Source organism: Solea solea, chromosome 10 (assembly GCF_958295425.1).
Source record: "Solea solea chromosome 10, fSolSol10.1, whole genome shotgun sequence".
In the NCBI taxonomy this organism is placed as follows: domain Eukaryota; kingdom Metazoa; phylum Chordata; class Actinopteri; order Pleuronectiformes; family Soleidae; genus Solea; species Solea solea.
Genome location: NC_081143.1, coordinates 25043937 through 25188115, shown reverse-complemented (window position 1 = coordinate 25188115; position 144179 = coordinate 25043937). Strand labels below are relative to the sequence as shown.

The window sequence follows — 144179 nt, the reverse complement described above, 5'->3', positions numbered from 1 at the left end:
TTTTGCCCTTCACCCATTCACTCCCACTTTCATACAGTGCATCTATGTGCAGCGCATTTTCTATCACTCGACTTTACTACCTGTTCACATGCAACTTGGGGTTAAATATCTTGCCCAAAAACACACCGGCATGTAGACTCGCGGAGCCGGGATTGAACCCACAACCTTCCAGTTAAAAGACAACACTGAGCTACCGTCGCCCATGATGGTCACCATGTCAGATTATCAATCAGAGTGGCATCGGATTCTTGCCTTGTCTTGTTCGAGGGGAAACTGGCAACACAACAAGTATGACCCTGACCCATCACCATTCACAACACTGCTTGAGTTCATAGGTCATCAGGGAGGCGGGGCAAAGAGTTGGCAGTCATTACACAATGGGTTTCTGAAGAGCTATTTCTCGCCAGCGTTTTTGTTTTTGAGACTTTGTCGTTGTAGTCCCATGAGGAGATGTCAAAGAAGCAGAGGTACTGTTGCCAGAAACTCAACAAAACGTTTTTCGGGGTCATTATTCCGTCGTATATCTGTATGTTACGTGGCGCCTATTATAGCATGTATAGCAGGAGATGTCGAACTCGGCAGGAAAAGAGAAAGAAATTCTCAACACATCATCGTTCATCGTTCCCGAAGTTCACATTCGGGTCCGACACAGGAAATTGGTGTCGTCTGATTCTGCCATGACATAAACGCTGACCATAACTCCGACCAGCCAACCCCAATTAACTGATACACTGCTATTTGTCCCCAAATGTAGGCTGTCATAAAAAAATAAACGACACCTCCAAAAAAGAGCACAGGACTTTCCTCACTTCAAGCCTCGAAATTCCACACATTCTCACACCAATCGTGTGAAACACAATAATGTGAAGAAAAAACAAAATCAAACGGCCGCAAAGAGAACAGTGGAGAGAAAAGTGATGAACGAGAAATGTCCCGGGGGCTTTTACAGTGATGGATGAATGTTAACATCTGAGATGATGGATGAAGCACGACTCTGAGGAAAAAAAAAAATGAAATGGGCTCAACCTCTGCCTGCATATTTCTATCCAGCTACTGATAATAAAACATTATAATACGAGTTATAATCCCAAACGGCTTTGCTGTCAAAGCCAGCCAAATGTCAGAGGATATATTTCTGCAACATGTTACATAAATTGTTCCTGATTTATTTTTCCCAGTCATTTTTTTTTTTTTAATAATAATCCTAGTATTGCTGTTGAGTTTTCACAAACTGCAACAAGAGACGGCCTCACTGTCAACATTCCATCAAAACAGTCCTGGACCGTCTGTCTGTCAGTGAATTTAATAATTGCATGTTTTGTGTTATTTCTGGCAGGGGTGGAGTGGGTGGAGACAAGTGTCAGGGGTGACGACTGACAGACGGATCGCAGCAAAAGTGAAAGGGAAGGTTCCACTGGACACAGGAAGCTGAAGATGGAGCTGCAGGGCAGGAGGAAAAGAGGAAGAGCACAGAAGAAGGTGCTGCACCACTGTACTAGGTCCCTAACGGAGGGGTTCCAAAAATGAGGATGCTACGGATTGGTTGTGTTGGCTTAAGAGTCTCCAATTAACCCAGTTGACTCCAATCTGCATGTCTCCTGCCTGTGGAAGGATGTTTGAATCCCTGACCTGGGATTCTTGTTGTGAGGCACCAGTGTCAACCCCTGAAAGCCTGACTAAAGCCAATAAGCATCTCATTTGAGATTATGAGTCTGAAACGGGTGCAGTCACCTCCCACTTTCAAGAGGCGTGACCAACAGACTTGGATCGAAAATGCCTCTGTACGCAATTGATAGAAGAGGGCTAAATGGTAAACATTTAGCCCTCTTGGGAAACATTCCATGGGAATATACAGGAATTTATGAGAATTAACAGGAATAAACTGGACTCTTTTTTTAAAAAAAAAACAAAAAACAGGACCAGAACATGTCCTGTAACTAAGTGCTTTTGCCCATTTTTCCAGAATAACTTCCAACATCTGGCAGTTATTCACAATTTACCGCATGTTAAAACACGGTTTTAACAATTTAAAATGAAGAAAAACAAGTTTATTTAAGGAAACACTGCAGTTGTACAAAATTTGAAATTTGAACAGTATAAAACATGATTTTTTGAGTCTCTCAATGTGCAAAAACAGGCCAAAAAATGGAAAGGTGTTCTCTTCTCTGTCAACAAAAACACTAAATCTCCAGCTTCCTGAAACAGCGCGAGTGAAATTACCGTAATAACCACACAATGGCTTTGACGTGCAACGTACAACCGTGTAACTGCGGTGATGCAAAAACGTCCTTGTGCAAACGCGTCGTCAGTGATACGCTCCGTGTTAAAGGGTTAAATAAAGCTGGTAAATAATCTAATGTAGCATAATCTTGTTTTTTTTTTTTTTTTAAATTTGATGCAAAAACTGTAGTACTTACTACAGGGCTCTTTTAAGGCCACACCCCCTACAAGCACTGTGCATTCCTCCCTCCATCACATGCACAGATGATTTCTACATAACGTCCACACTGCAGTGCATGTCTATGATTAAGCTATAGCAGCATGTTGACATCTGCATTTAGCTCCCTGTATTGCTGTGTGTTAAGACAGTTTAAAGTGGGTTAATCACATTTCTCTCAGCTGTCGTGTGAGTTCCTGGGCTGCGTCAAGTATTTTCTATAGTTTTTGTCGAGCATAAAGGGAAAGGACACTAATATCATCTGCTGCTCGTCGCCAAAGGAACTCTAGCACACAACATCTGCTGATACACCACGTCATGAAATATTTGGCTCACAGCTTCTCCCCTTATCAACTCCGAACGCAGCATGCTGACACCCTGCTTTCTCAGACATCTGTCAAACATGCTTAGACACAGCGTTTGCTTTGCTTTAACATCACACACGGCGGATGTGCAACATATGCTGCATGAACCTATGAAGGAGTTCACTTATTTACTGTTCTGCCATGCTTTAGCAAACAAGTCCTCTTTGGCTTTAATGTGTGGCACAAAGCTTGCACCGAGGAAATTATTTAATGGGGGTCAATGAAGCAAATGACAGAATTTTGAAATTCAAAATACCAATGTTGTCAAAGAAATACAGCCTCAGCTGTGCGAGAATAATAATAAAAAGGAAAACAGAAGAGACGTTGCAGCAGATTAGACAAGGTTCTTGACAATTGTTCTTCCTCAAAGATCATTGACAACAGAAGTTCCTGAATTCCAAATGTTTTTCTCTCTTTTGGCAGAGATGGGTTTGCCATTTTTAGACCTGTCTGGTTTAGATTTCATTTTTTCAATTCCCATTTCTATTATCTACATGGTGGGATGACTGATATAATGTCAATCATTTGTCTGCAGCGTAGCACACTAAGGCCTTATTGTCAAATTTAAATCATTTATTTAGAATATGAATCTAACAATAACCAGTCAATTGAAAACAAAGTGCGCTGTGTTGCTCTGAAGGTCCAGAAATATGTTTTTATGGCCACTAAATCTGACCTCTGACCTCCAATAACATGATCATACATGGAAGGAAACAGCTTTGTAGTAAGATGTGACTTGCTTGGGATTCTGTACTGTGGTTCCAGTATGCTAATTAAATGATTAAATCATCGTCACATGTCTGACGCTACAAACACACCTGTATAGCGCTAGTTATCACTTTAGCGCACGTTGTCCTGTGCTACGTTCGCATTGTCGGCAAAACTCACAACAAACCCAAATATACTAATACCGAGTGGGAGAAGGTTCGAGTTCGGTCGATGTGTCGCCCATATCGGCAGTTGCCATGGTGATTATTAGTTGGCAGCAGCTTCAGGTTAGCGGGAGAAGCTAACGTGAAGTCACGTTACAATTCTACGTGCGGTCGTAATAAGATATCATAATAAAATCATAATTCAACCTGATCCACTCTGCAAAACAGGAGACAATGTGGTCAAAGTCTTGATACTCCAAGACCGATACAGTGCTTTTTTTCTTTTCTTGGTTTAATACTTTTAACTTCATAGAAATGTCCTTGTGATGTAAAATACACAATTTCAGACCTAACACTTGTGGGCTGCTAGTTACTATTTTTTTTTAAATTGTTTACAATTCACTGTCACTTTTTTGTAAACAGACCTAGAGCCCCACAACATACACACACACACAGGATTTTTTTTACAGCAGAACAACATTTAACATCAATATCCGTTTTTTCTAACGGGACAAGAAGACATTCAAAGTGAATCTAAGACAAAGCTGCACTCGGAGCACACCTCAGATGGTCAAAAATGCTTCTAGGCTGTATAATTTGAACTCTAATGCGATTTTACGGTTAGAAGTTACAAGTTACAGCCTTTAAGCCATAGGCATATATGTATGCATCATGATAACTTTTGTTTTGTTGCATGGATATGAAAATTTTTCATGGGTGCACCACATGGGTCCCACAAACCCCCATTTGAGAACCACTGCATGAAAACTTTTACATCCCAGACTAATTTTATCTCATCATCAGCCCAAAGACGGTGGTCATGATGGTCAACATGCAGATGATGAAGCGCGCGCGCGCGCGCGCACACACACACGCACGTGCAGCAGTCATAATGAAATCATCTGAGAGAAGCCACGTCTACAACGCCAGAGCATCAGTTTTGGCAGCTGCAGCCCGGATGAACCATGAACGCACCCTTTTGCAGCATTAAAGCACGCAACGCGCAAACACCCACACACGCGCACATAAGCAACGTGCACGTCCACATACGTGTCAGTGAACGCGCGACAGGCAGCGTGCACGCGCGGCAATGTGATATAACACAAAAAAGTGCTGCTGCTGAGTTGGCGACTTGTGAATAACTTCTTGTGCGCTGCACGTCTCTGCAGGCACACAAACGCGCCGCCGCCGGGTGTTTTCTTGTCTTCTCTCTCCCCCTCTCTATCTCTCTCTATCTCTCTCTCCCTCTCTGTGTGTCATTGACGCAGAGCCGCGAGACAGATTGTCATAAGGTGGTGGAGGTCGCTTTTTCTTACCTGGTGCAGTTTCACACACCACAGCAGAAGAGGAAGAACAGACTGCTGGTGTCAGGAAGAAAGGAGGAGAAAACTACTGAGGAGAAACCTCTCTTGCTCTCTTGCTCTCTCCAGGCACGCTCTCTCTCTCTCCCTCCCTCTCTCCCTCTCTCTGTCTTCACACACTGATCACACACACTCTTGAAGAACATCAAAAGTCTCACTCACTCCCCCTGTAATGTCCCCATCTCCTCACTTCTCATGAGATCTTCCCTGTTCCTTCTCATCCTTCTCTCATCCCTCCTTTGGACTCCATCACTAATTAGGTTAATTAAGAGTATAGGGCTGCATCTCATGAGTATTTCCATTGTCTATTCTTCCCTGTATTTTCTCAATTAATTGATGGGTTCAGTGAAGGTTCATATATGTTGTTAAAGGATGATAAGAAGAGGATAAGGGAGAGGAAGAAGAAGACCCTGGAAGAAGTATGTTGACCCTGTGACAGACAGGCAACCCCGCCTTTCGCCCTATGTCAGCTGGGATTGGCATCAGCTGACCCACAACCCTCATGTGGTGCAGCCTAAAAGGGCACATGTCACTCCTCTGTTCAGTGAGCTCCACTGGCGACCGTTAGCCGCCCGCATCAAATTCAAATCACTGATGCGAGCCTTCAAAGTGCTCCATGGGTCTGCTCCCACCTACTTAAATACTCTCATAAAGGCTTATATTGCCCCTCGACTACTCCGTTCATCAAAGGATTGTCGTCTGGCGGTGCCAACACCCTGCACAAGACAATCCAGACTCTTTTCATGTGTCCTACGGAGCGCTACCAGAACAGGGGGCGTCCCTGTCTATCTTCAAGAAGCTCTTGAAGACCCAACTCGTCCAAGAGCATCTTCTGTCCGAGCACATACCTTAATCCCTCCCCTGCGCGATCTCCTTCCACACTTGGATCCACTTTTATCCTCTTTTGTAAGTCGCTTTGGATAAAAGTGTCTGCTAAATGCTTAAATGAAAATGTGGAGGTTACATCGCTAGACAATGGATCGATGATCTGTTCATGTGACTATTACTCAGTCATTGACCTCCACGTGAGGGTTGAGGGGAGCTGGAGCCTAAACAGTCAATTCAGAGTATTTTATTAATCTTAATTAATCTGGACTGTGGGAGGAAGCCAGATTACCTGGAGAGATCCCACACGCACACAACAGCGAGAACTTGAAAGGCCCTCAGTCGAACCAGGGTTCGAACCAAAGACCTCCTTGCTGTGGGGCAACAGCACTAGCCTTCTGTAGATCCCACAGAAGTGATGATATTTACGAGGGTCTTGAATGCATCTTGTTAGCTGCTCCTCTCCCCCTGTATGCATACATACTCACTCTTTTTGCTTTGAATGCTCATTCCTACAATGTACCACTATGACCCATTTCATCATATAGATTGTGACAAGAGCATTTTTGGCTATACTATAACATTACTCCTAATATTACATTGAAATGAGCCAATTCCAAGATATATATGTTTGATAAATGATTCAAAACTTAATTGAATGCATTTGTTATTACACATGTATACACATACGCTCTTTGGCCACTTTATTAGGTACACACTACACTTAATAAAGCATTAGAAGAGGCACAGAGTGTGTTCTTCTGCAAACCTATTTCAGTTGGTAAATTAGTCTGCTCATTCTCTTCTGACCTCTGGCATCAACCAGGCTTTTTCTCCCTGAGAACTACTGTACAATGGGTCATTTGTCTAGTTTGGACTATTCTCTTTCAACATTGGTTATGGTTGTGTGTGAAAATCCCAGTAGAGCAGCACTTTGTGAAATACTCTGACCAACCCATCTGGCACCAACAACAATGTAATTCACTTAAGCCACTTTTCTTCTGCTTCTGTTCTTCAGTTTGAACTTCAGCAGGTCATCCTGAACATAAATATGTGCCATAATCTCTCAGATGATTATATATTTGTGTTAACGAAGCAGCTGAACCAGTAGACCTAATAAAACATCTATGTGTGTGTGTGTATTTTATACATGAATCAAATTTTCACTTATCCAAATACACATAAATGTTGAGTAAAAAGCTGCTCATTTATTTGGCAACCCTAATAAAATCTTTCACAACCCATCTCTGCCTCCTGACCCAGTTTCTGGGAATGACTAGATTAGGCATTGTTTTGGGGTTTATGTAATGTAAGAAAATAGTTTTAAATGTGGATGGTTGTTTCCCAAAACCTCAAAATGACATTGTCCTCAAATGCCTTGTTTTTGCCCATAAACCAAAGACATTTAGTTCATTATCACAGAGGAAAGAAACCAGAAAATATTCACTTTTAAGAAGTAGGGAGAGAAAGAAAATGATAGAACTTATTTCAGACATGATCTCCAGAAAATGTCTGGACATTCTTTAAGGAGAAGAATATCTAGGAGTTCTTGGAGCACGATTGGCAGAACACTCGCTTGCTGTGAATCGTTCAGAGGTTCTAATCTAATCTGGGACAACCTTTGCAGCCACTTATGCTCTGACACATGGCCTTGTTTGTTCGTTTCACTTCATATATCTGACATTTGTTTATTAGACTTAACCCCTGCTGTGAAGGAAGCTTCAGAAAGTGAACATAGAAAGAAAGGGCATTGGTCCAAAACTTATTTGGGCTGTAGAGTTTTAACCCTGTTACAATTTTTAGACTTAAGTCAAAGCAGCAAAACACAATGACTTGCTTAATAAAATAACGGCAAAAAAGCCACAAATGCATGCATGATCAGAGGATTAGCTTCCATATGGAAGACAATATTATCCACATTTATGTTTATATTGATTAATGGAGCCTTATGAAAAGGGGGTGTGTCTAAATTCAAGTTTAGCAAAGACTCGTTGGAAGCAACACAAGCAATGATTGTACGGCTTTTGAATTTTAATTCAAAAACAAAGGGGTAAAAAAGAGACCGAGAAGAAATCCAAACATGAGTAAATCCTATGTGTAGCTGAGGACCATAAAACTTGCCTCTAATCTGGATTATTTTCCCTGCAGACATCACAAAGGCCGACCAAGTGCAGTATTTTTTCCCCCTAGATTGTTTTTTTTACCAAAGAGCCACAGAGAGAGAGAGAGAGAGAGAGAGTTATTACTGACCATGCTACGATAAATCTGGAGTACAGAACTACCAAGTTTATTCAGCTCTATAATTCTGAAACCTAACTCTTACATAGACGGGAATCTTTCACTTCTTATATTAGAGGACCCTATAATTTGCAATAGCAGTTTTAAATCGAAACAATTCAAAAACAAAAAGTGTTGGAAATTAAAAAAGAAAGCAATGGGAAATAAAACTATCATGGGGGTACAGTCTTGAGGACTTGTCCTGTCTGGATTAACCCTTAGTGCTCACGCGGCATGGATCTGTGCAGCAGGTGAACCCATGAATAATACACAACTCCTTGTATGGTTTGTGTTTATAGGTTGCATATTCAGTCTTTTAAAAAATGTGTTTTTTTTTCTTTTCTTATGTGTTGTTGAGTCAAAGTTTAGCTTATTTTATATTCCATTTTTAGCAGTGATATAAAGTAGCGATAGTTCTGCATAAGTCACTAAAATAGAGCGTTATTCTTTCCTTTTTGTTTTTAAAAAACGAGCCAAGTGAACTTTGAACTGTGACATATTTCCAAATTTCACAAATTCAATCTGATTTTAAACACTTTTTAGCACTTTTTGCTCATTATTCTGCCCACGAGATAATATGTCTTCCACACTTACCAAGATGCCTCGCCAGTAAAATAAATAAACACATGAAATGTGGACAGGGAGGGGGCTCAGCATCTGATTTTTAATTGAGTTTGACACCTCTGGCCTATAGGTTGTGCTGAAAAAAAGGAAATAAGACACTCTATCTTGCACATTCTTGTAGCCTCTGTATGTTTAAACATAGTAATGGAAAAAGGTTCTAAGGGTTAATCTCACCTGCGACACCTGTGACAATTACCCAGTCTCTGCCACCTCATCTATGAATTCACCCAACAGCGTGTCGGCCTTGTTGTTTTTGTTGACTCCGCCTTTAGCCTTGTGATTTTTGGATCCCTGCTGGTCCCGACTGTCGGCCTGTGGACCCAACAACTTCCAGTAAAAGACCATTTTGACAGGTCACAGTAGGAAAAATGGCAGCTGTAAATAACCAAATGAATAATGGCTTACTGGAGTTCACTGTACAGCAGGATGTTTTGGTCCCGAGTCTGAAGAAGCATTAAAGACTTTTACAGGTGTATACACCTATAGCCGGACACATAAACCTGTGAAACGGAAGCAAGCACGACTTCTTCTAACAAGCTAAAGATCCCTTAAAGACAATATAAAAACATGCCCCAGGTCTTACAGCAATATTATTAAAGTTTATGATCCACCGAGGGGGGATTTCCATGTGAAGAAGCAGAGCTCTGTGATCTATAGTCACTCATTTATTTTCAGTAGCTTTGGCTCGAAGCCAGCTTTGTTTTTTTGTTTGAACCATTATAAAGAGATGGCTGTTACAGTTTAAACTGTCTAGTGAAGATATTTGTTCCAGCTGCACTTGAGTGCAGGGGCAGTGAGCCGAGAAACAGAAAACTACACCAGCTTCCTCCCACTAATGGACTTAGATGATGTCATGGGTTGTTTAGAACTAAATATGTCACTGTTGTCTCGTCTAGAAATGAAGTCCTTTATATTCTGTGTCGTTCTTTTGCCTGTGTTTACAGCTCCTCTCCCAAATGTTCCCATGATCTCTCGCTCTTAACCCTCCGTCCACGTCCTTGTCTCTGTCTTGAGGTCTAAACATCAATCTCTCGGTCTGTCCTCCCTTCACTCTGGGCTGTGTCCTGGCTCTGTGCTACTTGTTTTGTTTCCTGTTGGCCGGCTCTTGCTCGGTGAGCCAGCCTGACGCCTCTAAGAGGTGAAAAGAGAAAATAGAGTAAAAACCCTGCAAAGAATGGCAATGAAATCCGTGTGTGTGTGTGAGGTGGGAGCGTACATTTCTGTTGTGAGGACAAAATGTCCCAACCAGACCTTGAAAGATGAGAACAGAACCTCAGTGTGTGATCAACGTGGAAGGAGCTGCCCTCATGACCATCATTTACCTTTGTGCCAATGCAGTGTCCTCACATTATCACCATTTAAGATTAATTTAGTATTTTTACTGTCTTACGGCAGTAGATATAATCATTATAATGAATAATGGTCAGTGTAGAGAAGGCTTTTATCAGTAGCACGGACTAAGCTTCGCTCACCAAGCAAAAAAACCATTCCAACAACAGAAGAAGTCGTCGCCCAGGATAGTCATCCAAGCCTCGAACCAGCTGACACCCAGCTGTGAGCCTCTCGAACCAGACCAGTGTCCGAGGGAGCTGTAGCATCGTTCTCTTCTTCTTTGGTAGGAACGTGTCCTATTCCCTGTGTTTGATTCCTTTCTTGGTTTGTATGGATCTACGTCAGTGCACTGTGAACTCAGAGGAACTAAAACCTGAGGGTGTGTTGGCACCAAACTTAGACCAACTGCCGCGCGCGCGCTGTTTCAGACCAAAACCACACCCCCAGAACGTGGACTGTGTTGTGATTGGCCAGCCAACGAGAGCTTTCCCACTGTCCTGTGATTGGCCAGGTACCTGGAAGTGACGTAATTGGTAGGCCAGCTCTCAGATACACAGCTCCCCCTCTGGCACGGTGGATGCTCTGCATCTCAGCAGCTACAACGAGAGTAGTTATTCTTCTTCTTCTGCGGTTGAATGTACGCAACCGCATGTGCCCGGACTAGTGCCCGCACTAGGAGGCGCTACGGTGGTGAGAGGAGTGGTGAGGTATACTGATGACAACATCAACATACATAAGGGCCGATCCGCTACGCAGAGCCCAGGAAAACAATAAAACCCTATTTTCTCAGCAGTGGCTGAACTGTTTGTTCTGAAACTTTAGGGTTTCATAAACGAGGTAATGACGCAGATACACACACAAACGCAGCGTTAATTGGAGCTTCCAGTCTATGTGGCCTTTAAAAAAAAATCAGTCAATGAACACGTTTGCAATCTTAAAAAAGGTGATTTTCAGTGGAAGTTAGTCTGGGAGACTCAGATGGGGGTCTGAGGTTTAGCTTTTACGCTGCTGGTAAATTACATTTTAGTCACGATTGGAGTAATTGCAGTAGAGGAGTTTTGCTTGTTTTGCAGGATTTCGGTAACTCTACACCTGTCAGTCACACAGCAGTGGGTGAAAACATGTGGTTTACATCACACACACACACAGAGGCACACACTTGGGGTGCAGTACAGGCTGTGGAGTGTATAACACAGAGGGAATAAACACTGCTGTGAACATAGTCCTCAGTCCAATGCATCACTGACTCTGTTTGTCATAAACAAGTCAATAAAATCAATGCATATGTGCGTGTTTTTTATAATAATAAAATAATGAATGGTGTAAAATTGTGAGATTTACCCGATCAATCACCAAAAATAGAAAGTGACAACCTTAAAAAAAAAGAAGTAAATCTTCAACCTTACAACCAGTAAAATAAAAGTAAAAGTATTCACTTTCATCTGACGCACGCAAGTTCAAGAGTTCAGTGTTTGATTTGATCCAAACAGGAAAATAACAAAATCCAGGTTGTAAATATAAAAAGGGGTAACAAAAAAATTACAAATAATAATAGTCATAATAATCAAAAATAAGGGTATGAGGTTTTCAGTGCCTGGAAATGTGATTTCAACAATATTTGTTTTAGCTTGTGGTCGCCTGGACCTGAGGTTTGCAGGAAGTGTCTGTGTTTTTTCCCCACAGAGTGTGATTTGAGAGACACCCTGAGCTTTGGCAGTGTTCTTTTACACAAACAGTTTCTCTGATTCATCTTCATATTTACTTTTAGACTCCAGTGCAGTCAGGAACAACAGCATCCATTATAGTCATACATTAGTATTACAGATATGAAACCCCATGAATTAAAAATATAGAATATAAAGATCTTTGTATAAAAGTAGGCAATATGTTTTATGTGATGTGACCTAAAATGAGTTTTGTGGGAAAATAATATATATATCAGTATCGGTTGATATCGGAATCGGAAATAAAGTGTTGGACAATATCGGACATCCCTGCCTAAAAGGCTTTGAACGGATTATACTTATGGGGAATGTATTCAATTTCAGCCATAACAAAACTCTTTGAACCTCAAAAATTTGAAATCCAAAAGCACAGTGTTGTTGTCTCTGAATACACCAGACAGTTTTCTGGGATTTTTAAGTCTTTTTAACCGTTCTACAGTTACACGGCATTGTTTGGTTTGATTCTTGTGTCGGACCTTTTTCACTTTTCCAGTGACGACACTCTCTGCCATTCTTAAAAAAAAGCACCAGTTACCAGGTTAAAAAAAACAAGTAGATTCAAGCTGAGCAGTGCTGGAACTGTGTAATGGAAAAACACCATTAGTCCTGATTTATCCAAAGAGCCTGTGAGTCTTTCCATCTTCAATGCAGGAATTACAGGAGATTCTTTTAAAAGAAAAAAAGACAGTTTGGAATGAAAAGCTCTTGACTTTAGTTTAACTGTGAATCCGTCTCCATATGTTCTCTCCATGTTCCCATTCCTCTGTGTCTTGGCTCTTAGCAGTGCTGTCTGAATGTATATGTACAGTATATCACTAAAGGAGCAGAGGAAAACAAGATCAGGTTTCAGGTTTCAGGTGCATTTGGACTCGGCTGCAGACGCAGTTCCCGGTCTGTTTGATATGGAGTTTGTTCAGCTCATCACAGGTTATTGAGAAAGTAGAGTTCAAATGAGGGGGACTCACACATTTGTCTGTTGGTATAGAAAAATCTTATCTTATCTTATCTTATCTTGGAGTCAATGGTCTAAATCTAAATCTGCCGTTGAACAAGTTGAACACAGCAAGAAACACAGAGTTATGTGGAGCCTTGACAGCAGTTTGGGTGTAACAGACATTTGATAACACTGGAGTGTTTAAGTGCACTACATTTTTTTAAGTTCACAACTTTACACTTAAAGGGATTATGAAACCCTAAAGTTTCAGAACAAACATTTCAGCCACTGCTGAGGAAATAGGGTTTTATTGTTTTCCTGGGCTCTGCGAAGGGGATCGGCACTTCCGTAATTTGATGTTGTCATCAGAAATCCTCACCACTCCTCTCACCACCGTAGTGCCTCCCGGTGCGGGCACTAGTCCGGGCACATCCGGTTGCGTACATTCAACCGCAGAAGAAGAAGAACTACTCTTGTTGTAGCTGCTTAGATGCAGAGCATCCACCATGCCAGAGGGGGAGCTGTGTATCTGAGAGCTGGCCAACCAATTACGTCACTTCCAGGTACCTGGCCAATCACAGGACAGTGGGAAAGCTCTCGTTGGCTGGCCAATCACAACACAGTCCACGTTCTGGGGGTGGGATTTTGGTCTGAAACAGCGCGGCTGACGAGAGCGTCAGTGAGGAGATATTTTGATCGGCTCGTTTGCAGCGACTAGGAGGTTTTTAACCGTGAAAACAAGTTAATATATGTAAGTAGACCTCCATAACTAACATATATGTGTGATACAAGCATTATATGTCACCTTTAAAGTTGCTGGATGCACAAAAGGGCAAATTCAACATGAACTTAAAGGAATTCTTCTCCGATTTGCATTTAGCTTTGTATCACTAGTTTCCCTTTAAGAGAGAGAGAATTTCCTGGGCAAGGTGATCTGATCTTCCACCTCCTGCTCAATTATCCTGCACACCTGAAATCTATAATCTACCCCCGCAGTATAAAGAAGTCCCTTTTCCACGCTCCAGTCTGTCATTAACCCTAATATAATCCTCTGGCCTTTTTTTAATGCTTTTCCCAACTCAACTTGTCACCCAGCTTCATATCTAAACATTCCCTCCAACCCGATAATCCCCCGTTTTCTGATGATAAACCTTCTTTGTTTCTTGTCTCACAACATCATAACTTGACGTTCACTGCTGTACTTCACCCTGATCATTGTCCCCTGTGCAGCTGTGAAAATCACCGTGGAGGAAAAACAAAAGATGCATCTCACGGAGAAGTCGCCGAGGTATTCACAGTTCATCCGGTGCCTTATTGCGTGAAAATAAAAGTTTAATGACATCGTGTGTGTGTGTGTGTGTGTGTGTGTAGCGTGTCCCTGAGCATTTTTGCCAGCCATGTTTTTGGTCGTTTTGTTAAATCATCCAGCTCAGTGTGACACCTTCAGCATGATGGAAAAGGGAAGACAGATGGAGGGAGAGTAAAGACTATAATTCACAGGGAACTGGAGAATATGTGCCGTGATTGCAGTCTCTCTCTCTCTCTCTCTCTCGCACGCGCTCGCTCACTTTTGTGTCTCTCAAATGTCTCTCGTGGTTTCACGTGTGTGTGTGTGTGTGTGTGTGAGTAATAAGCTAGTTGACAGCAAAGAGGCACCTCTGTGCACTGAGAGCTTAAAGAGCTTAAAGCACTGGAATCACATACACACACATATACACTTCACACTTCAATCAGCTTGACTTTAGACCAAATATGAGTACATTTTCTTCTTGAGTTCTGGTAGAAACATAAGATAAAGGTGCCATATGCAACACTAACTGTTTATGTATTACAAAATGTCGCCGTATTTTTAAAGATTCAGTAAGATAAAATATGCTTTTTTTTGTTTGCAAATATTGGGTCAAATCTCTTTTTTTTCATGCTTTGATTAATGTTTCATGAACTTTGTGTTTACCTTTGAGATATTACCAACGAGTTCCAGACGGACATCGACTCGTCTATTTCCCGGTCCATTAAGCTGTCGCTCAAAACTCAGTGGCCAATCAGCAGGCAGCGTCCTAAGGCCCCGCCCACGGACAGAATAAGCTTTAAAAACCAGGTATCCTCGCTCAACCAAAGCTGAAATCCCACATGTTGTGAGTCCGAGCAGCTCCTACATGAACGTGTGGATTGTAACAAAGCTAAATGATCTAAAGTGGATCTAATGATGTCCAAAAGAATCTGAGTTCCCTCCAAACATTGCCGTATTATACCACCTTCACATTCAATGTCTTGCTCTTTTATTACCCAGCACCCCCCCCACCACCTTTTTACTCGAATATCTTCCTCGCTTTCTTTCAATCCAATTTTCTCCTCCTCCATCCGTCTGTCATCTCCTGCCTTCCTCGCTCTCCACCCCCCACTCCCTCACATCATTTAGGTCTTTTCATGTCACAGTCATGCTGTCTCTTTGACTTGAGCTCGCCTTGATGGGATTTTCCATCATGTGGTGGTTTAGAGGTCATTTTCCAGTCTTCCAGTTTCATTCCCAAGTCTTCTTCACTTTCATGTACTTTGTGAAATAACTTTGAATCCTCTTTATTTATATATATATTGTATTGGCAGTATTGGTATTGTAGTTTTCTTCTAACTATCTGCTCATGATTTCTTACATAAAACCCCAATCACATCCACTGCCAACGATGAACTCGACCAACCGTGTATATTTCCACTGCTCCACGCGTCACACGAGACTTTGACGAATGGCCACATCTCTGTTACAGCACGACGACGACAACAACCTGATACAGTCGATGGAAAACATTTGACATAAACATCCTCTTCTAATTGACCTAAATGAAATAATGTGTTTACATCCAAGTCCTTTTAGTTTTGCCTCCTCCGCTTTTTCCCCCTCTCTCTCTCGCTGTTATTTAACTGCAGGCAGTCACCATGAGCCACGAGCTCTTCACGTCCTTGATTAAATATCAGTTTCAGAGCGAGGGAGTGCCTGCAGGTCAGGCTAATCAGGCATTTGTTCAGAAACTGAAAAAAAGAATATATATATATATAATTCCCCATCTTTATCTCTCTCTGTTTTTTTGTCACAAATTGCACCCAGACATACAGACAGACAGACAGACAGAGACAGAGAAGGAGAGGTTTTTCTTCCCTGAAAACACATCATGAACCACAATGAGCCTATATAAACTATTAAGCTTGTTATAGGCATATTCGATGGAGAACATCTGATCAACATACAGAAAACAGACTTCCCTGTGGAGGAGTCATCTGCAGCGTTTCACCAACATCTAAGGGTCAGGGAAGGAGGCGACCCCTGGTCCATTGACAGAGCAGATGAAGAGCAGGCTGTTCGGCATGGAGAAGTTCATTCTTTTGTATTTCTGCCGTCTGTGAGAATATGGTTCATGGCACTGAATCCTCTTTCCCTTCTTTGGAGACTGTTGCCACAGAGTTGGTGCTTTGAGACACACGTTGGCAATATGACCACATAGATGCATACGAGTGCATATTTGTGTCTCAGGGGCAAAACCCCACACAAGTACTCTCTACTTCAAAGCTATTCAAGAAAGGCCGACGTTACACTCTTCTCTTGTCAGATTTCTCTCTGCTTGCCGTCTCTGCAGCTTTGGACTTTCTTTCTTTCTTTCCTTCTTCCTTTTTTATCCCCCTCTCTCTCTCTCTCATGGCCACTGAGATGGAGCCTGGTGTTAGTCACCAGACAGCCACGAGCGTTTCAGCTGGAAAACAAGACACACACCTGACCCCCATTAACCGGGGTATGAATACACAAGTGGTGTCCCGTGTCGGGGGGGGGGGGGGCAAGGACTCGTCCTTCAAAGTCTACATTTTAAGGCTCAAAATACCATAATGCTGCTTGACAAGGTTGTCTCACAGCAAAGATTACTCAGTCTGAAACATGTAAACCCTAAACCTGTATTTTCCACTAGCAGTGATGCTTTGGGCCAGTGTAACATTTAGGAGGATTTATTGGCAGAAAGCGAATATCGTAGCCATACGTATGTTTAGAGAAGGGGATCATTGCTTTGAAATAAACATTTATTAAGGAAGTACAATTCAATGTACGTCTCAGAGAAAGGGACTCTTCATCTTACTTCAGTTGATAACATCGGTAAACATGCAGAGAACCAGAGAAGTTTATGGTCTCAATCACTCGTTTTAGTTTGTAAATGATGGTCCTAATCAGAGTCATACTGTAACAGATCAGGGGTGTCAAACGTATGGCCCGTGGGGCCAGAAATGGCCCACCAGTGGGTCCAAAGCGGCCCCCAGGATGAATTTGACATGAAATACTATACTTCTCAGTTCCAGACACAATGATTTGTGCCTTTGTAGATCCACAGTAAATTGTAATGCACATGTGTAAATGGTTAACTAAGGCACAATATTGTTGAAATTGTGCTTCATTCTCTCAATAAAGCTGTTCATAATATGTTTTGTAAAAAAAGATACTTTGTTAAATGTAAATAAAAGAAAAATTTGGAGTTCTTCTTCTATTTTACACTTGAGAACAAATTGTACTAAAATGAGTTTGACACCCCCTGCTGTAGATCATTGGTTCCCAAAGTCTGGGTTGGCACCCACAAATGGATCATGGGAGATTGTTTTTTGGGTCCCCAAACAAATTTGCATACCTTTTTAAATTAAGTTTTATAAATAAATACGATGCAATGCATAAAATCAATAGATTTTGGGAATTGTTTTTATCAATTTACCAATGTAAAAATCACATTAGGTGGTAAAGATATGGCTGCAGTAGAGTGGCAAAAGCAATGAAAGCCAATGTGTGCTTCTTTTACCGATATCTTTTGCATTACTACTTGAAATCAGTCGGATCATCGGTTCGTGAGATATGCAAGTAACAGACAGACACACACAGACGGACAGACAGACAGGTGTTCCTGGAATATATAGATTTTATAGATATATAGAATTGTATTTTTTTTTTTTTAAGTGGGTCACCATATAGAAACCATACAAAGCAGTGGGTGAATTTGCAGTGTGTTGCCTGTTGGTGCAGCCCAAACATCCCAGTATGTGAAACAACACAAACCCCAGCTTTAAAAAAAAAAACCAGTGCACGTGGATGCCATTGCTGGGAATCCCGGCAGAACAAAGCAAGGTCATCTGGGTGGAAAAAAAAAACCCTGAAATACTTTGTGGATCTGTTGTGTCAGCTGGACTTCCTGGAGCATATTTCACATCTCAACATATGTGAAGCAACGGGATTCCACTAACACGGTCTTTGCTCGGCTCTAATGCTGTTTTCAGTGGCTCCGTTTGATGCAGTGTATTGTTAAATAAGCCAGATGTTGATGAGGTTCCCCCGCGTCTTTCACATTTGACACTTCAGTAGTTTGATGACTTTTATCCAATCGAGGTTTATTTTTATTGAAAGAGGTAATGATTATCCAGCAAACACATGTATGTGCTCACAGCTGTTTTAACACACCATGACTTTGAGATGATTGTCATTTGCTGATGAAAAGAAGAACATAATTGAGGGTTTGTTAAACTTTTTCAATCACTTGCTGTGTAAAATAAGTGCTGGTTTGGTGGCCAAAGTACAGACTGTGGAAGAATGCAATCATGCATTGGAGCTGGAGAAAAGGATTTGTGATATATTTAGAGTTTTGTACATAGATTTTGAGAACTCTTTATTGACAGAGGAAAAACTGCACTTATCCTATAGACAACCTCTTCTGTCCCCCTCTTTTTTGTGTCTCATTCACTCACTTCCTGCCGGACCTCTTCACTCCCTCCTCCTCCTCCTCCTCTCCTCCCACATCCTCCTCTTCTCCTCACTGTAACCACTTCTCCCAAGATAAATCTCAACCACAATGAAAACACACAGCCTTCAGCTGTTTAACCCATTACTGCAGAGAGGAAGGAGAGAGAGAGGGAGAGGAGCTCAGGGGAGCAGTGGAGAGATGGGGGTGGGGAAGGAAAAAAAACAAAACATGCAGATGCATAGAGTAAGTTTTTTATCTCTATGTCTATAGAGATAAAAACTTTTAATTATGACAGAACAACTTCTGTGTAGCAGAAAGAGTTAAAAGAGTGTTATGAGATTTTACCAAGTGAAAGACATTTCCCTTTACCTTGAGATGATTTCAACACATTCTAAGAACCTACTTAAGAAAGCACTTTTTAAAGGATGTTACTATGCTTAACTCGTACACTGACTTATCCAATCCAATCGGACTTTATTTACAAAACACTTTAAAAAACAACAACAGCTGAAACAAAGTGCAGACATCAGAGATAAATCAAGAGTGCTTTGACGTGGCGTAATATACAGACATCATGGAAGACAAAAATATTGTGCAGCATATTTAGTATATTAAAAAAAACAAAAAACTAAAAAGTTTAATTCTTTCATTCATTCTAGCGGCAGTCATTACTAATATTCAACCTTTCACCATGATGTCAATCAAGTGATCTAAGAAACTTTCTGCTGCAAAACAACAAGGATATTCAATTTTCTCATTTTCTATGAAGACTAAAGTCAATAACAGGCAAGTGGTGCCAAATAATAATAAAATATTTGTCACTTTCTACTAGTGCATCACTTTCCCAGCAAATTACTGTGTATATTATAGTAATATTTGTCAAGACACTGTATTTTCATAATAGATTATTATATCATTTATAGTAAATAAGTTTAAATTGACACCTTATTACTGTGATTTAGTCATAAATATCACAATATTACTGTAACTTTCTAGTAGTGCAGCCATAAATGACTGACATGATTCAGCTGAATTGTCTTTTGCATAAATACTTTATTATATTGTATCTTGTAGAAATAATGTATTTAAGTGTAAAATCTGGGTTTCTTGTAAAAGCTGTGATAAAACAGTAAAAAAAATACACTATTGTCAATTATCACCGCTAAACCGTGTGAAATGACAGCAATGTAATGTATCATGAAATGTGCAGTAAAACCTTGTGACAGCCCATAAATATTTTACTTTTCATATTCGTTGAAACTCCACAAGTCAAGTTTCTCCAAAGGTGAAAGGGAGGCTAAGTGTTGCACATATAAAGATTTTTGAAATTCATGGACGAGTAAAAAAGAGAAACAGCCAAATGTGACTTTCACCACTTGAGCAGCCGTGGAAAAGAGAAAAGTGCAGCCAAACACATGATGCTTGTAAAGTGCACTTTACAGGAGTTCTCTCAGCAATGCAATAAAAGTTCAGTGCTTTTTTCGACAGAGTGAGAGAGAAGCTGAATGGACAGTTTGGACCTGATGGTTCCATACAAATGGTGTTTCACAGCCACATTCATCACACTTTTGTGCACCTTCTGCCACTTTCTCTGCTTTTATCATAGCAAACCATAGAACCAGAGAAGTACACATAGCTTTACTGTTTTTGTTTCTGCAGAATAATCTTGTGTGCAGTTCACCATCTATCACATGAGCGATGCAATTTCTGGGAGTTTATGTATTTTTGCTGTAACAGTTTAGACAGAAGTGGCTAAATTTGGGATTGTAGTTACTTGAGGTGTAAGTAGAAGTAGACGTGAACACACGCCACAATCGTTTTGTCCTCAATCGCTGAAATTACGTCGAGATGTCAGTAAAATCTCAACACTTACTGGTTAACATTACAACGAGTTTGATGCGTGACAAAGAGTGTCATTGCTTCATCTGAGGTGAGTGACGTTGTGTGAGGCTCTGCATAGAACGTCTCTTTTCCTGTTTCCCCCTGTCTGTATGAGTGGGTGTGTCTGCTTGTCTTTTTCCCCTGCAGGCTGGCCAGAGAAACCCCTTTACCTGGTTTCCCTCCAACACACCTGCTGCAGATTCGTCTGATTGCCACTCACTCACTCACTCCTGTTTAAAAGCCTGGACCAGCTCACTAGTATTTGCCAGATTGTTTTGTCTTGCTATCGGATCCTAGTCCTATTGATTTTCATGCTTTTTGAAATGAAAGATATTTAAGTTTTGTGTCTACATTTGGGGTTCCCGCTAACGCCTAGCAACAGCTTAACGCTTTGTTATATAATTAGGTCACACAGCAGATTTTAATCGCAATGGGCTATATGCACAGAGCGGCAACTGACAACTTCCACTAAAATATAACTTCCTGTCAGTTGTCGCTAAGGGAAAACCTGGTTTTAAATGACCTTAGTATAAGGGCAGGAAATTCGATCACAATATTCTCTCATTCTGTCGCAATAACAATAAATGTGTTTGTTTTGCTCATCATAATGATATTAATTGGTGAGCCGCATGGAATTGATTTGAGACCTCTGTTAAAAGGTCACGTTAAAACGCCCGACATTGGCTTTTAGTAGTTAATTCAGTCTTTAGCCCCGACTGAGGACATTCAGCATGGTCTAATATGAAACTGGCTGTTGAACATCTCTGCATCTTTGGATGACACTCACTCACTCACTCACTCAATCCTCTTCCGTGCCAAGTGGCGCTTGAGGCATCAAGAAGTCCGTCCACCTGGGTCTTTGGATGACAGCTTATAGGAAATAGTCGGGCTGGCTTCTTGAAAAGCAGGATGTGACCATGGTTTGAACACACAGTTCATCCAGTGGTGGTAGGAGTGAACACTGGGGGATTGTTGAGGGTCTCTGTCTCGAAACAAACACGACGGATGACCCAAGCTAATTTCTCCATTTCTGAAACACACTGCCCATTCTTTTCAATCCCATTCACATTCTTACGGGTGATGTCACGACTGGTTTGCCACTTAAACTGCAGCCAGTGCCTTCATGTTAATGAACTCACCTTTCATGAACGTGGTCAGAATGAATCAACTGTCGTCTGAAGGTGGCTGTAAAATGAACCTTGTTTTACGACTTGGGGGGGGGGGGGGGGTTAGAAGAAGGAGTGTTACAGTATATTATGGCTCTTCATAAAGTAACTCTGACAGCATTACGGCTGCGGGGCTGGGACAGGTCGACCTCCAAAGAATTTGATAGACCTGAGAGCAGAACCTGATAACATGCTGGTCATAACGGTCGTCCAATTGCTGGAATATTAGCGACCCTGCTGTTGCTGTGTGCACACACACACAGCTATAACGTTCATTTATGGTGTAACGCTTTATCCTCCACATGAGGGCAGCATGGCCCGCTGGAGCCAGTCCCACGTGCATGTGATTAATGGTGATGTATTGACTACAAACAAACTACACTAAAACAATATCTCAGATGAGCAGGAAGCACCTATTTGCATTGGATTTTTGCACTTTTCTAGCCTTGATGACCACTCAAGGCAGCTTTACATTACAGTTTTGCCGTTTTCTGTCACACAACAAAGGAGGGAAAGACAAAGGAATAGAAACACATCAGGGAAGCACTCAAAACCTGTGATTACCCAACATGGGCCTTCATCAAAACATCTGAAAAAGAAGAAGACAGCAAAAGACGGAGCATGTCTCAAGGACGTTGGACTCTGAAAAAATCAGGAGGATCTTCAACAAAAACCACATCCCGGTACATTTCAAACCCTCTGCAAGACAGAAACTGGTTCATCCTAAGGACAAAATCCCCAGACAAACAGAGCAATGTGGTTAGAATGTATGTTGGACTGGACTCAGCCGTCCACATACATCTGAAGAACAAGGGACCTGCTTTTGAGGATGAGAGTGTTCCACATTCTGGACAGGGAAGACAGATGCTTTGAAAGAGGAGTGAAGGCAGACATCTATATGTTAACCTGGAGAAACCATCACTCAACAGAGGAGGTGGACCAAGGTCGTCCTCACACCTAATAGTCTCCGCTAGACTTAGTTCATGTGGAGGTTGCAACATTCAGCCAGTCCGAGTTTTCTTTCTCACTTTTGCACTTTAGAGAAACGAACCAAACCTTTTAATAACGTATTCCCCTCCTCGCCTGAGGCGGCGCTGCGTCAAGAATCACTGAAGGAGAAGACGAGACAACAATGAACAAGAAAACTCGCTCATCTGTGGGTTAATGCAGAAACTTCTGTTTCCTCCACATAAAAGCAAAACATGGAGGAGCTGCATCAACTGGTATGTTTTCGTTGTGTTTACCCACAATGCCCTGCGTTGTAGTCTGCTTGAAGCAAACCGACACCGAAGTTTTTAGGCGGACCAGAGTTCGCTTCTTTGGTGCGGATCGGAGTTCGGTTGCGCATTCACACCACCCCAAACGAACCGGACTTTCCGAGGGAAACGAACTAGGATTTGATTTAGGAGCTAAGGAGCTGGAGTGAATGCACCATAAGACACCAATTATCAGCCACCTACAATCCTGTCCTGAGCAACACCTTGTCTCAGGTGACACCAACAACCTGAAACTGAAACCTCAGAGGTTAAATACCTGGTTTTTCAGAACTGAAGAAGCCTCTTGGATGAGCAAGTCCACTCGCCCTAAGCTACTGTAACTACTGAAGAGAACATGTAGCCTGTAGCGGAGCCAGGCAATTGAACCCACAAACAGTTCCAGTAGAAAGACGACTTGCTCTACCACTGAGATTCTGACACCCCACTATTACTACTCTATGAACCTCTTTCATTTAGAGAAGAATTCCCGCCTCTTGTCTCCGTGTAAAGGCTTCTTTATCAGCTTAGCTGTTGTCCTGTCATTCATTTTAACATGCAGTAAATAAATAACTGCCAGATATTGAAAGTTAATCTGGAAAAAAGCACTTGTAGGACATTTTCTGGCCCTTCAATTATTAAAACAAACAATAACAACAAAAGTCCAGATGCAAATTTTGAGGTTTAGGTTTCAAAGGGTTAAATATGGGACCACACAGAAATATAGATACGGTTATATTTGGGAGAAAGGATTAGAATATGTGTAATATGTAAATAATAATTATTATTATTATTACTACACATTAATAGATGTTTCCAATGAGTTTGGATGATGGAGAAACATTTAAATGTGATTTAATCAACTAACATGACAAAATAAAATATGACAAAAACCAATTGGCAAAAATTAGTCAAACACCGTTCAAAACTCTGTCCACTTTCTCCTTCTTCTTCTTTGGTTTATAAGTAAGCTTTAGGTGGGTGGAGCTTCTTCTTCCACTTCTTCTTCATTTGTGTCGCGAGCTTCTGCTTTAAAATATGAAGCAAGGCAGGACCTTTGCATAAAGAACATAATATAAGTCAAAAGCCAAATTATTTGTATCCTAAAGCATTCACACACTTCTGCAAACACACTCGTGGTGAATATTATGACCATTCAGTTGTGCAACGTGAAATATGTTCCAGTAAATGAGATGCACTAGGTCCAGGTTTTGAGGTCAGAGAGGCTCTTTGGCATCGCCGTGTACTTTAATTCAATCAGGGCGTTTTCTCTCAGTCATCCACTCACTGAGCAGCTACAGTATGATTCATGCCTGATACGTGACACATTCAAGCAGTCACTGCTGTGAAGTGTGAGTGATTGAATTAATCTTACATTAAAGTTTCAGTAAATGCATGAACTTTTTTTTTCTCTTTTAGTTTTTTCCCGTCGAGGGATTCAGGAGGAGCTGCTGGAGCCAAACCCAGCTGACTTTGGGTGTGAGGCAGTGGAATTCTGGATAAGTCGCTTAAATTTTAATTTATCATGCAATACACAAAACACACTCTTCTGGACCCCCTACAGCTCGGCAACAGAAAACCTAAACCTGGCTCACCACCCCAGCATCTGGACTCCTTAGGAACCTCCGCCAGGATCCCATTTGTGGACTTCAGCTCTGCCTTCAACACCATCCACCCCACTTTAACGAGTCGGATTCCACCTGCAGGTGAATCACAGACGTCTTGGGTCTGACAGCATCAGGATCCTCTCAGGGCACAATCATCATCCAGAACCTCAAGTGGGAACTGAACATCATCAAAAAAGCACAGCAGAGGATTTACTTTCTGGAAACGAAGGGAGCAAATCCTCTGGCAGGAAGGCCGTGGTCAATCAGGACCAAAACCTCTGGAGTCTGGACACAAAAACAGTTTTTTCTCTTCAGCTGCTGGCCTCCTTTACCCAGCAACAAACGTGATTTGGATGATTGTTTTCTGCACATCCTAAAATGTGTATGAGCATGTATGTTTATGTTTTCTCATTACATTTCTCAACATTGCATTACATGAGAATTACATGTAGCTCTTCAAGGATCAATAGCAAGAAAACATGATGAAGAAGTACGAGAATAAAAATGGACGAGACACTGTAATTGCCAGTTTCATATGTTCTTTTTCGAAGTTTAAAGTGATCCCGATGCTTAAAATGAACATTTCCACACACACGTACATACTCACACATTTGAGCCGTTTTGAGTCTTCAAATGATCCCCGATTTGAACCATGAACTCTCTTGGGTTGTTGTAGGGGAACTGGAAAGCAGTAAACAAAAGCAGCAGCAGCCACACACACCACACGATGTTGGTATTTAAAGCTCAGAGGAGGAGCAAAAGCCTGTGACTTCATTTTGAGACGTTTTGAGAGAGTTTGGACCAAAATTGTAATAAGATATCATCACAGACACATTGACATCATGCTTTCATGAAAACAACATTTTCTATTTAGCCTAATGACTTCAAACTTCAAACCAAAATCAACATTATGGCTTTTTTTTAAGCAAGTGTGACTGATGGCTGTGGCCAAAGATAGGTTTTTCCTTCATTCATCAATTTTCAGCTCCACCTGACCCTCACTTCTCGTTCTAGTTTTCCTACAGTTTTCTGCCAGTTCAAACTGAATGAGTCAAGTCAGATTTATTTTTATAGCACATTTCAAAAATCAGCAGGAGCTCGGCCAGAATACTTTACTGTGGGGGCACAAACGATAAGAAACACAAAAATAACACAAACAGCAACACATTTATAGAAACTGAAAGGAAGATTAAGAAGCAGGATTGGAAATAACATCGGCGTTCGATGAAATCAGACTCAATCTAAAGCAAGATTGGACTATTTAAAAATAAATAAGACATGATGGAGGACGGGAAACTATTCCAAAGCTTAGGGGCAGATTCAAGTCATTAAACACTGTCAAGGTTTCCTCAGTTTTTTAAATAATCTGCATTATTAAACATCCAAATAAAGGTCAAATTAAGTGTTTTCTATTTATTTTTTTTGTAAGATTATTAAAAAACTACTGAACATGTTTCCATGACATTTTGTGGAGAGGTGAAGCGCGACCCAAGTAAAAAAAGCAACAGCACTGTGTGAACCCATCTAGTTCAAATGTAATGGACATTTTTAAAAGTTTCATATTTACAGTTTTAAGTTATTTCTAATTTCTGATTTGTGTCTCTAATATATGGTCATGTAAAAAGTACAAAAAAAACAGAATGATGGGAAATGTGGCTTTAGACGATTTAACCTGTGGAGGTTAAAGGCAGGTACTTAGTCCCTCCAAATGTGTCTTAGTTTGTTTATTGTCGTGTTAAAAGACATTCAAGCAATAGCCAAGGAGTGCTGTTTTTTGCCGTAATTATCACCCATGCATGAGTGAACCATATTAGTCTTTTCATAGTATTGGCATGATGGGAACCAATATAAATGTGGATCATGTTGTTTTTCCATCACCATTAAATTGTGCAATATCTCAAATAAATGATTTTCATTTGATATTACTGTTAAGCTGTGCAATTTTATCATGTCTTTTATACTCCAGTCCAGCTGTGGTTGATTTAACCAGGCAATATAAATAAACTTTGACTTGTGTAATCAGTTATAACAACAAAATAACCAGTTTGACACACAAACGTTGTCTTACTTCAGCTGTTATGTCGTATATAAACCCCTGGATTTTGTAAGAAACATTTTGTCGTAAGTCACAACATCTGTCACGGCTCTCTGAAAGAGGAAACAGAGGGTCATCATTAATACACATTCAACATTTGTGTTTCGTGTGTAGAGCAAAAGGCGTGATGGATGATTTCTGTTGTTATGCTCCACAGAGCGTGACAGTCGTTATGGTTTACAGCCTAATAAAATATAAATTACACAGAAAACGGGAACTTTGAAACATCTCAAGAGGATTTGGGCTCATTTAGATTAGATTTAATAGATTTAATTTACTATATGTCCCAGATTTGTTTACTTAATGAATCAGGAGCGTAGAGCCCCCAGGATAAGATGATGCTACTGCTGCTGCTGCTGCTGCTGCTGCTGCAGTGATACCTGCTCTCAGGCCCCTTGAGAAAACAGTGTTGTGGATGTTAATAAAATAAGCTGAAAAGTCAAATTACATCTCCTTGAATTGATAATGAAATGGCTCCTAAACCCCGGAGGTAACCACTTACATTCTGAAAACAACTGGTGAAAAGAGAGCATTAAACTTTACATCTGCAAACCTGCAGCGGTGAAATCAGATGTTTTGAAGAGATGAAGCACATGTATTCCCACAAGAGAGGAGGTCTTTCACAAACTGAAAATAAAGTGGCATAAACAGTAGATATGCATGTTACTGATATGCAGTCAGTTGTTTCCTCCTAAACACTGAAATAGCTCAATAAAGGCTGTTACAGTGTATCCCAATGAAAGGTCAGGTGGTGAGACCTGCTATGATGTCTGGCTTAGAGACAGAGGCACTGTTTAAAAGACAGGAGGCGGAGCTGGAGGTGGAGGATCTGAAGATGTTGAGATTTTTGTTGGGAGTGACCAAGATGACACTCCCACTCAAAGTTTGGAAATTAAGTATGGTTGAGATGGTTTGGTCACATGCAGAGGAGGGATAGTCATTATATTGGACAAAGGATGTTGAAGATGGAGCTGCCGGGCAGGAGGAAAAGAAGAAGTCCACAGAGAAGGTTCATGGATGTTGTGAAGCAGAACATGAGGACACAGTTGCCACACAAGACAGAATGGAGGCAGATAATTTGCTGTGGCGACCCCTAAATGGAGAAGCTGAAAGAAGAAGAAGAAGAAGAAGAAGAAGAAGTGTACTCTTCTACATTTTGAGGTTCATAAGTTATTTACTTGAAGAACCGGACAACTGGTGGCTGATCTGTGACCTGTGGGAAAACTTTTTTGCCTGTCTTTCTTTTATAAAGGCGTTCAAAAAAAACTTCTAAACAAATTTCCTGTGCTATTTTGTGAACTAAACAAGGAACTCATTCAAATTTGGAGAATATCCAAATAAATGGGCAGATCCATTAATGTTTTTTCCCCTCTTTCATTATGAGACAGGACATTAGACTTGGTGGACGTATACCATTTAAATGTAATATCATAGACCATAGGCTCAGTCAAAAGTAGATGATAAATGATTACATTAACCTTTTCTAGGCACCTGTAACTTTGCTTTCACGGTGCATGATCATGACATTTCAAAATCTTCTAAGACGCATTTCTCAATGATTTGTAATTTAATTTAATTTAATTTAATTTAATTTAATTTAATTTAATTTAATTTAATTTAATTTAATTTAATTTAATTTAATTTATATTAACACATTAAAGCTGTAGTGCTTAACTTTCTCAGTATTGCGAACTTTGTTGGAGGCAACAGCAAAATTGGGCTAGTAAAGCAAGATGGCTGCAAACTGGTTGGAATTACTTTTTATTTTATTTTTTTAAAACAATGAAGAGCCTACAAACAGTTTCAGAAGTGACTTTTTTTTTTTTACTTAAAACCCCCCTGACAGTTTGACAGAATAGATGCCTCTTGCCATCACCTGCCTCCGTGCTGCTGCTGTATACACACAAAAGCTCCCATCGGCAGAATAATAACATCACCAAACTAAGATTTTATTTAGTTTATTTCATATTTGGCATGTGTTCTTTTCAACTGTACATTGTGCAAAATGTATTTGTATTGCAACTTTCCTAATTGCTTGAGATGTTGTCTAAAACCATCGGGCCTTTCAGTTTGCACTGAGATGATGATGATGATGAAGATGGTGATGACGACTGATGATGCTCGGCGACTCAGGAGGTGCTGATGACCTCCTTGATCCACTCGGTGAGTCTGGGGATGCGGGTGTACACGCCGTAGAACCTTGGACGTCCACAGCCGCTGCCCCAGCTCACCACCCCGGCGAGGAACCAGCGACCAGACGGCTCCTGGCAAACCAAGGGACCGCCAGAGTCTCCCTGCAGCGTGGTAGGGGGGAGGCGACAGATTAGATATTGATGGCTCTGCAGCACAATATGTGACTTGACAACATATTTATATTATTAAATATAGAGAAACTATACTAGCGCTGCATTGTAAAATACTTTATGTATATTTACATTTTAATCTACTATACCATCTGCAGTGGAATGGTACTTATTCATGTTGGACACTTGAGGGCAGCACAACAACATCTAAAAGCCACATTCACATACAGCGCTGCCACCTCGTGGGGTTCAGTTTGCCAGCTGCACTTTATACTTTACACTTTATACTTTATTATCTGTCCACCCAGCAAATAAAAGTCCAATCATCACTTTTACCTGAGCTCCACTCCTGATGGAAATACAGTATGTGGCTGTTCAGCAGCTTACAATGAAAACTAGGACATACATTACCTGACAGGCATCTTTCTCTCCGCTCCGGTAACCAGCGCAAAGCATCGTGGGAGTGAGCAACTGGCCATAAGAGAGAATACAGTCTTCCTGACTGACCAGAGGAACATTCACCTTCTGAAGAACATTACTGGCACTTCCTGGATGAGGTCAGAGTGGGGGAAAGGTCAGGGGGACAATCGAGCAGAGACAACGCAAAAAAACATTTATTTTTTTAGGAGGAAATTAAAACTTAGACAACTTTACTGATTGGTTTTTTTGTTTTTTTCAGCTACACAGTGAAATTTCAACTGCACTCAAAAACGGTTCTTTTCTTGTGCCACAAGTTACTGTGCTACTGACATTTTTTTTTTTTTTGTAAGACCACAAAGGTCATGTGAGAGCAGTTCCTGTGAAAATAGTGCATGATATTGCATAACACAAAAACCACTGGGAAAAAAAACAGTTTCATGTTCATCCTGTGACAGGAACAACACGACGTTTCGTCGAAATCTAAACACGGACAGCAGGCTCTTTATGAGATGACCCGCAAGTCAAAAGCACCAAATAAATGTCAACTTTTAAACGGCCGATGTTTTACAAGACGTACAAAGGTCGTTGTACTTAAACCATTATTGCAACAAATGCAAAGACAGTTGGACTTGGCACTGATTCTCTGATCTTGGAAGGTGGAGGCCGTGGTGGCAGCAGCAGCAGCTGTGTGAGACAGAATGAGCGAGGGAGGAAAGTTGTTTAAATGGAGCGCCTTGGTCAGAGAGTGGCTGTGATTACGGTCAGCCGCCGGCGATCATGGTTTTTCAGTATGCAATAGTGTTTGCACAACCTAAACTAGATTTCAACTAGATTTCAACTCTCTCTGTTTCTCAGTGTAGCAGAGTTTAGATCCTGTTGCTCAGCGACGTGTCTCTGCACTGCACACAAGAAATGATTTGAGTCCAAATGAGCCAACAGCAATGTTGCCTGAGCAAGGAGACATGGTGGCAAACAAGAAAACACAAAGAAGTGTCCCTGAAAAGTTTCAGAAATAAATCGTATTGCTCAAATAAGCCAGTTTGATATGATAAATGCCTCTCGTCTCCGCCCACCCTTGCCCTGCTGCTGTATACAAGCCAACGCTCCCTTAGTCCTCAGTCAGGATTGACTCACATAATTGTCTGTATATAATAATCTGTCATATATGCAGTTGTTACCAATGCTGGAAAAGCTACTTTGATGTGAATGTGCAGTTCCTGAGAAGCTCCTGTGATTGGTCCGATTCCCCCGTCACACGCCAGATTCCCCCAAACCAGAAACAAAGCCTATCGAGGCGGTGTGGACGTTTAGTTCTTTCACAGATCATGTGACTTACATTAAGCTGAAAGGTTATTATGGAAAAATTTTGCAAAATATGTCACCTACCATCTGCAGGTGGGTTGTAACAAAATGCACGAGTCTACCGCCTAACATTTGACCCTCCTGTGCCTCATTTCCCCCCTCACCTCCCTCATGTAGAGAGCCCCAGCCGGTGACCCAGCAGACCTGGCCCGGCTCCAGCTGCTGGCTCGGTGGCGGCAGGCAGACGGGTCGAGCGCGTCCAGGCTGCACCGCGGAGTTGGACCGGTCCAGCTGCAGCAGGGCCAGGTCATAGTCGTAGGACTCATTGTTGTAGTATTTGTGAAGATGGATCCGCTGAATTGTCACCGTCTCCTCTGTGGGGCTGCTGGTACTGAGGAGGTGTTTACCCAGGTGGACGGTCCACACTGACAGCTGGAGGCTTCAGGGGAAGGACGGAGAAGAATTGTCTTGTGTTAGAGGAGCAACAGGTATGTTCTGCCCCTGTTGAATAATCATTTTACATTTGCTTTGGAAAACCCACTCCCTGTTTTTCATATTTAGAGCTGCAGTTTTTGCAGATTTTTTTTGTTGTTGGTGGTGGTAGTGGTGTTCTGCCTCTGATTCCCTTTGATTTTTCATGAAACAAAGTGATGTAAGATCATTTTGACACTACTTGCGTCTCACGTCCGTGAACAAATGCACAAGAAAAGCTTTTTCATTTGCCCTCAACAAAGAGCTTCAGGTTGTGTTTTTTTTTTTGTTTTTTTTTGGAAGCGCTTTCTAACACTTTCCACACCGCACCACTTCCTCCTCCTCCTCCTCCTTTCTGCACGTACCGGTCGCCATGGAAACAGTGGGCGGCGGACACCACCCACTGGCTGGTGATCAGTGCCCCTCCACAGACGTGGGCACCTCGCACCTGCAGGCTGACCTGCCATGGCCACTCCCCCTCTGTGGCATTGGTCCCTCCCACAATACGACTGGACAACTGCCTCAGGCCACAGTCTGAACACACACACATTCACACACAGTTGCAAAAACATCAAACTATGGTGCTAAATACTGTAAATAATTTGTATTTGAAGTATTGCAGTACTAATTGTAGCTGTTTTATGTTTCTATATTAAAACAATCATAGAATGTGTGTCTTATTCCGTCTAAAGTCAGTGAGAAATATTATATTATAATGTTTTTATTTATTTATCAGGCAAAATAAAGGTATGAGGTAAAAAAACAAAAACAAAAACAACCAGCTGACACTCGATTAAAGGACCAGTGTGTAGAATTGTCAGCAGAATGAAATATACTGTAGTAGTAATTGTGGTTTTGTTTTAATCTCATATTTAATCACTACCATGTTGTCCGATGTTGGCTTTGTTGTGTGTGTCTGTGTGTGTGTGTGTGTGTGTGTGTGTGTCCTAACCACTAACCACACTGTTCTTCATCTGAGGCGTCCGGACAGTCAACGACAGAGTCGCACTCTGGGTTTGACTTTTTCAGACACGTTCCATCTGCACACGTGTAAGTCCTGTCTGTGCACGCCACCATACCTGAACACGCAAACAAACACAAACGCACACAAACACAGTATTTAATGCATGACCATTATTATTTCCCACGCATTTATCAGGCCACTTGTATGTTACCATTAGTGCAGTTCAACTCGTCTGCGGCGTCTGGACAGTCCGGGTGGTCGTCACACACCTTGCTGTAGTCCACACACTGACTGTCGCCTGGACACGGGTACTGAGCCACACACACTGACACACACACACACACAATGTAGTGTTATTGGGTTAAATTTAAATTAGATTGTACCAAAGCATCCAAAGTCAGATGTTATTACATGATAAATGCTTTTAAAAATAAATGTGTCCCGTCTTTCAGTGACACTATGAACAAAGATCACCAATAACGACATTAAAACACAGCAAATACGGCATCTGCACTGACTGAAAACAACTTTTTTTTTTTTTTTTAAATCTCGGCCACAACATCAAAACATTCTGCAATAAAAGAAAAAGTAAAAATATTATCATGAATGAGGTTTACATGAAATGTTGAAATATTATTTCCACAGAACTGTTTAAATAGGTCTGTTTGTATATTAAACTGGCTCATGCATGTGGTCTGGTGGAGGATTGTGGTTCACGAGTACGTGTCGTTACATCCTTTGACTTTGAAACGCCTGAAAAGTAGAGTGTGAGAATGTTTTTGCTAATCCAAGTGCTATACTCAACCCAACATTAGTCATGTCATTTTCAGATATTTAATCCAGAAATGTCCTGATTATATCTTTAAGTTGACCTCCGCCCTGTTTCTTCTTCTCAAGAAACAAACAAACAAAAAGATTAACGTGGAAATGAGTTATTTTTGCTTGGTAATATGGTAATTTGATGTGAGAATAATACAAAACTCCTTATATGGACATCCTGGGAGTGTGTGTGTTTATCGGTCTCATATTCAGCTTTAAAAGATGTTGTTTTGTCAAAGTTATGTTTCATATTCCATTTAAGTAATGATATAAAGTAGCAATAATTGTGCAGAAGTCACAAAATAGACCGTTTTTCTATTGTTTTTGTCCATAAGGGTTAGGGTTAGAAGCCAAGTGAACTTTGAACTGTGGCGATTTGATGACGGCAAAGTCAAGGATATAATAATAATCTGAAGGATAACAAAAAGGTTCCTCCTATTTCGGCCGCTGCCATTTAGGCTCAGGCCCTGATAAAAATCTACCATAACTAGCTATTGTAGTCATATTATCCTGCCCTGATTTTCAGTCATTAGGTCACATGACCTGGAAGCTATTGAGCTGAAATGTGAAACATTTACATGAAAACATAATTAAAAGTTGAATGCAAATTGCTGTATCTCAATTTCTAGATAAAAAAGGAACATGGGAAGATACATTACAGTACATGAATGCATATATTTGCAGGTGTTAACATTCTTTTTAATTTAAGATATAAAGCCTATATTGTTAAAAAGGTCTTAATATACATTGGATATTATGTATGTGTTTATTATATCACATATTTACATCTAATCGCTAAATAAGTTGATATATTATTTGCATGTTCAAAAAAACTCTACAAAGCTCAGGAGAGGGAACAAAATATTATATTATATAATATTATAAAATATGATACCCTCTGTATATGCTGCACATTAAACAGTGATGGTTTTAAGGGTTAAAGCACTGTGTAAATTACCACAGTCCAACTCGTCGAGTCCATTCGGACAGTCCCTGATGCCGTCACAGGCAGGAACACACAGGCCGTTAATGCTGCACAGAGACTGACCAGGGCAGGCTACAAACACACAGACACACACATGTCATCACAAATATAAACACAACATTTTAATGTCTTGGCAGCCTCTCTCTCTCTCTCTCTCTCTCTCATCCCGGGGCTTACGATCTGATAGGTTGAAAACGCTGTAGTGCAGCTGAAGGCCCGGCCCCGTGAGGGACACCTCGGACGTCATGACCACCGTGGCCGTAGTGGAAAGCGGGGACAGACGCTCGCTGTACGGCTGCAGACTCCTGGTGCCACACAGTCTGAGAAAAAGGGAACAGAGACACTGAGATCACATGCACAGTGGACAGTTCCTGTGTGTTTGCCTACAGAGGAAAAATATAAATGAGTACAAAGCTTATGGAGAGAACAAAAAAAGAAAACGTATGGCATGCTGCTGCCCTCTGTTGTTCAGGCCAGAATATAAGAGTGGGATGATATGGACATGAAGTGAACTGTTAATACAGAGACTAGCCATCAGGTGTGTGTGAGTGTCTTTGTGAGGACCAAAAACACTTAGAATCCATAGGGAGTTTTGGGAAAGTGAGGACATATCGCTGGTCACTTCTTAAAAGTTTTTTTTTTGGAGGGTTAGGGTTTGGTTTTAGGGTTAGGGTTTGAGTTGGGTTTAGGTTAAGAGGCTAAGGAATCGTCCTCACTATGAATGCTGGTGTACTTGTGTGTGTATATACTTCTATTTGTGACCTTTTCCGTCATATAAACATGTCATGTCAGGATCACTAGTCCTCATGGAGACCAAAACGTGGTCCTAATGAAGCAGAAGCTCATTTCTGAAGTCAATATTAAGAATAAGAACTGGTGCAAAATGTGTTTTTGTGTGTGTTTTTAGTAATTGTTGGTTTGGTGTGTTTGAGTGGCAAGATGCTGTTCTGTCTGCAGCTGGTTGTGCTTTGTATGTGTGGGATTCTGAAACGTCCTTAAACTCGGGACCATGCAGTCGGAATTTGCATCTTCAAAGTCTAATAGACTTAGACTTAGACTTCCTTTTATTGTCATTGCACAGAAAACACAGCAGTGAAACTGGCAACGAAAACAACACAGCATTGAATTGTGAGGTAGTTACTGTAAACTATGATTCAAGAAAAAATAAATAAGTGTATATGTATATAAATATATATATGAAAGTAGTGCAAATATAAAATATACTAGACTTAAAAACAGGAAAGAAAACTGTAAGCAAACAATATATGAAAAAATAACAGTTAAAATATTGCACAGATAGTGTCGGGGGGTTGTTATTTGGAATTTAGCAGACTATTAATGACATTTCAAAGTAGGCTGGGCTACGCCTACCTTTGCAGGTGTTTACATTTCTGTCTGTACTGTGCAGCTGTCAGACACTAGACCACATGCATTAACAGGTTTTATGAAATATGTTATTTTAATGCGTTGACGTCCATGTGTCTCTGTGTCATCGCCACTCATTTTGTCCTGTAGGAGTAGGGTTAGGGTTAGGGTGCGTATTAAATGTTTTTATATAGATATATATATATCTGTGGTGTGCTGACGTGTCAGTTATTCTTAGTCATTCTGAGTCTTTGCACCTGTGCAAAGTGATGTTTTTTTTGTGTTTTTTTTGGTTTTGGGTATCGTTTTCGGGGGGAAACCGTGATGTGAAGGCTGTTTCATTATTAAGTAAAAAGGATTAGGTTCATTATCAAAATACATCATCTGGTGAATTTAATTTTAGATATTTTATTAATCCCCTTAGGGAAATTATTCTCTGCATTTTGACCCATCCTAGAATTAGGAGCAGTGGGCTGCCACACTGAGTAGCGCCCGGGGAGCATTGGGGGTTGGGTACCTTGCTCAGGGGTACGCCAGCCCTTTTTTGGCTGGGTGGGGATTTTGAACCAGGGACCCTCCGGTTACAAGTCAAGTTCACCTTTCCACTTGGACACGGGCTGCCCTGAATGTGAAATTGCAGTGTGTTGGGTGTGCTAAGCTTGGCGTTTAAAGTCAGGGAAGTCAGGACAACTGTCTTCCAACTCATTCATTCACAATCCTTGTCTATTTCACCCTCTAATGAGCGGATATTGGGAGTACAAATTTAAATTAGCCAATCACATTGTTGCTGTGAAACGTAAAGCAGGATATTGGGGGTTTTGACCTAATTTAAGAGCTTCACAATCACCAGCCTTGCAAGTTTAGGGCTACCGACCTGGAGTCCTCACGTTAAGGAGTTCTCAGGTCTAGGGTTAGGCAACCTCAGGTCTTGCGAGAAACTTTACCAGCCATGTACCGGCTATAAGATTAAGGAAAAAGCATGGACGTGACAACAAAATGCACAAGGCCAACAGTGAGGATACGGCAGTAGACAAAAGAGAACATTTGAATCTTCACCTGCGGTCCTGGAGGACCCACTGTCCCTGAGTACAGGTCTTATAGTTGCTGGCTCTGCTCAGCTTGTAGTCCTCAAACTCCAGAGACAAGCCCATCCCTTTAGTGGGGACCTAATGACACATACAGGACAGTAAGTACAGAAATATAACAAATAAAAAAACACTCTTATAAAAGCCATGCTTCAATGAAACAGTCATTTACAATAAAGGTCCAGGTACAGTTGGTGTCAGGAGGGTAGTAGCTTGGGAAAAAGGGCGTCCTCAGTACTCCCTGGATTCCGGATACAGCCTTCAGTTCAATAGTGGAGTTACAGTCTGGGGAAAATTAAGACAAGTATGTCATTGGCACTTTATCCTGAATGAATTCATCTTTATTTCGGTTGCATTCATGTAAAAAGTAAAGATGAAGCATGTTTTCGGCTTGTGTGGGTTTTTAAGCCGTAGGAGGAACATCTCTGTTTTTAGAAAACACCCACCCACGTGTGGACTTGACCTTATTTTATAGTTCTCCCTGCACATTTTGTTCACTTTAACTTCCTGTCACTTCCTGTTGTTGCCCGTTTGTCTTATAATAATCACCTATTTCTATTTAGTTTCCAGCCGCAGCGATTGCCACTCCCTGATGGTTCTCCACCTGTTTCTCATTATCCACTCAGTTCACAGTTTATATTCTCCTCTCCTTTACTCTCCACTCCAGTCATTTCCTTTATGTTCATGACCTTTGTAAAGTTTTTGACTTTGTCCTGTGTTTTGTAGACTTTCGTGTCGTGAGGCTGTGTTTTTACTGAAACCCAGTACATGTGTGCGTTGTGCTCGTATTATTGACACAGTTCAAAAAACGTTATGCTGAGTATTTTAACACCTAGCCATAACCAAACAACATATATTCTTCTTCCATAAAGGTAGAAATAAAAGGCCCAAAACAGGACTCAGTGGTTGTGACATATAATCCCTGCTTTAAGCATGCCTGCCCTCAGTGATGTGATCAAATACGCTGATATGAAAACTGTGATTATGGACTTGTTTCAGAAAGTTTATTTTTTAATGTCAACATAAAGTAGCAAATTATCTTCTTAAGTTAGTAAGTGTGGGTTTTTATTATAGGTGAACCTCCAACTTTGTGAGATAAAATTGTTTTGGGGTTTTTTTCACCACAAAAGGAAGGAAGGAGATGCTCACAGCTCACTAAATGTGTCACAACCACACTGTCAAGCTCCGCCTGCGCTTCCTCCTCCTTTCTCTCGGCATGCAATCAGTTCACCTGCGACGGGAGCACACCTGCTCCCAATCTCATCATCAAGCATCTCTACTTATTTCCTGGTTCTCCAGCCTCTCTAGGCCACACTGTTACAGACCTCTGTGTGGTTAACGTCACAGCTCACAGTTCTTTAGTGTTTAGTCATGCGCTCGTGTTCTGCTTTTGTTAACTCCTGGTCTCAGAACGTCCTCCTGTGTGCATGATTCTTCCTTCACCGCTGTCTGGATCAGATCTCTGCCTGCATTAGTTCATCTCATCCGTCAGTTCATCCATCAGTAAACTGTTAAACCGCCACCTGTCGCCGCCTGCCTGCTCTTGGGTCCATCACCTCGCCCTTTTAACACACCTTGCCTGTGCTTGGGGAACCATATCTGTGATATTTTCCTCCGCATAACTGATCCAGTCATTTTTGACCCAATTCAGACCAGTACTCATTATTAGATTGGTAACTCTGTAATCGTATAACCTTTTTTTTCTAGTCTCCATGATGACTCAAAGTGGTTTCACACTACCATTTACCCATTCATAGTGCATTTCTATTACATCTGACTCAGCCATTTGATGCCAGCACAGCTTTCAGGTTAAGAGACTAGAGCCCAGAGTCTTCACACACTGGCTGACACAACTGAAACCACTCTACAACTGAGCCACATCAGCCCAACTTCATAAAGACTTGTGTTTTTTGACTCACGTTCACATTTGCCATGAATTTAAGGCTGAATTTGGTTACCCTGGCGATCGCGGGCCTGTGCCGTCAAAGAGAACGGGTGCTTGTAGCTGTAAAGACCCTGTTTCCAAACAACCGCCATCGTCTCGCCTGAGGACAAGACACTGACGACGCGTTCATGTCTACTGCAGCCAAACAATCTGGCAGGACAGAAGAACAGATAAACATATAACGGGCACATTTTTAATCTCGTTACAAATAACGTAGGCGATGCATTGATATGTGGGAGAAAACTCACAATGTGATGAGGTGATTTTTCCTGGGAGTGAGGGAATTGTACGCCACCAGCCTGTCCTGGCACTGCGGCAGCAGCCACTCCATGTGGAGCTCCAACTGGGAGCCAGGAGCAGCCTGGAGGTGCCACAGGCAGGAGGAGTGCTGTGTGTCCGGGCCAGGAAGAGCCACGGGGCCTCCCGACACCACCTCCTGGTAGTGGTAACAGTCTTTGGAAAACAATGCCAAAAAAGTCAGACCTGAGGTAGTTTTCATGACAGATTGAAAACTTGATTTTTACAGTAGTTCTTGTTCTTTGGTGTTTTACAGCAGTTGGCGTCTATAATGTTGCACGTACGGCCTCCTTTTTCCTTCTGATTCTAGAATTTGTAGATTGATTTTCTGAATTTATGCTAGTTTTGGATTTGGCCCTGTGACATAAGTAAGACGAGGTGTTTTTATTGCTTTTACCAAATTATACAAATCAAGCAAACAAATAAGAAACAAACTTTAATGAGACATTTGCTCCTCATTTTACTTCCCATTTCTAGTGTAATTCTCATAACATAGATTATGATAGTGACAGCAGATGTTTTGTATTGGACTTTAAACATGGTTTAATATAACCTTTAGCCCTTTGTGGCTTTGTGTGGGAGCTGTGATGATGTTTGACTGTTTCCAGGTCATTTATAAGGGCGGACCAGAGCAGGTTTCACTCATGCAGACTTCCCCTCTTTTGTTGAACCACATATAACAAAGCCAAGATGCCAGCGTCATATAGCAGATGCATTTTTAAATATCTCATATAATGTGTGAACAGTATTTTTATTTTTATTTTTGTTCTGGTTATTTTTATAAGACGTATGTGTCATCTATACAGAATTAAACAACCACACATTTTAAAGATGAATAAAAAGCAGTACTTGGAGTTCAATCACAATGACTACTATATTCATAGAAAATATGTTTTATACCTTTTGGATATTATCCAAAAAATTATTATTATTTCCCCCCCTGTTATTTTGTTTAAGTGTCATGTCGTCTGTGTCCACACACTGTTCCCTCTCCTTGATTTGTCTCACCACTGACAGAGAGTGAAGGGAGGTAGAAGACGTATCCGTTTAAGCTGGCCATCTGCACCGCCACTGACCCTCTGTATTCCCTCAGGCCTTCCTCCAGGCTTCTGGTGACGCTCATGAGGGTGACCCTCTCAACGTGGCTGCTTGGCACGGACATCACTATCCAGAAGTGAGCCACAACGCTCCCGTCCCTATAGAAAAAACAAAAAACACTGTTTCATCCAACACTGATGTCAGAGTGTACAACAAAACCATAATGTGTCGACACAACAATAAAAACCAAACAATGCCAAACTGTAGATCAGTTAAAAAGCTTAAAAATCCAGAAAACATGCATTAATCGCCAACATTTAACAAAGGAACTGTATAAAATCTCTATATTTAACGGAGGAGTCTGGTGTTTTTAGTGACAGCTCTGCCAAAAGCCGTATTTCAAGATAATTTGCATCCAGGCGACGTCATTCCCACCTCCAGCTTCCGACTAACATACGGAAGTTCTGTCATTCTGAACTTCACCACGACTTCATGTTGTCATAACTGAAGTTTAGGTAAAAGAGTAAGTCACATACCCAAAGGCAAAGACACTTGTGTAGTTGAAGTATCGGGAAAGACTTGAGTCTTTCATTATCTCCTCTACCTGAAAGACAGAAAGAAAAATCCATCAGTTCAAACTCAGGGCTTTGCATCTTCAGGTCATTTCTGTTTTCTGTCATCTTTCTTTCTATGTCCCTGAAAGATGGGAACCTTCAAAGTGTTTATAGGCGTCACACAAATTCATGGTCCGTGCTCACCACCATCTTCACTCCCTCGGCCTCTTTCTTGAACGCAGCGCTGTTGCGAGAGGACAAGTCACTGGAGAATTTGCGGTTGAGGATGGAGACGTAGGCTGCATACTGCTGCTGGACGCGAGGCTCCAAAACCCAAATCCTGTAATCTGTTGTTTCGGAAGGGAGACAAAAACGAGTGAAATGCAGTTGATGGGGACGGGAACGCCATCAAAACAATGTAATGGACAAAACTGGAGTAAAAGTAGTTGATGAAAAGTTAAGTTCATCTTCAGGGGAACTTTCTCCCAAAAAGTAGGGATGTCCCGAAACCAATACTGATATAAAAACTTGAGTATCTACCGATACCAATTTTTTAATTTTAGACCATTTATGAACGCATGAAGCTGTTTGCGACACATTTGTGCCAAGTAATTTTTAAAGACATAATTCTCCAACTGTGTAAGAAATATTTTTCTCCAGTAAACAGTCCAAACATGACTCAGCTAAAATGCTTTTGCTGATTTGCTGATATTTTCTTTACGGTTTTATAGTCTGTGCATAGTGAAGCGTGTAATATATAGGATTTTTTGATTGTATCTGATTCTACATTTTTATCCGATCCAGTGATTTCAACGGGTATCCGACCGATACCGATACTGACCGATACCGATTCCCATTCCTACAAAAAAGTTGGACTTTTTGGGAAAGACTCAATGCTCAGTGGCCCCCAGGTCATTACAGTTTGAGACCCTTGGTCTAAAAAAAACAGTGGAGGCAGACAGATTAATGCTCTTCATGCAGCCATGTTCCCGAGATCACAGTAACAATAAGCAAAAAAAAAAAGACAATGAGAGAGAACTGCTCACCCAAAAAGTACCAGGCCAGTGTGGCTCCTGCACCAATGAGGACAATGATGAGGACGACAAAGGCCAGGACACACTTACAGGTCCGAGTTTTCCTCATGGCTGGAGCCACAGCTTGAGCACCAGCTTCCACCTGAAAAGAAAGTGTCATTTTTTTCCACATCTGCCTGCTTGTTGTGATGAATCAGGAATCTTTACTTCATACACCTGAAAGATCCCTGTATTTTAGACATTTACACATGTAAATACCTCAAATTTGTTTCCACAAATTAAAGGTTTCTCTTTGCGACAAGAAATTCAACAATTAAAGACTTCATCAGCTTCAAGTTTAAGCTCTAAACACAACACCTTGGTTTCGGAAATGTTTTCATTCCGTCTATGAAGGCATCACGTCATAACAATGTCTTTCTACACACATAAAAGGAAAAGTATTGGGTGGTAAATCTGTGGCTGCACATTGTGTCGTCACTGCGTTAGCATCACTGACCCCATCTTTCGAAGAAGCACTTGCCACCGCATCACTCCACATGCTTTGTTCCATGAGAAGACATCTCTCTCTCCATGGGGCTCTCAGTTTCCAAGTAAACAGCTGTTATTTGGCATCTCGCTGCTCCTGCGGACACAAAACAGCTCCATCTTTGTTTGTTATTCCACAAAACGGCATTCAGACTTTTTAACAGACTTCATTCATTCTTCATCCCGCGTAGTAGTAACTGTAAGTCGAGACCCGCCGCAAATGTGTAGGGTTTTTTTGTTACAAGGAGCATCAGTGAGTCAGGTACAGGCGACAGCTGCACGAGTGTCACAAAACAACATCACCTAGCAACAGTGATGCTCACCATTAACTCCCCTGCACAGATAAATCCAATGGGAATGCTGCAGGGTGACACTATATATACCCCGCCTCATATCCCAGAGTGCATTTCACTTTCCATGTAAACAAGAAATCCCAAGTGGGACACTGAGAGAACACCTGAGCAGTGTGCTTCTCTGCACGGGAACTAAAACCTCTCTTCAAAAGAAATTCTTGATTTTCAAGTTGTTTTTTTCCTTGACAGTCATAAAACAATAAGAAGACAGAGTATGCTTTGTGCCGTGTTTTTAGCAACATCATAGTTTTTGAAGCCCTTTTTCTACGATCTATATGTCCAAAGTCCGGCCCAGGGGCCAATCTCGGCCCTCAGTCAGATTATGTATGGCCCACAGCTTCAATTTTATCATGTATTATATAAGGCCAGGGACAGACTGGGGCAGAAAATCGGCCTTGATCACATGTCATCCTCATTACCACAGCTGGTAAGGAGTCCTAGGTTTTAAATTCCATGAAAGAAAAAAAATATTTCTCATCATGACGAGATTAAGTATTCAACCATTAGTGCTCACGTGGCATGGACCTGTGCCACAGGTGCACCCATGAATTGCATTGGGGATAATACACAACTCCTTATATGGGCATCCTGGGGATGTGTGTTTATAGGTCACATCTTCAGGCTTTTCAAAATGCATTTTTTTCATCTTCTTATGTGTTATAATTGTATATCTATAAAAGGGGGAGTAGTGATAATTGTGCAGAAGTCACAAAGTAGACAATTTTTCTTGAAATTGAAATTTGGAGAACAAAGTTCCATGGTGAAAAATTCTGGCCCTAATACTCATCATACCTCTTTGTCTCTGCAGCCTCTCTGTGGGGATTTTGTCTGTTTTGGTGTTTTTCTGTGTCTTTGAGTTTTAACACCAAGAAAAAGTAAAAAACTAAAAGTAAAACAAAAATCAATACACCCTTCACTTATCATCAAAAGTGAAGTTTGACGCAGTTTTATTATTCAAAATCCTTCAAATATTATGACACATCTGCAGTGCATGCATTTACATTACACCATTGAATACAGTGTGAGAACAGAACAACTGACACAGTAGATATAAGTGTGACGTTCAACAGTCAGTTTAATAAAAAAAAGACACCAAATGTCATCGTAAAGATTATTCCTGACTGTCACAGTCTGAACATTTTATTACACCTGCAATAAGTTGTAATGTGTATGTATGTATTTCGGGTTTTCTTTAAGCTTTGTGATAGCAGTGATATATACAGTGTCACAGTATATGCAGAGAACACACAAACCTGCCATGAGAACAGGACACTGAACAACACATATACAACTTTGTGCCTTCAAACTCTCACAAAGCCGTTTTCGTTTTTTTTTCACATTTTCTTTATGACGTAGTCAGTACCAGGGTTCTAAATCAACTTTTTTGCTGGTAACTTTCTAAAGTTACCAGCACCAGAATGAACGGAGCAGAAGCCCCTGCCCGGTGCATTTCCTCCGCTGGTGGTGCGCGGCGAATGGCTCTTGGTCTTCTTGGAAAGGCTCGGGGCGAAGGTGGCAGGCGGCCCCAGCCTTTACAGTGACCCCCCCGCCCGGACCTCAACGCTTCCTGGGGCCGCAGACTGCTTTGTGTTTTCTGTTTCCATGGTTTCTCGCGCTGGTTGGTTGCACTGCCTGCGTGCAGCCAATGGGCGTCTTATACGTCATCACGTAGCATCACAACAGTGTTCATATTATGTAGTCAGTACTGCCCAGGGAGGGAGAACAGTAGAGCGGCTCTGACTGACATGATTGCCTCATGCATCACCGGCCAAACGGGCTAGTAAGTTTTTAGTAACGCCCGCCAAAATGATTTTTAACCCGCATTTAACCCGATTATAATAATAACAATAATAATAATAATAATAATAATAATAATAATAAAATAATAAAAAACATAATAATAATAATACACAACAAACAAAAAACAGGAAAATGGTTACCGGTCATTTTTGATGGGGTTAACATGCATAAAAACTCTTGAAACTTAGCATGGAGGTCAGGTCTGGCGAAAATGCGATATGTTAAACTCAAACTGATTTCTGAAGTTTAAACTGTCCCTTAGGACGGTCCCTGAGGAACTAAGGACAACCGGCATCCAAAACTACATTTCAACAACCAGCAGAAGAAGCTCAGCAGTCAACTCTTTTTTCCAGTAAATCCGCCTATTGCTGCTTTATCCTGACTCCTGTCTCACAGGCATGTATCCATCACCCGAGGTTTCCATTGACCTGGACAATGACAGCATAGCAGCTTTCCCGACTATTTGACTAAGACTTGAAGGTTGCAGAGTTCTACTTACATCTGTCTCAGACAAAGACATTTGCGAGAAAGAGGGCACGGCACATGGCAGAATACAGCGAGTAGGAGGAGGGAACAGGAAGTGTGTGGTTTCAGTTGACGAATCGATGTCTTCCAGGCTCTCCTCATGACTCACCTGCTCCTCACCCCCACTGTTCACCCCTGAATCTACGCTCAGTAGTTCAGGACTGCTGGCCTGCAGCTTGTGGACTTGCTCGTAATCAGAACAAACCTGAACGGACCCTTTGCCAACAACACTTCCTCCATCACCTCTAAAGAGTTTCTGAAAGATGACTTCTTTTTCATTCACCACCTCTCTGCACTCGGGCCCCTCCTCATGGCCATCACTTACATTGACGCTATCTGTTTCCAGACTCTCGTGACTCACCTCTTCGCCAGAGCAAACACCTGAATCTAGACTCTGGAGTCTGAAGCGTTCAGCCTGGAGCTTCTCAACCTTCTCGTAGCCTGAAACTACTTGCACTTGCTCACTGTTGTTGTTCTTGCGTTTTGATAGCAACTGTACAATCTGCATTTCTTGCATTCTTTCTTCCTCCTCGTTCTTCTCTGCACTTTTGCCTTTGTCTTGACAACCGGTGGAGCTATTGCATGGATCATTGTCACAGGGCTCCAGACTCTCTGCTGTCCCCATAGCGTCAGGAGGAGGAGGAGGACAAAGTTGGGAGTAAATGGGGTTGGAGAAACTGGAGCTGGTCGACTCGATTCTCATGCGTTCTTTTCTCATCTTATCCAGGAGAGCCACCTCTTTGCTGCAGAGTGTGTCATTATCCATGGTGGAGATAACTTCTACAGAATTGATGTCCTCTGTTTTCAAAGAGGAGTGAAGGGATTCCCTGGGGAAGTAAGGGCTCCAATGCTGGAAGGGAGAAGACCAAGAAAAAGATTCAGTAAAAAGGCAGATATAACCTGAACAATCAATATCAAGTTGGTTTCTTTAGTTCACCTGTAAATTTAGATCCTTCAGGGAGGACTTTCCAGGATCCGGTGGGGGCTGACCTCTCATCTTCCTGTAAACCCTAAAAAGATGGGATGGCACAGAGTTTGAGCAGAGCAGTCAAAAACAATCAATGTATTAATAAAATAAGAAAATGATATTTGCTATCTTGGAAAGGTTTTGTGTTTGTGTGGGGCTGTGTCTGCTCACCAAATGGCTTTGTCATTCTTAAAGAGTATGCCAGCCAGAAACAAGGCCAGTGTTGCGCCTGTGATGATAATGGCCACATCCCTCACAAAATCTGACAAATACATGTCACAGTAAGATATCAGCATGTCCTTCTTCCTATCCCACTCTAACGTGAGTTATATAAACTAGGATCTTTGTATTGTTTGGCAACATTTACCAGGTGGTTGTGTTGGTTTTATTCTTCCAACAGGTGACTCCCATGATGCAGTGGGGCCCCAGTCACTCCACACTGACATGTAAGTTTTCACTTGATCAGGCTGCACCCGAATGCGTGCCTCATATGTCTCTCCTTGTACGAGTGATTCAGGGTCCAGCTGTGCCTCGCATTTTGACTTACATGATGTGGTTTTTGTCTGCTGCTTCTGCACAGAGGGATCCTAGCAGAGAAGAAACAAATGGATGTATGATTGACTGATGCAGTACGAACGGATGAATTTAACACAAAGAAATCATGTTCTGGTTTAAAGCTGACATAGGCAGGATTGCTCGAAAAATTCAGAGGTTGTATCATTTTGGGTGGTAGGCTGTCTGTAACAAGCTCCTAACGGTTTTATCACACTTACTGTGCCACATTTGAAGAGTCTTTTGACTTTTTTTTAGGTTGCTTTGCAGTGTAGGCAGTTGTTGCCAATAATGTAATAGTGACCTTTTGACTGAGAGGACATGTATGGTCAGCAGAGTATTACAGCCAAAGAGCTCTGTGACTCTCTTTGTTTGTTTACGCCACCATGTTGGCAGGAAACGGTTCGATGAAAATGCCATTTCAAGCCGTCAGAGTTCACTACGTACTTTAAGCCCACAGAGATGGAGAAATAACATCGGCTACCGGAGCTTTGGTCAAAGTCTTCCATCACAGGCCAAATTTCCCCAAGGAGTTCTCTCTCAAATCACTTGATTTATATTATCTTCTTAAACTGAGATATACTTTTACTGCTTTTCAGTTCCTTACTTTGTGAGTGCCATCATTTTACATCTGCAACAGAAATGCACATTTGTGGCAAACGGACATTTAAAATCAAACATTAATCTCTTATCCTCTTCCTCTAGCTTGAACATGTTCTGCAAATGTTCCGGTAAAGCCCTGCTCTCTAAATATTATTTTCAAAGTCTGAAGATCTATTATATCTGCCATTTTTAATAAACCTGAAGAAATAAAAAAGTCTGTTAGAAGGTTCTCTCTTGCCCCCCTTATGAATGACTCTGACTGCTCTTTTTTGCAGCAGAAACAGAGGAGTGATATTACTCATATAAGTATTGCCCCACACTTCCACACAATAATTAGAATATGGCAAAATAAGTGAACAGTATGGCATTCGCAATGTGTTCAATACAAACTTGACTCAACCTATCCTCCAAGATAACACCCAAAAACCTAAATGTAAGTACTCTTTCGATCCTTTTTTCGATTTGTAAAGACCATAAACTTAGTTTTTTCAAATTTTCAAAAAGCTTATTTACATCAAACCATATTTTAAATTTAACCATTGCGTTTGTGATGTTTTCAACAATAAGCTCGAAATTGTCCCCAGAACAAAAAAGTATCATGTGCAAACAAAACAAACTGTAGGATCTTAGAAACTTCACAAATATCATTAATATATAAAATAAAAAGTTTAGGCCCCAGCACTGATCCTTGTGGGACTCCAAATTTAATCCTGTACATATCTGTACATATTGTTGTCTATTATGTAGGTAACTACTTAACCAGTCCAATGCCACTCCTCTCACACCATAATTATGTAGTTTAGATATTAAAATCTGATGATTTACCGTATCAATGGCTTTTTTTAAATCAATAAAAACCCCAACTGTATGTTTTTATTATCTAGTGCTGTGGTTATTTCCTCCATTATTTTCATTAAAGCCAAAGCTGTGGAGCGATTGGTCCGGAAACCATACTGACTCTCACTCAGCAAGTGGTTCTTTTCAATAAAGTGATAGTAATTGTGAGAGCAGTGACACTGGTCTGTAGTTGTTAAACTCATGTTTATCACCCGACTTAAATAAAGGAATAACCTTTGCTGTTTTCGTCTGGTCTGGAAAGACACCTGTACTAAAAGAAAGATTACATATATAATGTAGAGGTTTAATTATACCAGTTTCTTTCCCTGTGTTCATGTCTCTTTGTTTTGGCTAAACTGGATATAATGTCATTTTCACTCACCCCTCCCAAATACATCGAGTGTAATACCCTGCTTCCCCTTTTTTTTGAGTTGGCAAGACTTGGCCCAATATTTACAAAGAAAGAATTCAATTCATCGACTACGTGATTCATATCTTTAATGTCCCAATTCTCACTAATAAAATAGTTTGGCAGTTTGGTATATGGTCGCTTATATCATTCACAACTAACCCACTGTTCATATTGTTCTCTGTGACCTTTATAAATATATTGTCAATCAGACAATATAGATCCAAAAAGTCTGGTGTTGCTTTATGTTTAGATGCTCTGAGGAGATCATTATGAAATGACACCAGAAGGATCTTGCCTACCCCACCTTTAAACACAAACACAAGATGTATACATACACTCCATGACTGATCCTGTGTTTTCCACTGCAACTCTGAGGTAAAAACCTTTAACGAAAAATCTTTCCCAAATATGAGGAGCCAGGAAACGGTGGTAAAGTTGACATCTGGTCTTCCTGGTGGATTTAGCTTTACTGTGGAATCAAACAAACGGGTTAGGTTATGTGTTTATTTTAGGTCACATTAAAAACGGTCACAGGGTGAGTCACGAGGAAGGAGCCCTTCAAAATACTCACTGTTGCAAGCTGGCCTGAAGTAAACTGTGAAAATGTGCTTCCCAGGGTCACAGCTCAGGCTCATGGACAGGTTATGTGAAACTGTAAACTGATGAAATAAAATAAGGTAAGAAAAAAGAAACCCAGTCACCAGACATTAAATACATGTGAACTTATCTTTTATGCTCCTCACTTACATGTCTACTGTTGTGCATATCAAATACAATAATGTTTGGACCAGTCGTGGTGCTTTTGGCTGAAATGAGGACATGAGGGCGAGGACAAACTTTTCCTGTTTATTTGGGCTTGAAAAGCATCCGGTTAGGGCCAAGAAAAGCTCTGTGGTTGGCTGCTTTCTCACAGGTGTCTCACCTGATATGTTACATGCTGCCACCACCAACCCCCCTCCACATCCTGGTGAGAATTTAGTGTCCTACTAAACTTGTGAACTACTGTTTGTCACTTTAGAAAATGTTGCTATAGTGTGTATGAACGTTTGCAGCGAACTAAAATAGTGTGTCAAATTGTATTATGAATTATTAACAATTCAAATGTTAATTCTTTGTTCTGTAATGTTGAAGGAAGGAAACACTGTCACGTAATTTTGTGACTATCCCTACCCCTTTTGTCGAGGGGTTACAGTGGTAAAAACAAACAGCTGCATGGAGCTTTCATGAATGAAAACTTTGACTTTTAGCCTTTAAACATGTATAAATGCTGCATGCTACAAAGTTTAGAGCAATAATCCAGACTCACTCTGCGTTTGGCTTTGAAATCCAAGGTGCACCTCCTTATATTCTGATTGGACACGTCAGCAGGTTCCATGCGACACGAAGCAGTAAAAACTGTTTTTTTTCTGTTGAAATAATCATAATGATCATTTGAATGCACTCAAGGCCTTAGTTGTATGCATGTTTTTTAAAATCTGCAGTCATTTTTACTTACTTGTACTTATGAGTGCTGAGTAGTGTGCATGCGGCATCTCTGTGGTTGGATTCCTTTGTAATGTTCCAAGCACAATTGATGGTTGTATTGTAGTCGGTGTAGCAGGTGAGATCTGTGGGAAGAGCCGGTTGGCTTGGGCAACTTTCCAACCAGGCCAAGCAGACTCGAAGCAGAGCAAGAAGTAGCACAGGGATTTCCTTGTTTCTCTCCATTTATTGCGTCATCAATCTCCTTTTGTGAAGGAGATTTATGGTTGGTTTCCAAAAAATGACAGCTGACAGCATCTGGCTACAACTCAATGCTTCCTCCTTCTTCTCATCTTGTGCAGATGACGTTACAGCTGTTGACAAGTAGAAGAGGGATAACATGTGTATGTTGCTTCTTCTTTTTTTTGGAATCTTTAGCTCTGCACACACAATATGGTTAGAGATAGTCGGTGTTTGAAAAAGCAGAAATAGCAATGTTTCACATCCAGTTTACACCTGTTGAATTGACCCAGATACACACTCACCAGCCACCTGTTTAATTGCTTATCAGTGTGAATATCTCATCAGCCGCTCATATGGCAGCAACTCAGTGCATTGAGTCGTGTAGACATGGTCAAGACGACCTGCTGGTGTGAAGGAAAGGTGAGTATTTCAGAGCCTGTGGATCTGATGGGACTTTCATGCTCTTCAGAGAGATTTCCATACTCTGGCTTACAGAGAATGATCAAAAAATAAATCCAATGACCAGCAGTTCACTGTGAGAAAATGCCTTATTGATGCCATCAAAATAGAGGAGAATGGCTAGTTAGAAATAATATAAAGGCAAAAGTAACCAAGATATGAAGAAAAACCTTTGATCAGATAACCTACTACAGGATAAGACCACACCAGACACTATACATGTACCTAAAGAAGTAGCCAGTAGTCAAGTCAAACCCAAAAGCAACCCAATTGTGGGGAAACTTGACAACCTTAGTAAGACATAAAACATTAATTTGAGTGACACGTTACAAATACACATGGAAACAAATATCCCCCTCACACAAACATTAAAGACCTATTTCTGGTTCAGGTTCAGAAAAACTGGAAGATGATTTACATATAATAATTTTATATCTATAAAAAATGACAGTGTTTTATTTATGTATATATATATATATATATATATATATATATATATATATACATATATATAATAGTCAAAAGTATATAGTATTTTAAAATAAAATATAGTATTTTATAAAAGTATAAAGTGTATGTATATATATATATATATATATACATATATGGTAAGACTTTACTTACTTGCTTAATAACATATTTACTAGCCCTTTATTAGTAAATATTAAGCACATATTAACACCTTATTTAGGAAAAATCTTAATTCATGTCATAATAGAGGTAGAAGAAGGTTATGTAGAATATGGCGTTAGTACGTGCTAAATAATTACTAATAAAGGGCTAGTATGCTACATAAATCTGTTAGTAAGCACATAGTTAATGGTCAATACCTGTTCCTAATATAAAGTGTAACCATGTATACATACAGACAGGTAGATACTGTATGCTCTATTTTGAATGTTTCTTGTGGTTCACCATGCTGTTCAAAATATAGCATTCAGTTTAGATGTTACTGTACATGTTGTGACACAATGACTATACATAAGTAGGACTTCAAACACCACCAAGTCAAAAAAAACCAGAGCAGCTATTCATCAAATATGAAGCCAGTGCTTGTCATCATACCTGTTGGTGAAGCTGTAGAATCTGCCCTTGCAGCACCTTGATCCCGTTTGACACCCTAGAGGGGGAGCATTGCATTAAATTGGCGACAAGGTTTTTGGTTTTTTTTGTCTCTTGGAGGAAATGACGGCCATTCATTAGAGAGAAAAAGACCTGACGTAATGTGTACAGTCTCGGAAGGTCGCTTCCAAGAATCTAACAATGTCAGGAAGACTTATTTATGTGGTTAACACTTAAGACACACATGGGCATTTTACGGCCCGCGCTACACCACAGTAGTATAGTATAATAGTATTCATTATATAGTGTAGTAATTTGATATTTTTAATAGAGTTGGTTAGCAATTGTGTTTATTGTATGTTGTATCTATCTGTCTATGGTACTATAGGCCCTGTTTACTATAAAAAACAATTTCCTTTTTTACTTCCCTGTAAATATTCACACACACACACACACACATGTTTATACTATCTCATATGTGATATATGGGTCTGCCATTTGCAGTAACTGATATTGAACAGTAGCTGCACCACAATGACATTTGATCAGTCAAAAGCAGGATGAAAAATAAGTGTGTGTGTGTGTGTGATTGTGTGTGTGTGTGATTGTGTGCAGCTCCAGATACTAAACCAAACTGTTCAAAAACATCTAAACGTGTCTTTATTTTCCATTTAGAGACAAAGGCAAATGTTGACTATATTTTCAGGTCACCCTTTTTTTGTTGTTGTTGTTGTTGTAGAATTGGTAAATGTCAAAATGTTTTTTCTTCTTCTGAGAAGCCAAATGCTTCATTATTCTGATGGGTGCACTTCCTGCTAATGACCTTTCCTATTCCTTCCTGTTCTGAAAACTGCATTTCTCAGATTACAAGTCATATCCGCCTTCATAAGCATAAACCTGCCACGTCAGTGAGGGACAATAAGAAAAACTGAAGTGCACCATCCCAGTTATTTGCTTTACAGCAGTAACAATCAAATGTGTGATTATCGGGAAGTGGACAATTTTAACCACTACCCCTTTTCTCGCCAAACAAACAGGTTTTCACTTAAACAGTTAAACAGGTGAGGAAATAGAATACAAATTGGCCCACAAGGCTCATTTACTGCAGTTTACTACCATAAGCTGTGCTTTACGGCAGTACCAGTTCGGGATAGCAGGACAAAATAAGAGCATAATAAACCGTATCTAACTGAATAAACATTAATTGTATTAAGATAAAACAAAAATATCAGTTATGATTAATTATTATAAATTAAAGCAAAATAGGTATTAATTAAGCCCAAAAAATGCAAACATAAGCCTTATATTTTCTATGGCTCTAACACAATATGAGCACCAAGTAGCGATAGCGGAAGTTTCTGATACTGCAACACCCACATCCAAAATCATGTAGCGTGTGAGCCATAAAAAAGATGAAAGTGTCCTCCTCGCCAGTCTTGAAGGTTGTTTGTTTTCACCATACGTGTGAACAGGTGGTTTTGATGGTCACTCAACAACAGCTTCTGCTAACTCTATGCTAACATTAGCAATGTTGAGCACAACTGCACTCATACAACCAATGTAAACACCTCTGTGGCGCCTGAATCTTTTTTACTAGATTTAACCAATACATTTTCTAATTGACGACCTAACTAAGGGGGCACAAACTAAGACACTTTTGAAGATGAATTGTGCAAAGTGTAAGATTTCCCAGGGATTTAGAGCTTGGCCTGAGGGCTAAAAATCAGCTCCTATTAATTTTAACTGTTCACGTTTTCACTCCTATTTCCTACAGTAGCCTCCTTAAACCAGAAAGGATGTCATTCCTCACTGTTAGCGAAGTAAGCCTCCACTTCAAAACACAAAACTGACAATACACTCAGAAAAACATACTTATATATAGGTAGTATTCTAAATGTCTGCCACTGAACCCTGCTAAATGTTACACACTGGACCTTTAATCCATTTTTCTTTATCTGTCTCTTTCTGACATTTTTTGGAATTCCCCCGTAGCCTTATCCATGAAATGAAACAGATAAAGAGCGTTGCATTTCACAGAGATAGACGCAAACACCAAAACCACATAAGCTACGTACAATGAGCACACCCACCAACCACTTCAAAAACCATTTCTCGTCCAAGAAAGCTACTGGTGTTTCCAGGTATGTCCTGCCTCACATTTCTCTTGATGGTGCAACATTTTTTAAACGTTGTTGCCACTTTAGGTCACAAGGATATAAGTTTACTCAAGTCTTTATGAAAGTGGACACTGATTTATATCACACCCTAGGGAATATCCCATTTTTCTGTCTTTATTTGACTCACTAAACCATCATTTACAAACTGGTCCTCAAAATAGTCCTTCAAAGAGACTATCAGATTTAAGACACTTACATATTGGTTTAATTTTCCTGAATAGGAGGCTGTGTCCAGAATTTATACAGTCTATGATGTCTCCAAATAGCCAATTTGCATCTATTGTAGAAGGCAATGTAAGTTGAACACCTCTGCAACCACACTAACAGATAATAAAGTATTAAAAGCCAATCAACTGTATTCTCGATTGAAAAGGCTTTTGGCGAGATAAAGCAGAAAGTTTTCCTTAAGATATTTTAGACTAAACCAGGCATAGCTTTTATGTTTGTGTGTCTCTGCTGGCAGCCATGCTTTTGAATGAGCCTGCCTGTGTTAGGGGTCATTTACCATCCATCCATCCATCCTCTACCGCTTTATCCCCCACATGAGGGTCTCTTCTGACATAGAGACAAACAGCCATCCACTCTCACACTCAATTTAGAGTGAACATGCGGTTAAGTGTCTCGCTCAAGAACACATATAGACAGAGCAGAGCCAGGAATTGAAACAGTCATCGACCAACTGATAACCCTGTTGTTATCAGTTATATCACTGATAACCCTGTTGTTATCAGTTATATCACTGATATCAGCGTGTTATGACTGTAAGCATGCTTGCATTGATGTGACCTTTTCGAAAAACACCCTTACATGTTTTCAGGTGTTTGTATGTCTCCTCACTCCTCCACTCATCCCTTTTCTCTGTCTCTAACATCCACCACCTCCTCTTATCTGCCCACACACACACACACACACACACACACCATTTACAAAAACCCACATTTTCCATCTCTAATATGACAAGATGGCATCATTTATATATTATGTAAAAAACTCAAAGTTGGGTGTTTTTAACGCTGGGATTTGAACTTCTCTTTTGGATGAATTCACAGGAAAGGCTCAAATGTTGGGTTTTCACAGAAATGTACTTGCTATAGCTCCACTGACAGGGAAACCACCCTGTTATTGTCACCGTCTGGTTTCACATGCCTAAATACAGCATGTTCTCCAGAGACTTCAGAAACCCCCCAAAAGATTGACCTTAGAATGTTAGATTTTAAATACATCTTAAAACTCTTATCGTATACAAGAAAGGTTTCACCGTTTCATTCAGCAGTGTTATCAACGTCAGCAAAACTTCCCGACACAGACTCCATTCATTCACCGAGAGTTCGTTCATATAAGAACCTACCTTCCGCTTCACTCTGAAGAAAACTCTTCCAGTTTGCCATCATTTATGTACAAAGTGGCCGATGAGCTGTTACCATGTCTGTAGACTCGATTGTACTGGAAGGTTATGTTTCGAGACAACTCCTTTACTTTGAAATTGCGTCAGGGGAAAACGCTGTGCAGTGTTGTGGTTTCCCCGTGGGTAGGTTGAAAGTAAATGGGAGAAACATCCACGTTTCAGTTTTGAAACAACAGGAAGGAAACCCCTCTTTGACCTGCTTTATTTTCCATTCCTCTTTTATTGCACTATATCACTTTAGCGACACAGAAGGCACAGAAATTAGTTAATCCCTGCCTCTTAAATATGTCATTGTGTCACACACGCACACATGTGGTATGAAGTCGTAGAAGTGTGTGCTTTCCAAAAACTCGTGCTGTTCAACAGTAAAACACCACTAACATTCCCTAACTTAAACTAACAGCTGACTAAAAGCTTTTTTGTAGCAAAACAAATGTCCATTTGTTCCCATTTTCACCATGAGTACATAGGGAGGGTCACTGTATACTTGTGCCTCCACCTGTACAGTGGAGGTGAAGGAAGCGCTGTTTTCCACAGGTGACTCGGTGGCACTTCAGTGGGTGATAATGTGAGCGCTGTGTCAATGCACGTGATATAATACTTCATCTTTTTTACAAACCGACGACCACATGCACACAACTTCTGCTCCAGTGTCTGCACTTCTTGTCCGCAACATGGACAGATGACCACAATCATACAGAGCTCAGTTAACCCTTAGTGCTCACGCTGCACGGATGTGTGCCGCAGGTGGGAATAATACACGGCTCCTTATATGGACATCCTGGGTGTGTGGTCACATTTAAAATGTGCATTTTTTCCATCTTCTTTCGTATTGTTAAGATAAAGTTATGATTCATTGTATATTGCATTTTGAGTAGTGATATAAAGGAGCAACACTTGTGCAGAGGTCACAAAATAGACCCGTTTTTCTTTTATTTTGGTTCACGAAAACGGGCCAAGCGAACTTTGAACTGTGATGTATTTCCAGATTTCACCAATGGCGTGTTTTCACCGTCTCAACTCGACTCGCCTCGGCATGGCACGGTTATTTTGCGTTTCCACTAGCATAGTACCTGCTCTGGCCAGCTGCAGATAAGTTAAGAAGACTTAACTATCCTAAAAACATGGGTTAATCTCCAACAATTACCAGGGAAATGTCTAAAATCTCAATATTTAACAGAGGAGTCTGGTAAATTTAGCGACAGCACTGCTGATCGCAACTGGCGACCGGCATCACAAATCCAGTTATACTGAAAACAGCTGCTGTACAAGTCACTCGTTTGTGTCGCGTGTAAAAGAAAGTCACCGCATTTTCATGCAGCCGTGCACTGATGACTCCGCCCACGTTGAGTAGGTACTTTTTAGTAGTGGAAAACCACCCTGAACCCTGGTGAGGCAAGCTGGGACCATTTTTTTGGTGGGACCACCAAAAAAAATTCCGATAGCCTCTGTATTTACTGTAAGTTTTAACATAGTAATTGAAAAAAGCAGCCAAAATGCTCTGTGTTCTAAGGGTTAAAGACACAGTATGGCAACAAAGGTCAGTATGCTCGTGTTTTGGTGCGTGAAACGTGACAGAATTTCTCAATACCCATATTTATGCACACTAACTTTAGATGGACCTAATTTCTAGACAGGAGAAGTCAGGTGTGCCTCAGATAAAACAGGTGAGAACGACAAAAGAAAGATTAAACAACACTGTGTAAAGTTTGTTGTAACTTTTGACTTCTAAGTCTTCTCAGCTCAGCGTTAACTCTTGAACTTACTCCATCAGACTGAGTCTCTGACGATTATCAAGTGACACAATTCTCACTGTGCACCTACCTGCTCTCTTAATTATTGGGAATGAAAGAGGCTCCTTTGCAAATCAGTGATCCTTTGGCAGCTGTTATTCAAGGTTTCTCTCTGAAGACCACGTCCTCCTAACTGTTATGATACTCTAATTCCCTCAAGTGGATAAAGTGTGAAATTACACTGAATATTACTGTAAAGCAGGAGTGTCAAACTCAAACGACGAGTTAAATATTGTGTCCTAAGAACCTCAGTTATATGGTAAGTTTCACTGGGTGCTATTCATACCTCTGAGTTGGGGTGAAAAGATTGAGGATCATGTTCTAAAACCTCTGAATATCTCAACCCAGGCACCGGGGTTATTCTTCCACTGAGTGGTTTAAACCCATGTCTGCCATCCCTGAAACTAAAACCAATTTTAGATACCTTAGCGGCCATAATTCAATCCTTAAAAGGTTGCTAAAGGTAAATTGTAGGTTAACTTTTAATTCTCATCGATGTTTAATCATAAAGTTATTTTAATCAATTGGCGTCAGATTAAATAAATGATTATTATTGTAGATATTAACACATGGCTCTAAATATTTCCTCTCCTACAGGTCAAGTGAAAAAAAAAAAAGTCCAACTTTTTCAGAGAAAAGAAATGGAAATAATATTTATGATGCTACTTAACATCATTTCAAATATGGAACCATAAACTGTTCACTATCTGTGAACGTGTCTGTGATCCTGCTCCGACTCCATCCTCACAGCTGCAGTCACGGACACGGTCTCTAACCCGAGACAGAGTGAGGCTGTAAACGCCGTCAGCATCCCAGTGGTGAAAATAAAAAAACATTTGGACCTCTGGGAGTGTGGTCAAGTGAGGTCTTAACCACACCTGTAATTACCGCTTATCCCTACAAATGTGACTAAAGACCACGAAACGGAGATTCATCCTTTCAAAGCAAAGTACAGTTGGATTCAAACTAACAACTGGGGCCGCCAGAAATGTTGCTGCGGGCCACCACTGGCCCGGGGGCTGCACTTTGAGAACCTATGATTTAGATAATCGATTAATCGGTTTAAGTGATTTTTTTAAAGGATTTAAACCATTTTTCTCAGATTTTTCAGCTTCTTAAATGTAAATACTATCCGGTTTCTTTGCTCCATATAAACAAAGATATCATTCAAACTGAAAAACAAGACGCTCGAGAACTTTGTTTGAACGGTTTGCCTCAGACTACTGAAATGGTTCTGCTTTTTTCCACTGAAGCCTAAAACCACAACAACGTTTTAATTTCCCTCAGCCTTCACTCAGGAGCAAAAATGAGAAACGATCAGTTTCCAGTGATTTTTTTTGAAAATTCTTATCAAGATAATTGTTTTCTCCTGTGGTCCAGGATATATTGTAAACAAGACAAATGCTACTAATAAAACAAACGGCCAAAACAAAACTGTGACTACAGTTCATAGGGGCAGAGCCCTGTTGTTATCTGTCGTGTTCTCAGTGACAAAACACAAGTCATCTCCTTGTCAGTTTAACACACTCACCAGTCAGAGCCGGGGTAAGACGGTTACTCCCTCAGGCTGGAGCTGCAGAGATAAAGGATCCGGTCGACTCGTATTTGAGTTTGTTCCACATCTGTGGAAGAACGTGTTTTCACAAAACTATTGTGCCCGTACAACTACAGCTGCAGAACAAATGAAATGTTGTTCGCTTCATACGTGGCCTCCTCACTGAGGTACGAAAGAGGAAGATGGGGTATTTATGGAAATGTCATTTCCTCCTATTGTTAGTTTCCATATTGACGGCACCGTGATCATGATGAGGCGAGAGCTGATGGATTGTTTGTCACATAATGTTTGATGGGAATTGATTTGTTGCCTGTTGCTTCGAAAAAAAAATATATAATATTAAAAAATATTTAATATTAAGTATTTAGATCAAATCTGACTTGATTTTAAAAAACGTGGGAGACCACAGACTAACGACAAACGTTGTACTTGGGAAGAATCTCATGTGTCCAATGACATTAAAATAAAATCGCACCTGTTAATCCCTCACACTACAGGATAATTTGGCCAGATTGTCGGAAAAGTGCCAGATCGGGATGGAAAATCTGGCCAATTATCCTCTGGTGTGGGGGGCGGGCTTCACTTTACTAGTTTGGCCGTTATCACCATCTTTCTTCACATATAACAAATCACTTCCTGTTGGTTTTTGGGTTTTTTAACCACAAATACTCCCTCCCAGACAATGACTTCATGAAAAAGAATGACATTTCCAACCAGTATCTTGTGATTATTTTCTAAGTAAACGGGGTGGCTGTGAATCAGCAGGTCAGTGGTTATGTTGTAAGAACAAAATTCTCCACTCATTGTGATTTCAAAGTCCATCTTTGTTTTATTCAGACACAACAATTCCAAAAAGATTAAAATGTCAAGTTCACGGAATGTTCTTCTGAATCATCTGCGCTGTGGTCTGGAAAATAAAGACTTCTTTTACATTTGAATGAGTCATTGTTTTGGGTTTTTTCACATATTGGGAAGAATATACCGTCTCATCTCATGTGTCTGTGCACAACAAACGTGCATCAGCAAATAAGATCACCTTAGGTTAGTTTGGAGGAAGCGTTCAAACCCAGGATTTATAGGTGGTTTTAAAAACACATTTTCTGTTGTCTGTCTGTACAACACAACCAATCATTTTGTCGCACCCGTGAATTTGATATAACTGCCTCACACCAGCGTGGATTGGATTGTGTACCTGTCAAACTTCATCACATCTGCCTGCCTGTCGGGGCGACGGCGCAGGTATTAGGATACGGCCTCAAGGATACAGAAATTTTCACTACACCAGACACAGAAGTGGGAAACTGGAGTACAGTGAGTCGTGAATTCACAGTCTCTGGACCTCTGGTTTATTCAAAGCGACGCTGGAGTTGCCCTTTTTCTGCTGAACAGGAACATATTTTATATATATATGTACAAGAATATCAAAGGGAGATGATGGTTTCAACCAATCAGGAGCCAGAACTCCACAAAGAGGCAGTCCTACCTCTTTCAACAATGCCGCATTCCATTTACGTCGGAACTCGGAACTCTGAAACCAAAAGTTAATTTCGTCAGATGAGAATCTTTTTTCCATGACTGAGACGAGACGACGGCGAGACTGCCCCAGTGTTCCCTCATGACTCTTCCAGTGACAACACTCCCTGACCAGTCTGTTGACGTGGAACCTCACCAGAGCAGGTACTAAAAAAGGTACCAGGTACTATCACTAATGGAAAAGCAAGCAAAAGAAAATCGTGCTAGGACTGTATAGTGGAAAAGCATCATTCATTAAGAAATGGGTGACAGAATTAATACTCGAGGGAACTGGGAGTGACGTCACCGCCGAGTTTACTGCATTCCAGTTGGGAAGTCAGAAAAGCCAACATTATCTTTAACAATAACAATACTTTACATGATCTACGGTAGCATTGTAGCATTGTTGGTGAGGTCGCTCCAAGTTCCGAGTACAAATGGAAGGCGCCATACATCTCTTTCTTCACCTAACTTGGGAGGAGGGAACTGAATGCTAATGGCAGCAACCAACAGGAAGTTAGCCAACAGATGACATCTCTAACAGCAGCTTCAAGCATACACACCTGAGCGTGTAGTGCAGGGTTGTCAAACATACGGCCCGGGGGCCAGAACCGGCCCGCCAGAGGGTCCAATCCGGCCCACAGGATGAATTTGTTAAAATTTTACACTAATCTAAACATAATGTCAAATGCTGCAGATACCCGTGACTAAATGTTTGTGCCTTTATAGATCCATTGTGCTGTGTAAATAGTAAATTTAGGCATGATATTGTTGAAATTGCACTTATATTTCTCAAGAAATGTCATGTTTTGTAAAATTATCCTTCATTAAATGTAAAACAAAGGAGAAAAAACAAAGGAGTTCTTGTTGTTCATAGGTTATTATGCTATTATTTTACTATTTTTACTGGTCCGGCCCGGCCCCCTTGAGATCAAATTGTGCTGTATGTGGCCCCTGAACAAAAATGAGTTTGACACCCCTGGTGTAGTGTAAGGCTTACAGTCTTTCCCAAAATAGAAATAAATAGTCCTCTTTTTCGTCTTAAACCATCACACCACCTGCTCTCCTCAGCCGCTCACAGATGCTTCCCTCGTCCTTCAGATATGATGTGCTCCGGGACAGCGCGGGTGTACCACTCTGACCAGCCTCCGTCATACACCGACACGCCAGGGTGCCCGCACTCGTGTGCCGCGAGCGCTACGAGGCACGCCGTCACGGCTGAGCCACACGAGACACAAATGGGGCGAGTGAGGTCAACGCCCGCCCACTTGAACAAAGCCTGGAGTTCCTCGTTTGGCAGGAAGTGACCCGATGGGGACAGGAAGGAGTGGAAGGGCATGCTGATGGAGCCAGGGATGTGGCCAGGCTCCGTGTCTGTAGAAAAGCGTGAAAGAGAAAGAGTTAGAGAATGGGAGGGTTATGTTTTTTATTGATTTAGGCTTCATTTCTCATTTTCCAGCCAGTTCTCATCCCGAGAGTGTCATATACCACCCAGTCATGTCCCGTGGCGTCGCTTTAAGGCCCATTTCTATTCTACGCAAAAAGTGCCATATGAATAATTGATGTATTTTTTGCCAAATGGCAAACTCTGCATTAGCAACTTTTGTAAATGAAACACTTGTACCAGGTGAGGAAAGGGAAATCCAGGTATGTACCCAGGATAGTGCATACATTTAACCCCCATTCCTTGAACTAATGACCTCACTGAAGTAGAACGACGAATCTGCCGAGGACTGCCAGCATGGGCGTTTTCTGTATTTTTAGAAATGGATGGATAACAATCTTACTTCACATTCTGTTCTGACCCTAAACTCATCATGCATTCAAACACAACAACTTGCAGCGACAAGTTGAATGTCATACACACAGACACACACACACACACACTCACATTCTGCATTAATTCAGCCTGTCGAAAAGCAAACAGAGCAATGTTGGCAACTGTAGATAAGGATTCTATTGTCATATCTAGAAAGTTGTGTTAAGTTATGTTTAGTTTTGCCTTCTATTTGTTGTCTTGTGACTTCCTGTTTTATTTTGACATCTCTCTTTCCTCTTGTTTCAGATAACTTGCCCTTCCCCTGTAGGTTTCCCGCCAGTCTGATTATCTTCCCCGCCCTGATTGTTTCCACCTGTTCCCCATTACTTTGAGTTTACATATAGCCTGTGCCAGTTTGTCTTGTCTGTCATGCCAGAGAACCCACGCCAATCCATGCCACGTCAATTGTTTTTGGTTTTTGCATTTCTTAGTTGCTACTTTGTTTTGTCCCTTTTTGAGCCATCAGAGTTTTTTCCTCGTGAAGAGTGATTTTGGTTTGGCACCTTGCCCAAACCTTTTGTCTCCTCCCAGTGAGTGATTATAATTTGTTATTTTTGCCTTTTGCTTATCTAGTGATTCCTCGATAGAGTGATTTTCTGTTGTTACTTTTCCTCCTTTGAGAGTGATTTTTATTTGTTACTTTGTCCAATAAATTGGAATATTTTTGGAAGTTGTCTCTGAGTCGTGCTATTGGGTTCAAGTCCTTGTTCGGTTGTGACATCTATTCAAATATCCTCTTACAAAAACAAAGAGGTGCATACAATGTCAGTACAGCATCCCAGTGATCGTCGACACGACTGTGAGGCAAATAAGTAGGTCAGCTGCTTGAAGACATTGAGCCTGTGTAACCTTAGGCCTTCATGACAAACAGCATATTCAATGTGCTTTTATTACCGAGACAATAATTGGCAGATGTTGTCAGGTTGGTGAGAACCTCTTAAAGGGGTAGTGTATTTAACAAAAAGCGATTCTTAAGAATATGTTAACCACTTTATCTTGCATTGAAGCAGCCGATTATGAATGAAAACAGAAGTTCGTAAAACCACTTAAATCCTGCTCCAAAGTGGGTGAGTTCACAGCATCACAGCACACAAGAGTTGTCGATCAACTTCTGCCTCTATCGATAAAGTCAAATCTAAATTCACTATTGTTTTGTGGTTTGAAATCATTCCAAAAACCCTCACACCCCCATTGGCTGAAAACACAAATTTTCTCAATGGACCTCGGTGCGGGAGAATGAGGGAAAATGAGATAAGGCTGTGAACACAATCAAGAAATGACCTTAGACTTAAGAGCCTTGTGTAAGTTAGTGTGACCATGCCTGTCTCACGGTGGATCTCCGTGCAGGAGTCAAGCACATGGCACATGATTGCACCAAGTTCAGCTCGAAATTCTCCCCAATGAGTCAAGATCACAATCATCTCCATCTCAAAGCACTTCTGAACCAGTACTTCCTGCATGACACGGTCGCTGAACTAAAATACGGGCTCACGATTGCCGGCTTTCAGCAGTGCTGTCGCTAAACACACCAGACTCCTCTGTTAAATATTAAGATTTTAGACATTTGCTTGTTAAATGTTGGAGATTACCGCATGTTTTCAGGGATTTTTAAGTCTTTGTGACTGATCTACAGTTGGACGTCGCGCTCATGACTTGTCATATTTTAGTATGGGCTCAGCTCGTTTGGAACCTCACCAGAGCAGGTGCTAAAAAAAGCACCAGGTACCAGGTGGAGCTGAAAAAGTGCCATAAGACTTGTTTAAAATGTAATTTTGTTCTTGCAAACAGACCTGAGGTCGACTGTCGGCACTTCTTAATTTGAATATTTTGCATCTCATGATATACCAGTTATCGGTTCAGGTTATTATGGCCCAGGATAATCATTTCAAAGCCTGCACTATATGCGGTATTCATCCATTCTTTTATTATTATTGTTTAAGAAGAACAATATCTACTGCAATTGTGTAAAAGGTTTCAACTAATGTAAAGCAATATTCACTGACTTCTAGCCACAGCTAGATCTAAAAATACAAGGTTGGCTAAATGTGTAACATAAGTCCAGTTTTTAGTTATTTTAACATGGAATAAATATTTAAATTAATAGATGTTATGAACATCACTGACATCTTCTGTCTTCATCTTTTATTTAAGAATTTCATTATTTAGTAACACGGGCAGACATACACGTCTCATATGGATTGAAGGGGAGTACGAACACTTGTTTTTTCTCTCTTCACACACTGCTCACGATGCTGAAATTTAAACGCCTTTTTTCATTTTTAGGCACTGTGGATTCCTGCTAAACAACTTCTAAAAGAAGATTGTAAGCGCTTTACTTAAGTCCAAGTTTTCCCTTAGCGCCAACTGACAGTGTTTGTCTTCAATGGCAACAGTGAGTTTGGGGGTTAAAGGTCACTGCTGATACCAGTTTCACCTCTGGATGAGCACTGGATTAGTGCATATATGTGCACGTGTATGTGAGGAGTTTAAAAGTGCAAAATGAAGATAAGATAAATACCATAAGCGTCATATTTGTACCTATAAGATTTACTGCATAGTATCTGTGATCAGTCTGTGTGTGCACCTGCTCCACGTGGAGCAGCATATACAGGTCAAAGGTGACTATTTGTCTGGGTGTTTTTGTCAAGGACACATTTTCTGTCCACTCCAAAATGTGAAGAAAACAAATAGTCACACCATGGACACTAAATCTTATTTGTCATGGGGACACATTTTGAGTTGCACAGCTAAGAACAGGGAAGTAAAAGTCCATTTTTGATTTTTGTTTTAGTTATTTCTCATTGGATTATCGAGGCTACTTGATACATTTGTGAGAATCAAATATTTTCTTAAGGATGCAGCTCTTGATAAAGGAAAATATCTACATGCCATTACATTGATGATAGAGCAATGTATCTATTTCAAATCGAAATCGCAATTTGGAGCATTTGCAATATCTGTCAGTGAAATGTTCAGTCGTAATTGATAATAAGAAATATGATGAGCTAAAGGACTGCTTTGGGACATTATTTTTTAACATATTAAAGAACTCTATGTATCTTTAGATATATTTAGATATCTAAATAGTGTTTATTGCTTGCACAAAGGTTTTTTTTTAAAAACAAAGCCATTACACTGGTATACCTGTTTACAGCAACATGCTGATGTCTGCTGTTGTATTTTGTTATATTTCAGTGTCGCCACACTTTGAATGAAAAGTGAAAATGAAATGAAATGAAAGTGAATTAGGTCATTTTTAGTGATTTTACAACCCTATGAAGTCAATTAACACAAATATGGTTAATGCAATGTATAGTGATTTCCACTATCTATCAGATTCTGCTTCGGGCCCCATAAAGGCTTGGACCAGCACTGCCTACAGAACCATCTTCAGACCACTTACTGTCTCTGGGTTCAGGGTCCAGTCCTCTGAACCTGCCTGCTGGCCTGGCATCGACCACCTGGAAAGTCTTGGTGTCCAGGTTATCTAGGATGTCCTCATAAGTCTTGATCCAGGATCGGTTCAGTGAGGCCCTGAATTCTGTCGGCGCCGGTCTGATGCACTTGTCACTCACAGTCCGACCCTCCAGCTCCCAGCTCCTGAGCCCGCCGTTGAGCAGCGACACCGCGCTGTGCCCGAAACTCCGGAACATCCACCACACGCGCGGCGCAGAGAACGCACCGACGTCGCTGGCGTCGTACACCACGACGTGCGTGTCGCTCTCGATTCCCAAGTTTCCAACGTAGTCTGCGAAACTCTTCTCCGATGGCAGCATGTGGTCCAGAGGGGACGTTTTGTCACAACACTGGTCTATGTCAAAGAACGCCGCACCTGGTATGTGCCTCTTCTTGAACTCGCTCTTTGCGTTGCGCCGCATCTTTGGCAAGTACCATGAAGAGTCCAAGACGCGCACTTTCGCCTGCGCCTTCACAGCGTCCCAGAGCCATTTAGAGGAGACCAGAGCCCGCGCTTGACGCGCCATGGTTTATTCTGGAGAGGTGAAGCGAAACCAAACCCTGTGCCAAGGATTTATAACAGCCGAGAGAGGACGAGAGAGAGAGAGAGAGAGAGTGTAGGACAAGTGAGTTTATGGAGGAGAAAGGGAACGACGAAGGGACAAGAGGGACAAGCAACACGCCCCCAAGTCTGCGAGCAACAGCTGGAAGTGACGTGATTATTTTTGTACTATAACTAAACTAAAGTAAACCCAAAAAAAAGCCTATAAATGTGAACGCGTGTGCCACAGTTAGTTTCAAAGTTATAGAACTCACAAGTATTCGTTCAGTCTATTTTATTTGTCTTCTTTTGCTAAGTTCAAAATATTGCTTTCTTTTTTAAATGTATTTGCTTCCCCCCTTTATTCTCTTAATCGGTTAAAATGAATTAGTTTAACTATTAAAACTTAAAATAATTTGTTATGAATTGTGCTTTCTTTTTAGTTTTCACTGTGTATGTTGTTTGTATTGTATTGTATTGTATTGTAAGGACTGAGTATTCTTTTTCCACACTTTGGCGACTGGTAGGGCCTCCAGAGTCCCAAATATAAGTATTAAAATGATTAAAAAGTTGATTTTGCATAATATGCCCCCTTTAATGTGTAGCAGAAGGTAGGAACTCTTCTTCTGCGACTGTCATATTCAGCCGGTTGTTTTAAGCGGTGCACACACGGATGTTGATGGACTCACATGTTGCTGTGTAGTAGCAGTTCCGAAATCACAACGTTTATGCTTGTAGTCGTTAAAATAAGTCAACACAGTCAACCAAAAATATCTCGTTGTTGATCAGCATGTCGGTGTCTTTGGTGAGGAGAGGTCTGGAGCTGCTCAGCGACGACATTAAGGGTCAGTGTAGCTTCTTAGCCTACCCGCTAAATATCGTTAGCTTTGGTTTTGAGCTTCGAGCTGCTTCCGTCCAGTGATTTCGCTGCTGCTCCAGTTTACTTTTATCATGAGTCATTATTTCTTTCAAAGATATTGTCAAACGTCCACCACAAATAGCAAAGTTAATTGCTGTGTTATTATTTTTTTTTTTTTGAAGTAATTACGATTAGAGCTGAAACGATTAGTCGATAATCGATTATTAATCGATTACTAAATTAATCGACAACTATTTTGATAATCGATAAATCGGTTTGAAGCTTTTTTCATGATTAAAACAAGATTTCTGATTGTTTAAGCTTCTTAAATATGAATATTTTCTTAATTTCTTTGCTCTGGATAACAAATTAATCATTAAAAGTCAATCATTTTGGTTTGTGGACAAAACAAGACATTTGAGAACATCATCATTTCCAGGTTTGACGAACACCGATCAACATTTTTTATGGCTTTCTGATATTTTATGACCCAACGATTCGTCAATTAATCGAGAAAATAATCGCCAGATTAATCGATTATGAAAATAATCGTTAGTTTCAGCTCTAATTACGATTGTCTCTCTTGTCAGATGTCAGTAAAGGGAAGAAGAAGAAGCAGCAACAAACCCCGAGCTCGGCCACTGTGATGGAGCAGGTGAGCACGAAGAGACAGGGAGTCACAAAGCAGGTAAAACGGCTGCAGGGTCGCCTGGGTCCCGGCAAGAGCAAAGCTACAGTCAAGGACAAGAGGATCAAGTCTGCTGTAGGTCAGTCTGCTCATCTTCCCACACCAGAACATTAGCAGCCATCAGGTGTCTGTTCTCTCTGCCGTGAGGGTTGGGGTGTATTCTAATTTGTGGTATAATAGCGACCTTTAATGTTAAAAACATTGTTTAAAGTTTGTCTAACACTACTTCAACACATCTTAAAGCATGATTGTTAGTGATGGGAACAATAGTTCTTTTTGGTGTACTGGATCTTTAGAATCAGTTCACTCAGAAACTCAGTTTCCTCACAGTGAGAAGAACTGCGACGTCCGCTGTTTAGAGAAAATGTTGGAGTTTTGCTCACATTTTCTGGAATTTTAGGTCTTTTTATAACTGACCTAAAGTTCTGCATTTTTCTTGGATTTGCTGAGGCAGATTTTCTGACAGTTTAAGCCACTGAATCACTGAACTGGTCAACTGAACCTTGAAGTGCTATGAGTTGTGTTACTGGGTGGGTGGCTGTGAGTGGCTAAACAAACCTAAACCGAGTTTGTGTCCTGCAAATGAATTAACTAAATTGTAAATATCCTGGCTGTACCGTTGTTATCGTCCAGTTTTTCAATTTAACTTGTTTTCATTAACTCTGATGACAATTGTCATTTTATGACTTAATAGTATTACATAATAGCATCTTTTGGTGCCATTTGTCTGTCTGTCTGTTAACAAGATTACTCAATATGTGATTTCTGCAAAACATGCAGTAGCCGAACATGAAGCCATTCAATTTTGAAGCTGATCTGATTAGTTTCCTTTAAGATTGCGAGATAGACTGTTTGAAGTATTGTTGGAGTAATGTAATCTTTAGTTTTTAGTTATATATTATAGCATTTGTTGTGTCGTTGCATTAAATTGTCCTTTCATGTTTGTTTGTAGAGGAGTACAGGAAGACACAGGGGAAGAGCCATCTGAGTGCAAACCTCAAGTACTTTATGGATACTGGCTGTAAAACCACAGTTTCTGATACTTTAAAGGTAACTAAGGCATTTTGTCACTCTCCTGTCACATGTCTTCTCACTTTATGTTTGCTGTGTGCAACACCACAACATGCTGTACATGAACTTAAGACACAAATGAGCAAGCTTGACCACAGGATAAAGGGAATAAAAATAACTCTGATATGTAGAAACCTCCAGTAGATCTGAAACCAGGGTGGCTGGACATTGTGACCTTGATAAGTGAAGCTGAGAGGAGATAAAAGGGGACCAGTTATTGCACATAACAGTTTCATTTATACTGATTTAATTTACATTAATTGTGCAAGCACACTTTAAGACATAGTAATTACTTTAAATGTATTTATCTCAGATTTGTGATAACCCTTCTGCCCATAAAAAAAACTATGATTAATTGATGTTTTCAGCTTTCACTCTGTAGCCGCAGCAGCAGCACATACGGTGTTGAATTCAAACAGTCTCAAACTAGTTTGTCAGTAATAATCAGTGATAACAGTGGCACTGCTAATTGTTCAACTGCAACACACTGCTTTTAAAGAAGTGACATTTATAGATCAACTTGTTGACACGATTGTACAACAGATTAAACGTGTCTTGTCAGTTTTAAATGACAGAAACATTTTATGATTCATTAATATATTATTTGATCATCATCTGTATTTGTCTTTAGTGTTACGTTTACTTCTACCTCTCTTCATTGTCTGTTTAATCGAGTCCTTTGACTTGTTTCTTCTCTCACTTAGATCCTGAGTCACAATACAGGCAGACAGTCCAGGAACCATCCGGACCGATCGGCCAAGAAGCCCAAGAAACCTGTCAAGTCTGAGTCGTTGTTCACCGAGAAAGAGTTCCAGCAGTTCCAGAAGGAATACTTTGGCAGGACTGTTGAGAAGAAGAAGAAGTAAACCACATGGACTCAAAGACAGTGCAGCGATAAAAGGACGCACCAACGCTACATTATGTAGACTAAAGTGGATTCCTGGACCAGGTTATATTCCGGGAGTTTGATCAACTTTGCATTGCTTAAAGGGAAAGAAAATGTTTTTTTTAGCCTGAGTCTGTGCTGATGTTTGGACTTCATACACTCATGAATCATTTGATTTTCCTGCTTGATAATGACATGCTGTAATTCATAATATCAACTTAATTTGTTATTATTTTCTACGGTTGACTTGCAACAGTTGTATTTGTGTACCTTATTTCATAGTAGTGTAACATCTTATGTGTCACTTAATTTTGCTTTCACATGCTAAAAATTACCCACAACACGCATAGTTCATAAACAGCTATCAGCTGACACGCCACCTGACATGAAGTAAATCATCATTTAAACCTTCCATTTATCGAGAATACATTTGTTTCATCAAATAAACTGATAATTCATTAAGTATTTTGAAGTCTACTCATATTATTTACCTATGTTTGAGTCAAACATTTTCTTGTTTATTCACATTTTCATTCAGACTTTAGAGGCAATACATTAACATGCAAATTGCTTTTATTTTAAAGCGGAATTCATATGTGTTCATTTGCAACCACCGTTCATTGAATGAATTCCTCGTGAGCAGGTTTCGTGAGAGTCTGTGTGTGTGTTGTGTGTATCACAGAAGTCTGTTGCACAGTGTCATAGCTAGAAACAAAACAATTTCATCGAATGTCATGGTTTTTAAACATAAAGCTGTAGTTATGCAGATGTGGTTTGGCTGTTAAAACCATGTTATGATGCGTTTATCTTATCTCATATGTACTGTATAAAAAAAGGAACATCTTGAGCAACATTAATCAGCTTCACTGGTGTGAAAATATACATTAGATTGAGGAATAGCTTAGTGTCATACTCTATATTCAAACACAGGCTAAAAATGGTGCGTCTAAGAGCTGGCATTCACCAGCAGGGGGCGGTCATATACTTGGCTCTGTAGGGTTCATACAGTTTACTCACTAGCAGCAGTTAATTCACAAGTCTTGTTTTTAGTCTAGCTGTGACTGGATGAGACACATGAACAGTTATTAAAAGACCATGATGTGTGGTGGAAGGACAATTCACCAAAGGCTCAAATAAGGTTATTTAAAACCGTTAAATTGATCTATTTATTTTCTTTGTCTAAAGTCATCAAAAAACGTGGATACCACGAGTGGAATAAAATAAACATGTTTAGACCTCAGTTTATGTAATTTTCCGTGGTATGTTGAACCACGTATTACATAGTTTACCATATACATTGACTAACATTAGCTAGGTTATGTTTATATTTTGCTTATGAACCTTTATAAAGGCCAAGATTCATCTGACGTTGCTCAGTACGGATCTATGTCACTAGGCGTATGGATATTTGCATCTAACCAATCAAAAAGAAGATGAGTTCCAATCCCCGCCCTCGTAGAGCATACCGCGGATGAATACGTCCAGCTGAGCTTTGGTCTATATACCCTTGTGAGAGTCTCCATCCATTTGTGTCCTCGAGTTTGACAGTGTGTAATGTTACTTAGTCGGTACTCAGTGGTAGCCCTCCGGCGGACTCTTCACCGCTCATTACTTTCATACATTTAAGTTAAAAAACTACCAACTCTACTCCCCGAAACAATGGCTATTTAAAGGCGTGCAGCGGCGATACTTGCAGCGGCAACAACACGGCAGTGCATCGGCTGGCACGGCAATTTCTGGCAGAATGGCGTAAGTGTTTTATTACCTTGTTCAAAAAAATTGTAAAATGACTGTTTTATGTCGGAGTCGAAGTCATTTAATTACGTTATTCGATCACGGTTAACGGTTGTGTGTTTACGAAGACTTTTCTTGTGTTGTGTTATTGTAGACTGTCAAAGCGGGTCAGTCCCAGCCCTACAGTGTCTGCTGTGAACTATTAAGACTCGATTATTCTCTCGTTGGTGCCTACTTTTGTATATAGAAAAAAAATATACACAGCATATGTTATGTATTTCCTCAGATTATGTAAATATTTGACCTGTTCTCCCGGACATTGGCTGTGTTTGTGTACGTCAATCCTTTTTGACAACGTGGCGTCCAAAATGGCGCGCACCATCGTTCTCGTTTCGGCCTCGCACAGATGGCTGTGTTATGAAAATGGCGGGTGCCCTTCCCACACGAGCGCTGGTGGGGGCGGAGTTAGAGGCTAACTCATGACCAAATTAGGAAATGTGGTTCCTCCGGTTGTGGGCGGGGACGCTCCCCTCAGCAACGCTGTGACTCTTCAGTGGAAGAGATTAGTTAAATTTACTTTGCCAGTGCTCTTTAAATGACGTAAGCGCTTATCGAGAAGGAAGTTGCATTGTTTGCGCAAGGGTTGATTCAAACTGGAAATGTGTGAATCATGTAGAAAGTACATGGAGAGTCTTAAAGATGCATAGATAAATACACAAGGCCTGCTCAGTGTTATTTACCACTGATGTGGCATAAATGTTATACGATTTTCTCAGTTTGTGGACGTTTATCACGTGTATTAAAAAATTGACCGTATTACACATTTACAATGGTTTCCCTCTTAACACTGCTTGTATCTCTTTCATCCAGGTCTCTTTTTGCAAGCACCCTCATCTTTGCTGCCTTTGACAGCAGAACCAAGCTCCTTGACTCGTTACTACCACCGGAATCTCCTTTACTTTTGTTCACCCCATCGCAGCTACCATTAACCTGCAGCAGACATGACACATTCTCAGTGGGCTATGGAGGACGTGGAGGCCCTGTGCTTAGGTTGGTGTCCATGAATAATGCAACCCAAAGCATCACGTTGTTGATACTCGGTGCCATGTAATTTAAGAATGTTGATAATAAAACATGAATCAGGTCAAAACCTGTATTGGTCCAGAGGTGAAATGAAAATAAATGAATATCTTGAACAGAATATAATCTAACGTTATAAAACGCTTGTCCACAGAACCCTTGTTTCAGACGGCTGACCCCATTGGGCCCCTTCTGGACCAAGTTAAAGAAGAAGCTCTTTCTCCCTCCTCCTCTCTCGAGGGGAAGGCGCCAGCTTCGCCCTCCCCCTCATATTCTTCGTACGCATCATCCCTGTCTCCCTACCAGGCCCTCTCTCCACTTCCGTCTCCTTCTGCTTCCTATCCCTCCTCATTCCTGGGAACCAAGGATGGAGCAGACTCCTTCCCATGGCTGGTTGCCAGCAACCTGCTCGATGCCTCTGTTGGAGCAGATGATGGCAACGGTGAGACTGGCTTTGGTTTTCCATGTCAATGATGTCTGAAGACAGATTTGTGGGAGGGTTAAAAATAATGGTTGTCTGTGACAATCCACCACCATTGTCGCAGGTGATTTGTAAAGTTGACCTATGTGTATGGGGTGATGGTGCTTTATAATTTTGGGAGGATGAATTTGCTTTGTTTAAAAAAAAAAAGCAGAAGTTTATAGCTTCAGCTAAAAATGTGGAACTAAAGGAACACCAAAGCTGTGCCTTTTGCTCGACACTAGCTCCAAAATTAAAGGCTTGATCTAATTAGTATGTGTGGTGAGGTGGAAGCAAACACTGATTGGTTAGAAGCTGGCAGCAGTGGCCTCAAGTGTTTTTGAAATGAGCTCAGGGTGGTTTTGTCACTTTGATGTGTGCATTCCTTTGTATGTTTATTCTCTGGTACAGACAGAGCGGCACACTGCAGCTCTTGTTATTAGTTAACATTGAAAAAGGGCCAATATCAGGTCTTTAATGAGTAAATGTTTTCTGTCAGCAGATGATACCTTAACTGGCATGGATTGGATGTTGGAGAAAACCGACCTGAGTGAATTATACCTGAATTCCCTCATCGAGTCCTGCTCAGCCGATGGTTCTCTCAGCTCTCCTGAGGCTCTCCTGGCCTCGCTCGACTCCCACATGGATCTCGACCTAGAATCCTACGACAAAACCATCTCTGCTTCGCAGGAGAGCCTTGAGCTTAGTCTGTCACTGCCTGGTATTCCTGCTCTGCCCCTGGTGGTACCTCTCCTTGAGGTATCTGAGGCCAAGGAGACCGAGGTGGCTCCTGATCAGGAGGTAGATATGAAGTTGGAGCCTCCTTCTCCTGCTCCCTCTCCATCTCCCCCGTCTCCAACATTCACACTGGAGCCAAAAAGTGAAGGGGATGAGGAAAAAGTGGCCCAATCTCTCACTGCCACTGTCATCCCAGATTCCAGCGGAAACCTTCAGGCCACCGAGTCCATCATTTCCTCTGCTCCCACCTCAGCTCAACTCGTGGTGGTGGTGGTCACCAACAAAGATGAGCCTCCCCTCGTATCTCTCCCCGAGTCACCCAGTAAGTCCTCTTCTCCATCAAGCGACTGTGATGACGACTCAGGATTTGAATCGTGGGCCGGCTCTCCTCCATCCACTCCCTCCTCTGCAGCTGGGTCCTCCAGGACGAAGCCTTACACCAAGCCAGAGCCTGCCTCTGCCTCCTCTCCCTCGTCCAAGGCCTCCAAAGTCAAATCGGTGTCTGGTGCGCCCAAGGTGGTCGAGAAGAAACTGAAGAAGATGGAGCAGAACAAAACGGCAGCCACTCGCTACAGGCAGAAGAAGAGGGTCGAGCAGGATCTGCTGAACGACGAGTGCCTAGACCTGGAGAAGAGGAACCAAGAGCTCGCAGAGAAGGCGGAGTCCATCAGCCGAGAGATTAAGTATCTCAAGGATCTGATGGAGGAAGTTCGCAAGCGCCGCAACAAGACCACTTCTGTGGCTTAAATCAGAATGTAGTGTTGTGGAGTACTGATTGGGTTGTTTCTGCCCTCATGCTCACATGTTGTAATAGCAGATGTGTGAAACTGGCCACTTATTAGAGAACGATTAATTCTGGATGGGAGGTGATGTCATTAGTATAGAGCAGGGGGCTGAGGGTTAGTTGGGTGAAGCATCTGTACATGCTCGTCTCTCAGTCCCCTGTCGGATCCCCCACGTGTACTCTGCGCTAAAGGCAGTACATTTACCACAACAGGCAGAGTAAATACTTGTACTTTGTTGCTTAGGCATGCAAACCTGTGCTTACAGTCGCTCACAGCATTGTTACCGACGCAAATCTCTGCCACACTCCTAGCACCAGTCAATAGCCTTAAAGACCTTAGCCTCAGTAATATAACTCCCATCAGCCAGGCGAGATTAAACCTGTACCTTTTCTTACCCACTCCTTTTTCTCCCACTGAGACCTTCTTCTTAACAACTCAAAGTCCAGTAAGGGGCCTCGAGCCCATTCATGAAATTTTGATGTTAAACTTTCTTTTTTTTCTTCCTGTATATAGTTTTCTCCTCCCTCGGTTGCTGATCTTTGCTTTTATTATACCTTTATTTAACGGTGGACACATGTCTCACTTAGCTCAGACCTTTAGTGCAGGTGTTGGCTTGTAAAGTTGCTTTGCTCTTTTTCTAATAAATGTCTGTCAGTACTCAAAGTGTGTAATGTTTGTTTGGGTTTTTTTTTCTTTGTCAGGTCAGAAAAATCTGTTTTAGTCAAATGTATTGGATGAATTGTAAAATGATTCAATTTGGAAATTGCTAAGTAAAAAAAATACCAATTCACAACATTTAAGATTGGTTTAATAGTGTCTTAAATTATATAATTCTCATTGAGTGTTTTGTTCCAATTGTTATGAAGTAATACACAACAGGGAAGTGTAACCAACATTTTAACAAGTTCTGCAAAAGACAAATACACTCTAAAAGACCCTAAACCTTTAGCTTTTACATGTAGTAATGTCTTAATTTACATCTTATTCTTACAGCTGTATCTGACAAGAGGACTCATTCATTTGACTTCCAGTGACAGAGACACTTTATGTCTCTAAGGTGTGTGTGAGAGAGAACCCTCACTGAGGAAAAGGGTGGAAGATTACGCGTGGAAGACCAACTTGGTTGCACAATGTTTAAATCCTACAGACACATTAGTATACTTACCATTTCGTGAGCTGAAACACTTAATCGAATCAATTCATTGATAACTAAATTAATCGACAACTATTTTGATAATCTGTTTGAAGCTTTTTTCATGATTAAAACAAGATTGCCAATTTTTTAAGCTTCTTAAATGTAAATATTTTCTTCATTTCTTTGCTCTGGATAAAGAAATAAAAAGTTAATCATTTTGGTTTGTGGACAAAACAAGACATTTGAGAACATCATAATTTCCAGGTTTGACAAACACCGATCAACATTTTTTAAGGTTTAAGGACTAATCGATTACAATAGAGAAAATAATCGTTAGTTGCAGCTCTAGTTTAAAGCATCTTTTATTTTTTAACTTGTACAAGTTCAGACTGGTTAACTGGTGTCTCCACCTGGAGCTTCTTATCAGGAAATGAGACACGTTAAAGGGCGGGAAGTGAGAAACAGCTGTGAGAGTGTTTTATGGGAAGGTCGTTGTACTGAAAGCAGACTGAGACTCACGAGTGTCTCACATGGTGGGAGTCACAGGTGGGTGATAGTGAGAGGACGGGAGGGGAGGGGAGGGGGAGGATTCGCGAGCCGAGGTCAGAGACACACAGATGTCTTTCAGCTTCGTCCAACGCTTGACTGCCACATGTTTGTTATCTGTGGTTGTTGGGATCATTGTGAGGGCATCTTGTCTGGTCCTAAACAAGGTTATACTAGTTTTGGAATTTTCATTAGATTTAATACGACTAAGCGTTAGTTTTAGTTACGTTTTTACTAGTTTAAGGGTTTTTTGTAATATGGGGTATTTGCCAGGTCCAAGATGCAAAACGGTCATAATCAGTGTTGTGTGTCATAAAAACCCAACAAAAGATGGGATTTTAAAGGTTTATTAGGACACATGGACCACAATCCCAGAATCTCATATAACAGCCTACAAGAAATTAGAAGACAAACCAAAGACACACGTAAAGGTAAATAAACATAAACAACAATAAGTAACCCTCATGAGACACACCTAACTTGCATAGCCTTTTGTCCCACATTGTAAACAAAAAGAAATTGAAAACGCTTTATTATGAATTCATGAAAATACAACCTTTCAAAATTGCCGGTAGACAAAAAATAAATACACTTCATATCCACCCGGATGGATTATGTATGAATTTAATTTACAAAGACAAAAACGAAGCACATTTTTGCTACAATATTAGTTGGTTTTATAAACACACAATTCAGTTTCAGTTAGTTATTTTATTTTTAATTATTTTTAATAACCTTGGTCCTACACTACTTCAAAGGGCTTTTTGAGGGTTAACATTTCACTCAAGAGTGTGTGTGTAGCTGACTGTGGGCAGTCTGCACGGCAACCGGTTAAAAAAAAAGAAAAAAAGATGCTAACTATTTTTAAATAAACTAGAACCATGCCTACTGCATTTCATGATGACAGGGCAGATATAATGGCATGTGCTGTATGTGTTTAACCAGTACGTACTGCACTGTCATAATGATAGTGTAGTTGCGATGCAGGGCCGGCCCTAAGCTAAATTCAATCTGGAGGGACCCCCTCCCTTCACACCACCTCAGTACGCAGTTAAATTGGAAGAGGCAAGTCACTCCTTGTTTTCTTTTATCGTTCCTGCTTTTTCAAATGTATTTAACACAATGTATACAAACATGAATAACAGGGAACATAAGTCAACACTGTACCGTTTAATGATCAAACATATAAATGAATGACACAGTACTCGTTCAGTGTGTGTCTTTTTAGTGTGTTTTTGAATCAATATCTGTTGCATTTCGTGTCCAAACAACGGTCAAAGTCTGCACTGCACACACTACATACACTATTAAAGCTTGTGCAGGGTATCTGTGTGTATGAAGTAACTTCTTATTCATTAAATTTGATAGTACACAAAAATTGGAAAATAAAAGCCTTCTTCTCTCGTCTACTCTACATCACAGACAAGATAACTGTCTTAATTGTAACATTCAAGTATTAGTTTATGATTTAAATTATTTTTTATTGGTATTGACTGAAGTCAGCGTCGTATTCCTGACAATGACACTGACATGTGTGTTTGTGTGTCACTGTGACTCAGCTGAATTTGCTGACTTGTGGGAAGCAGCTGTGCAAATTTAAAGTCATGGCAGTGAAGCCAAACACACACACACACACACACCCACACAAACACACACACCCACACACCCACACAAACACTCCTCCCTGCAGATTTCTCCATAGCGAGGCCGTGTCCTCCTGGGAAGATGCAGATAACAGCGGCAAACTGCAGCTGTGGGCCAAGACACAAACAGATAATAAACGCTGTTTCATCGTGACCTTGGCACGAAACAAGTTCCTTTGACAGATTAACATCTATTAATCCAAAGAAGCAGACGTATTATTTTGTATATGTAGTTATTGTGTCACATGTGAGGGCAAAGTTTTAACCTTTTAGTAATTGCCATTAAATAGCTAATTAAAGATATTCTGTATTGTTTTCTCCATGTGCCAAATTAGCCAAAGGGATATTTATGTCCAAATAAAATAAGGAAGTGCTTAAAGAGATAATAATAATAACAATTGTGTTTTATTTCATCTCATTTTTAGATAATGTCGTAGCTTCTGGGCCCTGACAATGAAAACTCACAGACTCGACAATATTTGTGTACTCCTTCTACGGTATGTGCTGTGTACATATTGACAAACACTGTATGATATGGTTGCCAGTACATAATTATTGTATTTCCAAGCGTACACCATCATTCATATAAGAGTAAACTTTTCTGACACAAAAATAATATCTTTTATCCTCAACTGATTGATAAAAATTGTGGAAAAAGTCTGTATCTCTTGAAAAATGGCTGCTTTCCCTATTCAAATTCAATACCAGGTGTTACAGGAAATGACACGTATTTCGTATATTGTGGGTCATAACAGTTTAATCATTGTTTAAAATGGGTCCCCGTAGTGGTCTATACATGAATCGTTTGAAAGCATTTCTTAATAATCACATTTCATAATGTCGTTTGCCGTGTATTGTTCCAATATTTTGTCTAGATTTTTGTCCGTTCTATTTGTATTCCTGAAACATGATATAGTGAAATGCGCTTAGCTCATCCTCCTCTGCTTGGCTCATGACATCTAATATTTTCACATTGCTTTTGCTCCGCTGTGCCTGTTACAACATGTATGTAGAGGGTGGGAGTGGACATGCTTTAAAATATGTGTCATCTCCACGTGAGGCGCGTGTGACCTTATGAATCCAGCTGAGGTTCACGTGAACCCGGAGTTTCGAGTTTCCGTCACAGACACCTCAGACATAATTTGCCTCACACATACAGACATTGAGACGTTGTGCTTTAAAGCGCAGTTAATCCATAAAATATAAGTGGATGATGGACGCTGGAGATTATTCCTGTCCTGTCACATTCCTCTGCTCTCTGTGGTGGTCATGGTTACAGAAGTTTCATTAACTTCACTTCCTTTCATTTTTGTTGTTGCCACACACAATTAGATCATGTGTCTGAGTCCATGAGGTTTTCACGACTGAGATGATCTGAACTAAAGCTCTGTCTTCTTTGCAGCACACAACAGGCTGCTTTGTAGTTAGGAATCTGAGGAAGGTTTCACACTTCACACTGGAGAGATGCATTAATCACTGAATTAAGTCTGAATTAAGTACTGAATTAACAGTCTGGACAACTCAGAAAACCATAGAAATATTTCTTTTCAAGAGTAATCGTGCTTTTATTGTTTTGTTTTGTCCAGTTTTGCTCTTTACCAACTCTTGCAAACTCTTTTTATATTTGAAGATTAGGCGTAGTTTAATGTAATATCATGATTATACTTATTTGTTTCCCCACAACTGTCTGGTGACCCCCAGAAATGATCATGTGACCCTTGTGGATGTATCGAAGGTTGAGAGTCAGTATAGACAAGCTATAAAAAAAGAAATATGAAGCTCAAAAGTTTACTTTTTTTGTACAAAAAGGGTCAAACTCTATGAATTACATGTCTTGGTTTGTGTATTTCAGTAGAGAATGAAGTGTTTCCAATACATGCTAGCTAGCTGGCTAGCTTACTGCAAGAGAGCAAATTAGCATTAACCGCAACATTTGAACCAAAATACACACAAAAAAACTTTGTTCACACATTATTGAAGCTAATCATATTCTTGTTTGAATTATTTTTGGGTGATGAACAAGGCTGTAGTTTGAAATGCCACGAGTCCATGCTAAATGCCACCCTTGGTTTGTATTCACAACATTACAAGTGGAAAGTTGACTGCCAGTTGTGACACCCTTGCTGAATGTGAAATGGTGGAGCCTGTGGACGTTTATTGTTCAGTGTTTTAGTTTAATGTTGGTCAATTATAATTTGTCTCCAGGCTGTTGCTTCGATGGACAGTTCAGGTATTTCACACATTAACGCCACATTTCCGCCTGCCGTTGTTTCCACAAACCAGGGACAGAGGAATTTTAGCCACTTCACAAAAGGCTGCCCCTGATATAATCTATGATATCTTAAGAATATGCTTTATCTCACATTTGACAGCATTTCCCAGCTGTAAAATGAAGTTATGCCGATGTTTAGAGCAGGGCGTCTCAAACTCTATTGACCTTGGGGCCACTGAGCATCTAGTCAGGTCACTAGGGGGCCAGTCAATAGAAATATTTGTGATGATAGATATTTCACAGAATTCTGTTGTTATGGAAGTATATGTAGTTCACTATAAAAAAAAATGTCCACTACTTAAAAAACATGCAGAAATAAGTGGTTTTAGACCTTTTCTTGGCAGAAAAGGCCGTTTAACAGCAAAAAAAACCCCATCAACATATACTTAAAGTGTGCTTGACCTAATCAGGTTCCAGCCTGATCCAAGGAAGCAGTCCTGATCAATCCCTTTAACTTTACCTGTGTGCTATCTAACATGTTACCGTTGTCCAGCCACTCGACTACTACTACGACTGCATTTGTCGGAGCGACTGAACCAACGTTGCCTCGCCCCTCCTTTCAAACTATCTCAACAGTCGGTTTCCTGAAGACAACCCAGTAAAACAGGTTTGACAGTGTACAAATTAACTAACCCAACCCCCCTTTTTTAGAGTCTATGTAGTACAAGCCGAGGCATACAGTGTATTCCACATCCCACTACAGGACTCCGTGGCATCTGGCTCACAAAATGGTGAAACCTAGTAAGGCCATAAGTCTATTCATAGTTTGTGTACTGTATGTGAGTGACGGCCAAGTAATCGGACACATTCTGATATTGTGCCCGCAGGCTATTCTATTTCTGGCGTATAAATCTATAACTACTGCACATACGTGTGCTGGACAGCCTTGATCCCACCTGTGGATTTGCTGTCATCATGAGATTAAAAAAAAATGAAGGCCACAATGGAGAGGTCGAGCATAATGGACTGGACTGTGTGTGTGTGTGTGTGTGAATGGCAGTGCCGGTCCAAGCCTTTATGGGGCCCTAAGCTGAATTTGATTTCCGATTTTAAACATTTTGAGTACATTTTTGGTCAGGTGTGTTTATATAGTTGGTGAAAATGACATTTTTTTTATCAGATTGCCTGTAGGTTGTGCTGAAAAGAACGATATAAGACACTCTATATTGCACATTCTTATAACCTCTGTATAAACTGTATGCTTAAACATAGTAATGGAAATGATAATGGGAATGATTTTTTTGAGTGAAAAAAAGAGACCCTGAAAAATCAAGAGACCCTATAATAGAGATAAAACAACACATTTTTGAAGATAATTTCAACTCTGCCACTTTTCTGCCAATACCATTTCTTTTCATAAATTTTTACACTACTTTATTCATTTATTAAAAATGACCAGATGCTTTGTCTTTCGGAAATAATCAGTGAACAACAAAGGAAAACAAAGGCACGTAGAACCGAGGCAGCCTGCGTGGCAGCTTCTTTCTCAGGAGCTTATCATCTCATCATGACCCAGTAGAGCTGCACACACACACACCCATAAAACACATGTGGTTACGCCACTTAACATTTATGAGTCATTACAGTCAACCTCAGAACAAAAGTGTCCAGCTCTTTTCTTTTAAGCTTCATTCTAAGAATCCCGATTCTCTCTACAGTTTAATCATCTGGGTTATTAACATGTTCGGCCCACACTTTTGCGACATCACATCCTGTTTCACTCATCATTTCACCATCAGTGTGTTTTACCTCACACTTGTGTTCTGTGCCAGTAAATGAAGCCTTTTCTTTTCTTTTTTTTGAACCTATGACACACAAAAGGTGAAACTTTGAGTTTTGCATTAGTGGTTTCTGTATTTATTCAAACGATTCACTTCTGAAATTAGCTACTTGCTCTTCTCGAGCACCATTTACCGCCACATGTTTCCTGATTAGATCACATCTACCGTGTCATCTTAAGAGAGATTTGGTGATGGGGGGGACAAAGACATTGGTGTGTGTGTATTTTGGGCACGTATTACCCAGCGTGACCCCTGCGTCTTCTGTGGTCTGAGTGAATCATTGTGCTGGTACTCAGCTGACGTCCTCCTCCTCTTCCTCAGAGGATATTGCAGCAGCTGAGCTCATTACCGAGGTCATGGGCTGCAGATTAGGACAGATTTACTAGCACCAGAGAGTGGGACGACAGGTTTTCACTTCAAACCCCACTGTGTCTTTTTCATTAAGTGACCACATGCGTAACAAGGAAATTGATTTAGCTTCAATTGTATTGAAAAAGGTTATTTTGCAGGAGTAGTATAGCCTCACATTCCTTCTCTCTTTCTTTTATTTGCCTCAGACATAATAACCATGGTTAGGTGTGCAAAGACAATGTCTGGAAGCCACTATAGTGTAACCTGGCAGCCTGCAGTTGCCATAGTAACCAGAAAAACAACACCCTTTGACAAATGTGCTCAGGTTTGTTTCATTCTTCAGAAAAAGGAAGTGAGTAAGACAAAAAAAGGTGAGTGGAATCCACCTTCGGAAACTGTCGTAAATGACAGAAAATAGAATAAGTATCAGCTAATTATCAAAGGGTTTTTACTGTACTATGTTATGTGACGTGGGCGCTTTTTTTCCCCTGACAATAATAATTTGTTCCTTCCATGGAGTCATTTCCTCCCTCCTTGTCCACAGCTCAAGCGCGCCCTCTGGTGTCAAATAAATATTTGCACCAAAACATGCCTTACTGGAAAGTCAACAAATAAAAACATACACATTTCAATATCTTCTTTTCTATTCTCCAGAAAAACAACTCAAATTAACGTAATTTAAAAAAATAAATTCGAATTCGTGTTCCTTTTGGGTTCCTGTACTCTACCCTCCGCCCCAGTAGGTGGCGGTAATGCGCCGTTTAAGCTTCTTAGTAAACAAAATCAGCGGTGGATGGAAGAAGAATTAGTTGTCATTTTTCGGTAAAGAGTAGCAGGGGAAGTTTGACGTGAACCGACAGGAAACCTAAAGAAAAAATAAAGGAAGTTTGACGAGAGTTTTGTTTAAAATGTACCAGTTTCGTGTCCTTTAGCACTGAGGCACGGATGTGTCCAACCGGAAACGCTGTTCCTGTTTTAGCGTTTTTTTGTGCTTGTCACGCGACTCTGTAGTTTCTGTGGAGAGAAGCAGAAAACAGCTCTGTTCTTCTCTGTCTCTCTCTCTCTCTCCTTTTTTCCTACGTTACTACTTTATGCTTTTCACGAGCTTCTTTATGAGGAGGTATGTGGGCTCATTTCTCTCGCCATTAATAATGTTTTTCTAAGGAAAGTAAACACAAAACCCCTGCATGTTGTGTTGACATGTCATTAACCAAATGTCATTGAAAGAAACACGTATTTTAAAATGACGACAGAATTTTCATGCTAAAACCTTTTAATTTAACAATGTTTCCGACTTATCTGAGTATGTTCTGTCCACATCGACATATCGGCTCAGGTGTAATTCATTTATTAGCTCTTCTATTTCTTTTTTTTAGTTTATCTTTGTTGAAGTAGTTGTAACGTGGTTGAACTAAAACAGACAGTATATGTAACCAAATGTGAGTTTAAGCAACATTGTGTGTAGCATTTTTTTGTTTTTTAACATTTGATTTAAAAATGTCTCTGTCATTTTGAAACCTGACCTATAATTCAGGGAGTACACACAACTGAATACTGTAGGACTATATATTACATTTTTAATTCATAAACCCTGTGGTTTGGTTTAGTTATTTAGTTTAAAAACAATCCTTTTATGTGCCACAAGATTGTAAAAAAAACAAAACAAACACATTTATAGCTGTTTTGCATGGACTCCCTTTGGTGGTTTAGTCATTGTTGTAAAGGTACAAAAACACAAGGTACTCCTACACCTAGTACTCTGACTTAAGTTGGGACTCTTTCACGAAAATCAAACAGAATAGCATAAGTCAGGTTATCATAAAAAACTGTTAATTTTATCAGTGTTTTGGGCAACTGCTGTAAAGATTTAGTTCACTGAAGTAAACAGTAGGTGGTGCCAAAGAGTATGTGTCACCACAGAAGGATAACAAGGCACAACTTGATGTTAAATAATGTTAATATTTATTGATATTATGGTTGTGTTTTGAGTCAAATCATTCCTGCTTCCAGATCTAGTTTTTCTCCTTGTTAATGCAACTTTGTGTGTCTGTAAATATGTGAATATTTTCCTTAAATGCTGACAAAAAACTTGGTTTTACAGTATTTTATCATCAGTTTAGTATATTTATGTTTTCTTATGTGATGTTTCTCTCTGAGATCGCTATTGTCATATTGCCCTCATGATCTTCCTCCCCGGCTCCACAGAATGTCTTTCACTCTCCCCCGTCATGTCATCTGGGAGTCAGAGGGGCTGGTGGCCTACCTTCACCCGCGGTCCTGGACCCCAGGGTCTGTTATCCTGGAGTGCAGCTCCTCTGGCAGCCCGGGGGGAGGAAGCATCTTCCACCTACCAGAGTCAGAGTACTTGTCGTGGCTGCTGGGAGCGAGGGCCGTCGCTGAGCTGCTGTGCGACAGGTTAAGAGTTCGGAGGTGTGCGCTTGTCAGCAGGCGGCACCGCGACAGACCTGCTCAGGTGGGAACTGTTTATGATGATAGTTAAGGATTGAATTTAAGCATTCATTCAACACTGCTGTAGTGCTTTATGTTGCTCGTAATGCTACTGTATTCAACTTAATCACATTAAAGGGCTGCTTTTCCAATATTCCCTATGGATTTGGATATGTGAGGTTGCTATGCCCCCAAGTTGTTGCACTGAATCTGAAAGCTACTGTTAAATAAATCAGAGTTCAAGTCTTCTTTTCTACTGTAACTCCCCACAGATCCACGTCCTTCCCTTACATGGCCTTGATGCAGAGTGGCGTCCTCACCTGGCGGGGGAGGAGGAGCACAACACCTTCGACCCGGGTTTCTGCACCTCTAAGACGGCCCCCAGATGGAGTGACGCGAGCATGACTGAAATCCAAACCAAGATTCGAGCCAAACTCCCGTCGCCTAACGCGCCTCCAAACCTCACCTTCCTCGGGGACGACCCCGCAGACCCCGGCCTGTTCTCACGGATTGTCCGTGGGGAGGAGCAGCACTGGCGAGTGTGGGAGGACCGGGCTCACGTAGCCTTTCTTACGCCTTTCCCCAACTCCCCCGGTTTCACGGTGCTCGTCCCACGCCGGCCTTTGACCTCAGATATATTCAGACTAGTAAAGGAGGATTATGAAGCATTGGTGCAGGCAGCGAGGAAGGCGGCACAGCTTCTTGAGGAGAGTTTGGGCGCCTCAGACGTGGGGCTTATTTTTGAGGGTTTTGAGATCGACTATGCTCATGCCAAGCTGATACCACTGTTTCTACCGTCATCATCAGAAGCTGGAATTAAGTCCAGTGAACCCAGAACACCCCAGTTTTATCCCACTTACCCAGGATATGTGACCTCAGAGGACGGACCTGAAGCTAGCCTGGAAAGTCTCAAGGAGATACACGCCAAAATAATTCAGATTTAAAAGCAGGATACTCCTAGACACAGGTTTCCTTTAGAATACATGGTAGACTCCTCTCTTCTTTCTTTTGGATATGGAATAATGCCGTTTCAGGCTGCAATGAATATTCAATAAATTGAATACTAAATGAATTGTCAACTATTTTAGTTATTGTGTTGGGTTTTTCAATAATTAAATCAAGCTTTCTGATTTTTCAACTTCTTAAAATCCGAATATTTTCTGGTTTCTGTGCTCCATATAACAAATCAATCGATAAAAGTGAATCATTTTCAGGTTTGGTAAACACAGATTAACATTTTCTTACATTTTATGAACCAGACAAGTACTAGATTGATAGATTATGAAAATATGTTTTTTCTTAAGAAATGTATGTGCATTAACAAGAGAGGTTTTTATTTATCACCACTTCATTACATCTTATCATCATCATGGGGGGAGCTACGTAGACAGGCTCCGCCAACAGCACCTGCCCTTCATGTGCTCCATCTTCATGACGAGCGGCTCGATGCCAATAATTTGAAGTATATCCACTGTCGACAACCTTTGTGTCCCTTTGGTGGTTTAGTCATTGCTGTAAAGGTACTAAAGCACCAGATACTGTACTTTGTGTCAAATTTTGGACGACATACTAAACTGTGACATTTTTGTCCAATTTTGGACGACATACTAACCTATGACTTTTTTGTCAAATTTTGAACGACATACGAACCTAACCCTAACCCTTCTTAGTGAAATTTTAAACGACATACTAACCTATGACTTTTTTGTCACATTTTGGACGAGATACTAACCTATGACTTTTTTTATCACATTTTGGACGACATACTAACCTATGACTTTTTAGTCAAATTTTGAACGACATACTAACCTAACCCTAACCCTTTTTAGTGAAATTTTAAACAACATACAAACCTATGACTTTTTTGTCACATTTTGGACGAGATACTAACCTATGACTTTTTTTTATCACATTTTGGACGACATACTAACCTATGACTTTTTTTGTCAAATTTTAGACGACATACTAACCTATGACTTTTTTTTTATCACATTTTGGACGACATACTAACCTATGACTTTTTTGTCAGATTTTGAACGACATACTAACCTATGACTTTTTTGTCAAATTTTGAACGACATACTAACCTGTGATTTTTTGTCAGATTTTGAACGACATACTAACCTAACCCTAACCCTTTTTAGTGAAATTTTAAACGACATACTAACCTATGACTTTTTTGTCAGATTTTGAAAGACATACTAACCTATGACTTTTTTGTCAAATTTTGGACGACATACTAACCTATGACTTTTTTGTCAAATTTTAAACGACATACTAACCTATGACTTTTTCATCACATTTTGGACGACAACTAAAGTATGACTTTTTTGTCAAATCTCGGACGACATACTAACCTATGACGTTTTTGTCAAATTTTGGACGACATACTAACCTATGACGTTTTTGTCAAATTTTGGACGACATACTAACCTATGACTTTTTTGTCAAATTTTGAACGACATACTAACCCAACCCTAACCCTTTTTAGTGAAATTTTAAACGACATACTAACCTATGACTTTTTTGTCACATTTTGGACGGGATACTAACCTATGACTTTTTTTTATCACAATTTGGACGACATACTAACCTATGAATTTTTTTGTCACATTTTGGACGACATACTAAAGTATGACTTCTTAGTCACATTTTGGATGACATACTATACTATGACTTTTTTGACCGATTTTGCACGACATCCTATACTATGACTTTTTTGACAGATTTTGGACGACATACTATACTATGACTTTTTTGACCAATTTTGGACGACATACTAAACTATGACTTTATACTAACAAAAAAGTCATAGGTTAGTATGTCATCCAAAATGTGACTAAGAAGTCATACTTTAGTATGTCATCCAAAATGTGACTAAGAAGTCATACTTTAGTATGTCATCCAAAATTTGACAAAAAAGTCACAGGTTAGTATGTCGTTCAAAAATTGACAAAAAAGTCATAGGTTAGTATGTCGTCCAAAATGTGACAAAAAAGTCATAGTTTAGTATGTCGTTTAAAATTTCACTAAAAAGGGTTAGGATTAGGTTAGTATGTCGTTCAAAATTTGACAAAAAAGTCATAGGTTAGTATGTCGTCCAAAATTTAACAAAAACGTCATAGGTTAGTATGTCGTCCAAAATTTGACAAAAACGTCATAGGTTAGTATGTCGTCCGAGATTTGACAAAAAAGTCATACTTTAGTTGTCGTCCAAAATGTGATGAAAAAGTCATAGGTTAGTATGTCGTTTAAAATTTGACAAAAAAGTCATAGGTTAGTATGTCGTCCAAAATTTGACAAAAAAGTCATAGGTTAGTATGTCGTTAAAAATTTCACTAAAAAGGGTTAGGGTGAGGTTAGTATGTCGTCCAAAATCTGTCAAATAAGTCATAGGTTAGTATGTCGTCCAAAATCGGTCAAAAAGGTCATAGTAAAGTATGTCGTCCAAAATCGGTCAAAAAAGTCATAGTAAAGTATGTCGTCCAAAATCGGTCAAAAAAGTCATAGTATAGTATGTAGTCCAAAATCGGTCAAAATAGTCATAGTATAGTATGGCGTCCAAAATCGGTCAAAAAAGTCATAGTATAGTATGTCGTCCAAAATCACATTAAATGGTCATAGTATAGTATGTCGTCTAAAATTAGTCAAAAAAGTCATAGTATAGTATGTCGTCCAAAATCACATAAAAAGGTCATAGTATAGTATGTCGTCCAAAATCGGTCAAAAAAGTCATAGTAGAGTATGTCGCTCAAAATCACATAAAAAGGTCATAGTATAGTATGTGGTCCAAAATCGGTCAAAAAAGTCATAGTATAGTATGTCGTCCAAAATCTGTCAAAAAAGTCATAGTATAGCATGTCGTCCAAAATCTGTCAAAAAAGTCATAGTATAGTATGTCGTCCAAAATCGGTCAAAAAAGTCATAGTATAGTATGTCGTCCAAAATCGGTCAAACTAGTCATAGTATAGTATGGCGTCCAAAATCTGTCAAAAAAGTCATAGTATAGTATGTCGTCCAAAATCTGTCAAAAAAGTCATAGTATAGCATGTCGTCCAAAATCTGTCAAAGAAGTGATAGTACAGTATGTCGTCCAAATAACTCAATGTATAGTATGTCTCTTATATACATCTTAAGAATACAGTAGGTACTTGCTCCAACCAGGAGTTGAACCCCACTTTCCTCGGTGTAAGGTGAATGTGCTAACCACTACACCAAGCTTGGGAACGGCTTACACTCTATATTGTTTTAAATTACACCAAAACATCATAGTACAGTATGTCGTCCAAAATCAGTCAAAAATGTCATAGTATAGTATGTCGTCCAAAATCTGTCAAAAAAGTCATAGTATAGTATGTCGTCCAAAATCTGTCAAAAAAGTCATAGTATAGTATATCGTCCAAAGTCGGTCAAAATAGTCATAGTATAGTATGTCGTCCAAAATCTGTCAAAAAAGTCATAGTATAGTATGTCGTCCAAAATCTGTCAAAAAAGTCATAGTATAGCATGTCGTCCAAAATCTGTCAAAAAAGTCATAGTATAGTATGTCGTCCAAAATCGGTCAAAAAAGTCATAGTATAGTATGTCGTCCAAAATCGGTCAAACTAGTCATAGTATAGTATGGCGTCCAAAATCTGTCAAAAAAGTCATAGTATAGTATGTCGTCCAAAATCACATAAAAAGGTCATAGTATAGTATGTCGTCCAAAATCCATCAAAAAAGTCATAGTATAGTATGTCGTCCAAAATCAGTCAATCACACAATGAAGTCATGGTATAGTATGTTTTCTATACACATCTCAGGATTACAGCAGGTACTTGCTCCAACCAGGAGTTGAACCCCACTTTCCTCGGTGTAAGGCGAATGTGTTAACCACTACACCAAGCTTGGGAACGGCTTGCACTCTATATTGTTTTAAATTACACCAGAACATCATAGTACAGTATGTCGTCCAAAATCAGTCAAAAAAGTCATAGTATAGTATGTCGTCCAAAATCTGTCAAAAAAGTCATAGTATAGTATGTCGTCCAAAATCGGTCAAAAAAGTCATAGTATAGTATGTCGTCCAAAGTCGGTCAAAATAGTCATAGTATAGTATGTCGTCCAAAATCTCTCAAAAAAGTCATAGTATAGTATGTCGTCCAAAATCGGTCAAAAAAGTCATAGTATAGCATGTCGTCCAAAATCTGTCAAAGAAGTGATAGTACAGTATGTCGTCCAAATAACTCAATCACATGATAAAGTCAATGTATAGTATGTCTCTTATATACATCTTAAGAATACAGTAGGTACTTGCTCCAACCAGGAGTTGAACCCCACTTTCCTCGGTGTAAGGTGAATGTGCTAACCACTACACCAAGCTTGGGAACGGCTTACACTCTATATTGTTTTAAATTACACCAAAACATCATAGTACAGTATGTCGTCCAAAATCAGTCAAAAATGTCATAGTATAGTATGTCGTCCAAAATCTGTCAAAAAAGTCATAGTATAGTATGACGTCCAAAATCTGTCAGAAAAGTCATAGTATAGTATGGCGTCCAAAATCTGTCAAAAAAGTCATAGTATAGTATGTCGTCCAAAATCTGTCAAAAAAGTCATAGTATAGTATGTCGTCCAAAATCTGTCAAAAAAGTCATAGTATAGTATGTCGTCCAAAATCGGTCAAAATAGTCATAGTATAGTATGTTGTCCAAAATCTGTCAAAGAAGTGATAGTACAGTATGTCGTCCAAATAACTCAATCACATGATAAAGTCAATGTATAGTATGTTTCTTATATACATCTTAAGAATACAGTAGGTACTTGTTCCAACCAGGAGTTGAACCCCACTTTCCTCGGTGTAAGGTGAATGTGCTAACCACTACACCAAGCTTGGGAACGGCTTACACTCTATATTGTTTTAAATTACACCAAAACATCATAGTACAGTATGTCGTCCAAAATCAGTCAAAAATGTCATAGTATAGTATGTCGTCCAAAATCTGTCAAAAAAGTCATAGTATAGTATGTCGTCCAAAATCTGTCAAAAAAGTCATAGTATAGTATGTCGTCCAAAGTCGGTCAAAATAGTCATAGTATAGTATGTCGTCCAAAGTCGGTCAAAATAGTCATAGTATAGTATGTCGTCCAAAATCTGTCAAAAAAGTCATAGTATAGTATGTCGTCCAAAATCTGTCAAAAAAGTCATAGTATAGCATGTCGTCCAAAATCGGTCAAAAAAGTCATAGTATAGTATGGCGTCCAAAATAGGTCAAAAATGTCATAGTATAGTATGTCGTCCAAAGTCGGTCAAAATAGTCATAGTATAGTATGTCGTCCAAAATCTGTCAAAAAAGTCATAGTATAGTATGTCGTCCAAAATCTGTCAAAAAAGTCATAGTATAGCATGTCGTCCAAAATCGGTCAAAAAAGTCATAGTATAGTATGTCGTCCAAAATCGGTCAAAAAAGTCATAGTATAGTATGTCGTCCAAAATCGGTCAAAATAGTCATAGTATAGTATGGCGTCCAAAATCTGTCAAAAAAGTCATAGTATAGTATGTCGTCCAAAATCACATAAAAAGGTCATAGTATAGTATGTCGTCCAAAATCCATCAAAAAAGTCATAGTATAGTATGTCGTCGTAAAACCCATCAAAAAAGTCATAGTATAGTATGTCGTCCAAAATCAGTCAATCACACAATGAAGTCATGGTATAGTATGTTTTCTATACACATCTCAGGATTACAGTAGGTACTTGCTCCAACCAGGAGTTGAACCCCACTTTCCTCGGTGTAAGGTGAATGTGCTAACCACTACACCAAGCTTGGGAACGGCTTACACTCTATATTGTTTTAAATTACACCAAAACATCATAGTACAGTATGTCGTCCAAAAACAGTCAAAAATGTCATTGTATAGTATGTCGTCCAAAATCTGTCAAAAAAGTCATAGTATAGTATGTCGTCCAAAATCTGTCAAAAAAGTCATAGTATAGTATGGCGTCCAAAATCACATAAAAAGGTCATAGTATAGTATGTCGTCTAAAATTAGTCAAAAAAGTCATAGTATAGTATGTCGTCCAAAATCAGTCAAAATAGTCATAGTATAGTATGTCGTCCAAAATCGGTCAAAAAAGTCATAGTATAGTATGTCGTCCAAAATCGGTCAAAAAAGTCATAGTATAGTATGTCGTCCAAAATCACATAAAAAGGTCATAGTATAGTATGTCGTCCAAAATCACATTAAATGGTCATAGTATAGTATGTCGTCTAAAATCTGTCAAAAAAGTCATAGTATAGTATGTCGTCCAAAATCACATAAAAAGGTCATAGTACAGTATGTCGTCCAAAATCGGTCAAAAAAGTCATAGTAGAGTATGTCGCTCAAAATCACATAAAAAGGTCATAGTATAGTATGTGGTCCAAAATCGGTCAAAAAAGTCATAGTATAGTATGTCGTCCAAAATCTGTCAAAAAAGTCATAGTATAGCATGTCGTCCAAAATCTGTCAAAAAAGTCATAGTATAGTATGTCGTCCAAAATCGGTCAAAAAAGTCATAGTATAGTATGTCGTCCAAAATCGGTCAAACTAGTCATAGTATAGTATGGCGTCCAAAATCGGTCAAAAAAGTCATAGTATAGTATGTCGTCTAAAATTAGTCAAAAAAGTCATAGTATAGTATGTCGTCCAAAATCACATAAAAAGGTCATAGTATAGTATGTTGTCCAAAATCGGTCAAAAAAGTCATAGTAGAGTATGTCGTCCAAAATCACATAAAAAGGTCATAGTATAGTATGTGGTCCAAAATCTGTCAAATAAGTCATAGTATAGTATGTTGTCCAAAATCTGTCAAATAAGTCATAGTATAGTATGTCGTCCAAAATCGGTCAAAAAGGTCATAGTATAGTTTGTCGTCTAAAATTAGTCAAAAAAGTCATAGTATAGTATGTCGTCCAAAATCAGTCAAAATAGTCATAGTATAGTATGTTGTCCAAAATCGGTCAAAAAAGTCATAGTATAGTATGTCGTCCAAAATCGGTCAAAAAAGTCATAGTACAGTATGTCGTCCAAAATCACATAAAAAGGTCATAGTATAGTATGTCGTCCAAAATCACATTAAATGGTCATAGTATAGTATGTCGTCTAAAATTAGTCAAAAAAGTCATAGTATAGTATGTCGTCCAAAATCACATAAAAAGGTCATAGTATAGTATGTCGTCCAAAATCGGTCAAAAAAGTCATAGTAGAGTATGTCGCTCAAAATCACATAAAAAGGTCATAGTATAGTATGTGGTCCAAAATCGGTCAAAAAAGTCATAGTATAGTATGTCGTCCAAAATCTGTCAAAAAAGTCATAGTATAGCATGTCGTCCAAAATCTGTCAAAAAAGTCATAGTATAGTATGTCGTCCAAAATCGGTCAAAAAAGTCATAGTATAGTATGTCGTCCAAAATCGGTCAAACTAGTCATAGTATAGTATGGCGTCCAAAATCTGTCAAAAAAGTCATAGTATAGTATGTCGTCCAAAATCACATAAAAAGGTCATAGTATAGTATGTCGTCCAAAATCCATCAAAAAAGTCATAGTATAGTATGTAGTCCAAAATCAGTCAATCACACAATGAAGTCATGGTATAGTATGTTTTCTATACACATCTCAGGATTACAGCAGGTACTTGCTCCAACCAGGAGTTGAACCCCACTTTCCTCGGTGTAAGGTGAATGTGTTAACCACTACACCAAGCTTGGGAACGGCTTGCACTCTATATTGTTTTAAATTACACCAAAACATCATAGTACAGTATGTCGTCCAAAATCAGTCAAAAAAGTCATAGTATAGTATGTCGTCCAAAATCTGTCAAAAAAGTCATAGTATAGTATGTCGTCCAAAATCGGTCAAAAAAGTCATAGTATAGTATGTCGTCCAAAGTCGGTCAAAATAGTCATAGTATAGTATGTCGTCCAAAATCTCTCAAAAAAGTCATAGTATAGTATGTCGTCCAAAATCGGTCAAAAAAGTCATAGTATAGCATGTCGTCCAAAATCTGTCAAAGAAGTGATAGTACAGTATGTCGTCCAAATAACTCAATCACATGATAAAGTCAATGTATAGTATGTCTCTTATATACATCTTAAGAATACAGTAGGTACTTGCTCCAACCAGGAGTTGAACCCCACTTTCCTCGGTGTAAGGTGAATGTGCTAACCACTACACCAAGCTTGGGAACGGCTTACACTCTATATTGTTTTAAATTACACCAAAACATCATAGTACAGTATGTCGTCCAAAATCAGTCAAAAATGTCATAGTATAGTATGTCGTCCAAAATCTGTCAAAAAAGTCATAGTATAGTATGACGTCCAAAATCTGTCAAAAAAGTCATAGAATAGTATGGCGTCCAAAATCTGTCAAAAAAGTCATAGTATAGTATGTCGTCCAAAATCTGTCAAAAAAGTCATAGTATAGTATGTCGTCCAAAATCTGTCAAAAAAGTCATAGTATAGTATGTCGTCCAAAATCGGTCAAAATAGTCATAGTATAGTATGTTGTCCAAAATCTGTCAAAGAAGTGATAGTACAGTATGTCGTCCAAATAACTCAATCACATGATAAAGTCAATGTATAGTATGTTTCTTATATACATCTTAAGAATACAGTAGGTACTTGCTCCAACCAGGAGTTGAACCCCACTTTCCTCGGTGTAAGGTGAATGTGCTAACCACTACACCAAGCTTGGGAACGGCTTACACTCTATATTGTTTTAAATTACACCAAAACATCATAGTACAGTATGTCGTCCAAAATCTGTCAAAAAAGTCATAGTATAGTATGTCGTCCAAAATCTGTCAAAAAAGTCATAGTATAGTATGTCGTCCAAAGTCGGTCAAAATAGTCATAGTATAGTATGTCGTCCAAAGTCGGTCAAAATAGTCATAGTATAGTATGTCGTCCAAAATCTGTCAAAAAAGTCATAGTATAGTATGTCGTCCAAAATCTGTCAAAAAAGTCATAGTATAGCATGTCGTCCAAAATCGGTCAAAAAAGTCATAGTATAGTATGGCGTCCAAAATCGGTCAAAAATGTCATAGTATAGTATGTCGTCCAAAGTCGGTCAAAATAGTCATAGTATAGTATGTCGTCCAAAATCTGTCAAAAAAGTCATAGTATAGTATGTCGTCCAAAATCTGTCAAAAAAGTCATAGTATAGCATGTCGTCCAAAATCGGTCAAAAAAGTCATAGTATAGTATGTCGTCCAAAATCGGTCAAAAAAGTCATAGTATAGTATGTCGTCCAAAATCGGTCAAAATAGTCATAGTATAGTATGGCGTCCAAAATCTGTCAAAAAAGTCATAGTATAGTATGTCGTCCAAAATCACATAAAAAGGTCATAGTATAGTATGTCGTCCAAAATCCATCAAAAAAGTCATAGTATAGTATGTCGTCGTAAAACCCATCAAAAAAGTCATAGTATAGTATGTCGTCCAAAATCAGTCAATCACACAATGAAGTCATGGTATAGTATGTTTTCTATACACATCTCAGGATTACAGTAGGTACTTGCTCCAACCAGGAGTTGAACCCCACTTTCCTCGGTGTAAGGTGAATGTGTTAACCACTACACCAAGCTTGGGAACGGCTTACACTCTATATTGTTTTAAATTACACCAAAACATCATAGTACAGTATGTCGTCCAAAATCAGTCAAAAATGTCATAGTATAGTATGTCGTCCAAAATCTGTCAAAAAAGTCATAGTATAGTATGTCGTCCAAAATCTGTCAAAAAAGTCATAGTATAGTATGTCGTCCAAAGTCGGTCAAAATAGTCATAGTATAGTATGTCGTCCAAAATCTGTCAAAAAAGTCATAGTATAGCATGTCGTCCAAAATCGGTCAAAAAAGTCATAGTATAGTATGTCGTCCAAAATCGGTCAAACTAGTCATAGTATAGTATGGCGTCCAAAATCTGTCAAAAAAGTCATAGTATAGTATGTCGTCCAAAATCTGTCAAAAAAGTCATAGTATAGTATGTCGTCCAAAATCTGTCAAAAAAGTCATAGTATAGTATGTCGTCCAAAATCTGTCAAAAAAGTCATAGTATAGTATGTCGTCCAAAATCGGTCAAAATAGTCATAGTATAGTATGTTGTCCAAAATCTGTCAAATAAGTCATAGTATAGTATGTCGTCCAAAATCGGTCAAAAAAGTCGTAGTGTAGTTTGTCGTCCAAAATCTGTCAAAAAAGTCATAGTATAGTATGTCGTCCAAAATCGGTCAAAAAAGTCATAGTATAGTATGTCGTCCAAAATCTGTCAAAAAAGTCATAGTATAGTATGTCGTCCAAAATCTGTCAAAAAAGTCATAGTATAGTATGTCGTCCAAAATCTGTCAAAAAAGTCATAGTATAGTATGTCGTCCAAAATCGGTCAAAAAAGTCATAGTATAGCATGTCGTCCAAAATCTGTCAAAGAAGTGATAGTACAGTATGTCGTCCAAATAACTCAATCACATGATAAAGTCAATGTATAGTATGTCTCTTATATACATCTTAAGAATACAGTAGGTACTTGCTCCAACCAGGAGTTGAACCCCACTTTCCTCGGTGTAAGGTGAATGTGCTAACCACTACACCAAGCTTGGGAACGGCTTACACTCTATATTGTTTTAAATTACACCAAAACATCATAGTACAGTATGTCGTCCAAAAACAGTCAAAAATGTCATTGTATAGTATGTCGTCCAAAATCTGTCAAAAAAGTCATAGTATAGTATGTCGTCCAAAATCTGTCAAAAAAGTCATAGTATAGTCTGGCGTCCAAAATCACATAAAAAGGTCATAGTATAGTATGTCGTCTAAAATTAGTCAAAAAAGTCATAGTATAGTATGTCGTCCAAAATCAGTCAAAATAGTCATAGTATAGTATGTCGTCCAAAATCGGTCAAAAAAGTCATAGTATAGTATGTCGTCCAAAATCGGTCAAAAAAGTCATAGTATAGTATGTCGTCCAAAATCACATAAAAAGGTCATAGTATAGTATGTCGTCCAAAATCACATTAAATGGTCATAGTATAGTATGTCGTCCAAAATCTGTCAAAAAAGTCATAGTATAGTATGGCGTCCAAAATCACATAAAAAGGTCATAGTATAGTATGTCGTCTAAAATTAGTCAAAAAAGTCATAGTATAGTATGTCGTCCAAAATCAGTCAAAATAGTCATAGTATAGTATGTCGTCCAAAATCGGTCAAAAAAGTCATAGTATAGTATGTCGTCCAAAATCGGTCAAAAAAGTCATAGTATAGTATGTCGTCCAAAATCACATAAAAAGGTCATAGTATAGTATGTCGTCCAAAATCACATTAAATGGTCATAGTATAGTATGTCGTCTAAAATTAGTCAAAAAAGTCATAGTATAGTATGTCGTCCAAAATCACATAAAAAGGTCATAGTACAGTATGTCGTCCAAAATCGGTCAAAAAAGTCATAGTAGAGTATGTCGCTCAAAATCACATAAAAAGGTCATAGTATAGTATGTGGTCCAAAATCGGTCAAAAAAGTCATAGTATAGTATGTCGTCCAAAATCTGTCAAATAAGTCATAGTATAGTATGTCGTCCAAAATCACATAAAAAGGTCATAGTATAGTATGTCGTCCAAAATCTGTCAAATAAGTCATAGTATAGTATGGCGTCCAAAATCGGTCAAAATAGTCATAGTATAGTATGGCGTCCAAAATCGGTCAAAAAAGTCATAGTATAGTATGTCGTCCAAAATCGGTCAAAAATGTCATAGTATAGTATGTCGTCCAAAATCTGTCAAAAAAGTCATAGTATAGTATGTCGTCCAAAATCTGTCAAAAAAGTCATAGTATAGTATGTCGTCCAAAATCTGTCAAAAAAGTCATAGTATAGTATGTCGTCCAAAGTCGGTCAAAATAGTCATAGTATAGTATGGCGTCCAAAATCGGTCAAAAAAGTCATAGTATAGTATGTCGTCTAAAATTAGTCAAAAAAGTCATAGTATAGTATGTCGTCCAAAATCACATAAAAAGGTCATAGTATAGTATGTTGTCCAAAATCGGTCAAAAAAGTCATAGTAGAGTATGTCGTCCAAAATCACATAAAAAGGTCATAGTATAGTATGTGGTCCAAAATCTGTCAAATAAGTCATAGTATAGTATGTTGTCCAAAATCTGTCAAATAAGTCATAGTATAGTATGTCGTCCAAAATCACATTAAAAGGTCATAGTAAAGTATGTTGTCCAAAATCTGTCAAATAAGTCATAGTATAGTATGGCGTCCAAAATCGGTCAAAATAGTCATAGTATAGTATGGCGTCCAAAATCGGTCAAAAAAGTCATAGTATAGTATGTCGTCCAAAATCGGTCAAAAATGTCATAGTATAGTATGTCGTCCAAAATCTGTCAAAAAAGTCATAGTATAGTATGGCGTCCAAAATCGGTCAAAAAGGTCATAGTATAGTTTGTCGTCTAAAATTAGTCAAAAAAGTCATAGTATAGTATGTCGTCCAAAATCAGTCAAAATAGTCATAGTATAGTATGTTGTCCAAAATCGGTCAAAAAAGTCATAGTATAGTATGTCGTCCAAAATCGGTCAAAGAAGTCATAGTACAGTATGTCGTCCAAAATCACATAAAAAGGTCATAGTATAGTATGTCGTCCAAAATCACATTAAATGGTCATAGTATAGTATGTCGTCTAAAATTAGTCAAAAAAGTCATAGTATAGTATGTCGTCCAAAATCACATAAAAAGGTCATAGTATAGTATGTCGTCCAAAATCGGTCAAAAAAGTCATAGTAGAGTATGTCGCTCAAAATCACATAAAAAGGTCATAGTATAGTATGTGGTCCAAAATCGGTCAAAAAAGTCATAGTATAGTATGTCGTCCAAAATCTGTCAAATAAGTCATAGTATAGTATGTCGTCCAAAATCACATAAAAAGGTCATAGTAAAGTATGTTGTCCAAAATCTGTCAAATAAGTCATAGTATAGTATGGCGTCCAAAATCGGTCAAAATAGTCATAGTATAGTATGTCGTCCAAAATCGGTCAAAAATGTCATAGTATAGTATGTCGTCCAAAATCTGTCAAAAAAGTCATAGTATAGTATGGCGTCCAAAATCGGTCAAAAAAGTCATAGTATAGTATGTCGTCCAAAATCGGTCAAAAATGTCATAGTATAGTATGTCGTCCAAAATCACATAAAAAGGTCATAGTAAAGTATGTTGTCCAAAATCTGTCAAATAAGTCATAGTATAGTATGGCGTCCAAAATCGGTCAAAAAAGTCATAGTATAGTATGTCGTCCGAAATCGGTCAAAATAGTCATAGGTTACTTTTGTGTCAAATTTTGAACTAAATACTAACCTATGACTTTTTAGTCACATTTTGGACGACATACTAAACTATGATATTTTTGTCCAATGTTGGACGACATACTAAAGTATGACATTTTTGTGACTTTTTCGACGATATACTGAACTATGACATTTTTGTCACATTTTGGACGACATACTAAACTATGACATTTTTGTAAAATTTTGTACGACATACTAAACTATGACATTTTGGTGACTTTTTGGACGACATACTAAACAATGATATTTTTGTCCAATGTTGGACGACATACTAAACTATGACATTTTGGTGACTTTTTGGACGACATACTAAACAATGATATTTTTGTCCAATGCTGGATGACATACTAAACTATGACATTTTGGTGACTTTTTGGACGATATACTGAACTATGCAATTTTTGTCCAATGTTGGACGACATACTAAACTATAACATTTTTGTCAAATTTTGGACGACATACTAGCTATGACATTTTGGTGACTTTTTGGACGACATACTAAAAAACAATGATATTTTTGTCCAATGTTGGACGACGTAATAAACTATGACATTTTTGTGACTTTTTGGACGATATACTAAACTATGACATTTTGGTGACTTTTTGGACAACATACTAAACTATGACATTTTTGTCCAAATTTGGACGACATACTAAACTATGACATTTTGGTGACTGCATTATAAAATCTGAAAACGCAAATTGAACCTTTAAAACTTGAAGTATTTAGACAAAGTGGTATTTTGGTGGAATCTAACTTTAAAACACCAAGTTTTAAAGCAGAGAGAGAGAGTGTGTGGGGTCAAAACTGCGGGACGAGTTACGGTCCAAAGTTTTGGGAGGAGGAGGAAAATCAAGCGGAATAGATGAGAAGAGATGTGTGTGCTGCAAAGCATTCTACTGAACTCTAGGGAGTTCTCAGTAGAATGCCTTGCAGCAGCAGGCACTACTTACGTGGTTATAGTGTTTTTCTTTTTAGAGTTCTGTGATGTCACAGTCTTCAAATGCGAAAATGTTCTGGCTTCTTTGCTCCTCTGTGACAGATTTACAGACGACAACAATACATTTGAGAACAACCGTCTTCATTTTTTTACCATTTTTATGATATTGCATGGGCTAATTATAAATTGATAAATTGGCAAAATAACATGCAGATTAATTAATAATTCAAATAATTGTTTGACACAGCTGTTTCTGTTTCTGTCCTAAAAAGCAAGTCAGTTTCTTTTTAAATGAATACAAAATCAGTCTTATATGTGAGCGTTTATTTTCAAGTTTAAGTGTTGGTGTAAAGTGATAATATTGATTCCAGAAAAGTTGTACTGATTTCAAAATAATAATCATTTAAAACACCATGTTGATGTGGTAGTTTAAAGCGGGTTTAAAGATAACACATAGTCACTGTACACTCAGTGGACACATCTTCAAGAATGTTTTCCCAATTTTATCTCGCAGTCAAACAGCCTGTTTCTGTCAGGAAACTGAAGCTGTTGTCGCTCTGTAATCCACCCTCTGTCCTGTACAGAATCCCATTAGAAAATCAGCTTATTTTATATTGCAGCACACAGGAGTGTCCTCCATCTGTAGGTTGTAATTTGTTACACTGCGACTTAAACACTAAAATTGAGGCTTTTCTCTGCACTTTGGTGTGGGAGACTGAATGACCTATAAAAGCACACTTCAGTTTCCAGTCATTAAAGGCCGTGAGAAGCATATTCGTAAGCTGTCATATTACATGTTATGATGTGAGCCATTTGTAAGTGGCTAAAATCCCATTTTATTTTAAATTGGAGTGGTTAATATAGTCATTACAGAGCATGTTTCTGTATCACCTAGTGTGTTTTTATTTAGTTTATGGATCACTGACACGGCTAACCTGCCCGCTCATTACGTTCCTGCTAATTGGTCCCACAGTGAGATTCTGGTAATTATTAAATGGCTAATTGAAGCTCAACGTTGCTCCAGGCTGTTTTTTTTTTTTTTTACTTAAGTCGACAATGATATGTGTGTGTGTGCATTAACAAGAGAGGTTTTTTATTTATCACCACTTCATTACATCTTATCGTCATCGGTGGGTGGGCTACGTAGACAGGCTCCGCCCACAGCACCTGCCCTCCATGCGCTCCATCTTCGTGATGTAGATGAGCGGCTCGATGCTGCTGCTCAGGTCCATGATGCAGAACACGGTGGTGGTGACCAGACAGTTAAACTCCATGAATGTGAAGAGTGAAGCAAAGGGCATGAGCGCCACCGGCGGCAGGTAGTTGGACACGACGATGGCCAGGACGATGAGCACCATCTTGAAGGCTCTCTTCTTCACCGGGTGCATCTCCTCCTTGCCCGCCACAGAGCGCCGGAGCACCCAGATGACGGAGATGTTGCAGAAGAGCATGACGGCGAAGGAGAACAGGATGACGCCGCTGAAGACCTTGATGACGGACGGGCATCCCAGGGTGCCCTTGGCAAGAGCGTAAGCCAGGATGAGAGCCCAGACCACTACCGATATGATGTTGCGGATCTTGTTGTCGCGGACGCTGGCGAATAACACCGGGTGCACCACGGCCATGTAGCGGTCCAGGCAAATGCACACCTGGTGGACGAGACCAGGGGAGGGATAAAAAGTTAGAATGAGTTGCTATGTCTGGGTTTCAGAGTTGGTTAAAAACAATTTTTTGGTTAAATATAAGAACAAACAAATGATTTAGTACAGAAAGGGTTCTGTTCCTTCTGTCTGTGCTGCTTATTCTGTGAGCGTCTGTCACATGGCAACAATTTTCCATCATACAGTTCTAGCACTACCTGGCCCGGCTCTACTCGACTCGACTCTTCTCAGTTTGGTATCAGGCATGTTGTTTTCCATCACTTCATAGTACCTACTCAACGTGAACCTGCCGTGGCGTCTGTACATGAAACAAACACACAAACTAGTGACGGGCAAAGCAGTTTGTTTCGGTGTAACGGAATCATTAGAATCAGAATCGGTTGAAAGAATTGTTCAGGTTTGTGATTCTGCTCACGATCGCAGGCTTTCGGCAGTTCTGACGCCAAATACACCACACTCCTCTGTTAAATATTGATATTTTTTTAGAAATGTCCTTGCTCAACGTTTGAGATCGACACACGTTTTCAGGATTATTAAGTCTTTTTAGCTTTAATCAACCGTTCGGCGTTGTTCGATTTGATTCTTGTGTCAGACGTCGCGCTCACGACTCTTCCAGTGAAGACACTCTCTGACCAGTATCAGCTCAGCTCGCCTGGAACCTCTCCAGAGCAGGTACCAAAGAAAATCACCAGGTACCAGGTCAACATGAGTCGTGCTAGAACTGTATTATGAAAAAAAGCGCCATAACATTCGACTGGTCGACTGAGAGTGTCGGGGTAGTTGGCCTACCCTAAGAAAACACTCACTGATGGGGGGTAATTTGCAAACTTCTCACTGGAAAGTCTTGGTTGAACTGGAGCATGAACCTTTTTTGCTGGAGCTCCATCATGTTTCAAAACCATGCAGCGTAACACGCAGGCACAATTATTTTACTTACTTCTTACTCAACTGGCAGATGGAGATGCCAACTGCTTTGAAGACACCAGAGAAGAAGAAGAGCATGAAACGACACAATCACTCACCAAAAACAGTGGCGCAAAATCTTTGATGCCGTAAGAAAACCTAACAAAGTTCCAGACGCGATCGCTGACCCACACCAGCCGGTTGACCATATCTATGGGCCCCGTCAGGCAGAAGTAGGTGTCCAGGAAGGCCAGGTTCATGAAGAAGATGTCACAGGTGGAGGCGTCGGTCTTCTTTGCGGCGATCTGCCAGATGACCAGGATGTTACAGGGCGTGCCCACCGCTAGGTTGAACATCTTGCCCACGTAGTAGAACGTGAAGCCGTGAGGCGCAACCGCGCACACCGGGTACTCGTACCAGAGCGGTGGGCCATCATAGGCGGTGGAGTTGAGACTCAGCGTGGTGTTGGACATTGTCCCAAGAGGAACAAAAAAGATCAGATTCTGGAAGATTATGATGGATTAAATCATTTGCAATTTAGGTCACGTGTAGAAGTCATGAAAGATGACTGTAATTTCATAAATAATTCACATCTGCTTACCTTACCAGGGTTCCTGCAGTCCCAGAGTGTGTCGCCAGAACTCCTTTGCATGTGGCACCACATCGTGAGAGCCGGCGCTTTATAACAGCAGCCCACTGAGGGGTATATCACCCATCCCAGTCTTCCCAACATGGACCTGAGCTATGATTGGACCAACTAGAGCTGCTGAGGGGTCTTCAGTGATTGGATGGTTTGGATACAAACACACAGAGAGAGGTGTGTTAGCGCTAACCTGGGGTTGGCATCGCACCCACGTTGATGTTGAGTGAAATATGAACGTGTGAACTGTAGGGGGCTCTGTCTTGAATTGCTGAACAACCTCCGTGTTCATGCTCACGTGCCAAGACTACGAATGTGCACAAATCAGGACTCAAAAGTTGCTGCATTATACTTTGCTCTTATAGTTTCACTCCAGTCGCTGAGAGTTAGTTACTTTATCATTGTTCTTGTTTGCGACTCACATCTGGATGGTAAGCTTTAAGTCCCAGGTTTGACCTGCGGGTACTTAAGTCTCCGCAGCGCCGCGGTTGAACATTTGCCACACTGATGCAATTGTACAGTAAACAGGTGATGTAAGCGTAAGCACACATGAGAAATCTAATGCAAGGTTTTACCAATGTTCCCACACTGTGTTAAGAGAAAGAAAGAAAGAAAGACAGAAAGAAAGAAAGATAGAAAGAAAGAAAGACAGAAAGAAAGATAGAAAGAAAGACAGAAAGACAGAAAGACAGAAAGAAAGAAATAGGGAGGAAAAATGAGCAAAGCGACAATTATACACTTTATGTATGAGCACTCGGCTGCTCCTGCTCCTTTTAGACATTTAATAGGTAAGTTTGACTGTTCGGAATTAACATGAAAGATATGTACAGCGTAATTTTGACTTGTCAAAACAACAGTGAGAGAACAGAAGTGACGTCGCTCAAAAAGATACACACTTGAACACAATAAACTAATAACAAACTTTATTTGTAAAGCTCTTTTCCTAACAAACGTCACAAAGTGCTTAACAGACCAATCAAGGCTAATCCAATATTACAAGGCGTCTTTCCTGGTGAGGCAACGAAAGAAAACACATGAAAAAACCTACATTTGAACAGAAAAGGAATCTCCGACAGAACCAGACTTAAAGGATGTGCATGTATTTTCAAATTGACTGTTTTGCCAAAACCAACTAAAAAAACAGTAAAGCATGTGATTATTTCTATGTCAAATTATAGTCATTACTCATTTCTATGACAGGTGTTCTAATACATTTGTTAAGCACTGTATACGGAGTGGTTTTATCTGATTACCATTATTTTCTTCTTTTTTATACATCCATGTATGTGGCTTTACACAAAATCCATATCGTCTATACCACATGTTCGCGGTAAAGACCATGGACAGTATATATATACACACTAAAACATGAGCATAAGTGAGGGCATAACAGCTGTTCAACAGCATTTAAAATATGAAAATAAAATGTCTCAGTGACATCTTTGAATCCTATGCAATGCACTGAAATTCATGTTACCAGCACAAATCATGTCAGTTCTGTCCGTATTAACAGGAATATACACCCGTGTACCTTCAATGATCAGATTATTAGGTACACTAGATGCAGTCATGACGTAAATTCAATCCTAAAATTTATGTGATGGCCATTTTCAAAGACTCTCATGCAGGTTTCAAAGGGGTTTGTATTATTTATTAAAATTGCATTTACATCTATGTCAAGAAACTTGAAGTTTTATTTACAAAACAAAAGAAAACTAGACACAAACGCTTCATGAAAGAAGAAAATGATTGCATGACTACCTGGCTGTACCTAATAAACTGACACTCAAGTGTACATCCAATGTAAATACTGAAGTTGCAGACTTGTCATCTCATATAAGACTTGTTCATCCTTAAACTCGGAGTGAAATGATCCAATAAACACAAAGAAAACGCGATCAAAGATCACCCATTCATAATGAAAGGATTATGTAACATCTCACATACATGAACACATGAATTCAATCATTATGAACTGTCATTTTACTCAATAAATAATTGCATTTCTTTCCTGGTTGCTCAGCTCGTTTAAAAAAAAAAAAAAAAAACACTTATGTACAATAGCGTCATGGAGTCAACATGACACTTAAAGAGAGAGAGATTAGAAAAAGACCTTTTTCAAGTATTCAAGTTCCAGCAATAAATGACCACGTGTGTATTTAAAAAAAAAAAAAATCACCAGTAACAAACCGTCACTGTGAAGAGTTTTCAGTCTCATCAGCGACAGGAGAAGGTAACTAATATTGAATATTGACATTTAAACAAAGTGATCAAAGCAAAAATTATATTAAAAAGGTTTAATACTTTCAGTTCATTTTCTCTCGTCTTTGATTATTCTGGACTATCGGTCGCACGAAAACAAACAACAAAAAATGACAGAACATTCGATAAATTAATGAAAATATAAGTGGCAATAATCTGAACGAACATAATTATGTCGTATCATTATTAAGTGTAAGTACCAGCACTGAGATTAACCTTCATTAGCAGCGGACTTTACGAGTGCAAAGCAGGAGACGATACCCGACGATAAATATCAATAATAATTCATTTAACAGGAGTTTTGTGGCACGCTGGCATGACGGGAAACACAAGGTAGATAGACAAAGAGTGCATTTGAAATTGTGTGTTAAAAAACAAACAAACCTATGATTTTTGTCACTTGTCACATCAGAACCTGCTGACACACACACACACACACACACACACAGAGACACACAGAAGTACCATGAGCCGTTTTAGTAGCGCGAGCACAGATTCATCCATTTCCTTACATAACAAAGCGCACGTTGCAAATGTCCTCTCCAGGTTTTCACGTCGACGCCATCTTTCCGTGAACACGGAATCGGTAAAGACACGTGTACTCCACGTGACCCCAGTTACTGAGGACGCGCAGCTCCACACACTTGTACACCTCGTCGCTGGGGTTCTGCACGAGGGTGAGACGAGGGACACGGAAGAGAAAAGGAAACAAAGACGAGTTACAGTAACAATGAAGACTTGTCTCTGTCCGACACTGATACCGATATCTCGCGATACCGGTATTAGTCTGATACAGTCATTTTAGACCATTTATGAACGTATGAAGCTGCAAACACCACATTTGTGCTGAGTCATTTCAAACTGTGTCCAACATATATTGTTTTCCCCAAAAAGAAGAAATAAAACAGCCCAAACATGACATATATGAGGATTTTTGTATTGGATTCTACATTTGATTTTGACCAGTATCGGACCGATACCGATATTCATCCCTAGTATTTAAGATCAGGAGGAGGATGAAACATTTTGACGTTCAAGTCTGAAAGCTGTCTCTGGTCTTCACGAAGAGAAAACAGGCTCTGCCAAGCAATACTATCAGAGCTGACAGAGGGAGCATTTGTGTGTATACAGCAGCAGTGCAGGGGCAGTACGATTCACTTCTAAAACTATCTTGGGGACGCGTCATTGTCTTTTCATTAATATGACAACCTGTTTGCGGTCGCCTCACTTTACTAAGGTAAAATTTGGTGGTGTCCTTATTAGGTCATTTTTTATATTTTGTTCGTTTTATTTATCTCTGATTTTTCAGCTGTTGTTGTTTTTTTAATAAATAAAGTTGGATTGGATCTGTCTTTGTTTTGTTCTGTAAATCACATGGAACGACTACTGTGTACGATAAATACATTTCCCTTTCCTTAAGGTTATTATAGTTAAAGAAAACTAAAATAAAATAAATACGAGAGTTTAAAAAACAACAACAACATATAACTTACTGAAACTGAAGTGTGTGTTTATAAAAGTAACTAAAATGTGCTGAGTTTTCATCTTTGTAAATTAACTTCATACATAATCCTTTTGGGTTGATATAAAGTGTATATATTTTGAAAGGTTGTATTTCTTCATTTGTCCTCATTCACTTCTACAATGACATCTTTTGCTGGGTTTTTATGACACACAATACTTATTATGAAAACTAAACTAAAACTAAGCATTTACAAAAAATAAACACTAATAAAAACTAGCAAACCGACTGTAAAAATGATTTTAAAACCATTATAACCTTCCTTACAGTATGACCTCGGTTTTGCTCACTGACCACACGTAACACACTTTATTTGTTATTTTTGCATTTATACAGAAGAGAAATTAGATTAAAGAGTGTGAACTTACAGGTAGTTCAAATGTTTGCGTCGACTCTCCTTCCTCATCGTAGGTGAACGTCCCCAACAGTGTCCCCTCGTCACTGTCGTCCTTCAATCCCTGGCAAAAGAGAGAAAGTGGTGATTAACTAAGAGTCAGATCTGCAAAGTCTGAAACAGAATCATTTAAAATAAGAGTAAAACAGAACAATATCAATAATAAAACTACAATTACACTAATGCAACTTGTAGAGAAAACAGTGTTTCTATATACGAGCGCTCACATAGACTTCAAAGTCTTTGAGTGCCGAGTCGATGCGGCCGGTGGGGGAGTTGTAGCGCGGCAGGTGGTCGAGCGTCACGTGACTTATCTTTACAGGGTGAGAGAGAGAGATGACGAGAGTTCCCTGGACCCCGTGGAACGCCCAACATTTGCCAGGAAGCAGCACTGGGTAACCCTGGGAGAGACGAAGGGGAGGAGCCAAAGTTGTGTTGACTGCAAACTGAACCATATGTGACAGAAAACGTGTGTGTTCAGAGTGAAAGAGACAAAGAAGATGGCAGCTGGAAGGTGACCGCTGTACCTGTATAACAGTGCGCGGGCTTTCAGACGGATACCAGAGCGGGAAACCGAACAGCGTCACACACGCTGAGCGAATCCGATACGTCTCTGAACACCTGGTGCTGATCACACTGGCACCTATAAACACATTATGCTGCTTTTAAAAAAATTAAATCTGAATTTAAGTCACAGTGACGGTGACAGTGAAGACGTTTCTGACCTTGAGTCTCCAGGGCAAAGTCGGCCATTCTGTCAGCCACGGGACGTCCACAGTCTGCGTCGCTCACTTTGTCACTGAGTCTGAGAACATCCTGCTCCTAAAACACACAATCACACACATAGCACATAGAAATATAGGTAAAGAAGCCATAAAGGAATATACACAAACACCTACCTGGTGTGACCGATAGTAGGAGCACGAATAAATAATATTGTCATGTTTGTGTGTGTGCTTGCAGTCTCATTAGATGTTCCTCACTTTTATACACTTGAACTGCAAAATAAAGTCTTACTCAAAAATGTAATTTGAAACCAATAGATTATTATTATTATTGTAATCCACAGGGATTAATAAGCGTCACAATAAAGTACTCTTTTTATATCACTAGATTAACAGGGGCTCATTATGTCTCCTACCTTGATGCGGTCAGTGAGCCACCTCTCTATGGCCTGTTGGAGCTCTGGGGTTAGATGGTCAGGGGCAGGAGGAGGCATCAGCCGGATGGACGACAGCTCCTGGTGCAGCTGCAGAAAAAGAGGCAGTCACATTTACACAATGCAGAGAGATGAACAGATCAGAAGCTCACGAGAACCAAAGAGTCCGTCACTTACTTTAGCATTCTGGGCCTCCAGAGCTTGGATCCTGAAGCTAAGGCTGGAGGCAGCAGATCTGCTATCAGTCTGATATTCCTCCATCTGCCTGGCCAGCGCAGCAGCCTCCTGTTCCAGATGCAGCTGACCGTCCGAGTCCAGAACCTCAAGTTTAGCATTAACACCCTGCATGTCCAGCTTTATCTGCTCCTTCATCTGCGAGAGGAAGTGTCGACGAAGAGGTCACAGTGGATAATTACAATCCAATACAAATCAGCCATTTTATTAACTCACTGATATTCTTTTAACCCTTGGGAATAATACACAATAACACTGTCACATATTCAGGCTTTACAAAATGTGTGTTTTTGAGGCAAAGTTGTGCAAAGTAGTCACAAAATAGACAGTTTTTCTTCTATTTTTGTTCATAAAAAAGAGCAAGTGAACTTTGAACTGTGACATATTTCCAGATTTCACTAATTCAGTACGATTTTAAACATTGTGAGTACTTATGGAAGGGTTAAGCACTGATGATGGTGATCTGACTTTTTTAATGAAACCAAGGAAATTGTAGTTTTAGGTCAAATCGCAAGGTGCATAACTGTTTGGACTTTTGCACTAAGCAAACTACTGGACTTTAAAGTTCAATCCCAGCTTCAACAAAGGCATCAGGCTTCAAAACAGTAAATAAATCTATCATATTTCTGCACCAAATCAAATTATGTGGAGGATGATCTGACGTGGCAACCGCTCACAGAAGCAAAAAAAACAGACTATGTTCTTTGTCTTTATCACTAGATGTCACTGCAGCACAGATTCAACATTTCACGGCCCACAGAGCAAGTTTGTTGGATATTAAATGAAGTAGTTTACCTGAGACAGAAGCTGTTGCTGCTTTAGCTGCAGCTCCGCCTGCAAACACACACACACATAATTCAGGTTACACTTTTTCATATATAAATATCTGACAGCCTTCATTTACAGTATTTATCAACTAAAAAAAGGTAACAGTAGTGTTTGAGACTATGGCCAACTGATAAAAGTAGTGCAGGATTCATGTCGTGGCTGTAGCGGGAAGTGGAAGTCAGCTGTGTTTGGGGAACAAATGCTAATACAAACCAAAAACAGTCATTTTTCGACATGAAGTCTTTGAGATTTCTACTTGAGGCTGGTTTTCCAGTTGCCAATAACAGCTGTGCTTAAGATGTTGACCTGCTTCTTCTTACCAAAACATGCTGCATCTTCTTTTCCACAACAGCAGACACAACCGCCTGATCCTGGAGACACAGAAGAGACTCTTAACACAGATATTAATGCCATAAACATTTCTAAATAAATAAATAAGCTTAAGTTTGTCATTATGGAACTCTTATGTAAGAAACATAGTTGGTTATAACAGCCTTCTCCAATGAAAATGAAATATCCTTCAGGACATAGAGAAGTTTATAGACATTTATGGAAAACTGTGTGGCTGCAAAGTATAATTGCTAATCCTAAACTGCACTTGGTATTTTGTATTTGTTATCCTTCTTTTCGCATCTCCCTTTAAGAGTCTCCACAGCGGGTCCTCTTGTCTCATCTCACCCTATACATTGTGTCCTTTTCCGTTGCACTGTCCTCATGTCCTTCTTTCTGTTTGTTATTTTGTAACTTTATCATGGTGAAATATGTTGACCAGGTCTCCCTCCAAAAACAGATATTAATATATCAAGGGACATCCTGTTAAATAATTGGTCAAATAAATGTAGTTTGAGTGACATGCAGTTGAGCCCTTACCACCACAGGTGCATCACGCATGGTGTTGGTTTGTTGAGGAGGAGGAAGAGAAGGAGAAGGAGAAGGAGGAGGAGTGGCAGTGATAACAGGCTGACCCCTGGGTTTTTTCAACGCCGGGGTCTGTGCTGGTGTCATGTGGGAGATGAACAAGGTCAACAGGGGAAGGAGGAACCAGATACCTGGAGAAAAGGAGAAAAGGGACAACGCCTTCAGAGCTTAGAAAACACAGACTTGCACAAAGCAAACTGGACAGTAATGACATTTACAGTGACTCATTTAATTAGACTGAGGTGCTGCTGTTCTATGACTCAAACACACACACACACACACACCCGGACACTGCTGTCTGTGCTTGACAACTGGAGATAAATCATTGACATTCACAGGTTTGTGATAATGACGTGAACGACGATACTCGTACCAAGACTTACAATAACTATTTGGCTGCTGATGCTGATGTTTTACCTTTTTTTGTGGCGGTGACACAAACTCTTCACAATAAAAGTGAATGAACAGTTTTAAAGTCAAAACTGTAACACTCATCTTGAATAAAACACAATTTAAATCATACAAATTTACAAGAATCTGTCAACCGGTTGCATATTAGCCGACACGATGTACAGCAGAGCAACAAATAAAAACATGGGAAACAAGAAGTGTTGTTTTAAATTTGAATCTTAGAAAACTTATAACAACTTACATAGAAGTGCAATGAGGAGAAGGAGAAACAGAGCACACGCTTTCTTCATGCGTCTGCTGAGTGAAGTGTCAACTGCAGGGACAAAGGGGGGAAAAAAAAGACCATTTGCAAGGATTCTGATAAGCTTTAACCTCGAGTCATGGAAACATGACCTGCAGTCATGTGAAAGCTGTATGTATGTGGACAACACGTTGTAATGGGTACACACACACACACACACGCTGCACAAATCTTAGACTTAAGAATGCCTATTAGCATGAACACAAACACACACACACACCAGACATCGTACCTAAAGCTGGCAGATGCATTAGTTTTGAGTGAGCTGTGACAGCCATCAATGAGGCAGAGTCTGAAACACAACAAAGGGAAATGTCATGAAATGTGTGTTGTCATGCCGGACACATTGAAGTACATGCACATTAGGGCTGTCACTTTTTATGTAAAATCAAAATAGAACCCCCCCCCAAGAAAAACCCCCATTTCAGTTCAAAATATACACCCTTGCAGCGCATCAGATGGTGTGTAGTAAATAAAGCATGGGCTGCAGAGGGTGCTGGGAGCTCAGCTTGGCCTTAGATCCTTTTTGAACGCCTTCTTGGTCGACACAAGAAAAGACTGTCCTCCTGAGTGGCCAACCATGACACCAAAGCACCTGAAAAGCTGTGTGTGGAAGTACAAAACAAACAAAACAAACAAATCTGCGAACTCACAAGTTAGCTGAGCTGTTTGCTCCATGAGCGTGAAGCTGCAGAGGAGGCATCGCAGACGGACAACGCAACGAGTGTTTAAAGCAGAACTTTGTAAGTCTGGTCGCTTTTACCTCTCACTGATGTGAAATCTCACCACTGACGCTCCCCTCTCATGGTTATGTGCATTTATTTTCAACGGAGCCGGCGAACCCAAGCAGTGGAACCATGTCCACGGCAGTTGGCATGTTTTACATGCTTCTCGCCATTCCGGAAAAATGAATGGATGTCTAAAATGAGGTCATCACTGTCTTGTTCTTATAGCTGGTACCACGCTTAGTTGTGTGTGTGTGTGTGTGTGTGTGTGTGCACTCTCATGACACAATTTGTGTTTCTCACGTCTGAGACCTGCTGATTCTGAGGACTCGGGGTCAGCAGCCCTGATCTTGCAAGAATAAATTCGGGTGAAAATCCTGCATAGTTCAGCTTTAAACCTCGCATTAGTAAGAGTAAGAGTATAATACATAATCCTGTTGTGTGTGTGTGTGTGTGTTTGGGCAGGGGGGGATATCCAGACATCTTTGACAGAATCAGTTACTCTGTTACAGTTACTCAGTTACTCTGTCCTTGTCCCAGTATACAAGCACAGACCAACTTTAGCTGGTACCTAAATGTAATCAAGCATCATTCCAGACAGAGCACAGAGCATTCTCTTCCTCCATCCAAAAATGCAGCATAACTTCTGTTTTTCTCGCCGTTATCTCACAACAACTGTAGAGCATGTGTAGAGCGCGCCTAGGTATAAATTTGTCTCCCAACCACAGTTGTACCCTAACACGATTCTTCATCACGTTAACATACAAAGTGACAGCCCTTAAGCACATCGATTCACTTTTGTACTCACCCATTAGCTTTAAGAAGGCAGTGTTGATTCTGTTCATGTACTCGGAACTGGGAGCGTCACTGGGAATACTCGATCCCCCGGTACTGCTGGTGGCAGACACGGGCTTCCTGTCAGTCCCCTCGGACGACGAGTACCCCGAGCTGTCCACTCCGCTCTGACCTAGCTCCTTGGGGTTGGGCCCCAGGTGCAATCCAGGCCTGTTGGAGACGCAGTGCCCAGTGTAAGAGCTCTTCTCTGAAGGAGGCACAGTGGGGCAGCTTGTGGGTGTCTGACTCCTGGATCTCGATGGGGCCAGGGCAGGCCGGGGGGTGGCTGTGGTGAAGGTAGCGGTCCTCATGATGGGCTGGGTCTGGCTGCTCAGGGGCGATGGACTTAGGCCTGAGAGGCACATGAAGACAAGGAACACAATATCTTACTGTAAATTACTTTTTTTTTTTTTTTTTCTTTCTGGATTGTTTTTGTTCACAAAGCAGAGGAACAATCCAATTTTATTTGTAAAGCACTTTAGATCAAAGGGGGATAAATAAAAGACACAATAAAAGACATTTAAGGTCACACGAGGCAGTTAAATGTAAAAAAAAAACCACAATACAATAAAACAAGGCTAAGAGGGGGGTGTGACTGTGAGGATGTAGCAGCTCAGAGAGGTCAGAGCAAGTAATTTAAAAGCAAATAACATCATTTTAAATTAAAATGTATGGGCAGCCAGTGGAGTGAAGATAAAAGGGCTGAATGTGTTCATAATTATTTCCGTGTGCCAGTTAAAAATTGAGATGCAGCACCATTTTGTGCCATCTGAATACGGGTGATGATTTAATTTCTTTCTTCTGAGCTCCTCTTTGTGTTTTCAGTCAGACCTTTTTGCAGCCGCCTTCTCTCTTAACTAAAATGACTCACTTCCTGTGTTGCTGAGTGACAAGATCTAAACACTGCTGTATTGGAAGAACACAGAGAGCGTCACGGTGAGCATTGTAATGTCAACTCATTTGACTATGTTTTGAATGTAATATTTGCTTATATTTTAAAATCACACACTGGTGTTTGACATTATTACTGATTTAATCAGTTGTTCCCCATGTGAGGAAAACCCCCATGGTGACGCGGCGTGGCAAACCTGGAGTCAGTAAAGTTATATCTGCAAAAATATGAAAATACGTCATGTTTTGATCGAAAAAAAAACAGAAGGACTTTTATTCAACCGTCTAAACTTTGGTTTAAGATATGCATCTTATGTGACCACACACTTCAATCCTGAACTATTTGTTTATCATATAAAACAACTAAGATAAAACTCATGTCCCCTGAAATACTTTGTCCTTGGCCGTGTTTAAGTCATGCTATTATTGCTACTTTCACAGGAAATGATCTCATTATGATTCTCTAGCGACTAGGACATTGTGGTTTCTTTTACCATCGCAGGGGCCTTCAGTGCCAGGTGTCTCTCGGCTGAGTGAACTGGCATTGCTGTTGGCTATGCTGGAGGTTCGGGGGCTGGCCTTGCGTGTCCCTGACTTCTTCTTGAAAACCCTTTAGAAAATGGACGAGACAACAGCGACACAAACACATGAGGAGGAAAGAGCATTAGAAACGAGACAAAAAAGGACAAAAATATGGAAATCGGATTAGCTGAATTCAAGCTTTGCACCATGAGTTACATACTTGACAGGGTTTTCGCGGTACGATATGTTTGTCACACTACTTGAGTCTGAATCCTCATCCGAGTTGTAGTAGCCACCAGACACCAGGCGAGAACTTCTACGAGACATGACTGAAAAACACATAGAAACAGAATAGGATTTAGCTCCTTAAAATGCACAATGTCTCTGATGGGTACAAGCTGGCAGGAGGTGGTTGTACACGCATCATAATTTGAATTCTATGGCATTAAGTCCATATGAGACATATTAGCATTGTGTTTTTTTAAATCATATGACACTCCAGCTCGGGCTGCAACGATTATTTGATTAATTGATTACTAAATTTGTCGTCAAACGGTTCTGATCATCGATGAATCGTTTTTTTCAATAATTAAAACAAGATTTCTGATTTTTCATCTTCTTAAATGTGAATATTTTCACATCAGTTTATGACATCTTATGGATAAAACAAGTACTGGATTAATTGAGAAAATAATCAACTGATTATGAAAATAATCGTGAGTCGCAGCCCTAACTCCAGCCTTGTCTGACAAAATGTTTCAACCACAGTCAATCCTTCCTTAAAATGACTCTCCAACAGCAAACTTCTCTTATTTCTAATAAACACAGACGAAATCCATTTGGCTTTTAGATGAACAAACCAAGGTGATGCTGACTTCAAGGTTGGTGGCGTTTCACAAAAAGACCAAGAAAAACATAAAATATTCATTTATGAATGAATTTTCTGTTTATTAACATATCAAATCATGGACTAATTGTTGCATCTCTGGATGAGACATTTTGACAATTTAACAGCATATGTATGAGTATGAATTAGCTGCTTTACATCAACTGTGGGTACCAACGTTATCATAGCAGCAGTAAATGCAGTAGCCTGTGCAGCTACTTTAAATGCTGTAAAGCTGAATCAGAACCTGAAGGACCAGTAGCAGCAATTAAAAGTATAAGAACAGACCGAGTCAGAGCATAAGAAATGAATCACCAATTGTTTTGATAATCCATTTTATAAAAACAAGTTATGCAAGTTCACATTCTTAAAGATCAATGACTTCTGTTTGTTCGTTCCTCTGACACAGGAGAATAACTTCAACTATCATAGTCTTCTTATCTTAGCTTGGTTTGTCAGTTAGTGTTTGATGTAGCAGTAAGTCTCTGACAGATGCTCTCTTGGTTAAATTTAGCCACGTGTAATCCTGGCTAATCTCTGACGCTCTAACAGCCACTGAGACTTGCAGAATACATGAAAAAAAACAACAACACAGGCAAAGACAAAGACACAGACACTGTAAAACCATGAGACAAATACATGCCCATATGCAGCATACCTTATATGATCCTAAAAAAAAGATAAATAACAGATTAGCAGCAGGTGATCGTACCCAATGTCACAATGTGTCAAAGTGTCATAATATTGTGACACTGAGTCATAATCAGGAAGAAACTGAACTTTTCTGATTAACCTGAACTTATGCAAGAAAACAAAAGTTGTTAGACAAAGTAGTCATTTAAGCAGCATTTATAACAGCTGTTCTGTTCACTGTGCAGGGAGTAAAACTGCTCTACAACAACCATCTTTGATAAAAAATCTTCATTTACTTGACTCCACGCATCAGGGAAATCCACCAAACTTTAGATTCTGCACTGTGATTCAGTCTTGTAAATTTACAGTATATCCCACATCCGTCTGTGCCTGCTCTCCCATTTAAAAAAAAAAAAAAACAAACAGAAAAGAAAGACTAGTTAGAATCTTGATGAAATCTACTCAGCTGGAGCAGAATGTAACCAACTTGTGCAAAAAGGGCGGCACAGGACGACACAGAGGGAAGCTGTGGTCGTCTGTACCTAACAGATAGAGACAGGAAGTCAGTGTGACTGCACATGTGCACACAGAGAAACCACCACTCCCACACGGGTGTTAAACCTGGTAACACTCGAGCACGGCACACGTATGTTTGTAACAAGAGGGACTTCTTCTGTACCCATCCACAACATCAGGGCATTAAATGCTGGGCTGCAAAAATGAATAGACTAAAATGACTATTGTTACATTTTATGGACCAAACAACTCATCGGTTAATTGAGAAAATAATCAACAGATTAATCAAAGACTGAGATAATTGTTAGTAGCAAAACTAATAAATAGTCTACATTTTATTGTTTAACATTATTTTCCATCACTGGATCAGTGCAAGCTGCTGGATTTCCACCACAGCCTATTTTCAAAAGGCTTAGATTTATTAATAGGTGACATACTAACAGGCTGCTGGAATTACATATGTGGTCTGTATACTTGGAAAAGTTAGCAATAGCAAATGCTACCAAAGTCATACCATTGAAGAATGCAACCAAAACATCCCACCTCCTAATCGTGAACCCTCTTGACAAGCTCCGCCCCCCCAAAAACACTAGAATTCCTTCACTGTGATGAAAGTTTCTGCTAAAATGTATCAAGTGTGTAAAATTTAGGCGTACAATCACCTGATTTTATGAATTTCTGTTTGTACAATATTTATATCAGGAAGGCCGCCATTTTGGACTATCATGTTTTTTTACTATAGCAAACTAAACATATTATGGGTTTTGAGCATTTAACAAAGAGGATGTTGTGTGGATGATGAAACGTGTACTCCACACATCGACACTCACATTTTAAAGATAAGTGTTTCAAAATACACACACCATTATTAGCAGAAAACAAAGGTCGCAGCCATTTTGACACCACAGCGGCAACAACTCATATTTCTAACTGAGCAGCACATACAGTAAATGTCTCCATTTTTAGTTGAGAGGCTTTAACAGTGTGTATTTTAATTCCCTTAACTCCCCCTTTCCACTTTAAATGACATCTCAGAACAGCCTACTGCAGCATTTTTACCCTCCCCTGAACACACCAACCCCCACCTCATTTCAGGCAGAGGACACCCATGCACCGAGCTATTCCTCCTCCCTTTTCTTTCGTTAACAATGGTTCCTATTGAAATACTGTACAAGTATTTGCCCGAGCTGCTCAGTCTTTGCTCGGAGCTAATCGTCCACTCTCACGAATCCAAAAGAATGGAACAGATTAGAAAGGCTTATTGTTGTTGTGTAAAATACAATTTAACAGTTCACTCCTGATTTGGAAATCAATTTTACATCTTGGAATGACTTGAACGATTACAATTTGGAGATTTTTTTGCTAGGTATTGCTATTTGATTTGTGATAATTTCAAATTCAATTTACTGTAGAATTTACATTAAGCCAAATATATATTTTAACAGTAAGAATTCCAACACTTGCATTCATATTTTAAACTGGCAAAGAATAATCAAACAAAAAACATTACAAAAGAGTCTGTAACAGAAAGTAATAACATACAATTAACCTTTTTCTAAACCTTCTCTGACATTGAAATAGGAAGGCAATTCACTCATAAATGAGCAGCATGATGAGCATTTGTAAAACTATTGTGATAATAAAATATAAACCCTGTGTCAGATGTACTGTGTAATGCCTGGACTTAAATTGCCATTTCAAAACAACCACCACCCTGTTGTACAACCCATCTACGTACTGTATATCTGAGTGGTCTCTAAATGTCTGAGCGAGATGGAAACATTTCCAGATAGATCTCTGCTTCATGTCCTGTAGGAATCATGTGCACAAAGAGATAACAGGTGACATCACAGCTACACAGTGAAACTGTCTCCACAACAGCAGTCAGATGCTGCCTCTCTCTCATTCCTTTGGTATCTGACATCTACATACAGTATTTATGGGCCATGAATTCACATAAAAACAATAACGGCTGATTAATATGTTGATTTTTACAATATCAGGAAATATTTTAAAAATGCTAATTGCACTTTGGGTCCAGGGCGGAGTCTTTATAAGTCTAATTTTATTTTAAATATCACACAAAACACAGACTTCATAAAATATGGTATCAAGCCTTCCCTAAACAGGAACCCTCCTGTAAAATACTGTGATAGTCAAAGATTCAGTTTACAATAACATAAAATGGAGAAAAGTGGTGCATCTTGACATGTGACAAGAGAAGTCCATCACATTTGAGGTGTTTTAGCTTAAAAAAAAAAATGCAAACATTTAGTCATTTTCTGTCAAGTGTTTCAGCCCAAACAACTCAGTAGAAGTGATGATGAGTGAACTGAAATCTGAGGGCGCAGAGATCAGGGGATCGTGCTGGTGTTTGCTTTGGGCTGGCCAGAGCAGGGTGGGGCACAGGGACTGAAACCGGTCCAGGATCCTGACCACTGACACGGGGCAGGGCACAGACAAAGACAGAACATGACACTGGTGCATAAGTAAAGTAATGTCAGGGAAAAAAAAGGGAGAGAGACAGAAATAGCTAGAGCCGACAGATTCTGACAAAAGCACTCGCGTTGTGAAGAGAAAGCCAGGGAAAACACAACAGAGATGAAAAGCCTGGAGGCTGGACAAAGGGATGAAATGACAAAGAGTGGAAAAGATGTAACGGCGTGTGCGTGTTTGTGACTTTGCAGGTAGAATATTGTGGGTTAAAGAGAAAGAAAGAGTAATTTTTTAAAGGGGATATGAGCAAACACGAAGAGAGAAAAAATTTAAGAATTAAGGCTGGAAGAAAAAAACAAAACATTTAACCAGTGGGCAAACAAAGGGAATGCCAAGAATCAAACCAAAATTGTCTGCCTGGAAGCATTTTAATACAGTGGCTAACTTGAGGACAGTGCCAGTGTAATATGACTCAGACATACAGAGGAGATGAGTCATCTTTGAACAGTGGCTTCAGAACAAATTACACCAATGCCTTCGTAAAGTAGACGATGGTGAAAAAAACTCTGCTAACCACAGTCATTTGAGCCGAGCATCTACCAAATAAGGTATGTTTGTATCAATGTGAACCAGATGTTTACAAACGTTTCTATGCCTACCTCAATTCATTTTCACGCAATGTTTTGATTCACAGCACTGCAGTGAGCCTTACAGTAATAATATCCTCGGGTGTGTGGCTACAGTAAGCCACAGACCTTCAGGAAAGAAGTTCCAGCAGCAATATTATATATTTTCCATGCTTGTTACCTGTTAGCAGGATTACACCAAAACTACCGAATTTTGGCACAGGGTTGGGGCATGACCCAAAGAAGAATTCATGAAATCTTGTTGTTTTTTCCGCTTTCTTTATTACATGCATTTATGATAACACCATAAATATTTAATAGCATCTTAATTTGTTTTTACATTTATTTATTTTTAATCAAGAATTACTACTTACTTTACATTACATGTCATTTATCAGATGCTTTTATCCAAAGTGACTTACAAGGGGATTGAGTACAATCAGCCAGGGGTGGAGTTGAACTTGCAACTTTACTTAATTACTAATTAAAATAAACAATAGTTGTTTATGTATTTATATCTCAGAACATAAATATATATCACTTATGATATCACTTAATTGGTGGTCCCTGAACGCCCCTTGGGCACTCATGATGACCATATTGCAGAAAAAAAAAGGAACTGGCCATTGTAATGTAGTTATATTATATTTACTTACACACACGTTTGTATAGCATTCATAGTAAGGACATTCATTGACATAATGCATTCCCTAGCCCCTTCCCTTACCCTCACCTTAACCATCCAATGTAAGTGCCTAACCCTAACCTTTACCCTAACCTAAATCAAACCCTATCCTAAAAACCAAGTCTTAATCCTGAAAAATACATTTGTGTCAGGATGTGAGGACCAGCCAAAAATGTCCTCACTTCCTTAGGTAGATAAGTTTTTTGGTCCTCATAAAGATAACCATACAAGGAAAACACACACACACACACACGTTATTTTGAAGATATTGCATAACATAACAATCCCCTAAGCTAGCTGCTTCACTTGCTTGTTTTACCCTAGCAAAGGTATTCTTGTAATAAATAAATAACATCAAATTTATTTCAAAGTAGGTTAACTTAAAACCTGCTTCAGTAAAGAACATGTTGTAATATACTGTAATAGATAGAAAGCGTCAGTCAGGGCACTATTGACTGTCAGTGAACGCAGCAGTCAATTAATCAACGACAGCATCCTGTATTGGATCATATACACTGCACTCCGGACTTTATAGATAAATAAATAAATAAATAAACTAGAGGACAAGTCTGAGTTTCCATGAGTGAACGAGTGGACTCGGAATCCTTAACTTACCTCGTTACTGTATGTTGTTGAGTTCCGTCGCAGTACAACCAAAAAAAGACACCAGTTACGCGGTTGAAGAAACTGTCAAATTCTCAGAAAATGTGCTCTTCGGCGTTCACGACCACCCAGAAGTCGTTCACAGAAGCATCTAATCTCCGCCAAACTCCCAATATATGCCACAAAAGTTAACTTATTGACAGCCGAATTTACGGGAGTGAAGTCCGGAGCCAAGAGACATGACTGCGGGGTAGAGAGGACGCTAACAGCGACAGCCAGCCAGCCGTACGGAGGTCTTCGCCGTGACTAGTGTTGTTGAAAGTAGCAGGGTCAAGCTAGAGGAAGAAACAGAGAGATTTCCGATTCTGTTTTTCAAAATAAAAGTTTAAAGTTTTACTCACACCCCTTTTTGTCATTCAACAACGTCAAGTTAAAAAACATGCAGGATCCTGCACCTTTTCACATTGTACATGAAGTGTATCTGTGTTAAATGTTTTTTAATATCACATTTATCAAACACGTGTTTGATAAATGTACTTCTTTAAGTACGTTTGTAATTTTTGCATATATGTAAATTGTCACTATACATATATATATATATACTGTATATATATACATATATATATATATATATATATACATACACATATATATGTATGTATACATATTATCACTAATTCATTTGGCAAAACAGGACTAAATAAATAAATATTGTACAATTAATTATATAAAAATATTAAATCCAAAACATTCAAAACTATGAAAGACTAAATGATTTTTTTTTTAAACGTGTAGTTTTTTCAGGTTACGACTTAATCTAAGACTCTTAATATAAATGGTTTGTATAGAATAAACGATTCAATTCGAGTTCACTGATAATAATACACTATATACATTTTATAATCTATTATTTGTAAGGTTCACACACACAGATATATATATATATATATATATTTTTTTTACTTTACACGTCCGTAGGAATGATGTGGTGGCAAACTCACCCAAACGGTTTCCGGTCTCGTTCTCGGAGGGGAGGGGAGGGGCATGGCACAAAAACCCTGACAGTAGTAACATGGGGCTCCCTCTAGTGGTGAAATACAATAGTATACTCTGTTTGGCTGCTGTTCGCCTCCTCTGCCGCACGGTGGTGCCGTCCGGCCATAAACAGACGTGAGTGTTCCTCCTGGTCCATGAATCCCTGTGTCAGTGTAATGTAATATAACTTACCTGCCTCTCTTAATAAAAAATCCCTTGGCTGTTTTTTACATAAATTCACAGGAGGTTTTAGCTGCAGGTAGATATTTTAGATGTATGCACAGCTGTCATTTATTGTGGGTGACTTAGCTTAAATTAAAGCACTGCAATAAATTCTACCTGACAGGTTTTATGTGAACATTTTATGTGCAATAAATATAAGTAATTTCTTTATTAGTATTATTTTGAATGAATTAATAGTGATTCATGTGTCAGATTTGAACATTTTCTGGCATATGTTGTTGTTATTATTGCGGATTTTTATGAAATGCAACGTAAGATCACCACAAACTACTGAAAGTACAACGGAATTATGGAAAAGTGAATATTAAGGCATCTTTTTGTATTACTATACATTAGTACTGGCAAAATATTACTAATAATGAGTGTACAATAGAGACAAAGTCTTGAATACACTTGAAAACCCTATTATGCAATAATAACACTCCTATAGAGACTATAAAGCACTGTTTTCCCAAACAATCTACTTTGTTAAAGGTTTGTGTTTTGATTAATCACTTATTAATGACAAACAGGAACAGTAAAAGTAACAGGGAAATGGAATTAGTCAAGGTCAAAACCTCTCCAAAAAAAAGAGGCCTTATTTTTATTCACTTCAGTGTGTTCATCATACACTCAGCTTGGGACTGAAGTCACTCAAAAACACAACAAAATGTTCTTCAGGGGGAAAGCGCTCAGGGTTTGGTACTCTGTAGTTCCGCAGTACGGCTCAAAATAAGTCGTTCTGACCTTATCACTGGGCAGACAACGTCCACGCACAGGGAGGGAAGGAGCGAGAAGGATCTAACTATTGCAACGGGTCATTTTTTTGGGGAAGGGAGGGGAAAGCCGGGGGGAGCCGGGGCACCGAAGTACGGCTGGTATGTCCGGATTGTTCCATATTTGATAAATAATTTGAGAAGGTCTGGAGACTATCAGCAGCACAGGCAGGGCCTCTGACCCCCAAGCTTCACCAACAAAACATGTGTGTAGCTATTGTGCACGGACACGTGTTCTAGTGAGTGTGTATTTACGCCCGTTGAACCCATTGTCTCCGAGTCTGTTATCATTATGCAGCAGTTTCCTTTGGCTGGTGTGAGGGAGGAGGTGGTGGTGGTGGAGGGGGGGTACGCACTCAATTATCAGTTGCTCAACAATGAAGAGTTTATAGACTTGACAAGCTCATCGTTCCCGAGGCATTTCACTGACTTTAAACACTCTTCCTCTCTTCACTTTGATGCCCACAACACACACACACACACACATACACACACACACTCCCACCCTGCTTATCTAACGAGCCGGTGCCCCAGACACAACCAAATTACGTAAACAAACAGCTGACATCATGACATGGGCAAACATGTATAGAATGCACACACACACACACACACACGTACCACTCAGAGTTCCCCTTTCTGGTGTGAGGTCATCGGGTCGGAATGTGATCAAAATAGTGAGAGTGAATTGTTTGTACGTGACGGGGGAAGAGGAGGGGGATTACAAAGACGGGGAGAAGACAGTGTGGGACAGACAGCAGAAGACTTAGTGGGGGATAAACAGATAAATGGACAGACAGACACACACACCTCTATAGACAGTGACACATGGACATTCACACACTGAGTCACCACCGTTGATCTCTAATCAAGGTATAACACAAGGCAGCACAGTCACACACTGAATGCACACACTGTACTGCAGGTGTTTCCACTGTATACGTTGTGTAATGTCGCTTATTTACACATGATAACGTTTGTTTACACGGCAAATCTGACTGCACTCAGATGTGTTTGTTCTGTGCCTGGAAGTCATTCAGACAGCTCACACAGACTGTATGTGGATACTTAACGTCGATATTTGGAATCCAAAGCTCTACTCACCACTGAAATAAACTAATCAAATTACATTACATTACATGTCATTTAGCAGACGCTTTTATCCAAAGCGACTTACAATAAGTGCATTTAAACATTTGGGTACAAATAAGAGCTAGAAGTAAGTAAGCGCTTCAAGTAAACCAAACTATGAAGTGCTAGTCGTAAGTGCGATGTATAGGGTTTTTTTTTTTTTTTTTTTTTTTGTCGTCATTGTCTTAGTCGAGGTAGAATATACATTTTTTTAAGCTAAAAGTTGCCAATTTACCACAAAAAAAAGTAGTGGACATTCTGTTAAACAGTGTTATCTGCAATCAAGAAAGATATTTGTCACTCAGGAACGGGTCCACAATCCAGATGCATCACCCACAACTCTTCAGTAGGCATGACCTATGAACTTGCACAGTGTCGTGCATGATGATTGGTCGGTGTCATACTTGTGGTGTTGCCAGGTCCCTAAACAAGACACGACAAGAATCTGACATGATGACCATCGTGAAAGACAAATATATCACATAATCTGATCCCGGCATTAGGAAGGGGAGGGAACAGAGAGGCCAGGAAAACATTAGTGTGTGTGTGTGTGTGAGTAATAAAAGTATTAATACAGCATCACTTATTATTTGGGGCGCTATTGAAAACAGTTTTGCTGATAAAACTAAGACTGATATTATGGATGTGGTTGTTGAGCAAGGAGTGTCATGTGATGTGGATTCTGCAGCCCTGGAGTCACAAAGATACAGTAAGAGCAGAATAAAGTCAGGGAAGACATGGATTATAAGCTAATTAGTATCATACTAATAAATCATTGCATGAGTTCATGCAAGACCCAGTAGACCAATTGTGGTCTAGTCTAATGCCCTGTTTCCACCAAGTGGAACAAAACGGTTCAGAGCGTATTTCCTTGCGTTTCCATTAAGAATAGTACCAAAAATGGTACCCTTTCCTTGGGGTACCAGAGTAAAATGGTACGGTATGGTCAGGGTGGCTCCACCCACAATAGTCAGCTAATTCTAACTAAGTCATACAAAGCTGGACGTCTTGTTGAGATGAACGTCCACAAACCAAGCAGAAAAAAAGAGCTTTTTTTGTCTTTTGTGTCCAGTTTAATGTCGTCGTCCTTTGGTACATTATGCTACACATCCATCAGGCACCACACACACCCCACCTACCAAGTAAAGGTACTGTTCTCAGTCGAAACGCAAGCCTGACCCAGGGCTTTACCGTTCCAAACCATATCGTACTGTACTGTAACCAAACCGAACCGTGCCATGATGGCAACGCGACATAAAGAGCAGAGCCATCAGAGCCAAGTCTGTCAACTGTCTTTCCATTTCTTGCAATCGCTGGTTTGATTACGACAGGAGTGTTACTGATTGAAAATCTTCACTGCACTTGAAACAGGTTCAGTAATGCACCAACTAAACTACAATACTGCATAATAAGGTACTACAGTATGACACAGTAGTTTTCAAGAAAGAGCCCACAGGTGAAAAAAGGAGGATGGTGCAGAGTCTGTGTCACGGCTCAAAGGCTTCACTCCATTTATTCTAGGTCACATACACTAAATATTTTATGGCCCAAGTCTGTTGGAGGAGCTTAAAATTAGCTAGTTGAATAATGGAATACAGACCAGATCTGTGTTTATCACCTGGACTTCCATGTTCATGATGAAAAGAGCAAACTGAATACCACCCCAATAATCACACATCTGCTCAGCATGACAACTAGGTTTGGTGTCAACGTGGTGTTTCTTAGATGCCCTTGTCACTCATTAAGTTTATCAGTTTACCGTCTAAAGTGAAGAGGCATATATCCCACATACTGTTGACCCCTACACAGAGGTAGACGAGACCAGCCATTCCCTTTGAGGCTCCATTTATTTAAATATCAGAGACTGCGGATTTTCTCAAATCTAGGCAAACACAACAAAACTGGTGTGACAGCAATTCTGTAATTGGCCGTCATCCCTGCTGTGAACTCATGGTAATGATTGCAAAAAAAAGTGTGTGGGTTTTTCCCCCGTAGACGAAATGAACGCCGATAAATTGTTGATGAAGTTGCTATATCAGTGGCTGTTTTTGTTCCCTTTATTTGTTTTTTCCCAGAGAACACCCACATGCCCAGACTTTTCCTGAGAAAGCTGAGGGGCATTTCCACATTCAAATGTGTTTTTCCTGCAAGGAAGATGACAACGTTTGACCTTTGTCATTTTTGGAATGTGCTGGATGGAATAAACAGGATGGATTTTCCTTTCACGGGGCAGCCGACAAGCATTTTCCGCAACACGGTGTACTTAAGGGAAAGCACACAACTTTGTTTTTAATCACCTGCCCCACCGTAAATTCTTCTAAAGGAATTAGTCATTAGACGTCTTGGCACGCAGACAGTGTTGTTGAGTTTCCAGCACACTGCACACACTTTTTGACTTTTGACAGTTTCAGAATCAATTTGAAGGGTCACTGTAATAGGAGGAAAGAAACCTCTTTCATGACCACGCTGCACCTGAAACTCTGCCACAGTGTAGTGCCAAACATCATAGAAGCCCATCTGACAAAGTTAGAGGTGCCAAGTAGCTGGTATAAGTTTTTTGTTCCTTCCGGGTTACTGTCCTGAAACAAAAGGAAAGTAAATTTGTGCCTGTTGAAAAGTAGTTCTATTGTTGATTAATGGGGATGAATTTTCATGAAAAGGCTGTTATTAGAGGGAGGATCTTATGAGGGGAAGCAGGAGCAGAGTGTGAGGAAAGCGGGGGGGGGGGGGGGGGGGGGCTGTTCTTCCCTGTGGAGAGAGTCAATTAATCTGTAATTACAGGGGGCATCGCCAATTCTGCAGGAGAGCGAATGGAAGAGAGTGAGACGACAATGTTTGATTTGTAACGGTTCTCAAGAAACCGTAACCTCTTTTTCTGAAGCTTTAGGACAGAGTCGCGATGGCTTGGATGTAAGTCTTTTTTACAAATTCGGGTATGATTTATCCTTTACTTAGGATTTGTTTGTTTCTGAGAAACATACCGCTGTGTCTAGAAAATTGGATGTCTGGATCGTCGAGGAATCGCCGTATTGTATTTGACCTGAACTTGAGGAGGGTGGTGGATTGTAATCGATAAATGTTTCTCAGCCATGTGGCCCAAGGTGCCAATGACATCATCTAGAAATCTGAAATAAATTGTTGGTTGCATTTACCCAAAGCCTCGCTCCCATTTGCTCATGTAGATATTGGTCTAAGATGGCGCTAGGGTTGTGCCATCGTTGTCCCCTGTATCTGTAGGTAGAAAGGGTCGGATTCCTAAATCACGTCCATGGTTATCTTGGTATTAACCACTTGAAGGCCCATCTCGATGCTACATACAATGCTGAAGTGGAGATGATAACCAAAATATCAGAGAAAATTCAATATTTTGGAGTGGACCCTTGACAAATGAGAGTCGCGGTGGGATCTCAGCTGACATAGGCTATTAGGCGGGGTACACCCTGGTTTCGCCAGTCCATCGTAGGGCCACATAGATACAAACAACCATTCACTCAAACCTATGGTCAATTAAAAGTGTCCAATTTACCTAATCCCCATATTGCATGTTTTTTGACGGTGGGAGGAAGCCAAAGAACCTGGAGAAAACCCCCACACACACAAAGGGAGAACATGCAAACTCCAGAAAGGCCCTTGTTACGACAGGGTCTTGAAGCAAAGGCAAGAGTGCTAACCACTACACCAACCAATTACAACAACGTGTACCTCTTTTATTAGATTGCCCCAAAACACAAGGTTCAACTGATCTCAATTGGACCAATTGGACTAAATACAAAAACTTTGCCACCATGCATTTTAAAGGCAACAGCTGTGGACTCCATGAGAAAAACAAAGGAAGACTGATGATGCCCAATATAGGCCATGTGCAGGGCTCAACTTCATGACATCACCCGCAGCATGGCACACATTATAATCTGATGAGCAACACAGAGTGTCCCTGTGCGGTCAAGCTTAAGCTGCCCTCGGACCAGTGTGACAGCAGTGTACCGCGACTTTAATCCACTGGCAGGATGCTGACCTCATCGCGGCGATGTCATCAAGGTGAGTCAGTGTCATCTGTGAGAGAGTGAGAGCTGGAGAGGAGGAGGAGGAGGAGGAGGGGTGTTGTTGTTGTTGTGAGAGACTTACACCTGTGGCATGTCGCAATGCCACACGTGTTATCTTGTTGGGGCATAAATCATCTCACATTGACCTCCCATCAAAGTCAAGATTTTCTCTCTTGACTTTGGTGCGGGAGAGTGAGTGGTTTCTAGCCCCCCGAAAAAGGCTGTCAAATGCTAAAGCGGCAAATACTATAATATTTGTAAGACATCAGACTAGAGAAGATGAGCGGACATCCATGTCTCAGGACGGTTCCTGATGCAGTCCCTCATACAAACACACTACAAAAAAACTTGAACCTCCCCTTTAAGTGCTAAGTCAGTCTGAGGTGAGAGTTGACACAGAGTGAAAAAAGCCCCATAGATGACTAAAATATAACATGGAAGTGGCACTGCAGTGACTGTGGTGGTTTACTCATCCACAGGACAATCTGAGGAAGTGGAGACGATGTTTGACGCTAGTCGACCGACACAAAAACAACACAGTTGTCCTTATAAGGAGCTTCTGACTGCATGTAACTTTTTTTTTAATCTCCGTCCACTATGTCACTGATAAAGAATTCCCCGCTGGTGAGACTCCGGGGGTGCTTTGGTTAATAAGTGACAATATCTGACAAGAACTTATTGGCATCTACCTCACACACACTCTCGCCGAGCCTCTTTCCCTCAACTCAGCCACCACAACTAAAAATCCCAATGCTAATCTGTACATTAGCCTGAACTTACTTCCCATGACCATAATACTATGAATTGTTAGACAATAATAATGCAAAGGTGTAACCTGCACTCTGATACGTTGCATTAATATGTACCGGTTGCAATAAGTATGTGCAAAATTTCTTCATTACGTACAGATTTTAGGCGCAAAATTGTAGGCGATCCAGTTGTGGTGTGGGTACCCATGCATCAAGTGTTCAGTCAGAACAGTGTTGTCTTGTTCTCCGGACGTAGAAGCAGAAGAAAACGCTTCACTTCCGCCTCCGTAGTAAACAAACACTCCTCTTCCTTTTTACACCTGGCACTGGGTTACTGGAGGTGGCTTTCAGAGGTTAGCAGAGTCCGTCATGGTACACCCTTGCTCAGCAAAAAGGTCTGCAGCGGTCAAACAGCCTTGTTTGAGTTGTCTGGGGCGGTGTACTGTCTAAGCTAAAAGGTGAATTGCCTGTGTCACACCTTGGATGGAACATCTGATTTCACTGGCTTGCACTGCCACTTAGAATGCTGAGCAGTTCTCAACTTGTACTGTACACGCAGCACAGGCAGAGCAGAGTCATGGATCTGCAATGCAGTACAGCAACGTGTCACACAGCCCATCTAGACATCACTCGAATAGACATTTACGTCATAAAGTTTGACAGACAACTGCACAAATGAGAGCTGTTTCCGTGCTTTTAATGTGAAACTCGTATCATTTCTATGGGGGAAGGTTTATGAATCATTGCAGACTGTGTGTCTTATGATCACAATAAGGCTGTTTTAGTCTATAAATAGTACTTTATAGTGTGTAATGATGGATATGACCACATCAATGGAAGCACACAGACAAAGGTGTAGACACGTGAAGTGGAAAAATGTGGTTTAAAACAACACAAAAGGAAAGTGTGAGACACCGTGTCTGATATTTGAACGTGTGTCTTTCATATTTAATCAGAGAATGACTAAGAGGCTGTTTTTCCCTTTGCAGTTATGCCCTGATGGGAAAAGATATATTGCATTCATACCTGAATTCTGACAGATAAATCCACAACTTTTGCTCGAGGCCACTGCTTCACTGGGACTGCTGCAACATTTTACGACCATTGGAACGAGAGGTTTCCTCTCATTGACTCTCCCACCCTCACACACTATCACTTGTGTGTGTTCTTGTGTGTACATGCAAAAAAATATGGGCGGATGTGTCTTTGAGCTTCTGAGCACAGGTTTATGTAAATTTGCAAAAACAGAGGCATCTCCTGCCCGGTGAGTGCTGGAATGGCCGCAAGTCTTTCACCTCCCCACCTCTCCCTGTGAGCTCATGTCTGGAGCTCTGCCCACAGCTTGTCTAACACTGAATAACCCGGGCAACACTGTTTTTGTTTTTATATCGCAGCAGCATCTTCTCAATTCAATACACTTAACGAGAGGGATTACTGTCTTCATTTGTTTATGTAGAGTCATTTTCAGATTTTAATAGACTTATATTGTATGACAACCTTTGTCGATTTAGGATTTCAATCATATCTCTTTATTTAACACGGTAAAACATAATGATACCACAGTTTTCTTGCTGATTTATGAGTAATTACCAAAGCACTGCCACTCTCAAGAGAGACAGCTTTTACCTTCTGCCTTGCAAGACATTCGATTTTTCTTTCTATGGTACTTTGCTACGTTATCCAGACCACATTCATGAAAGTTGGAGCTGCGTGATACAGGAACAGCAGCAGCAGTGATGCATGCATGGCATGTAGACGGGCTGCGATTTAGGGAAGATTTATTTTTCATTTCTGTTGGTGAACATGCATTTTCAATATCAGACGATAGATTTCCTGGCTCTCGTATCAGGGCCGGAAATACGCAGCATGATCATATTATTAGGAACAATGACAACGTGTTAAAGGTACTTTTAGAACTCCAGATTCTTTCACTCAACAAAACCCCCCCCTAACCTTCATTTATTCACATTTCTTGTGAAGTTTTCATATTGCCGTGGCCGCGTGCAAAGCTGTGACGTCACTCTTTGGAAAAATATTTTAAATAAGATTTTTTTTTCTGGGCTTTTCCTGGCCTTTAGGAAGGTTTTACAAATATGAAAATTCCATGAATTAAAAATATAGTCTATAAATATCTATTTTTACAGACTACTCTTACTATTGCGGTCAATGGGAAAATTGCTTTTTGGGCCACCTGAGTATTTTGTGTTGCAGTACCTTGAGTGGCTATTGTGCTTCTTCTACCCATGTGACATGTGGTGAAGTTCATGGCTGGTAAGGCACAGATTTACAAATACATGATATGAACCCAAAAAAGTAGCTTATTCACTGGTCAGCATGCACACCGACTACTGGTTATGTCTCATATCTCATCAGCATTCTCTAGGTAAGGAACATATTTGTCTAAGAAAGAATGTTACATTTATAGCGGTGAGAGAGAGAGCGAGAGAGATTGGCGCAGAGTGCTCTGTATCTTCCAAGAACGGCAGCAACAAGCACACACGCCCCCCTTCAGTGTGGCAAGGTACTGTCTGCCGTCTGTGCCTTCTCACTGCGGTTTTATGTCCAATCACAGCGATCAGCAAGACTAAATATGCCACACAGATTCATTAAAGATGTGTTTCTCCCCTGTATTTGAAAAAATGCTCTTGGAGGAAAATCTGAAATACTGTTCTACTGTATATAATTAAAGTCACCTTATCTCTTGCTCCATCTTAATCTAATCTCACTGTACTAGTGTCTGAAGTATAATGTGAGAGAGAATATTTTTTTTGGGAATAAATCTGCCTCCTGTCCTCCTGGATTCTTTGCTCGACCCATTTACACCACTGTATTTTAACGTTGGTGATTATGGTGTTACTTTGAGAGCTCAATATTTTCTCAGGACGATACTTCATATAAGAAGTTTGAGAACCCGTCGCTGGCTCACTGAAATGATCCTAATAGCAGGTATAAGTGCAGCATCATATTATCCTATTTTTTGGGAAATCTGGCAACTGTCTTGCAACCCATGCAGTGTTTTCAGTTGGGATTGCAGTATATGTTTCAAACGCAAAAAGGTGACTGCTGTACATACTGTATTTCACATGCTTTAAGCATTTTGTAAAATAGCATTGGCTTATTTGGACCCCAATTTGAGAACCATTAGTCCATGGTAAATAAATAGAATTATAAAGTTTTTACATAAATACCATTAAGTGGAGGCAAAATACAGAGAATTAATCTCTGTATTGTTTACTTTGTTTACTTGCTGCTTTCTAAAAAAGCCTTTGCACAACAGATAGCGGATTGTTCCAAGTGTGGAGCTCACATTATTGACTTTTTTGTCGTTTGCATTGTTGTTTGACTGATTAGTATTTTTTCCAGGGTGTTTTTAAATTTAGGGTAAGAATATCTAATGGACGTCCAAAGCAGGATCCACCCAGAGAGAGTCACGCAAGCCTATCAATGGAGCCATTGATACATGAAAGGCCCTGATGGGTGGAGGGAGTGTGTGAGAGTGAGTGTGTGTCTGAGTGTGTGCGGGGGGAAAAAAAGATTTACGAGAACAAATCCACCTCATGTGGACTGTGAAGCAAACTTCAGACCTTCATGTTTGCCCGGATCATGACCTCAAAGAGAGTTTGATTTTTTTTCTCTCCAGGTTTTCCTGCTGCCAACGTCCATGACTAACTTCCTTCTGTGTCACAACACACACTGTTGTTACTCAGTGACATTAATTTATTCAAATTGCACTCACTGCAAACATTTAGGCTCTTTGTGTATTGATTTGATAAACAAATAGTAGTAGTACTGATTGGTACAAAAGCTTTGGTGAGGCAGCGCTAAAGTGTGTCAAAAAATAAGGTACTCTCTTTACACTGTAATGTTCATGACATGTACATTAAACAACGTGCACAGACAGATTCAATGGTGCAAAGAAATAATTAAACATTTGTTTTAAGCGACATTACTACATGAATGGCTAATTGGTACAAGGAGGTGTATTATTACTGATCCCAACACTGTCATGTTAACACATGTATCTGAAGTCTGAAATATTCATAATAAAAAGGCCTGACACATTACACTCCCATTATGCAGAGATTGAATTATTAATTCGCTGTGGGCTAAATCGGGGGTGAAATAAAAGAACTGACAGTCACTGTAACCTGCTCTTGCTTTACCTGCAGCCGCCTTTTATTTCTCTCACTTCTCCTCCTCCTCCTCCTCCCCTCCGCTCTGTCCTGCCCCATCTTTCACCCCTTCATATCTGACTCATCTGCATTCCCTCTCATTTTGTGTTTGTCTGTGCTAAGTCGTCCACAGTAAATCGTCCACCCTGTTGTTGGACCAGCTGTCTCTGTTTTGATTTTCACTTGTTGCTCTGCTGCAGTGTTACACCCGAACTGTGCCCAACACCCGGTATTCATCCGGCAACCCTACCCAGCCACAGACACATGCACACACACACACACACACACACACACACTATAACACAAACACTGGGCTGTGGAGGCGTCAACATCATAAACATTGCAGAATTGGCCACATGAAAAGAAAATCTAATATGCTAAATGTTATCTCTGCATTTGTCTGAGCCTGTTTTATTATCCATCTAATCTTGAAGTACAATTAATGGCAGGTACTCCGAATAACTTTCTGTTTAATGTGCACTGTATGTGGCTTTGTGGTGTGAATAATTAGAGGGAAAGAAAGAGAGTGAGAATCGTTGAGAAGCGTATTTCCCATAATTATCTCTGATAAATGCCATGTAATTAAAACAATGAGCCATCGAGAGGCTGGTTGGCTTTACATCATTTAGAGAAATCTGCGGCAATACTCAAACTCATGTAAGAGCATTTTAAACATATGGATGAAAGCAGAAATGACGTTTAACTCAGCCGACATAGGGTGAAAGGGCGGGGTCACACCCTGGACAGATCGCCAGTCCATCACAGGGACACACACAACCATCCACACTCATGCCTAAGGTCAATTTAGAGTTTACAATTGACCTAATCCCCCCCCCCATATTGCATGTTTATGGACTGCGTGAGGAAACTGGAAAACCCAGAGAAAACCCACACACACACACGGGAGAACATGCAAACTCCATGCAGAACGGCCCTTGTTCCGACCGGGTTGCGAACCCAGGTCTTCTTGCTTTTAAATGAATAATAAGAATAAAAGCAGTTTCTCTCCCGTCTGTTCAGGATGTTTAGGTATGTGTTTCAAACGTGGCTCCATGAAGCACCATAGTTAGCGTAACTCCTCAAATGTCGATAAACCCACAGCGAGCTTTATCAACAGTTTACTGGTAAGAGTAAATGCACCTGTTTGTTGTTGTAGTTTTAGTTGCGTCATAAAGTTACACGGCTACATCGTAAATTATAAAATCACAACTTGTAAACAAGACTGCAAAAAAAACAAAAAAAAACACCTACTGTGCTGGAAGTGAACACAAATCTGCTTTTGTCATGGAACACCATTCAAATCATTATTCCCTTCCCAATTGGTGCACATGATAAAAGCAGGACAGAACACAAACCCACACACACACACACACACGCTTGGTAAAAAATACAAACTGACAGGGTTCCTCCATCCAGGTGTGGAGGAAAAAAGAGCTGACCTTTTGACCTGAGGTGTGTGGTCCAGGTGGAGGTGTGAAAAAACCTGTGTGTACTTGTGTGAGAGTGAGAGTGTATCAGAGATCACTCACTGTTTCTTAACAGAAAAGAACGACTATGAAGATGATCTATATATTTAATTTTTTTTCCCTGTACTTCTTGGACGATTGGTACGAGAGTCAGACTTTGGTTACGGCAGCAAATTCCGGTAACTTCTTTTAAGTCTTTATTCAAAACACAAATTAGGTAAGTTGAGACTCCAGTGGCTCCACATTCCACTGAACATCACAGCAAACGCAAACAGACTAAATATCAAAGGACATTGAAATATTCATGTCATTATTATACCAGTCTTAGTACTTTAATGTTCTTTCTTTCTTTGAAACATGCCAAAGTTAGACTCAGGGTAGGGTGATGTATGGTTTATCTGCCCAACTATAAAATAGATTCCCAGTGTGTAACATTTAATTGGATGTCAGACACTATAAAATAAAAATAAAACTGTCTGGTGCTCCTAGCCTTAAAAAAAGGCTTTTATATGTAACTCCTTTCAGCAATCATTTACCAGGGCGTCACTGCCGTCACTGTTCATCAGCTGCTCTTGTTTGTCCCCAAAGCAGTGCAACATGTCTGCGTCACTGCCACTCACTTTGTTGCTGTTCCTTTTAAAGACGCTGCCTCTTTCCTGCCTTAGTTCTTCATCCATCATCAGTCTCAGCAGGTCACTCGATCATCATCTGTGTCTCGAGTCTGCACATTTGTCTCCACGTACCACAGTCTCTTAAAGATTATCAGCACATTATCTGTACGCAACTTCTTGGTAAATGTAACTTGGGCTCAAACTGGAGCAGCTCACTCAGGACGGGAGAAATGGGAAATTTTCTGAGAAGTGTTGGATTAGTTAATCTGTGATGGGCCGAGCATGGGAGTGGAGCGAGAGATGGCGTAATGTCAGGAGGGGTCGGGGGATTAGGTAAGCAAAGTGACGGATTTCTAGACGAGAGAGTAATCTAGACATGTCTATATTCATCCTCTATAAAGGAGAAGGGGGGAAAAAAAATTGAGAAGGAGATTATCCTGATGGTGATTGCGTAATCTTGGTGAGCATGCGTGTGTGTGTGTGTGTGTGTGTAAGCAGACAGCACGATTAGTCACTCACTGAGTCGTGCCCTCAGGCCGTGACCAGACACACACAAACACACAGTAAACCACTGATGACAGAGCTGCTGCAGTGTCACTTTTTCTATTGTTATTTAATTAGAAACCTGGATTTTCCTTTTCTCTCTCACTCCTTCTCCCCTTACTTTACCTTCCCTTCTCAGCGCCATTTTACCTCCTATTTCTTTCCTCTCTTTTAATGTAGGTGTTGCTTTCTTAGCCATATTCCTATCTATCTATCTATCTATCTATCTATCTATCTATCTATCTATGTTAGCTTAAAGTTATCTTTCTATCTGTTAGCTTAAAGTTATCTTTCCATCTGTTAGCTTAAAGTTATCTTTCTATCTGTAGCTTAAAGTTATCTTTCTGTTAGCTTAAAGTTATCATTCCATCTGTTAGTGTAAAGTTATCTTTCTATCTGTTAGCTTAAAGTTATCTTTCTATCTGTAGCTTAAAGTTATCTTTCTGTTGGCTTAAAGTTATCATTCCATCTGTTAGTGTAAAGTCATCTTTCTATCTGTTAGCTTAAAGTTATCTTTCTATCTGTTAGCGTAAAGTTATCTTTCTATCTGTTAGCTTAAAGTTATCTTTCTATCTGTTAGATTAAAGTTATCTTTCTATCTGTAGCTTAAAGTTATCTTTCTATCTGTTAGATTAAAGTTATCTTTCTATCTGTTAGATTAAAGTTATCTTTCTACCTGTTAGCTTAAAGTTATCTTTCTATCTGTAGCTTAAAGTTATCTTTCTGTTGGCTTAAAGTTATCATTCCATCTGTTAGTGTAAAGTCATCTTTCTATCTGTTAGCTTAAAGTTATCTTTCTATCTGTTAGCTTAAAGTTATCTTTCTATCTGTTAGCGTAAAGTTATCTTTCTATCTGTTAGCTTAAAGTTATCTTTCTATCTGTTAGCTTAAAGTTATCTTTCTATCTGTTAGCGTAAAGTTATCTTTCTATCTGTTAGATTAAAGTTATCTTTCTATCTGTTAGCTTAAAGTTATCTTTCTATCTGTTAGCGTAAAGTTATCTTTCTATCTGTTAGATTAAAGTTATCTTTCTATCTGTAGCTTAAAGTTATCTTTCTATCTGTTAGATTAAAGTTATCTTTCTATCTGTTAGATTAAAGTTATCTTTCTACCTGTTAGCTTAAAGTTATCTTTCCATCTGTTAGCGTAAAGTTATCTATCTATCCATCCATCTAATCTATCCTCCCCTCTTTGTTCTTTCCTCAGCTCCTCCACCTCTCTTCTTTCCTTATCCTTAATTCCCAAAGCAGTCATGTTTCTTAAACGTAAACCACTTAAATGAAATGAAAGGAACTATAGACTCATATGATGTCATTCGTTTGCCAGCATTGTCTCCCCTCGTCTGTCCCGTTCTCATCTCGGCGGTGATGTCAGTGCACTTTATTTCTCTCTGTTTTTTCCATTGTCTCTGTGTAAACATCCCACATCTGTATCTGTGATGGCCAAATAGGTGTAACTGTAATGAAACACCGCGTGTGTGTGTTTTTATCACTCAATCAAGCATTCAACAGCAGTCCTTTCTGTAATCAAAGAAAATATACGCCTACGTCAAATCCAGTGGAGGGCAAATCTCATCTTAATCCTCTATATTTAACTCAACTAGTTTAACATGTTGAAGCAGCATCCTGGAATGTCCACTGGGGGGCTGTTTGGGGTGGCTTTGTTCTCAACGGTGGGTGGTGGGCCCTATGCCTGGGGTCTGGGCGGTTCTCGGGTACATGTTGTGTTGTGTTGGGCCGCTGGACACTGCCCATGCCAGGTGTGGAAAGGCCTCTGTCCATGGTTCTATTATCTTTAATTGTCTGTGGGCTGGTCCTGAGTTGAGCATGCCCATTCCTTGAACTCTTTCCTGCCTACTGGACAGACACGACCCCTCCACTCTAATTTCCAACCACGTCCAGCGACAATCCTTTAATTACTCCATATTGCCGCATTTGTTCTGTTTGTCCCTACACCTCTAAACGCCCTCCCCCCTTGTCTGGTCAGGTGGCCTCACGTCACACAATCAGAAACAAACATAGTAAATCTATCTGACACCAAAAGGCATTCAGTGAATTAAGTTGCTGGATAGGACAGGACAGATTGGATAAAAGAATAAAAATAAAACTAAACCAGCCACAATCTTATATGATGCATTCCCCTGCTTTTGTACTGGATATAAATAAAGGAAATAGTCGCAGGATTAGGAAAGTGATGCAAAGATTTCGGAGTTTGTATGCAAATCTATGATAAAAATAATCACTATTTAGCTAAGTTATCAGCCAAAAAACATTTTTCGAAGATGTTTCTGGTCTCAATCACTAGTTTCAGGTCCTCAATACAACATGACCATGTTTTGTAAATTGTGGTCTCATTTAAAAGATAAACAGATGATAAAAGCAGGACAGGGCTATGGTGTGTTTGACCTGTCGATCCTCACATTCTCCACACATTCTGGGTTGCAGCATTCGTAATGAGGACTTTCATGGACATGATGCATTCCCTAATTTCCCCATTACCTTAACCTTAATCACATCTAAATACCTAAAGCAAATGCAGCCCAGATTTTGGAACAGCATGCATATATTGCGTTGGGTACGCATGGATGAACTAAATTTCCACCCCACTGGTAGGTGGAGTATAAGTCACGCTCACCAAGCAGAAAAAAAACATTTCTACAACAGAAGAAGTAGTTTCCAAGGACAGTCATCCTTACCCTCATCCTAACCTAAATCCAAATCTAGTCCTCACCCTAAAACAAAGTCTTAACCCTAAAAAACCCCTTTAAAGCTGTGAGAACCAGACAAAATGTCCTCATTCCCTATGGTTTACATGTTTTAGGTCCTCACAAAGTTATGCAAACAAGAACACACACACTCACAGATTTTAACTATTGGGGGAATGATAATAATCATATTAAAGGTACAAACCGCTGGATCAGAAAACAGCATGCATCATTACCAAAAACCATCCGTTAATCTGTGTACATACACGCTCGCCACATAGCTGCATGATCTTGGGCTTGTATGAAGACCTGGGTTGAAGATGAGCACACACCTGCATGGCAGAACATTAGAGAGCTGTCAGAATAAGTGTTTGTGAGAGTTTTTATGTGCATCTCACACATCATAAACCATCCTGAGAGGGAGACGGAGCAAAATGTGTCCATTCAAGCTTCTCCAACGTTAAGCTTCCTGTTATTACTCCATCAGAAAGACAAGTTGAAGACAGTAATGTGTTACTTTTGGCGGTAAAATAACATTTCAGACATTCTTACGTTAGGGAATGGCTGGTTAATCTGATGTGTAGTTAAGTCATTCTTACACACAATTATGCATACATGTCTTACATTTTAACGTTTTCCAACATTTACATTCCATTTACATTTATTCCTTTTCTCCATATCAAATTTATATTCCATAATGATACGTTGTCATCGCCGGTTGGCCAGGTTCCAGGCTTCAAACTGCTTTTGGTAAGGATTTTCTGAAAATAATTAATGGGAACCAGAGCTGTTCTCAAAGCTTGCCCGCAATTTAATTTGACATCCACCCAGCACAAACATTCAGACAATGCCTTTTATATCTGGTACTTAACAAATCACTCCCTTTCATTAACTGGGAGGAGGAGTCTGAGTGTGAGTGTTTCGCGTAGACATTTGACTACGCAACCGGAAGGAATCAAACCACCGACTTTTCCGACCTGCTTGGCCTCCTGAGTCTCCTGCACACGAGGATTTCTTAAAAGAATATATAGTTTCAGTGACTTACAAAATGACATGATTGGGTTTGATACGGCCTATAACACACATGAGGTTGTGCACACGCAGACACCACTCTTAAAGAATTACTTTTTTAAAAGTAAATATAGTTTCTGGCAGGAGTACACACACACACACACAGCAGAGTATTAATATCAAAGAATGTAATGAGCGTGCAGGAAGTCCCGTAAATCAGATATTGTTTGTGGCGACAGAGTGGAAACCCAATGCCCCTTATTGACTTATCATACACTGTAGGAACAGGTTAGGTTGTCACTCTGTGTGTGTGTGTGTGTGTGTTGCCTGGTTAGACTTTAAGAGAAGGTGCATTCCAGAAATAGTTTTACCTCAGAGTCATTTTCTCCTGCAGTCGCTCCCTCTACTGCCTCCCTCTCTTTTATTCCCTCTTTCATACTTTTGTCCTCTCCTTCCTCACCCACCCTCTTTTACATCTTTCATTAACCCCCCCCACCTGCCTTCCAGTTCTGACCCAGTTTTCCCACTTTCCCTTTCCTTCAAGAACCTCAATTCGCCGTGACTTCACATCGAAGTAAAGCTGTCAAATGAGGAATAAAGCGGCAGGGTGTCACGTTTGGTGATTTTTTTGTTTTTGTTGGTGGTGTTATTATCATTATTATTATATTCTGCCTCGGGCCTTGGTGAACTGTTGTGTCAATCTGCAGAACAACTGTGTTGTTGTTTTATCCTGAGCAATACAATTCACCTGTGAAACTTGAGTTGTGTTTTCAGTCGTACTCCAACCCGTTTGCAGCCGTCTCGCTTTATTATAGTGCAATGTTATTGTTGCTTATGCCCGTCTTGACATAAAACAAATAACTTTCTTTGTGGAGCGCAGGAATGTTGCCAGGCGGCACATGATCTGGAGCTGATCGGCTTCATCAGCATTGCTCCTGATGTAACTCCTTTGACTATGGTTTGAATGTAATGCATATTTGTTTACGTACAACCACAGTTTACGCTAGAAAGTATCTTTGATGGCAATTACAGAGGAAATTAAAAAACTGCATCCAAGTCGAGGGCCAGACAAGGTAAACTAATATAAAATTAAGAACAAAGAAAGATTATACAGTAAATAAAGAAACAAATCATGTTAAAATATATTACTTAAAATATAATTCTTTGTTTTATAAAATAAGATTAATTGATTAAACCCTGGAATAGCCTCAGAGGGGCTAAATTGTACAACCTGTCCTCCAACTGATACTGAAGTACCACAAGTAGCTGTTCGTTCCACAGTTTGAGAACAATGGCACTATACAGTTTGCATAGGTGGTTGGTGGCATGTAGTGTGGGGCACCATGGAAGTCTGATCATGGCATGTTCTTTGTCAAAAGTGGACCCGCAATCCAAAATGCTGAAACAAAAGTTGTTCTGTAAAATCCACACAAACTATTTGTCCATTATCGTTAGTTTCTTTGGTGAAATGAACACAACTGTGTCTTATATCTGCAAATATGTTGAATGGAAACATACTTAGACTCACACACTGTATGCACTCTTTGTCCTTCCTGTGTCGAGAAGCAGCAGGCGCAATTTCAGCAAATTAGGACATAAATGAGGACGACAGAAAAACACATTTTAGCCCCAGACGGCTTAACTTGGTCAGTAAAAAAAAGAATCTGTTTGCTTCAGTGTTAACTATCATAAGAACATGGCCATCACTCTGTCAGACAGTCTTCTTCAACTGGAAACTGAGGTTTGTGCCACTTTGAAAATTGCATACACCATAGTCCATTAACAAAAAACAGCAACTTAAGCTCACAGGAAACAAGAGCTCAATCAGTGGATGAATCTGAACGCAGGCCTTTTAAACACCAAAGCCACTAAATAACACAAATGTACTCTTACTGAGTAAAGAAATTTGTTTGCGGTTCCATTTACTCAGAACACTAAAGGCATTCTCACAGCTGCTTTGCCTTGCAGTAAATTTAAAGATACAAATAAAATGGGACTTTCCTCTAAATTCCTATTTGCTCTTGATAAACAAAACAAAGTCTGTGCTAGAACCAGCATTGCTCTCAAATCTACAGCATTTACAGTCCACAAAAGATATATTTCTATGTATATATATGATTATACTGCAACACTGAAGACAACCAGTTTTAAATATTCAACTGTCAAGACAGGGACCCAGACGATAAAAGGTCAGGCAGACTCTTGGACACAAAGCCAACACAGTGGCGTCTATGTGTGAATGGATGAATCTGTCCAGAAAAAGTTCATATTCTGAACCTGCTGACGCATTTCCCCTTCTCCACATATCTGTACAGACTTTTCTTAGCAGCCCTGTAAAAAAAAACCACAACTTTGCAAATTTGCACAGAAAAACCACCAAAACTTCCCCAGATGGCGCATTTAGGGAAGTGGCTTCTCTTTGCGCATGAGTGATATGTGTACCTGCGTCTGGGGTGAGTGCTTTCTCTGTGCTGTGTGTGTGTGTGTGTGTGTGTGTGTGTGTGTGCGTGTGTGTGTGTGTGTGCGCTCATCACTCACACCAGCTTGTGTGTTTTCTGTGTCACTTATGACACTTTATTCCAAAATTAGTAGCTCGAATCTGACTGTGTTTGTTTCTTTTTCTGTTTGTTCACATTCTATGAAAATAACATTGGCTGGAAGGAGCTGCGGTCGCGTTTCACTGAAAGTTGTTCATCCCGAAAGAAAAAAAAAAAAAAAAAAAGGTGTGAGGCACAACACAGGTGCAGGAAAGATTTGAAACCCCCAGCTTGTAGTCTTGATTCTAAACAGGGTGTTTCAAAGAACTCTGAGGGTCCTGGGGCAAAAGGAGCCCCCAAACATATGTAACATGGTGTATTTGTGTCAATATTTTTCAAACAACACTTTTTATGATTCAAACAACACTTTTTAAGAAGCAAAAAAATATCGATTTAATCATTCAAAAATATTGTATTTTATTGTTTGAAAATAGACTTTGTGCTGTGGTTTTTTGTTTGTAGGCGGGCCTTAGGAAGCTGGCTGCTGATTGGCTCCTGAGTTTTGGAGCGACAGGTCTATAGACCCATTGGAGAGCTACGTCACAGAAATGTGTGCGCGCAGTTTGGGGTCAGATAACATACTCGTACCATTAACTTGCACTTTAGTGCAACACATAAGAGAAATAATCATTTATCAGCTCTTTCTGTTAGATTACGATGAAAAGCCTGGATTTCACAGAAATGTGTGTGTCAGTGCACATATGTCTAGGAAACCTATGCTGCCTAAAGTTATGTTGTGGTCTTGGGTGTAGCTAGCTTGTAGTTAGCTGCCGGCCGGCTAGCACGTTAACAAGTAAACAGGGTGTGCTAAAAACATTCCTTGTAAGACTTGTATAGACTTTCTGGCCACTTGCTAATATCATCTACCCAATCTTTTATGGATGCTGGGTCAGGCAGACTATTGCGGTCGGCTAGTGCTAATTTATTTAGGTATTGTTCGCGGCCCTTAATTGGCAACGAAAGAACATATTCAGAATTATTTGGAGGACCGTGGACATACATGCTCTTCGCTTACCTGTTGTGACGTTTTCTTTCTTGCTAGACTTGGGATGCTTGTATACATTGAAAGGGTCGATTGACCGGAAGTCGTCACAGGCTTGGCATCGCTGTCCGTCTGGAACTCGTTCCCCGTCGACATCCGACAAGATAATAGAAACACGTTTGTAATGTTTATAATCTGACAAATGTTAGCTATTTACAATTATTTTGTCAGATGTTGACTGGGAAAACTTGGGGACCGAGTTTAAATCAGGGAGTTCAAAGAACTAGGGTATTTTCAAACAATAAAATACAGTATTTTTGAATGATTAAATCAATTTTTTTTTTTTGCTTCTTAAAAAGTGTTGTTTGCTTTGTGAAGAGTGTTCCATACACTGCCCATAGAAGAATGCCGTGTTGCGTTCAGTGTGCACTGTCTATTCTACAGGTAGTTCCTGGTGAATGTTGCTCGTATAAACGATATTGCAATTTTGAGGAAAAGGCTGCTGAAACTCCTGGGACTCCTGTGTGAGACGGGATCATATACTTTTGTATTTGTGTAATCTAGAGCAAGGTCTGTGCTCTTTATTATGATTTATGGTTGCTAATTGTGTTAGCTCCTGTGGGTTAGCTGATGTCAGCGTGCGCTGTCTATTCTGAAGTACATGCTGTTGATGCGACTGATGCTTGTGCTGCAGAGAATAAACGGTCTCGTCACCATCAAAGAACGACTTTTCCGTCTCCCATGGTTCTTTCGCGAGACACACTTCCCCCAGCTGGCAACAATAACAACACCTAAACACAACACAGAGTAGCGGCGGGCTACTCTTTACTTTCACAAAAGACAGCTGATAACATTCCACCCTCTCCAGTCAGTCTCCACTCATTGAGGCTCCGTCCCTCAATACACTACAGAAGTCAGTAAGTAGTTTTCATGCTTTAAGCTTGTTTGACATTTTGGGGTTGACCCTTCAAGACACTGACACGACAAAACTATTTTAGCTGGTGGCTACTCGTTAGCATGTCATGCACCACTCGCCGCCCATTAACTTGAAAATCCTCCTCTTCAGTTCAAAATTGCACCACGTTTTTGGTGCTGTGGTCCTCTTTAGCTTCCTCTAATCTTCGGTCAAAGCAAAGGAGGTGAGCAGCTTCAATACAATATTACACTGATTGTCTGTGTTGGAACTTGGCTGCAATATTTGTGAGATGTTTCCATGACTTACTAGGATAAAGTATTAGGGCCAAACTGAAGGAATAAAGTCATAATATTATGAGAATAAAGTCGTAATCTTTCGAGAATGAAGTCGTAATATTATGAGAATAAAGTATTCAAACAACATCTCAGATGATTGGCTGCAAACCTGCGTCAAGATTTGATTGGGGCTTCACAAATAAAGAAATACTTTTTTAATTTTTAAATATTTTTTGTCACATCAGCACCACATTATCTTTAGCATTAGGACTTTGAGAAGACTGAGTCTGTTTGGAAGAAATAATTACACAGACTTTGAGAAAATCCTCTCTTTTGTGGACTGGAATATTATTCTCATATATTACAACTTTATTCTCATAATATTATGTCTTCATTCTAGTAAATGATGACTTTATTCTTTGAATATTACAATATTATTCTCATACTATTACGACTTATTCAAAATTATGACTTTTCATAATATTCCGACTTTATTCTCATAAATTACGACTTTATTCTCATAAATTACGACTTTATTCTCATAATATTACGACTTCTTCTTCTTCTCGAAAGATTTTTTCTTTTTTTTCTTTTCAGTTTGGTGGTAAAACCAAAGTCATTAAACTGGTTCACTTGTTTAATTCAAGTTAGGTATTGCCACACTTGCACATACAAAAGTGCAAAGTCACTCACATAAGTTAGTGATATCTGTGCCTGGGGTGTAATGGGGGGGTGTTTGGGTGTTTTGCTGCCAGCAGCATTCCAGTGACTAGCCAAATTCCACTCCTCTTGCCCATTGGCTGCCCACCAACATAATGAAAATATAAGCACTGAATTATTTGAACGCACCCTTGCCAATTGCTGTCTTTGTTCTATAGCTTTGCAAATTTTCATTCATCAAATCCTTAAAATATGAAAGGGAAACCACTGCACCTTAAGGTGATAACATTTTATTATTATTTGCTACTTTGTGCGACAGCCAGTCCACGTTCCGGTTTGAGGAACATTCATAACCACAGCAGAAAATAACGTTGCCTTATGGGAGCAGAGAGATAGACGGCCGTCATTTGAATTCAGGAAACAGGAAATCCTATCAAATTTTCATAGCATACATTTGTAGGTCAACACTTGCTCTTGTCAGTTAAACTTATTACTTCCTTATCCATCTCCTTTTACACTAATTGTGTAGTGTACTTTCATTATCCGATGAGTTTCCAAATAGATATTTGTATTTATATTCAAAGGAAGGGAAGGGTTTCATTTTGGTCCTCGCTTGCTTTGCTGTCTCCACTGTTGTGAAATGTTGGGAAAGGCTTTACAGATCTTTGAATATAATGAGCACCAGAACAGGCAACAGCATGCACAACATACACACTCTTCTGCATACTCTTTTACAACTCTCCCGTGTACTACACAGTGCTCACTGCGTGACTTTGGCTTACATCTACCATAAACCTGATTGCGATGTACAACATTTTTATTCTACTCTACATGACAG

General features: G+C 39.9%; 9 protein-coding genes across 14 annotated transcripts in view; 3 read left to right on the top strand and 6 right to left on the bottom strand.

Moving 5' to 3' along the window:
• The window catches only part of c1qtnf6b (C1q and TNF related 6b), a 15972-nt gene extending 10843 nt beyond the window's left edge, over window positions 1-5129 (bottom strand). The window contains exon 1 of the mRNA XM_058641711.1: window positions 4991-5129. The gene's annotated coding sequence lies outside the window, so the exon portion shown is untranslated. The remainder of the gene's footprint in view (window positions 1-4990) is intronic.
• A 23316-nt stretch (window positions 5130-28445) lies between these two features.
• On the bottom strand, window positions 28446-41862 carry LOC131466493 (transmembrane protease serine 6). The gene is made up of 17 exons (XM_058639756.1): window positions 41585-41862; window positions 41101-41230; window positions 40259-40401; window positions 40037-40104; window positions 39471-39658; window positions 38414-38618; window positions 38179-38315; window positions 36393-36505; window positions 36192-36301; window positions 33948-34090; window positions 33744-33842; window positions 32178-32291; window positions 31962-32081; window positions 31368-31536; window positions 30696-30970; window positions 29221-29357; window positions 28446-28800 (listed from the first exon to the last, which is right to left on the bottom strand). The coding sequence occupies exons 1-17, from the start codon at window positions 41636-41638 to the stop codon at window positions 28636-28638; spliced, it is 2370 nt and encodes a 789-aa protein (XP_058495739.1). The 5' UTR covers window positions 41639-41862; the 3' UTR covers window positions 28446-28635.
• A 1034-nt stretch (window positions 41863-42896) lies between these two features.
• Window positions 42897-58066, bottom strand: LOC131466408 (uncharacterized). 4 transcript variants are annotated; one of them, XM_058639602.1, is made up of 10 exons: window positions 57794-58066; window positions 50891-50945; window positions 49158-49497; window positions 48969-49068; window positions 48234-48321; window positions 47998-48131; window positions 45626-45845; window positions 45430-45520; window positions 45229-45301; window positions 42897-45141 (listed from the first exon to the last, which is right to left on the bottom strand). In XM_058639602.1, the coding sequence occupies exons 3-10, from the start codon at window positions 49367-49369 to the stop codon at window positions 44140-44142; spliced, it is 1920 nt and encodes a 639-aa protein (XP_058495585.1). In that variant the 5' UTR covers window positions 49370-49497; window positions 50891-50945; window positions 57794-58066; the 3' UTR covers window positions 42897-44139. The 4 variants fall into 4 exon arrangements, with proteins under 4 accessions (XP_058495585.1, XP_058495586.1, XP_058495588.1 ...); XM_058639603.1 differs by lacking the exon at window positions 57794-58066 and adding an exon at window positions 54413-54747; XM_058639605.1 differs by lacking the exon at window positions 50891-50945.
• A 1444-nt stretch (window positions 58067-59510) lies between these two features.
• On the bottom strand, window positions 59511-65278 carry LOC131466968 (3-mercaptopyruvate sulfurtransferase-like). Its single transcript, XM_058640614.1, has 2 exons — window positions 64552-65278; window positions 59511-60703 (listed from the first exon to the last, which is right to left on the bottom strand). Exons 1-2 carry the CDS (start codon window positions 65129-65131, stop codon window positions 60405-60407), a joined length of 879 nt encoding a protein of 292 aa, XP_058496597.1. The 5' UTR covers window positions 65132-65278; the 3' UTR covers window positions 59511-60404.
• A 515-nt stretch (window positions 65279-65793) lies between these two features.
• Window positions 65794-69114, top strand: rps19bp1 (ribosomal protein S19 binding protein 1). Its single transcript, XM_058641014.1, has 4 exons — window positions 65794-65990; window positions 66595-66771; window positions 67645-67742; window positions 68468-69114. The coding sequence occupies exons 1-4, from the start codon at window positions 65936-65938 to the stop codon at window positions 68627-68629; spliced, it is 492 nt and encodes a 163-aa protein (XP_058496997.1). The 5' UTR covers window positions 65794-65935; the 3' UTR covers window positions 68630-69114.
• Window positions 69115-70158: 1044 nt separating this feature from the next.
• On the top strand, window positions 70159-74112 carry atf4a (activating transcription factor 4a). 2 transcript variants are annotated; one of them, XM_058641012.1, is made up of 4 exons: window positions 70159-70398; window positions 71254-71433; window positions 71618-71905; window positions 72423-74112. In XM_058641012.1, the coding sequence occupies exons 2-4, from the start codon at window positions 71385-71387 to the stop codon at window positions 73406-73408; spliced, it is 1323 nt and encodes a 440-aa protein (XP_058496995.1). In that variant the 5' UTR covers window positions 70159-70398; window positions 71254-71384; the 3' UTR covers window positions 73409-74112. The 2 variants fall into 2 exon arrangements, with proteins under 2 accessions (XP_058496995.1, XP_058496996.1); XM_058641013.1 differs by having other exon boundaries at window positions 70160-70398; window positions 72426-74112.
• Window positions 74113-82003: 7891 nt separating this feature from the next.
• On the top strand, window positions 82004-84701 carry LOC131467150 (uncharacterized). Its single transcript, XM_058640890.1, has 3 exons — window positions 82004-82294; window positions 83380-83647; window positions 83895-84701. The coding sequence occupies exons 1-3, from the start codon at window positions 82266-82268 to the stop codon at window positions 84564-84566; spliced, it is 969 nt and encodes a 322-aa protein (XP_058496873.1). The 5' UTR covers window positions 82004-82265; the 3' UTR covers window positions 84567-84701.
• Window positions 84702-100057: 15356 nt separating this feature from the next.
• LOC131466767 (G-protein coupled receptor 4-like) lies at window positions 100058-101955 on the bottom strand. Its single transcript, XM_058640204.1, has 2 exons — window positions 101602-101955; window positions 100058-100567 (listed from the first exon to the last, which is right to left on the bottom strand). The coding sequence occupies exons 1-2, from the start codon at window positions 101953-101955 to the stop codon at window positions 100058-100060; spliced, it is 864 nt and encodes a 287-aa protein (XP_058496187.1).
• Window positions 101956-104157: 2202 nt separating this feature from the next.
• LOC131467487 (uncharacterized) lies at window positions 104158-119831 on the bottom strand. Of its 2 annotated transcripts, none has more exons than XM_058641439.1 (16): window positions 119521-119831; window positions 113344-113452; window positions 113096-113211; window positions 111685-112062; window positions 110384-110443; window positions 110092-110163; window positions 109392-109570; window positions 108842-108892; window positions 108489-108527; window positions 107637-107831; window positions 107442-107549; window positions 107026-107122; window positions 106828-106943; window positions 106528-106701; window positions 106275-106364; window positions 104158-105051 (listed from the first exon to the last, which is right to left on the bottom strand). In XM_058641439.1, the coding sequence occupies exons 2-16, from the start codon at window positions 113448-113450 to the stop codon at window positions 104935-104937; spliced, it is 1899 nt and encodes a 632-aa protein (XP_058497422.1). In that variant the 5' UTR covers window positions 113451-113452; window positions 119521-119831; the 3' UTR covers window positions 104158-104934. The 2 variants fall into 2 exon arrangements, with proteins under 2 accessions (XP_058497422.1, XP_058497423.1); XM_058641440.1 differs by lacking the exon at window positions 119521-119831 and adding an exon at window positions 114939-114979.
• Between the last annotated feature and the right edge of the window lie 24348 nt (window positions 119832-144179).

Bases quoted from the DNA above. Each gene is read 5' to 3' on its own strand.
- rps19bp1 (XM_058641014.1), top strand. From the start codon at position 65,936: ATGTCGGTGTCTTTGGTGAGGAGAGGTCTGGAGCTGCTCAGCGACGAC. The intron at 65,991-66,594 runs GTCAGTGTAGCT...CTCTCTTGTCAG, and splicing joins GCTCAGCGACGACATTAAGG to ATGTCAGTAAAGGGAAGAAG. The intron at 66,772-67,644 runs GTCAGTCTGCTC...GTTTGTTTGTAG, and splicing joins GAGGATCAAGTCTGCTGTAG to AGGAGTACAGGAAGACACAG.
- LOC131467487 (XM_058641439.1), bottom strand. From the start codon at position 113,450: ATGTCTCGTAGAAGTTCTCGCCTGGTGTCTGGTGGCTACTACAACTCG. The intron at 106,702-106,827 runs GTACAGCGGTCA...CGTCTCTCCCAG, and splicing joins GCCCGCGCACTGTTATACAG to GGTTACCCAGTGCTGCTTCC. The intron at 105,052-106,274 runs GTAAGTTCACAC...ACCCTCGTGCAG, and splicing joins CGCAAACATTTGAACTACCT to AACCCCAGCGACGAGGTGTA.
- LOC131466968 (XM_058640614.1), bottom strand. From the start codon at position 65,131: ATGGCGCGTCAAGCGCGGGCTCTGGTCTCCTCTAAATGGCTCTGGGAC. The intron at 60,704-64,551 runs GTAAGTGGTCTG...GCTTTTCTACAG, and splicing joins GGACCCTGAACCCAGAGACA to ACACGGAGCCTGGCCACATC.
- LOC131466767 (XM_058640204.1), bottom strand. From the start codon at position 101,955: ATGTCCAACACCACGCTGAGTCTCAACTCCACCGCCTATGATGGCCCA. The intron at 100,568-101,601 runs GTGAGTGATTGT...CTCGTCCACCAG, and splicing joins ATTTTGCGCCACTGTTTTTG to GTGTGCATTTGCCTGGACCG.
- LOC131466408 (XM_058639602.1), bottom strand. From the start codon at position 49,369: ATGGAGAGAAACAAGGAAATCCCTGTGCTACTTCTTGCTCTGCTTCGA. The intron at 49,069-49,157 runs GTAAGTAAAAAT...TTATTTCAACAG, and splicing joins CTCAGCACTCATAAGTACAA to AAAAAAAACAGTTTTTACTG. The intron at 45,142-45,228 runs GTGAACTAAAGA...TCTCCCTTCCAG, and splicing joins TGAAGGATCTAAATTTACAG to CATTGGAGCCCTTACTTCCC.
- LOC131466493 (XM_058639756.1), bottom strand. From the start codon at position 41,638: ATGGAACAAAGCATGTGGAGTGATGCGGTGGCAAGTGCTTCTTCGAAA. The intron at 36,302-36,392 runs GTAAATGACTGT...ATGTGTCATTAG, and splicing joins ACTGTACCTGGACCTTTATT to GTCCCCACTAAAGGGATGGG. The intron at 32,082-32,177 runs GTAACATACAAG...TTGCGTGTTCAG, and splicing joins CGAGTTGAACTGCACTAATG to GTATGGTGGCGTGCACAGAC.
- atf4a (XM_058641012.1), top strand. From the start codon at position 71,385: ATGACACATTCTCAGTGGGCTATGGAGGACGTGGAGGCCCTGTGCTTA. The intron at 71,434-71,617 runs GTTGGTGTCCAT...GCTTGTCCACAG, and splicing joins CGTGGAGGCCCTGTGCTTAG to AACCCTTGTTTCAGACGGCT. The intron at 71,906-72,422 runs GTGAGACTGGCT...GTTTTCTGTCAG, and splicing joins TGGAGCAGATGATGGCAACG to CAGATGATACCTTAACTGGC.
- LOC131467150 (XM_058640890.1), top strand. From the start codon at position 82,266: ATGCTTTTCACGAGCTTCTTTATGAGGAG. The intron at 82,295-83,379 runs GTATGTGGGCTC...CCGGCTCCACAG, and splicing joins ACGAGCTTCTTTATGAGGAG to AATGTCTTTCACTCTCCCCC. The intron at 83,648-83,894 runs GTGGGAACTGTT...AACTCCCCACAG, and splicing joins ACCGCGACAGACCTGCTCAG to ATCCACGTCCTTCCCTTACA.